The 144,179-nt window shown below is 42.0% G+C and overlaps 2 protein-coding genes and 1 pseudogene across 2 annotated transcripts; 1 reads left to right on the top strand and 2 right to left on the bottom strand.

Annotated features, from left to right (window-relative positions):
* Window positions 1-24,124: 24,124 nt before the first annotated feature.
* On the bottom strand, window positions 24,125-26,595 carry LOC129403378 (uncharacterized; annotated as a pseudogene).
* A 31,858-nt stretch (window positions 26,596-58,453) lies between these two features.
* Window positions 58,454-103,711, top strand: BFSP1 (beaded filament structural protein 1). The gene is made up of 8 exons (XM_004610970.2): window positions 58,454-58,797; window positions 62,950-63,010; window positions 74,832-74,927; window positions 77,361-77,453; window positions 84,480-84,587; window positions 96,021-96,241; window positions 100,166-100,251; window positions 102,663-103,711. Exons 1-8 carry the CDS (start codon window positions 58,454-58,456, stop codon window positions 103,595-103,597), a joined length of 1,944 nt encoding a protein of 647 aa, XP_004611027.2. The 3' UTR covers window positions 103,598-103,711.
* Window positions 103,712-127,764: 24,053 nt separating this feature from the next.
* PCSK2 (proprotein convertase subtilisin/kexin type 2) lies at window positions 127,765-139,966 on the bottom strand. Its single transcript, XM_055129824.1, has 2 exons — window positions 137,089-139,966; window positions 127,765-128,467 (listed from the first exon to the last, which is right to left on the bottom strand). Exons 1-2 carry the CDS (start codon window positions 137,292-137,294, stop codon window positions 127,981-127,983), a joined length of 693 nt encoding a protein of 230 aa, XP_054985799.1. The 5' UTR covers window positions 137,295-139,966; the 3' UTR covers window positions 127,765-127,980.
* Window positions 139,967-144,179: the final 4,213 nt, after the last annotated feature.

Genomic DNA, 144,179 nt, shown 5'->3' with positions numbered 1-144,179 from the left:
TGTCCCACCCACACAGCAGAGCCTGGCAAGCTACCTGTGGCATATCCAATATGCCAAAAACAGTAACGATAGGTCTCATTTCCCTGACCCTGAAAGAGCCTCCAATCATTGGGAAACACGAGTAAGGAGAGGCTGCTAAAATCTCAGGGCTTAGTGTAATAGAGATGTTACTGGTGCCTGCTTGAGTTAAATCGATGAACAATGGGATGACAGTGATACAGTGATATAGTGATTTCATGTCCCAACTCTACACTCTCCAAAGAGTGTCCAATTCGCTCCACCATTGTCTCAGGGTCTGCCCTTGAACTCCCTCACGCATGGCATCTCCCTGACATAGTAAGCTTAGACCAGTTGTCTGGTTCTATAGACCACTTGTCAGGTTCTGTTGACTTTGGCCTTTTAATAAAAATAGTCTTAAGTCTGTCCTCATATCCCCTTGTACTATTGCTAACATTCATTTCACTTAGCATCTGTCCTGTTGTCACCTGTCATCCGGTTGCTCATCGATTTGTTCAAGCAGGTGCCAGTAACATTTCCATTTGTCCCTGTGACATGCTAGTGTAGCCCAATGGCATCTGATTGCTCCAAGAACATGAAGAGCATATTTTATCAGCCTCTCCTTACTCGGTGTTCCCAATGTTGCCATATTGGGGGCTCTTTCAGGGTCATGGGAATGAGGCCCATTATTGTTACTGTTTTTGGCATATTGATTATGTCTCGGGTAGCTTGCCAGGCTCTGATGTGCAGGTGGGATACCCTTGGTAGCTTGCTGGGCTCTCCGAGAGGGTTGGAGGCTTTTAGGCGGCCTCTAATTGCTTTTACAGGTGCTCCCAGTCTACCGAATGCAAGCTTTTGGTCGACTGGCATGTTGTAATGATCTGCGTTGCTCTCTTCTGGGAGCTTTGTTTTATAGTCTCTGGATCTTGGCTGTGGATGAGATTACATAGCGCTGGGGGCAGTTTGTGGGTGCAACTTCCAAGATACTGGAAAACTGGGGATCTGGGTGGAGGAGGCCCAGCCCTGATCCGAGCAGGCTTGGAGATCTCAGCCATGGCTCCTGCATACTTGGGTTTCTTTGTTGGTTGCCTCATAGGTGAGGCTCGTCCAAGCATGTGGGGAGTGACCTTGAGTATGGCTGCAGCTGTATTCTGGAGATTTTCGGCTGCCAGGGCTCTGCTTGGGGCAGGGAGGGGAACTCAGCCCACCCCCTCCAATGTCTCCCCCCCGCCCCCTCCCTGCCGTGAAGACAGCTTGGTTTGGGGGCAGGAGATATTTCACTTATAAGCAACATAAACAAAACTTAATATACAATTGTATATTGTTACAATAGGTTGAACAAATATATTAGATCATTTAAGAAAAAGAAAAAAGTTTGTATTTTGCCCTTACTCTTTAATGGTTTTCCTTTATTTAAGTAGATCCAGATTTTTAACTTCAATATTTGATTTATAAGAAATGTTTGTACGGGGCTGGAGCGATAGCACAGCGGGTAGGGCGTTTGCCTTGCACGCGGCTGACCCGGGTTCTAATCCCAGCATCCCATATGGTCCCCTGAGCACCGCCAGGGGTAATTCCTGAGTGAAGAGCCAGGAGTAACCCCTGTGCATCGCCGGGTGTGACCCAAAAACCAAAAAAAAAAAAAAAAAAAAGAAATGTTTGTACACAGCATGAGACTAATACACAAGGACAGTAGAAACAGGCCACGAAGATTGGTCCACAGTTGGTCTCAAGTGCTGAGGAGAGATGACTGTTGGACTAGATAAAGGACCACTATGACAATGACAACTGGAAATTGTGTGAGTATTCGTTCAGTCTGAGGTGCTGAGACAAGGAACGGGAGAAAAATTATTTTCAGGAGGGCCCAGATTCGCTCAGATCATGTGACAAAAGGTCCTGAGAGATCTCCTTTTATTATCATCCTATTGTACATACCTTTAAAGGGCTCAATACAGTGATGTCATCAAAAGAAGTTACAGGAAGTTACAGGAAGAACATTTAGGCAGTAAGACATGCATTGTTTTCTTGTGTCTGCAAGTGGGTTTCCTCAGAAAGAAAGAAAAGAAAGAAAGAAAGAAAGAAAGAAAGAAAGAAAGAAAGAAAGAAAGAAAGAAAGAAAGAAAGAAAGGAAGGAAGGAAGGAAGGAGGAAGGAAGGAAGGAAGGAAGGAAGGAAGGAAGGAAGGAAGGAAGGAAGGAAGGAAGGAAGGAAGGAAGGAAGGAAGGAAGGAGAGTGGGTTTCCTCAGAAAGAAGTACAAAACCTGAAATACAAAAAAAAAAAAAAAGAAAGAAAGAAATACAAAAGTACCTGGGGCTTGCATAACCAAGGCAAGGGGGCTAGCATCTGGGATCTGCATGTCAAAGACCAAGCTAAGCTAGCACCTGGAATCTACCTGTCAAAGACAGGCTAGGCTAGCACCTGAAGTCTGCATATCAAAGACAAGCTGGGGGGCTGGTAGGGTGTTTGCCTTGCACATGCACATGGCCCAATCTGGGTTGGATTCCTCCACCCCTTTCAGAGAGCCCAGCAAGCTACTGAGAGTATTCCACCTGCACCACAGAGCCTGGCAAGCTACTGGTGGCGTATTTGATATGGATATGCCAAAAACAGTAACAACAAGTCTCACAATGGAGACGTTACTGGTGCCTGCTTGAGCAAATCAATGAACAATAGGGTGACAGTGCTACAGTGCAACATGCTAAGTAAGGAGGAAGATGAGAGATGAAGGAAAAAGGCATATCTTAGAATAAAAGACAATGGTAGTGATAAGTTCTCTAGCTGGGACCCATCTCCCCCCACCCCCATTCCATTATTTTTGGCTGACTTCTCCCTCTCCCACAGCTATTTTGAGCAGAACATCAGAACCAGTAAGGGAGTTCTGGAGTCCTGTGGAAATATGGGAAGGTGTCCGCTGCTGGAGCTTTCTGTCACCCCATTCTCACTTCCCCTGCTTCTGAAAAACAAAATAATTATATCCTGGAATAAAGATGTCACTAAGAAGTTATTTATAAAGAATGTGGATTCCTTGTGAAGGTTCAGGGGCTTAAACCCAGATGGCAGCATCAGAGGTTCCCCAGTTTTATGAATCCCCACCTGTCTCCCCACAGACTCCCAAAACTGTGGCACTCCCCTGTCTTTCAGATTCTGTATGCAAACCCAGCAGATGGAAATCTAATGGCATATGTATGAGTCCATAGGGTAGATAGTGAGACAGAGGAGAAATCTAAAGAAGAGAGCAGGCAGAATAGACTCAGAAGTGGGACAAGAAATTGAAATGAGAACTGAAATAGTACAGAGAGTAAGGCGCTTGTCCTGCATGTGACCTACCCGGGTTCAATCCTTGGCACTGCATGTTGTCCTGAGTATCATCAGGCGTGATCCATGAGCACAGAACTAAGAGTAAACCTGAGCACAGCTGGGAGTGGCCTCAACCTGATGTCGGTGTGCCCCACGGGTGACTTATGTGAAGCGGGGAGGAGAAAGACGATCACTTTTTCCCCAAATGCCTCTACCACCTGGGACCCAGAGTTACTCGTGGAAAAGAATTTCAAGAGTAGACAAGGAGGAAGTGAATAGATTTTATTCAGAGGTTTCTGAAGGAGGAAGGAAGGGATAAGTGGGAGAGAGAATATAGTAAGAATAACGCGCTCAAGGGAGAACACGGGCTTCTCCAAGGGTGGAGGAAGCCCCTACACATAACCGAGCTTTACACGCAAAAGTGTGAATGTACCCATCTCAAGAGGGGAGATGCGGGCGACACATGTGCTCAGCCACATGGGCATAAGCAGCACATGGGCTCAGGCAGCATATGCACGCCCTTTCTTTGTTCAAGGTGTCTTGTATAGGGGTTCTTCAACCTGCCCCCATGTGGGGCTTCTTTCCAGGTAAAAGTTTGTTGCTAAGGTTACCAGGGAGGTTGGGAGTGGTGATGGCCTTCTTTGGGGAATCTCCTGGGTAGGGGTCCATTATCCTCTGGGTCTGGCTGATGGTTTCCTCCGGGTCTTTTGTTTTCTTGAATCTGCAAGTCTTAAGAGTCTCCTTCCCAGAGACTCTGTTAAATCTCAATTTTCATTGCCAAGGGCCTTTCCCTATGTACCTGCCTACATCAAACCCTCCCCCATAAAAATAAAAAAACTGAAATGAGCACAAGAGGGCCTGAGGGATAGCTTAATGCATTGGAGCACATGCGTTGCATTAGGTCTATATTTAGTCCAAATGGTTCCCCAAGTTCACTATGAGCAAATTCTGGGCATTGCTGTCTATGGCCCCCCAAACAAAATAAATAATAAATAAAATAAACACAATAATAAGGAAATATATTGGGAAACAAAAAGCAAGAACAAGCAGTTATGGTAAAACAATAGATATTAGGAATATCAATTATTTTTTTGAACTATAAGATCCAGTGGGTGGACTAGAAAAACATACTGGATATATTTAGAAGATAACAACTGTGAAGAGATGAGATCAAGGAATTAATTATTAGAAGTTAAAGGATAAAGTGAATAAAGAACTACAGAAAAACTTAGTGGGGATGGATAGGAAAGTGCCAAGATCTCTATAAGAGAATCCCAGGATAGTGAAATTCATCACAATCAAAGGAAGCAAATGTTTGGAGAAATAATAACAAATTCTGCATTTTAAAAAGCTTAATTTGTTGTTTCAACGTTTGTCTATGGTGTGGCAACTATGTTCAGATCAATAACACTGATAAGATTCCTGCTGTCCTGAAACTTAAATTCTGATCAACTATGGGCAGAGAATGAACAACTAAATGGAAAATGTATTATGGAGAGATAGCTACTTCATTGACACTAAAACTGGATATACCTGATAAAGAGTAGCTGGGGGCAGGGAGGGGAAATTGTAGGGGAGGGTCTTGAGCCACACCAGCTGTGCTTCTGTGCTCAGAGCACCATATGTGATACTGGAATCTGAATGAGTCAGATGTGTTCAAGGCTAAACTTTGCCCACTGTACTATCTCTGCAACCCAGGAAGGCATTTATTTTATTTTCCAAATTACATTTCATTAGTAAAACAATTTATCAATTTTCACATAGAACTTCAGATGAAACTGAAAAAACAAGATCTGTTTTAAAAACAATATGCTGTCGCTGCCACTGTCATCCCATTGCTCATTGATTTGCTTGAGCGGGCACCTGGAACGTCTCCATGTAAGACTTGTTACTGTTTTTGGCATATCGAATACGCCACAGGTAGCTTGCCAGGCTCTGCTGTGCAGGCGAGGTACTCTCGGTAGCTTGCTGGGCTCTCTGAGAGGGGTGGAGGAATCCAACCCAGGTCGGCGGTGTGCAAGGCAAATGCCCTATCCACTGTGCTATCGCTCCAGCCCAAAACAATATGCATCAGATGTAAAGGCTTTGGACCTGACATCTAATTAACCAAGACTGCCATCTTTCCTTTCAAATGAAGGAAAGCAGAGGTAAACTAGTCCAAGAAGTTGTCTCTGAAGAAGTGGGATTAAAGCTAAACTGTAAATGCCAAGAAGCACCTAGTCTGAAGAGAGGAACAGGGAGCACCCCAAGCCAAGGGAATGAGTGTTATATCTTCAAAAAAAGAAGGAAGACTGGTTGGTGAGTAGGGTGGGCAGACAGTTAAAGGGCAGCAGAGGGCTGGAGAGACAGTACAGTGGGGAGGCACTTGCCCTGCATACATCTTACACCAGTTTGATCCCTGGCATCCCATGTGGTCCCCCCACACTGCCAGAAGTAATTCCTGTGTGCAAAGCCAGGAAGTAACCCTTGAGCAACGCCAGGTGTGACTCCAGATCTCTATATAAATAAAAATAAATAAATAAAACATTAGCAAATGACCACCACTCCAGGTGAGGCTGACATCTCTGGACCTATTCTGGAATGGGAGGTAGAGCCCCTTCCTTCAGTCTGGGTCTTGGCTGCCTCCACACCTGACTCATGCCATATTAAGGGCACATACCACAGCTCCTGAAGTGCACCACTGCATAAGCAATGGATCTACTCAACAAACTGTGTGTTGGTCACAGTTATACTTCCTGTCATTCAGTGAAAATGGGTAGAGAAGAAAAAGAGGAATCCCCAGCCTAATCCCCAGCCTAATCCCCAGCATCTTCCAGCTACCTAACTACAATGTAAGTCTCACCCGCAGCATATCAAGAACATTAGAAAAACAACGGGGAAAACATATAGAAGCTCACCAAGCTCAATGAGCAAAACCAATATGACTGATGGCATAAATGACACCAACATGCTCAGTAAATCCTTGGACAATGACTTCTGTGACACCATAATGAGGATGTTTAATGAGCTCAAAGAAACTATGGTACAGGTAGTCAGCAAAGCAGAAGAAAGTGTGAGTCGAAATGACAGAAATAAAAAGCATGGTAGCACTGTAGCACTGTCATCCCCTTGTTTATCGACTTTCTCAAGCGGGCACCAGTAATATCTCCTTTGTGAGACTTGTTACTGTGTTTGGCATATTGAATGCGCCACGGGTAGCTTGCCAGGCTCTGCCGTACGGGCAGAATACTCTCTGTAGCTTGCTGGGCTCTCTGAGAGAAATGGAAGAATTGAACCCAGCTTGGCCGCGTGCAAGGCAAATGCCCTACCCACTGTGTTATCGCTCCAGTCATATATAGAGAGAAAGAAAGAAAGAAAGAAAGAAAGAAAGAAAGAAAGAAAGAAAGAAAGAAAGAAAGAAAGAAAGAAAGAAAGAAAGAAAGAAAGAAAGAAAGAAAGAAAGAAAGAGAGAGAGAGAAAGAGAGAGCACAGAAAGAAAGAAAGAAAGAAAGAAAGAAAGAAAGAAAGAAAGAAAGAAAGAAAGAAAGAAAGAAAGAAAGAGAAAGAGAGAGTGAAAGAAAGATAGAAAGAAAGAGATAGAAAGAGAGAGAAAGAGAGAGCGAAAGAAAGAAAGAAAGAGAGAAAGAAAGAGAGAAAGAAAGAAAGAAAGAGAGAGAGAGAAAGAAAGAAAGAAAGAAAGAAAGAAAGAAAGAAAGAAAGAAAGAAAGAAAGAAAGAAAGAAAGAAAGAAAGAAAGAAAGAAAGAAAGAAAGAAAGAAAGAAAGAAAGAAAGAAAGAAAGAAAGAAACTCAACAGAAGCTCTGAATAGCAGAAAAGCAACAGCTGGGCAAAAGATCAAGGAGCTCCATGATGAATAGGAGGAAACTGCAAGGAAACAGCAGAAGTGAAAAATAGTCCGAAAAGAAATGAGCAGCATACCAGAAGGCTCTGGGATGAGTTCAAGAGGACAATATAAGAATCATCAGAGTCCTTGAAGAACAGGAAGCAAATGTGACAAAGAAGCAATAGCTAAAGAAATCATCAATAAGAATTTCCCAGAATTGAAGATTAGATGCACCAAGATGCAAGAGGCCTGAAGGGTCCCAGTGAAAATAGACCCAAACTAGGAAAACTCCAAGACACATGATATTCAGAATGACAAAATACAAAGATATAGAGATAAAATATTGAAAGCAGCAAAATCACAAAAGGAACTGAGACCACAAAGGAAAGCCCATAAAAGTGTACAGCAGATCTATCAAGTGAGATTATAAGGAAGAAGGGAATGGAGAAATATAGTACGGAAGCTCAACAAAATGAATACCTCACCAAGAATATTCTATTTAGCTAGATTATCATTCTGATTTGAAGGAACCATACAGAGTTTCATGGAGAGGCAACAACTTAGGGAATTCATAGCCTTGAAACCAGTTTTGCTAGAAGCATTATAAGAGTTTCCTTAAAAGACAGGAAAACTTCCCAACATGTAGCATTGAGTATGGCACTCACTAATGGTGCATATGGTCTCCCTTTACTCAATTAGGAAAGGTATATTTAGTCCTACCTTGTTAAAGGATTTTATATATTTTCAATGATGAATTAGTGTCTCATAAATATATTAAATGTTCTATGTCTGATCAGTTTTTTTAACAGACAAAAATTTTCTACAATCTTTACTTATTAATGCACACACTTAAGCAGTATCTATAATTTTGTTATACAAAACCAATATTCTTCTTAGGATAAAACATTTTCTACTATTTTAGGCCTATTCATATTTTCCCATTTAAACTTTCTTAATTCTCTTTACTCTTACTAACTTTAACATTTGTAGATTTTGCATGTTTCATGGAAACACGATAGCACAGCGGTTGGGTGTTTGCCTTTCACGCAGCCGACCCGAGTTTGATTCCTCCGCCCCTCTTGGAGAGCCTGGCAAGCTACCGAGAGTATCGAGCCCGCGCAGCAGAACCTGGCAAGCTACCCGTGCGTATTGGATATGCCAAAAACAGTAATAATAAGTCTCTCAATGAAAGACGTTACTGGTGCCTGCTCGAACAAATCAATGAGCAATGGAATGACAGTGACAGTGACAGCACAGATTTTTAAAAAAGCTTTATGGCAGGGAAAATACGATAATCACCAAAATAATATTCAAGTATAAAGTAAAATTTAATGCTTTAGATTCCAGACTTGAAAACTTTGTTAAATGAGAAAAGGCAGTATACTATGTTGTATTAAATTATTTGCATTTCTTTATTTACGTAGGTTAAAAACACATAGCAATCAATCATCACAAGTTAACTTATTGATTTGTTTTCTGAGAATTCTATTTGCCATTGATTTAAATTTTGTTGTACCCAGTACTTTGAAATAAATTTGTTATATCCCTTTGAGGCTCCCATAACCATGCCACTGGACTCAGTACCAGAGGCTGTTTCCACTTGGGGAGCCACAGAGGGGGGCAGATGAGAGCCCTTCCCACCTCAAGGGACCCAGCCCTGGCAGCCCACCTCCACTACCCAACCGCTGCCATGCTCCAGGCCTACAGTGATACAGTGATACAGTGATATGGCTTTCTAGGGGGCAGGCTGGGAGTGTGAGAAAACCTGGGAACATTGGTGAAGAGAAAGGGACACTGGCGATGGGACTAGTGTTGGAGCATTTCATTCATGAAGCAAATGTATTATAAACAACTTGTAGTCACGGTGTCTTAATAAAAATATAAATGGAAAAGAAGGGCAAAAATGAGATCATGTCACACTGTGCAGACCATTTAAAAAGCCCAAGGTGAGCAATGGGAGCATGGAATAATGACCGCTGTATAAATTATATATTTATAATTCTAATTCTACCATTTTCAATTTTATTAGCCTGCATATAGGACATGGGTAATATTCAGCTCTGTTGACCTATAAAAATAGGGACATCATGCAGTTTAGTCTTATGCTCTAACCAAGCAGGAGGCTAAGTAGCCAGAGCCTGGGCTTTTTACTCTTTTGAACGTCTTCAATTTTATTTTCTCAGGGGTCTTCCAAGTGATGCTCTTCCTAATTCTTGGCCAACCAGGCTATCAGTTCAATGCAAGGGCCCGAGGATGTGGTAAAGCTCAAGCCCTGCTGTGCTCGGGATTCCACATATCACCCAAAGGTGCTCAAAGACCTGCAGGTCCTTGAGGGGTGGGAGTGGATTATTGGGTGCTGGGAACTGCACAGTCAGCCATGTGTAAGACATACACTTTAACTCCTGTTTTCTCTCTCCAGCTCTATCCTGGCCTTTACATTTATTATGTCATTTTACACTGAGATTAATAATACTGCTAATAATAGGGTTTCCTACTTACAACATTCCAACACCATCAGAGTGTAAGCTTTCCTCCACCATTGTCTTGGGTTCCCCTACTTCTTGCCTCCCCTCTTTTTTATTATTTTTAAAATTATTTTTATTTATTTATTTATTTTTAATTTTTAATTAGTGAATCACCGTGAGGGCACAGTTACAGATTTATACATTATTGTGCTCATGTTTCCCCCATACAAAGTTCGAGAACCCATCCCTTCACCAGTGCCCATTCTCCACCACCAGTAAACCCAGCGTCCCTCCCACCCTCCCCAGTCCCGTCTCCCCCCCACCCCAAACTGCCACTATGGCAGGGTATTCCCTTTTGTTCTCTCTCTCTGATTAGGTGTTGTGGTTTGTAATAAAGGTGTTGAGCAGCCATTGTGTTCAGTCTCTAGTCTACATTCGGCACGCGTCACCCCTCCCCCGTATGACCTCCGACCACATTTTACTTGGTGTTCCCTTCTCTGAATTGCCCAGAATGAGAGACCAGCCTCCAAGCCATGGAGTCAACCTCCTAGTACTTATTTCTACTATTCTTGGGTATTAGACTCCTAGTCTATTATTCTATATTCCACAGATGAGTGCAATCTTTCTATGTCTGTCTCTCTCTTTCTGACTCATTTCACTTAGCATGATACTTTCCATGCTGATCCACTTATATACAAACTTCATGACTTCATTTTTTCTAACAGCTGCATAGTATTCCATTGTATAGATGTACCAAAGTTTCTTCAACCAGTCATCTGTTCTAGGGCACTCGGGTTTTTTCCAGATTCTGGCTATTGTAAACAGTGCTTCTTGCCTCCCCTCTTTCCCCACCACTCAAGCTCAGTTATGTAGATAGCCTGGCCTTCTAAAGAGATGTTTTTATTTTTCCATTATTTATTATTTAAACCTGAATTTGTTTTTGTTTAGGGACCACATTCAGTGGTGCTCAGGGATCATTTTTTGTAGTGCTCAGGAAAACATATTCGGTGCTGGGGAATCAAACCAAGGTGTGTGAAGCAAACTCCTCACCAACTGTGTTATTTCAGTTAAACCTGAAGTTTTTTGTATGAAAAAGCAGAGGTAAGCAAGAGATACAGTGACCAGAATACAAAGACTATCCACAGAATGGGAAAGGATATTTACACAATACCCATCAGATAAGGGGTTGATATCAATGGTATATAAAGCACTGGTTGAACTCTACAAGAAGAAAACATCCAACCCCATCAAAAAATGGGGCGAAGAAATGAACAGAAACTTTACCAAGGAAGAAATACGAATGGCCAAAAGGCACATGAAAAAGTGCTCTGCATCACTAATCATCAGAGAGATGCAGATCAAAACAACTTTGAGATACCACCTCACACCACAGAGACTAGCACACATCCAAAAGAACAAAAGCAACCGCTGTTGGAGAGGATGTGGGGAGAAAGGGACCCTTCTTCACTGCTGGTGGGAATGCCGACTGGTTCAGCCCTTCTGGAAAACAATTTGGACGACTCTCAAAAAATTAGATATTGAATTCCCATTTGACCCAGCAATACCACTGCTGGGAATATATCCCAGAGAGGCAAAAAAGTACAATCGAAACAACATCTGCACATGTATGTTCATCGCAGCACTGTTTACAATAGCCAGAATCTGGAAAAAACCCGAATGCCCCAGAACGGATGACTGGTTGAGGAAACTTTGGTACATCTATACAATGGAATACTATGCAGCTGTTAGAAAAAAGGAGGTCAAGAATTTTGTAGTTAAGTGGATGGGCATGAAAAGTTTCATGCTGAGTGAAATGAGTCAGAAAGAGAGAGACAGACATAGAAAGATTGCACTCATCTATGGTATTTAGAATAACAGAGTGGGAGACTAACACCCAAGAACTGTAGAAATAAGTACCAGGAGGTTGACTCCATGGCTTCGAGGCTGCCCTCACGTTCCGGGGAAAGGTCAACACAGAGAATCGATCACCAACTACATTGTAGTCGAAGGCCATGTGGGGGAAGGGAGTTGCGGGCTGAATGAGGGCTAGAGACTGAGCACAGCGGCCACTCAACACCTTTATTGCAAACCACAACAGCTAATTAGAGAGAGAAAACAGAAGGGAATGCCTTGCCACAGTGGCAGGGTGGGGTGGGGGGGAGATGGGATTGGGGAGGGTGGGAGGGACACTGGGTTTACAGGTGGTGGAGAATGGGCACTGGTGAAGGGATGGGTTCCCAAACTTTGTATGAGGGAAGTATAAGCACAAAAGTGTATAAATCTGTAACTGTACCCTCACGGTGATTCTCTAATTAAAAATAAATAAATTTAAAATTAAAAAAAAAAAAAAAAAAAAGACAAATTCCTTAAGACTCAAGTTTTACTAGAGCTAAAGAGTAATAAAGGTTTGTACTTCCATTTCTAAAAAAAAAAAAAAAAAAAAAAAAAAAGCAGAGGTAAGTTTTTTTTTTTCTTAAAGAAATATTTTATTGAACCACCATGAAAACAAGAAAAAAAAATACAAAGCTTTCAGGTTTAAGTCACAGTCAAATACTGATTAAACCACCATCCCTTCACCAGTGCACCCGTTCCACCACCAAGAACCCCAATACACCCCCCTCCCACCCCACCCCCCATCTAAGTAGCTAATGATATTCCCATTATTCTCTATATATATTGAGTACATTTCATATTTCCATACAGAACTCACTATTATTGATTGGAAATTTTCCCCAACAATCAGGCCTGCTGAATAGGCATCATCTAATAATTTCTCTTCATTGGTAAGAGTGAAGACTTTGAGTCCGCGCGGCTGCTATTGCGCGGTTTTGGGTTTCTAATATTTTAGCTCAGTTCACAGTCAAAATGGATGGCTGCAAGAATCCGCTCTGGTGCCAAAATGGGTTAGGAGACCTCAGGATCACAGTCAATAGGCACGGAGGCTCTGCTTCTCGTGCCGCGGCTCTCGGTTCATCTCTGGGCGGAAGGCGCGCCGGGAACGCCCCCCCCTCGCAGGACCACCTACAGGCTACGTCACTAAAGAAAGTCCTACCTCCTGGTGGAGGGGTCTTAGAGGGTGGCTCTCACCGCGTGGCTGCTGCCGCTGCCGCCATTTTCGCTCAGAAAAATGGGGTGGAGAGGGAGAAAAATCCCTCCCCGGGCTGCACGAGGTTGTAGCTCAGTTCACAGTCAAAATGCATGGCTCAAGCATCTGCTCTGGTGCCAAAATGGGTTAGGAGACCTCAGGATCACAGTCAATAGGCTCGGAGGCTCTGCTTCTCGTGCCTCGGCTCTCGGTATTTTTTTTTTTTTTTAAAAAAAAGGTTTTTGTTTAGTGGTAACATGGGTTTCTTGTTTACATTCACAATGGACTGCCACTTTAGATTCGACAGATGTGAGCTGTGTGTGCCAGCTGTGACCATATTAACTCCCCAGGATAAATAAGTCATAGGCCTGGCCACAAGGAGATCACAAGTGAAAACAGATCTATGCCAAGATAAACTAGGCCCAAGTTCCCTTAGGATTTGTCTAGAGCCTACTGATCACAGCAGGCTAATATTACTAGAGCTTAACCAGCAAGACTTCTGGAGAAGAAGAAAGTGGGTGAGTGTGATGGACATGATTTGTAGCTTGGGTGGTGGGTGAATATACTTAAGGAAGAGATGATTTGAAGACTCACTCAGAGACTGGATGAAAAAGACTAACTGTTTAACTGTTCCTATCAAAAACTTTGATCCCACAGACCAAAATACTTATATGTGTGTGTGTGTATGTGCAATATATATATATATATACATATATATATATATGCTTTGCTTTATAGTCTCTAGGCTGAATGGAGACATTACTGGTGCCCGCTCAAGCAAATTGATGATCAACAGGATGACAGTGATACAGTGATACAGATATATATATATGATATATATATGATATATACAGATATATATATATATATATGTATATATATATATATGCATGGTGTTTCCTCACCTCCCCCTATACCAAGAAAGTGCTCCGGTTTGCTTCTCAGTTTTCTCTTCTCCTGGAGATGGGAGAAAGGTTGTTGAATGATGCCTCAGCTGAATTCATAGCTCTGCCTGTGACAGGAAATGGCTCCACTAGAAACAGCTATTAGAACAATAGTCATTTCAGTTTAATCATTTCTCTTTTATCACTAAGACTATTATTTCTTTCATCAACTAATACTTTAGTCTCCCATGGAAGCATTTGAAATCCTTGTCAAAAGTTCAAGTCTGACTGACTGTGTGACCTTTTATAAATTATACCTTTCTGGGCCTCCCTGTAAATTGAAGATGTTGGTCAGGTTAACTGCTTCAGTTCTAAGATGTTGATAGCTGTAGAATCTCTAAAAGATTTATTGGGTACCTAATACAGGTTTTGCAAATTTGTAGAATATCTTGTTATAGTAATACTAGGGTAGGTCCTTGAGTTTTGATTTATGAACTCTGGACCTTGCGCTTTTGACACAGGCCTGTTTTCAGAGAAAAATCAATGTTACTATATTTGTCCAGGTTGAAGACTAACAAGGTTTTCTTAACTATATCCACATCTGAGACAGTGAATCTTTTGGCACAAAGACAGCAAAAGGGTTACCATCACACATTTCTTACATGTAAATGAGAGGCAAACACATCTGGTCTTATGAGCATTCCCACTCTTCTAAAAACATTCGATCAATAAGTTCAGTCAACTGTTCAAAGGAGTTCCCCTGGAGATATTTTCCATGCAGAAGGTGGAAGAATTACTTGTTCATTTATAGTCTCCCTCCTGTGGAAAACTTCCCTCCCAGCCCCTTGAGCCATTTAGTCACTTCCTCCCTCCAAACCTCTCCAGCTTCCTTTCTCTCACAGCTCAGTGCTGGCCTCCTGGTCAGAGTCCAGGCTCTGAATTAGGAAGGGCAGTTCTGGCTGCAGGAAGCTCACCATGAATGGCTTTGAAATATCAGAGAGGAATCCTCTATGTGAGAAAGCATGTCTACAGCCTGATAAATGTGGAGTGTTGGAATCCAGATTCAGCATTTTCCCTCTTACTTGAAATAACTCTAGGAAAGAAGAACCCATAGAAGGTACAGCGGGTTGCAGGTTTATTTTATGACTCATGGAAATTTCTAAAATGATAAATATTGGCTCAGCGGCAGCCTGACATTTAAAAAAAAACACTCAACTAAAAGCAGACTCTATGGTTACAAGAAACAAGGAGACTGTATTCAACAAATAAACTGTGACTCCACTTCTAAGCATTCAGAGGGGAAAAAAAGCGAAAAGCATTGCCTGGGTTCTGTGAGGCCAAGATTTCATTTGTTTTTCCTGGGGCCAGAAACTTTCCTGAGATGGTTGCAATATCTTCCTGGCTAGGAAACCATTTCAAATGCCTTTGGTTTTCTACTCTATTTAGCTCAGACTCTTTTGGCTAATATAATGAGAATACTTTACCAACCATTAAAATTAATGAGGGTGAAGATGGAAACATTTTCCCTTTCAGAAAAAAAATACCCAAAAAGAAAAAGGAAAAGGATTATTTTCTTTCTTGTGTAAAATTTCCTATAACTTTCTGTGTTCACAAAATAGGCATTTTGTAGAGATGTTGGGAATCCAGAATATCAACTTGTATCAGACAAGATTTATATATATGACTCTTCCTGTATAGTTTTTTTTTTTTTGCTTTTCGGGGTCACACCCGGCGATGCACAGGGGTCACTCCTGGCTCTGCACTCAGGAACCACCCCTGGGGACCATATGGGATGCTGGGAATCGAACCTGGGTCGGCCGCATGCAAGGCAAGCGCCCTACCGGCTGTGCTATCACTCCAGCCCCAGTTTTTTTTTTTTTTTTTTTAATGTAGGCGTGCTGCTATTTACTCAAGCAAAGATTAAACTCTGACTGAAATGGGCATGAACCATGAACTACACATTACTTTGTTAAAAAAAAAATTACTGAATTTCCATGAAATGGACCATTACAAAGCTTCTCATTATTGGATTTCAGTAATACAATGATCCAACACCTATCCCTCCACCAGTGTTCACCACTCTCTCTCTCTCTCATTCTCTCTCTCTCTCTCTCTCTCTCTCTCCTTTTCCTTTTGTGCATTATAGTTTACAATACAAGTACTAAGAGATCATTGTGTTTGTTCAGGGATTTCAGTATTTTTATCTGGAAGGCTAGAGTAACTTTTTAATTGGTGGCAGCTTTGGGGTGTGGACATGACTGATGAGGCTTTAGAAGGACAGGAAAGTAAGGGGAGGTAGCCTACCCCAAGGAAAGCCTGGAATTTCAGTCACAAAACCTGCAAATCTAAATTCCCAGCAGATTATATCTTGGTGAGGTCCATCCTGAGATGGTGGAGCCAGCTGGTAGCATGGTGGCGATTTTGAATTGCAGAAGCAAGTATCTCTTGGGGGCTCTGCTTGGGCGGGCACCAGGCTAACTCACCTCCCTCCGTTTTACCCAGATCTGTTCAGCCTTGCATGGGTCTGAGATTAACTGCGGCTTTTGAACTCTTTTGAGGTTTATTTATGTGTCTCTGAAGCAAGGCTGGGAGAAGAGCTTGTATGGTGGTACTGGAGTTGGTTTGTGGGGGGTGACTGCCAGTGCTTCTAGGGTATAGGTAGCCTATATCCTATAGGTAGCCCATCTCAACTTCAAGAGAGCCTAGAAATTTCAGTCACAAAAGCCGCATGTACAACTTTTCAACAGGTTAATATCTCAGTGAAGTCCATCCTGAGACACTGGAGTCTGGCTGGGGGCATGTCACCAATTTTGGATTGTGGGAGCAAACGGCTTCCAGGGGCTCTGCTTGGGTGGGCACCAGGCTGGCCTGCCCTCATCTGATTTACCCTGGTCTCTTCAGCCTTGTACAGGTCCAAGATTAACTATGGCTTTTGATCTCTTTCAAGATTTATTTATGGGTCTCTAAAGCAAGGCTGAATAAATAAGCTTGTGGACGTGACCACTTTGGGCCATTTAATTTCTCAGGAAACTTGGTCCCGAGTTGTTGGGGTCTGGCCAGAAGCACAGAGGCAATTTTGGGATATCAGAAAGCTCGAAGGCACCATCAGATTGCTGATGCACTCTCCCTGCGGGTACAGATTGACCTGCTGGTGGCACCCTCCCCTGCCTGAATAGTTTTTTATATCTTAGGAAACAAAGTCAGCATTGCTTTAACTTAACATCTGCTGATGTCATTTTCTAAGACATTATGATAGGACCTGAGGTTTTAGTTCCTACAAGACGAACAGGATGACTCACATTTGATCCCCAGATTCCTATGGTCTCCAATGTACGCTGGGTATAGCTTTGTGGACCCTAAACAGCAGTGACGTGACCCTGGTGAAACCTAGCACTACGTAGCACCAAATACTCAAATCCTAGTGTTAAACAGCTGTCTCAGTTGACCCAGGATTGACTCCTGGCTTTCCTGAGCACCACTTGGGGAGGTCCATCTTTATTAAAATAAAATTATGATATACCAAAATTCTTACATGCTGAACAAGTTAATTATCAGCTAACAAAAAAAAAACACCCCAGGTTTTGAGTAGCTTTAATATTCCTAGCACAGATTTCTTTTGTTTAACTATTATAGGTTTATTTATAGCAGTACTACTAACTAGTACTTAGTGTTCTTTAGAATTGGCTATACTAGTGCCAGAAATAGTACAGTGAGCAAGGAAGTTGTCTTGCACAGTGGTTGATGACCTGGACTCAATCCCCAGCAACCTATATGGTCCATCTGTGCCCCAACAGGATGAGCTCTGAGTAAGGTGTGACCCAAAACCAAAAAGAAGAGAAAGAGGAGGAGGGGGAGGAGGAGAAAAAATAAAAGAATTGAATATTCTAAGAGAGACACACCCTATACAATCAGGAATTGTGCTCTGTTCATAGCCAGGAGGAGTCATAAAAAATTAGTGGAAAAAAGATGGACCACAAGTCTATGCTTCAAATAAAATGGCTAATGGAAATGCTAGATCTGTGGAAGGCTCCAGCCAGGAATAGGAAAGAGACATCCAAGTGAATTAGGTGTTTTGGTGAATTTGCTAGATGGAGCCCCATTTCCCTTGGTGCAATCAGTCATGGGCATGAGGACTTCCTCTGAGAAAGAAAATACTACATCCGGATGAGTGTCAAGGCTCAAACCAAAATTCTTGAGCACATTGTGGGGAAGTTGAAGGGTGTTTTGGAGGGAAGCTAAAAGCCATTGCAGGACCTTTCACAGGGAAGTTCACATTGAGGCCAGAGAGAAACAAGGGCCTTGATATGCCTGGAACACAAACGCTAATGTGAAAGGAAGTGCAACAAGACATTGCATCTAACAATTCTTTTACTCAGTTGCCTGGAACTTATCCGAAATGTGTCCAGAGAGAAAAATTGCAAGAGCCAGATTAACGAGAGGGACAGGCCTGGTGTTGATCCCAAGGAAAAGAGACTTCTCCTTTGGAAGGCCTGGCCTGCTGTATTTTACTTTCCTTTGCTTCTCTGCTCATCTTATATTAATAAGCATTGCAACCTGATGGGGAGGGAGTTCTCTCACCTGAGAGGCAGTGGTAGGAGTGTCTGCAGGTAGCCAAGGTGATGCTGGCAGCCACAGAGGCAGCAGTTGTGGCATGGCTCTGTAAGAGCTCCTTGCTGCTGCCAGGGGACTGGAGCCCCTCTGGGCCCTGGTCCTTGGCACAAATGGCCCCTGGGTCAATCTTCTGGTTGACTGAATGTGCAGGAATAAAAAAATGCTGCATTTTGTTTTCTGATTATCTAAAAAAACAAAAGAAAATTTATTGGGAAAACAATTCAAAAAGGTATAAGAAAGGAAAAAAATGTTCCTAGTTAATTTTCCTACTACTCTTTAATCCAACCATTGAAGTGATGATTTCTTAAAAGTAGTTGAACTACACAAATTATCTGGGAGTATTTTCTTCTTACTTTAAAGAAGTAAAGATTAGAGAGAAAACTTAATCATCATTCTCCTGTCATCTTCTTAGTCATTATTCTCTTGCAATTTTTTTCTCCTCACCACCTTAAACCCTAAGGCTGCTTTGGAATATGTCCTTTCAGAGTTTGTTCTTTATGCTTGCACACCACATACAAACACACTAATCAATTAATAAATATAAATATAGCTTATTTAGTACAGACCCCTATAATTTTCAAACCATAAATAGAACAGTCTGTCATCAACTTGCTTTCTTCACTCAGCAGAACATCTGAAATGGCCTGACCCACAGATCCGTACCAAGCTTTGTTGTATTGCATTTTCCCAACAGTCTGACGGCAAGAGAGATTATTTCTACATTTGCCTTTCCGTGATAGAGTTAGCTTCCTGTGGCAAGGAGACTTCTGTCAATATCCTTGGACATGATTCTTGCACAAATGAGTAAATATTGCTCCAAGATAGATCATTAAAATGTTAAACTTGGGGAGTGAAGAAAATACGTACGTTCAATTTTTGAAACCTAAGATGAACTTCTCTTCAATTGAAGTCTTTATCTATTTACCCCTTTATCAAGAGTCCATATAATAATACTTATCTCCCCTTGACTTTACCATCTGCATAGCAATTCTTGTAGATTTTGTCAATTTGATGGATGAAAACTATATTTTACTAATTAAATGAGCAATTTACCAGTTACTATTTTTCATTTGTTTCCTAATTTTGTTTCTTTACTACTTGGATTGCTACTTCAGTGAATTTTATGCTACATATATTTTGTCTGAATAAAATTATTATAACTATCAATTCCCTTGTCTATGCTAGAAATTAAAATTTAGAAAGCATTGCCATAGTCAGAAAGGTAGGGAAATTCGGTGAAAAATTCCTATCAGATAAGCAAGACTTATACGGTAGAAAGGTTTTCAAAAAAATCAATGAAATGTACTATAAGATTATCTAGGCACCTGGATCAATATCCCACACTTGTGAATTTAATAAGATGAACTTTGATACATTTACTATTTTAATGTAAAAAAACCCAAAAAGTTCCTCATATGCTGTTGGGTTCTTCTTAGACTGCTGTTTAATCAATCAAATTAAATTCAAGCATATGAGCCATGAGAAAACAAATTTAATTACATACATATGGATAATTCATATAAATATGGATTCCAAGGTCAATGAGAACAAATAGGGTGTGTGTGTGCATACACCCTCAAGATACACACACAGACACACACACACACATATGCTGAGATAAGAAAAAGTATCTGGGGCCTCACAAAAGAGAAGGGATTTTACATGCCATGGAGATGGTGACTCTTATGTGACACAGATCAGACACTGTAATTATATATCTGCCCTGCCATAGGCCTAGGTTTCTTCAATAGAGATGAAAGCCTTAATTCTAGCTAATACCCCTAATTTTCATTCTTTTAGGTAGTTAAGAGAAAAACAGAGATTTCTTATGAGCCTGCAAAGCCTTGATTGACCTCAGCACAAAAGAATTCACATGCCAAGTGATGTGCTTTGGGATGTCTGTTTGAACTTCTTGGGGAAGTCTATTCTTCAATGTTAAGATTCCTCAAATTTATATTTCCAAAATTATCATTCTCAAAATACTCATCAGAATTTTTGCAGAAATAGACAAGTACAAGAGGCAAAAATGACAAAGCTATTTTATTTATTTATTTACTTTTAATAATGTAGGAGTACTGCTATTTGTTCAGCCATGATTAAGCTGTTTGAATTTGGCATGAACTCCACATTATTTTTTTTTTTATTCTATCACTGTGAGATAGAGTTACAAAACTTTCATGTTTGAGATTAGATTCAACCACACAATGATGGAACACCCATGCCTCCATCAGTGCAAATTTTCCACCACCCACATCCCAATACTCACCCTCCCTCTGTGATAATTTCCCCAATGTTGTCTCTCTAATTTTGGGCATTATGTTTTGCTCGAAATTTCCCACCACCGTTCAAGCCTACCTGCCAGGGGCAGACAGACCAAGGCTATTTTAAAAGATAATTTTGGAGTACTAACAGTTCTATATTTCAAATTAAACTAAAGAACTCTATCCAATTACAGAGAGTGGTGATGACAATAGTTTAGATTTATAAATTGAAAGAACAGAATGAAGACCAGAAATAAAACCATTATATTTAAGCTACGGTGCAAAAAATGTTTCCCCCATCCTTCTGTGTTCTTAACTGTCACTCACTCCCAGTGCTCTCGTACAAGACAGATTAATACGGGAAAAAAAGAAGTTTAATGACACATAGGCCTTCTATCTACATGAGAGAGACTGAGAAAAATGACAGTTCCCCAAATTGTCACAAGTCGTCACCTAAACTAAAGCACCTTTAGTTAAGGACAAAAGATCTTGGAAGGAGGAAAAAATAAAATTTTCTTTTAGGAGAAAATGTGAACTTCTCCAGAGAAAGGAGTAAATTCCATGAAACAAGAGAACAAAAAATCCAAAGTTGGGATGTTTCTTTTCACATGTTTTTTTGGTTTTCTTGCTTCCTCTTCTGTGATATACACATTTACTTATTGCTTGCTTCAGTTTCATTTTGTTTACCTCTTTCTGATTTTGGTAGTTTTTCACATGTTCTCTTCATTAATTGAAAATATGTTCATGTGAAAAAGTCTTCTGGGTTAATTTTTTTTAACCCATAGTATTGATTAGTTTATGTTTTAATATTAAAAATGTTAATGAATTATGCTTATGTATTTATTTGCTTATTTATGATGTTAAAACCAAACCCATGGCCTCACGTGCAAAGCACATACTAGATGCTATGTACTAGATGCACACTGCCTAGATGATACTTCAACAAAATAAATTTATCAATCCTTTTTGGGTGGTTATAGCACTGTAAATTTACTTAAGAAGGCCTTCTGGGGCTGGAGCGATAGCACAGCGGGTAGGGCGTTTGCCTTGCACGCGGCCGACCCGGGTTCAAATCCCAGCATCCCATATGGTCCCCTGAGCACAGCCAGGGGTAATTCCTGAGTGCAGAGCCAGGAGTAACCCCTGTGCATCGCCAGGTGTGACCCAAAAAGCAAAAAAAAAAAAAAAAAAGAAGGCCTTCTTTACCACTGAGATTTCAAGTGGAGTTGGTTTTGTATGGTTTTGTATGTCGTCAGGTATCAAATGTTTTCTCCCCAAAATGTATGTTTTTCTCAGAACAATTTGTTCAACTAGTCCACAGAAATGGAATACTACTTTTATTTATTTTTATTTTATGGCACCATACCTGGTGGTGCTTAGGGCTTACACTTGGTTCTGTGCTTAGGGACACTCACGGTGAGTCTCAGGAGACCACATATGGTACCAAGGGATCAAACCAGTTAGTCACATGCAAGTAACATACCCTGTATTGTCACTTTGGGCTTGAAATACTATTTTCACGATGTAGAATGTCCGGTGTGGAAACTGATACACTTGACCTCTCTTGGTCTTATTTACTTAATTTGCTTACTTGATCTTACATACTGCTTTAAATTTATTTGTTCATTTTTATATGGACATCCATTCTTATGCCACCTTTTAAGTTACTCTTGCTATAGTATTTTAACCACTGTGGTCCCGTTGTTCATTGATTTGCTCGAGCTGGCACCAGTAACGTCTCATTGTGAGACTTGTTACTGTTTTGGCACATTGAATACACCACGGGTAGCTTGCCAGGCTCTGCCATGCAGGCGGGATACTCTCAGTAGCTTGCTGGGCTCTCTGAGAGGGACAGTGGAATCAAGCCCGGGTTAGCCGCGTGCAAGGCAAATGCACTACCCATTTTTTGATATTCAGTTTGTGGAGACTCTAAATCTTTACAATATTGATTCTTCTCCCTTATGAATATAGCAATTTTCATAATCCTTTAGGTCTAATTTTGCACCCTTTAAAGCAGCTTTATATTTCTCTTCATTTAGAGTCCATGCATTGCTTATGTACTTACCTTTATGGTTTTATTAATGCATTATATTTATTATATTTTGTAATTATGCAAGGTAAAGTTAAGCAACTAATTTTTTTCTTTCTTTTTTTGTTTTATTTTTAGGGCCACACCCAGTATTTCCCAGGTTTTCTTCCTGACTCAGTGCTCAGGGGTGACCCATGGTAGTGCTCAGAGAATATATATGTGATGCTGAGGATTTGAAGTAGGCTTATGGCCACATGAAAGACAATGCCTTACCTCATGTACTATCTCTCTGGCCCAAACATTCATATCATATATTAGTCTTATAAATTGCCTCCACACAGAACTCTCAATACTTCTAATATTTAACTTATATTTTTTAAATAGTTGAATGGACATTAAATAAACCATAAATAATGACAATTTGTTTTCTTTGTGTTAAATGCTTAATACTAAATCCTAATTTTGACATTTCCTGGATTTAAAAGTAAAAAAAAATCAACAAACAAACTGAAGAATGTAGTTCTCCTGATGTTTAATGGTTCTAATCAACAAATACTGTAAGCTGAGGGCAGTCAGGGCTCAGTCCATGAAGTTGCTAGTCCCCTGATCCTGTGCTTTTTCTCTCTTAAAAAAATTATCAGCTATTGGCAATGATTAAACAAGACAGAGCAAGAATATTAGAAACCTGATGTTTGAAAGGTTTCTAATATTCTGCCTCCTATCTGATATTCTTTAACAAGTTAAGGAAATTTCTTGTCATAGTTCACTAAGAATTTTTACCAGTAGTGAGTATTCATTTTTATTAAGTAACTTTTGGATATGCTATAGGAGTTTGCCCTTTTTTTTCTTTTTGGGTCACACCCGGCGATGAACATGGGTTACTCCTGGCTCTGCACTCAGGAATTACTCCTTGTGGTGCTTAAGGGACCATATGGGATGCTGGGATTTGAACCCAGGTTGGTTGCGTGCAAGGCAAATGCCCTACCCGCTAGTGCTGTGCTATCACTCTAGCCCTGAATTTGCCCTTTTTAAATCAGTTAACATAGTAGATTATACAGATGGATTTTCTACTGTTGAATCACCCTTGAATTCTTTTTATTTTTGCCTTTTTTTTTGTTTGTTTTTTGGATCACACCCGGTGATGCTCAGGGATTACTCCTGGCTTTGCACTCAGGAATCACTCCTGGCGGTTCTCGGGGGACCATATGGGATGCTGGGAATCAATCAAGGGTCAGCCTCGTGCCAGGCAAATGCCCTACCTGCTGTGCTATCACTCCAGCCCCCACCCTTGAATTCTATGATAGATTTTAGTCCTAATATTTGTTCTTTCCATTCAATGTTAAGTTTGACTTATAAGTCATAATTTTCAATGTGTACAACTATTTTCACAGGACTATCTAACTTTATGCTTATGTTATTTTTTTATGTTTATCTTCACCTGGACCAGATTTTGGTCAAATATAAATAAAAATTGGTCTATTTACTCCTTTCCCTTTGTGTACCTCTACCTTAAAATTTTGATTGCATGAGAGTTTCTACCTTAAAGCTTTAATATTGGCATGTGAAACTAGTGGAACTTTAGGTCTGATCAGTAATGTAACCCTAACTTAATGTTGGGATTAAAACTAATTTTTCAGCTCTTACTATTCTTATTTTTCTTATTTAGTCACTTGTCACTTGTCACCTTGTTGATCTTCGATTTGCTCAAACAGGCGCCAGTAACATCTCCATTTGTCCCTGTCATGTGCTAGTGTAGCCCAATGGTACCTACTTGCTCCAGGAACACGAAGAGCCTCAAACCGCTCGTCCAGAGTTTTGATGAAGTATGACCATCTCGTAGGTGGGCAACCAAGCGGTCTTTTGACGTCCCGTGGAATCCAGTCGGTAACAGCTCTAGTCCAATGGTTGTCTCTATATTGAATTGCATGTCCGGCCCATCTGATTTTCAACGCCTTGGCAAATGAGACAATGTCTCTGATTCTTGATCGACGACAAAGGTCAGAACTCCAGATTCCTTCTCTCACATGAGTGAAATGTGATACTCGAAGCATAGCTTTTTTGATTCCTTTTTGGGATACCTGAATAGCGTTCTCATTCTGTTTTCGTAGGTCCCAGGTCTCTGAGGTGTATATTAGTGCAGGAAGAATGGTGGAGTTGAAAAGATGTGCCTGGAACTGAAGGTTCTTCATCCTCTTAACAACTTCTTCGATGCTCTTGAAGGTGTTCCACACTGCCCTCTTCCTTCTTTGCAGTTCAGGTGCCAGGTCATTTGTCATGTTGAGTTCTCGACCCAGGTACACATAGCTGCTGCATTTGGAGATGTTCGTTCTATTGCAAGGAAATGGAATGTCAGAGACTAGTTTGTTTTTCATGAATCTTGGTGAGATTCAGCTGCAGTCCGATCTTTCCACACTTGCAGTCGAAGTCAGTCAGCATTTGTGCCACTTGGCTAATGTTTGGTGTTATTAGAACGATGTCATCAGTGAAGCAGAGGTGGTGTAGTTGCCAACCACCTATCTTCACTCCCATTCCTTCCCAGTCCAGTCATCTTATGATGTTCTCAAGGGTGGCACTGAAGAGTTTCAGTGAAATGTTGTCACCCTGCCGAACCCCTCTCTTTATGTCAATGATGACTTCCTTGTAGAATAGTGAGATCCGGGTGGTGAGTCCATAATACAGCTCGAGGAGGATCCTGATGTAATGAGTTTGAATGTCCTGTTTGGCTAGGGCTTCGACGACTGCTTCTGTCTCAACAGAATTGAAGGCCTTCTTTAAATTGATGAACGTTAGACAGAGTGGCATCTTGAACTCTTGCAAAACTTCAATGAGCTTGGTCACCATGTGGATGTGGTCGATCATGCTGAATCCTTTTCGGAACCCGGCTTGCTCTTATGGTTGTCCTTTGTCTAGTGTTCTGCCTATTTTATTCATGACTTGAGTTGTTCAAACTTGTAGACGATGGACAACAGGCAGATTGGGCAATAGTTGCCGATGTTGTGGATGTCTCCCTTCTTGTACAATAGAATGGTCTTGTTGGTTTTCCATTGGGACAGAACCTTGCATACAGACAGGTAGTGTGTGAAGAGCTGAGCCAGTGTATTGACGAGTACTGGTGGCAGATTTTTCAGGTGTACCGGTCTGACCTTGTCTGAACCAGGAGCTGTACGCATCTTTACCGATGAAATGACGTGTCAGATTTCGGAAGGGAGAACGCTGGGACCAACATATCCATTCTGCAGAATTTGGTATGTGGGCAGGTGGACTTGGCTATTGAAGAGATCTGAGTAGAAGTTATGAATAATCCTCTCCATTGCCCTTCTGGAAGATGTGATAGGTCCATTGGGACGTCGGAGGGCAGTCATCTTGATCTTGTAGTTGGCGATGGACAGGCGAGCATTGCAAATACTTTTTTCCCGGCTTCTGCCACATGGGCCAACACTGCTGCACTTCTCTCTTTGAGGTCTTCCTTTATTGCTTCTCTGCACAGCTTTGTGAGCTCGGATGTTAGCTTGTGATTGCCTGAGGCTCGTGCCAAACCATGTTGGTGAATGAGCTCGAGAGTTTCTGAAGACAGGCATCTGTTTGTAGCTTTCCCACTTTCGGCATTTCTTGTGCAGTCATAGAGGTGATGAACCAGTCGATCATATTCCTCATCGATGTTGTCAACAATGGCATCTTCCCACGATGCGGCAATAGTGCCAAAGAGCTCCCAGTTAGTGGTCATTCTGGGAGTTCTCTTCTTAAACTTATACTTTGCAGTTCTTTCTTCCCACTCTGTGAAGTAGAATTTTGCACGAAGGAGTCAGTGGTCTGATCCCATTTGGAATTTTGGGTCAACAGCGACATTGGTCAGGCAAAATCGTCAATTGAATAGGACATGGTCAATTTTGTTGTGAAACTGTCCACCGGGAGACTCCCATGTCCAACATTTAGATTCGGCTTTCTGGAACTGTGAGTTATCATGGATGGTCTTGGTCGACATGATGAACTCAGACAGTCTCTCACCTTGTTCATTCCATTCTAGGCCATGGGTCCCAATGTGGAGTTCTTTGAGCAACCTTCTCAGTCCTATCTTGGCATTAAAATCACCAACAATGATCTTGTAGAAGGTATGGTCCTCATTATAGAACTTCTCCAGCTCCATGTAGAACTTCTCAATTTCTTCTTCATCATTGTTGGATGTTGGTGCATAGATGACAAAGATAGAAACTGCCAGCAGTGAGCCACATCTATTCAAGCGTAATTGTCTGATTTGGGTTGTTAGGCATTCGAATGAATCAATGCTTATGGCCAACTTTGTGTTAACAAGGATACCGACACCACCAACACCTCTATTGTCGCATGTTCTGAGGAACAGTTATTCTCCAGTGTCGAAAATGGCATGATGTGATTGATTCCTTCTCATTTTGATCAGACCAATGATGTCGTACTTGATCTGCGCTTGCACCATCAGGTCCTCAATAGATACTTTCGATGCCAGTGTACGTGTGTTGAAAGTACAGGCAGTCATTTTATCCTTCTTCATTTTGGCAGTTTAGTTCATCCCTGAGATTTTATCAGCCTCTCCTTGCTCATCTTTCTCAACGCTACTGTATTGGGGGTTCTTTCAGTGTCAGGAGAATGAGCCCGTTGTTGTTACTGTTTTTGGCATATTGAGTATGTCATGGGCAGCTTGCTAGGCTCTGCCATGGGGGTGGGATACTCTCGGTAGCTTGCTGAACTCTCCGAGACGGGTGGAGACTTTTAAGGCAGCCTTTAATTGCCCTTACAGGTGTTCCCATGGTTCACACCATATTTGAACCCCATCAAATATGGTGCAGGAATCATGGAAAATGGGTACTTTGCACCTGCACGGTTCGGAAAGTGGCCTGGAGCGTAGTGGTGACTGGGTAGTGGAGGTAGTGGAGATAAAAGCCCATGAGGTGGGTCGTCTTGGTATGATCCCTGGGGTGCCTAAGATTGGGAGAAGTAGGCAGAGGATCTCTGTTTCCGGGTCATTTTTGGTAATTTTCTTTTTTTCTTTCTTGAAAGTCATACATTTTATATAGATTTTCAATATGATTGATATAATGCTTTACATAATTATTCCTCATTTTCTTATATTTAAAGTATCTGCTATACTGATAGCTTTGTTACATTTTTATATCAATTATAATTAGCCCATGACTTATTTTTATCAGACTCACCATCTTTCATGGACTAAATGAATTTTTGGATTCCCTGCAAGATATGTGTGCAGAAATATGCAAAAATCCTAATCCCCAGTGTGACTGTCTTAGAAGTGGGGGCAGATAATTAGGTTGTGAGAGGGGGAACTTTAAGATGAGGTTAATCCCATGATGAAACAGACCCAGCAGAGTTCTCTAGCCCTCATAAGGCATCGCAATGAGTAGTTCACAATCGGATATCCAGAAGAGGATCCTCACCAGAACTTGACCATTCTGGTACTCTGATCTTGAACTTTTTCTTTGTTTTAAAGCCACCCAGTTTAAGGTATTTTGTTATAGTAGCTCAAAGTAAGACTCTGTCTTAAACAAACGCATAGCCACACAACTGAGTTGCTGGGGAGGGGAAGGGCTGGAAGGGTGTGACATTGGGGCCCTTGGGAGAGAGGGGTGGGTAAACTGGTGATGGGTGTGGTTTTGGAATTATATTCATGAGAAACCATTATTAACAGTATTGTAAACCACAGAATTTCAATCAACAAAACATTAAAAAATGTATAATAATTTACCATATCTGTATTTCATGAATGCATGTATTTGAAATATTACACATGACATATTTTTAAAGATTCTAGGGGGGTGATAGCACAGTGGGTAGGGCGTTTGCCTTGCATTCGCCCAACCTCAGTTCAATACCCAGCATCCGATATGATCCCCCGAACACTGCCAGGAGTAATTCCTGAGTGCAAAGCCAGGAAGAACCCCTGAGCATCTCTGGGGCTGGAGCGATAGCACAGCGGGTAGGGCGTTTGCCTTGCATGCGGCCGACCCGGGTTGGAATCCCAGCATCCCATATGGTCCCCTGAGCACCGCCAGGCGTGATTCCTGAGTGCATGAGCCAGGAGTGACCCCTGTGCATCGCCGGGTGTGACCCAAAAAGCAAAAAATAAATAAATAAATAAATAAATAAAGAACACCTGAGCATCTCCGAGTGTGACCCCCCCCCCAAAGAAAGCAAAAAAAAGAAAGATGTTAAGCCTTTTAAAAGATTCTAATCCTAACTTTTATAATATCTCCACTTAAACCTGAGTTGCTGCACTGATCACCTTCTTTAGAATAGTGCCCTCCCATCTTGTAGAAAAACTTCTCCCTCATTTATCTACAGATGATGCTAAAACACCTCAGTGTCTGTCTGAAACTATGGACATCTAGCTCTACATATACATTTCCCCCCCTATAAACACACACACACACACACACACAAATCAATGATAAAGTTTAATTAGGCACAGTAAGAAATTAACAGTAGTAAAGTAGAACATGATGTTCATGCAATAGAAATTAAATGACTAGTATGTGACAATATTTATAGAAATATTTTCTCTTAATTTCCTCCCCTTAAAAATTTTATATTGTATATTCTATTTTCAAAGCACTGACTGTGGGTAACTGCAACTCCAGATGAAAGGAGACAGACAGCTGTATCAAGGCAAGCTTCCTACCCACTGTACTATTGCTCTGGCCCCACAATCTGCTTTTTTCTGTCCTACATCTTAGAGCATTAATGCCCTCAGGAGCAGCCCTCAATAACAGATGGACAGAGATTTGATGGATAAGTTCATAACTTCCTTAACCCTGGGGTAGAATGTCTCTGTGATGTGTCCTGCTCCAGCTCTGGCATGTCTCCCTGGGCCCCAGGCATAACCCCTTTTTATTAACAGTGTTTATTGTGGCAAAACCCTCATGACTGGCTGCCTTTCCTTCCTTATTCACTTTTCCATCATCTACTGATGTCCTGGGATCCTTTCCCAAATGCCTGCCTTGTACTCAAATCCTTGCCCCTGGGATTCCAAACTAAGATAAATACTTAAAATTAGCCATGCTACATGTCCCCCCCCCAAAAAAAACCCAAACCCAAAGTCACTAACCAAACAAAACCCCCAAACAAACAAACAAATAAATTAAAAACCAAGACAAAAGCTAATACTTCTTAAGCATATGCTCTGTGTCCTATAGCATTCTAAGCAAATCATTTTATGCTGAGAGTCAGTATTTTAGGAATTTCTCTCACTTTCGGTTAAGAGATGAGGCGCCTGGGGCTATTTTTTTTTTCTTTTTGCAATCAGGTGGCTAATGTGTCATGAGGGATTTAAGCCTGGACTATTTAATTTAGATATCTATGGCTTTAATGATAATCTATCCTATGATACAGCATATTGGATTATTTCAAATAACTTCACTAGTACATATTTAATAAACTTGGCGAGGGCCTTTTGCTGATAGATGAGCTGAAAGTTGTTTTTTAAGTCTATTGACAATAGTAATGTTGCTTAACTTGGATAGTTTACATTTGTCCAACTGAATTCCTAATCACAAAACTTCAGGAGCTTTTCTTTTTCTCACTACCTTAAAGAGTTTTCTTCTGGCTTTTCTAAAAATGACAGTTTTTGTAATAAGGGACTATGTTCCTGCTGTTTTTCTCAAACAGGGGCCCAGCATACAGTTTACTATATAATACATTGCTCTAAAAGTCAGCAAACTGGGTATAGTACTTTTGGGCTGGTTGTGATTTTGGGTAAGCATGTCCATTACTGGCTGGAGAGACAACATTTCAGTGACTCTGGATGACCCTTATGTGAACTGAAATGTTCTTCCAGACACTGACCGTACTAAGTTTTTTCTTTGTTACAAGACAAAATATTATGCTCTCCTCCCAGTCCCACTGCTAATCTTCAAAAAAGTAAAGCAAATGTTTTGTGGTTCCTAGAAAATTGTTTCCCAAGTTAGGTCATTGCCATTGCAAAATCTTTGTTTTGATAGAAGACTTGGCCAAAAACAACAGAGTGAGTGGTCAGCCATTATTTCAGGGGAAAAAAGAATTATGAGATTAACTAGTAATTGCTGTCTTTCTCCACTGAAATAGAGGCACATTTCTCCAGCTGGGCCTAAGCTATTTTTAAAATAAATCTCTTTCTCTCATAATAAAGATAGACTTTAACTTACTGACTGCCTTCCCTCATTTTTGAAATGGTCCTATAAAATTTTGGCAGGCTCTTTAACTTTACAAGGCAGTTTATTATAAATTAATTTTCAGAAACTATCTGAGCCAACTTGAAATTAAAGCAATCCATTTTCACAGTCTGTATACTCTAACTCTGGTCTATATTTTTTAAAAAAGAAAATCTGAGCACTGGGGCTGGACCAATAGCACAGTGGGTAGGGCATTTGCCTTGCATGTGGCTGACCTGGGTTCAATTCCCAGCATCCCACATGGTCCCCCAAGCATCCCCAAGGAGTGATTGCTGAGTGCAGAGCCCTGAGCATCACGGGTGTAACCCCTGAGCATCTCGGGTGTAACCCAAAAAGAAAAAAAAAATCAGCACTTAAATTGAGGGAACCACTTATTATGTACAGAAAGGGGTGAGGGCGTATGTTTTGTATGGTTTCATGGTTTCATTCCTGGCTCCACAGGACCTTCTAGGCATGAGGCTGGGTGGGGAAGGAAGTGAAACCCTGGAGTTCCTGAAGGCCTGGAGTCCCATTGGTGCCTAGGAGGCACACTAGAACCCCAGCATCTGAGCACTGCACTGCTAGATTGGCCAAAATTCACCAGGAGTCGCCCCAGAGGGCGAGCACTTCTTGGGAGCCACCACCCCGTCAAAATGAACTCAGGAAGATCTATATCCTTCTTTGCAATTGCACAGGCTGAAGAAAGGTCATCAAAAATTTTTCTAAAGCAATTTCAGTCACTGGAGAACGAAACTATCCTATTCCTAGGTCATATGATGCCAATAAATACTAAGCAACTGACCTTTGACAGAGTAGGAGGGAGGATAAATGCCCTTATTTATGTTATTTGTCCAATTTTTTTTTTTTGGCTTTTTTTTTGGTCACACCCGGCTATGCACAGGGCTGACTCCTGGCTCTGCACTCAGGAATCACTCTTGGCGGTGCTAGGGGGACTATATGGGATGCTGGGAATCTATCTGGGTGGGCCTCGTGCAAGGCAAATGCCCTACCCGCTGTGCTATCGCTCCAGCCCATTTTTCAATTCTTATGGTGTAAATATTCTCTTCTACTGTAGCTGATTTCAACCTACCAAGGAAGCATCACCCTATTTACAAAATTCCTGAAAAACAAATACTTTGGCACCTAAGAACTCCCGAGGCAACCCCAGGACAATGCTGTGCTCCCAAATGCAGACATTGAGAACACTGGCTTGTTAGTGCTCTGATGCTGGAACTGGTCTCTAGGGCAAATCTAGGGCAAATCACGGAACAAATCCTGGCCAAGTGGCACTTTCAGATCTAATGCATGTATTTCTCCAAATCTCAGGTTATTTTGAAAAAAAAAATTAGGTACTGTGGGAATTCTGTTCCCAAATATCCTGTTTAACTGTTATCCTTTAAGATTGTGATTGGGGCACAGAGGCCAGTCAAAAGGCATTTTGGAGATAGGGGCTACTCCAAGCTCTGTGGCTAGAGTTGAAACTTCTAAATTCAGCAAAGGTTCACCACAAAACCAAATAAGCAACTAGAATCCAGCTTGGATGTCACCCTTTGTAATGGGTTTTGTTTTAGGTTTATTTTTGAAAAGCAGGCTTTGAAGATGTCTCGGAAGCATCTTAATTATTTATCACTTGAGGGCATCTCTTTTCTTCTTTTGATTAAAATAGAAGGTTCTTTTACAAGGAATTTTCCCCCCTCCTAGTATGTTTTATAACTGCAGTCATTCTGCTGATGGGCACACTGTATTTTTCTTAATGAATGCATTTTTATTCTGTCCCTATATCTGTCCTCTAATGATAAAAGACAACATAACCTTGTGATCATAGTGGTGACATAGTGAATTTCAACGTAGGGCTGCTACTAAATTTGGCCATGTCCTTTGAAAGAGTGCAGTCAGCAAATGTGGGGTGAGAGGTCCAGGTCTTGGGTATAGCTGTTGATAAGAGCTTCATGTTTCATCTCTGGCCAAGCAATATCCAGTGGTCTTAAGATGTTGATAAGACCTTTGTGTTTTATCTTTGGCCAAGTAATATCCTGCTTCCCCATTTAAAAGTTTCCAGATGAACCTTTCAACATTTAAACACATTACCTTCCACTCCAGCTTTGCATCTAAGATTCACTGGTTCTCTAATTAATTTTATCTTGCATCTACATGTGTCAGAACATTTAGTAATTGATACAGGAGATATTGTGTATGTTAGAGTCCTTCTGTATCTTAAAGGGAATAAATAGCATAATCAAAGAGTTTCACTGAAGAGAATTTAATGAAGAGACATTTTGCAGATCCATGAGCAGGGTTGTGCAGAGAAATAACAAAACCTGGGAAAGGACCCCAAACTAGCAACAGTATAAACCCAAAGTTCCAGTTCTGCTGCTGCTCTAAAGTCCATTAATTATTTGAGCAACATGGGTATGGATAGAGAAAGAGAAGAAGCATTACTGACATCAAGCCAGCAGGTGGTAAGATGATGGTCTCATAATCTCAAAGTTAACATCTCATCTGCACTGTCACAAGAAACAGTTTTTGCTGTGTTGGGACCATGCCAGGAAGTATTCAGGATTTACTCATGACTGTACTTAGAGATCACTCTCAGGGGGCTTGGGGAACCGTATAGGGTGAAAAGAATTGAACTTGGGTTGGCCATGTGTACTACCTGTTGTACTACTGCTCTAGTTCTAGGAAATTATTTGTTTTTAAAAATGAAGGACATGTTCATTCTGATAAGAACTGAGTGCTGAAAGTAGGTAAAGGGATATATATGATAACCTATTAGTACCTGTACTGCAAACTATATTGCCCAGAAGGAGAGAGAGAGAGACAGAGAGACAGAGACAGAGAGAGACAGAGAGAGAGAAGAGAGAAAGATTGAGAGAGAAGTGCCTGTCATAGAGCAGGCTGGGGTGGGTGGAGACAGGGGTAGTGGTGGGAGGGAAACTGAAGACACTGGTGGTGGGAAACATTCACTGGTGAAAGGTTGGGTATTGGAGCATTCTATGACTGAAACCCAGTCATGAACAACTTTGTAACTGTCTCTCACGGGGAGTTAATAAAAATTATTTCTAATTAAAAAAAAAGGACATGTAGGTTTGGGAGCTAGAACAGCAGGTAGGGTGCTTGACTTGCATGTAGTTGACCTAGATTTGACCCCCGCATCCCAGATGCTTCCCCAAACACCACCAAGAGTAATTTCTGAGTGAGAGTCAGGAGTAACTCCTGAGCATCACAGGGTGTGACCTCAAACCCTTGCCCCTACAAATAAATAAAACTGAAGGGCATGCACACATGGAAAAAATAAAAAGGATAAGTCTGTTAGGTCAGAAGAAAAGCCAGATGACAAAAATTTTAGATAAATGAAAGGGTGCAATCAGTAAGCATCAACCACGAGCAAGTGGTCTGTGTTGGAAAACAGGACAAGCTCATCATTTTGAGCCTTTTCTCAATTAGCTAGCAAAGCAGATGGTTGGAAGAGGCAGAACTTTGATTTTTGTCCAGAGACATGTCTGCCAAGTAATAGCAATCATCGGCAAATTATATTTGAAATTTTATTAGAAAATTTTACATGGAATTTTGATCTGAAGATTGACGTAAGAGTATAAAATTTACAGGCTTAATATCTCTTACTGTATATTTGGTTTTTTGGGGGAAGTAACACTCTAGCAATGCTCAGAGTGTTACTCTGGGGGACCCTGAGTGGTGGGGATAAAATCCAGTGCTCCTTAATGCAAAACATGTGCTCCAAGCACCAAAAAGATAGTAGGGGGGTTAAGGCACATGCCTTGAATTGTGTTCCTTGACTGTGGTGTTTTCCCCCACTCCAACATGATTTTTTTATTGCCCCCCTTCATACTCCTCCACTTCTGTCTCCTGATACCATCCATCAGGGACCTGAGCAGCATCACATCTTTGGGTCCTGTCAGCTGAGAATCACGGAGCAGGGCCTTCAGGACTCCCGAGCACCACTTGGGAGGTCCGCCTATCAAACACAATGTTGCTCCAGCCCTTTGGGCTATCTCCCATGTCCCCTTCGTACCTTTCCTGTATTTGTAAACTGTCTAGACTTGAGAAGAAGCGGCTTAAATAAATAGCTTGGGATATTTTTACTCTTAATTTTAGGTCAAAGCTGAGAAGTTGGTAAACTTTAGAAGATAGAACGTCTCTTGTGAAATGAATCAACCAATTCTGCTTGATACTACTAGGAAGAGTACAAATGTTTCATGTACGAGCATCCAGATTCGATGCCTAATACCACCTCAGTCCCTGAAGCACACCAGGTATAATCCTAGTTACCTCTCTGAGCACTGCCAAGAGTGATGCCTGCGCATGACTCCAAAACAAGCAGAAACAAAGGGCTTTTGTATTCCAGATGTTCTTTTTTTTTTGGTGGGGGAGGGGGCATATCCAGCAGTGCTCAGGACTTAATCCTGGGTCTGCTCAGGGATCATTTCTGGCAGACTCAGGGAACCATATGGAATGTCAGGGATTGAACCCAGTTTGGCCATATGCAAGGCAAGCACCCTACCCATTGTACTATTACTCCAGCCTCTCCAGATGTACTTTTTTGGTTTTGTCTTGATTTGGGGCCACATCTGGCAGTGCTCAGGGCTTCCTCCTTTCTCTGCTCTCAGGGATCACTCCTGGTGGTGTTCAGGGGTGCTGGGGATTGAACCCAAGTTGGCTTCACGAAAGACAAGTGCCCTGCCCTCTGTACTATCTCTCCAGCCTCTCCAGATGTACATCTAAATCTGTAAATGTGCATTTCTTTTAGAAATGCTTTCAGGACTGTATCTGTCTTCTTAGTTGGGGTCCACTTCCCAAGTGTACAAAGCAGAGTCTGGGACATTCTCTCTCCTTTAAATATATATATTTTTAAATTGACTCACTGTGAGATACAGTTATAAAGTTGTTCATGATTAAGTTTCAGTCATACAATGTTCCAACATTTATCCTTCATGAGTGCACATTTCCCACTGCCTATGTCCCCAGTTTCCTTCCTGTCCCCCACCCCCTACCTCCAGTACCTGCAGCCTGCCTCTATGGCAGGCTCTCTCTCTCTCTCTCTGTCTCTCTCTCTCTCTCTCTCTCTCTCTTTCTCTCTCTCTCTCTCTCTCTCTCTCTCTATATATATATATATATATATTCCTCTCTCTCATTCTCCTTATTCTTCTTTTAGGCACTGTGGTTTGCAATACTGTTACTGAAAGGGTATTATGCATATCACTTTACCTCCTTTCAGCACTCAGTTTTTGTCCATTTTCAACTATCATTGTCCTAGTAGTCCCTTCTTTGTCCTAACTGCACTTCCTCTCCCCTTTGGTGGCAGGCTTCCTACCATGAACAAGTCCTCGGGGCCCTTGTTTCTACTATACTTGGGTTTTATTCACATACTATGGTTTTTGTTTGCTTGTTTGTCTTTTAATATATCCCTCAAATGAGTGTAATCATTCTGTTTGTCCTCCCTATGACTAATTTCATTCAGCATTATGACAATCTGGGCATGACAGTTCACCAATTGTAGTTCCATAATATATCAAGTCACTTGACAATCTATGTTTCTATAGAAAAGTAGTTCACATGTAGGCTGACCTCACCACCTAGGTGTGTAGGCTGCCCTGAGAATGGTGATTAGTCTGTTAATTATGTCTTACAGATAAATATAGAGTAGAGCATACGAAGAGTATAGCTAGATTTAAATCCACAAGAAATTATAACTGTGAGAGAGACTTCTCAAAGTGACCTTGAGGGTGGTGCTTGCTGGAACAATGACTCATCTTCATGCTCCAGGTGACAGTATGGGCCACTCTTCAAGTGTAACCAGAATGGTAATGAGGAAGTAGGTGTGACAATATCTCAATGACATTTAAAAGCGATGTTCTGGTGTTCATGAAAGGCAAGCCCAGATAAGTCTTCAAATCCCTGCATCATTAATGTTATTCAATTCTTACCATGGTCATCACTACAATCCTAGTTGCAAGGTCAAATACAGTCTAGTGAATCAAAGGAATATTAACTTTTTTTTCTTGCTATCTTTAAGAACTATCAGGGCTAATAAGATAGTGTGAGGGCCTGGCTTCTTGCCTTGCATATGGTGGCTTCTAGCTTGATCCCAGATAGTGCATCTGGCCTCCTGAACACTGTAGGGTTACAGAGCCCGGAGTAGGCCCTGAGCTCCCCTAGGTATGGTCCCCAAACCAAAGCCAAGACCAAACTAACGCATCTATTCTCAGCCTGGTTTCTAGATGCATCTGGGAATTTGTTGACAACTTTTATTTTTTTTCTAGTACAAAATTATTACAGGAAAGTTATAATATATTACAACTGCATATATTTGCATATTATTAATTTTGCATAGGTTATTTATTTTTTAGATGATTGAATCTAAGTTGGGCATGGCCCTTTATTATCTCTTAAGCTAGCATGTATTTCTTTTTTTTTTTTACTTTTTTATTTTATAAGGTATTTCACAATATTTGATTACAGTTAATATTTGAACACCAATCCCACCACCATTACACCTTCCCATCACCACGGCGTTTCTGTAGTGTAGTGGTTATCACGTTCGCCTCACACCTTCCCATCACCATATTTTGGATGTTTCTATTCTGAACCCCAACCCTTGCCCCAAAGCTGAACTGAAATAATATATTTTTTATTATTTGTTATGAAAAACCGCTGAAAATGTTACAATATTTTCCTTAGAGGAAAGAGTGTGAAGATTGTTGAATTTCACTGAGGGGCCACTAAGCCCTTCCATAAGAGATCACTAACGTGTTGTTAAAGGTTGAGCCTTGTGTGCTTATATATATGTATGTATATATTATATGTATATATGTGTATGTATCTGTAAAAATAAATTTCTCTCTAAGATTGATTGCTTCCTACTTTGAACCCCATCAAACGTGATGCGGTACTCTTGGAGTATAGGTATGGTATACGGTATAAAGTTGCATGGTCGTCGCATTTGCAGCCGCTTAGTCCAGGAATAGGTTCACTTGTGGGTGAGGCTCAGCCAGGGCATGTGGAGAGCGGCTGTGAGCACGGTGGTGGTTGAGTTCTGGAGATTTTCGGCTGTCAGGGCTGGGTCTTTTCAGGCAGGGAGAGTATCACCCAGCCCCCTCCCCGGCACCCCAAATGAAACAGCCTGGTGCAGGGTCCAGTGGCGTAGCATGCATTTCTTAAGAACAAAGTATTTTTTTATGCTTAATAACGTAATTAAAGTCAGGTATTTAAAGATATCATCTTTTTAAAAAAAGTCATCAGATTCCATGTTTAAATTTCCTCAGTCATCACAATAATGTTTCTTTATAGCTTAAAAAATATTTTCTAGTTTAGAACCCTATCAAAAATCATGCATTACCTGTAATTGTCATGCTTTGTTTTGGTTCCCAGGCATCAGAGAGCACTAGGAAAACAAATGTTAAATTTATGCTTTTGTTAATAATTACTTCCATTTCTGTGTGGAACACTGAGAAGGATAAGACGCCTAGTAACATCCCGCCCTTGACAGTGTCTGAGTCTATGGCTTCCCTTTCCATAGAGCTGCCGTGGTCTGGGGTGTGTGTACAGTCAGAGTATTTCTCCATCCGTTCTTTTCCGGTATGCTAAGTCGCCACTTAGAGGGCACCTTCACAGTCTTTAAAGAGTGGAGTCTGGGGAGGGCCAATCTGAGGAAACAGGAACAGGAGAGCCCAGCGTCCACCCTTCACTCCAGGGCTGATTTGAAATGAGCCTTTGCAGGCAGCTCTGACTTTGGAATTGATGCCGATTGGTAGGAAGACTGCATCTGTGCGTTCATCTGTCAACTCTAACTGCTGTCGCCCTAGGTAAGAAGCGGCGGAGGGAGAAGTAAGGCTCACTGTCGGGGCAGCGCGGCCCTCTTGTGGCTGACCTATGTATGTCCCGGGAGAAGAATGGACTCATCACGCAGAAGCAGAATGTTTTAGGGTAGTAGTTTGCTATGGCTGCCAGAATAAAGTACCACAGTCTGGGAGACTTAAACAACAGAGATGGATTTTCTTACAATTCTGGGCCTAAAAGCCTGAGATCAAGGTTTCTATCTTCTTTTTTTTTTTTTTGGTTTTTGGGTCACACCCGGCGATGCACAGGGGTTACTCCTGGCTCTTCACTCAGGAATTACCCCTGGCGTTGCTCAGGGGACCATATGGGATGCTGGGATTAGAACCCGGGTCAGCCGCGTGCAAGGCAAACGCCCTACCCGCTGTGCTATCGCTCCAGCCCCGGGTTTCTATCTTCTGAGGTCTTGTTTTTTGGCTGGTATGTGGCCACATTATCTACATGGTCTTCCTCTGTTCACATCTGTGCACTAATTTCTTCACCCAAGGACACCAATTCTATTACACCAGGGCCCATTCTTTTTACCTGGATTATCTTTTCAAAGGCCTACTCTCCGAATTCACCCACTTTCTGACATACATGCATTTTTGGAGAATACAAATCAGCCATAACATGGACAGAAAAAAAAAAAAGAAAGTCTTTAGCTTAAGCCAAATTAGAAGGCAAGTTAGAGGAAACATTCAGAGGTATGTAATTCAGAGGCCCAACATGAACCTATATCTGTGTAATATACAGATTATCTCCACTACATTTCTTGTTTCCAAAAAGCTCAACAACAGGAACTCAGAGTAGAGTTTTTTGCTTGTTTGTGCCACACTAAGCAGTGCTCAGTGGCTACTCCCCCTCCCCTCCGACTCAGTGGTTATAAATCATCTCCTATTGTTACTAAAACGGTTGCCTTGACAGTGGCTTCTCTGCCCTAGCCTCTATCTCTCTTTGCTTGTGTATGGATGACACTTTTGTTCCTTCTAGACACAGGGAGAAGGGCCTTTCCCAGTGTACTAGTAGTCAGGTGGGACTTTATGACTTGGTTTTAGCTAATTAGATGTGATTTGGTATAACTTTTACAAGTTAGCTCAAGCTCTCATGTTTTCTTTTTGTCCTTTTTACTCTGTATTTTTGTTTGTTTGTTTATTTGTTTAGTTTTGGTTTGGGGCCACACAGAGCTGAGCTCAGGGCTTACTCCTGACTCTGTGCTCAGTGGTCACTCCTGATGGGCTCAGGGGCCCAGGGATTGAACCCAACTTGGCCATGTGCAAGGCAAGTGCCCTACCATTGAACTATTGCTCCAATCTCAGTTTTACTATTTTAAATCAAAATAATGGATTTTAAAAAGATGTCAAAGCACAAATTCTAATTTTATAATCAAAAATAACCTCCTTCTGACCTGTTCTTCTCCCCTCTGCTTATTCTATCCCTCTATCCTTCCCTGAACCAATCACTTAATGTTTATTCTATTTAGGCATCATGATTTACAAAACTTTTCATAACAGAGTTTGGGCATTCAATGTTCCAAACCCACCACTGATGTCAGCAACCTCTACCAATGACCTAAGGTTGCCTCCCTTTCTCCACCCCGTCTCCTTAGAAAACTCATCAGGAAATTGTACTTATTATAGTTTAGGTCATATGTTTACAGTTGTGTTGACTCTATGGTCTTGATGTACAAAATTACCCCTAAACCACCAAAATGTCCAAAATGCCTGAGCAGTCCCCTTACGTCACCAATCACCAGTCTGCCTCCTCAACACTCCCTCTCCTTTCTTGGCACTCTCATTTCTACACTCAGTGACTTTTTTCTTTGTGTATTTAATTTCTACTTATTTCTTGAGTACTCAATTCCATTTTTCATGTTCTATAACTACATTACATCCTATACTAAGCTAATAATGTCATTTCCTGATTTGTATATTATAGTCATTATGTACTAACTTTTTACCATAAAACTTGAAGAATGAAGCATTTTACACTTATGCTCTCCCACTAGAATTGGAACCTCCATTGTTCCAATTATTTATTTCAGAACATTTGGAGAAATCAATAATGAGTTAATCAGTAGTACCATGGATATATGGATTTTCCACTGAGTCAATTATAACTGTTTGCTTATATTGTATTTCCTTTTCAATTTTTACTTTCCCTAGAGTTACTATTTGCCTTTTTATTTGTCTAATTGTTTAATGTTTATCATCAATTGGCCGAAATTTTCAAAGAAAAATGTCTCAATAATCTGCCACAAATCGGGGGCTGGATTGATAGCACAGCGGGTAGGGCGTTTGCCTTGCATGCAGCTGACCTGGGTTTGATTCCTAGCATCCCATATGGTCCCTTGAGCACTGCTGGGGTAATTCCTGAGTGCAGATCCAGGAGTGACCCCTGTGCATCGCCATATGTGATCCAAAGAAGCAAAAAGAAAAAAAATTGCCACAAATTTGTTGCTGCTGTTGTGTTGGGCCACACCTGGTGGTGCTCAGGTTTATTCCTGGGGTTATGTTCAGGAATCACTCTTAGCAGTGTTCTGGGGGCCATATGGGGTGCTGAGGATCAAATTGGCATCAGCTGCAAGCAAGATAAGAACTTTAACCTCTGTATTATATCTCTGGGTTTTTTGCTACATTTTAAAATGCATCAGTTAATTTGTCATTCTCATCCTTTCCTTACAGACTTAGATTAGAAGAAGATATTAATGATTGATGAATTTAGGTACTACATGGAAAATACAGTAAATTTATATATATCAATAAATAGAATGAGTTCACACATATAACAGTTCTTATTTACTAAATTTACTTATTTATTTGCAATGATAGCCCAACTCCTACTAGTGCTCAAGGTAACACATGGTACTGGGGCTTGAATCTGGACTTCCCACATGTAAAACATGCACTTCATCCTTGTTAGCCCACTGTTATATTTTCTTTGGAATAGAATTTCTCAGGGTTGGAGATATAGCTCAACGGTAGAGCTATATCTTGCTTGCACAAGGACCTGGATTCTACAACAATGTGTAAAAGATTAGATAAAATAATTCAAAATAAAGAGAAAGTTTTTTTCAGTTAATAAAGTGATTGACCTACAATACCATAAAAGTCAGAGGATGCCATATAATGATTTGATTTATATATTCTCTGATGTGATTACTGCAATAAGTTTCATTAGCATTCTTAATTTCCAATGGAAAGAAAATATTATTTTTCTTCTTTGGGTTAGAAATTTTAAGCTCTCCTCTATTTCCTTTAGCAGTGGCTAATGCTGCATTGATAGTAGTTGGATAGTCATACCACCAACACAGATGTCCAGCCAATCATGTCAGATAGGGCCCTGCAAGCCAGTTTACCTAAAGAAGGCAGAATCCTTCTGAGGAAGTTGGGGCATGAAAAAAGCAGATGTGTCTGAAATATGTTGTTTCCAGAAAGCAAAGATGTTTTTAAGAATGACAGGACACTGGGAGCACAAAGGAAGCATTCAGTGGGACTCCCACTCTGGGGTTGAATAGCATTAAATATGTAAACTAAAACAAAGGATGATTTATGATATTTATTAAGAGGCAAGTTAACATGAAGTATTCTAAATATGTTTGTAAAATAAGTAGGGTAGGCCACCCATGATGTCTAACTTTTTTTCAGTTTTAGTAAGAGAAAATGTTGATATATCTGGATGCTTTGTTTCTTCTGTGAAGTTTGTAGAAATGCACTATGTGCTCATTGCACAATGTGCTCATTCATACTGGTTTCTATTTCTTGAAATAGGAAAGAGTGAATCCAGGAAACGTAGGAGACTCAGAAGCCCTGTAGGGAGTGGGCAGTGCAAGGACACAATCATGGGGTAACTGATGAGTAGAACTGTACAATCTTGAATATTGTAGATACTGATGGGATGCTCTGGCTACTTCCTCAGGCAGCAGCCATTTCTATACTTGCAGATCCATCTTCTCAGCAGCTGTGTCTCCTTCCCACATGGCTTCGGCTGTCCGAGTCCATATGGTGTCTATTCAGAAGCCCAAGTCAGATAAAGTGCCTCTGTGATCTCACTCAATCCAAGGGGATTGCTGGGTGAATCTTCAGTTCTGCCTGTTGGGTAGGAGTGACTCTGGGGTGCCTCTTCAGAACTGTTTCCCCAAGCCCTAGAAATTGAACTGCATTTCTTCACCAGGGTTTGTTGCTGCAAACCTTGTTTTGCCTTTTCTGTGTCCTTCCCTTCTCTCTGCAGAAGCTTCTTGGGATCGCCTCCCTTATAAACCACCCACACTGTAATTTCATCTCAGGGTCTGCTTTGGGCAAACCTCAACTAAGATAACCAAGCAGAAAGAAAATCTAGCTGTGGATGGGCACTGGTTGTCATATATATGTGTGTGTGATTTGGGGCCACACTGGTGAAACTTAGTACTTACTCTTGATTCTGTGCCCAAGGGTACTCCTCATGGTGCTCTGGCAACCATATGTTGTCATGGTGATCAAACCTAGGTTGGCCATATGCATGGCAAATGCCTTAACTCTGTACTTATTCTTCAGGCCCTTATTGTTATATTTTATAGCCAGTTAAAAATTAGAATTCAGTAGTGGGTTCCAAGTCACAGATCAATCAAATATTCCAGAGAGGGGCTAATATATACTGCAGTCTCTTTCCTCACAGAGATAAAAATTCTGTTGCAGTCAAATTCTGATTAAAAAAATGTTTATGCTTCTAATAGCAACACTACTTGGGGCAGGATTTCATGATACTATACAGGACATTGTCGGTTCTATAAAGCTTAGAGAATTTCTAGTTTGGGGGAAAAGCCCTTTGTTTACATACCCAAAACCAAGTGGAAGTGACAGATTTTATTTATTTATTTTTCAGATTTAAAAATCTTATGTTGGGCATGGGGATAGCTTAGTGGCAAAAGTGCTTGCTGTGTAAACCGGTAGGAGATCAGCAAAGCCAGGCGTTCAATCTTTAGGACTGCCTTACATGAATGAGCATAATCCCAGGGGGTCTGGTGACTGGGCTCTCCAGTGTCACATTATAGTGTATGATCTCAGGACACTTCAACCAACAAGCATGGCAACTTACATACATGAGTACTGTAACTAAGTGTGCCTTGGCTGACCACCACTGAGGAGCACCACCTCTTGCAACCCTTGTTGGGTGGGGATGCAAGAAGAGTCACTTTCAAATACTTGTGAGGCCTAGCAATTGTAGCAACACCAGTGATGGGGAATAGCATTATATAAATCAGTTTATATAATGCAGTTCATATAATGGGTTGTTGATGATCCATGACTTGGGTTTCAATGACCTTGTACCACATACAATTTTGCATATTTGAACCAAAATTGATGTTTCAAATCCAGCGATCCTACAGACTTTTTTTTTTTATTGAATCACCATGAGATGCAGTTACAAAAGCTTTCGTGTTTGAGTTTCGGTCATACAATGATTGAACACCCATCCCTCCACCAGTGCACATTTTCCACAACCAATGTCCCTTATATGCACTCTCTTTCCAACCTTACCCCATGAATTTATGGCAGACAATTTCCCCCATGCTCTCTCCACTTTTGGGCATTATGCTTTGCAATATAGATACTGAGAGGCTATCACGTTTGGGTCCTTTATCTACTTTCAGCACACATCACGCATCACGAACAATTCCTCCAACCATCATTGACTTAGTGATCCCTTCTCTATTCCAGCTGCCTTTTCCCCCAGTTCATGAGACAGATTTCCAACTGTGGAGCAGTATTCTTGGCCCTTGAGTCTACTGTCCTTGGGTGTCAGTCTCATGTTATTTTTATATTTCACAAATGAGTACAGTCCTTCTATGTCTGTCCCTCTCTTTCTGACTCATTTCACTTAGCATGATACTCTCTATGACCATTCACTTATAAGCAAATTTCATGACATCATCTTTCCTAACAGCTGCATAGTATTCCATTGTGTGGATGTACCAAAGTTTTTTTAACCAGTCATCTGTTCTTCGGCACTGGGGTTGTTTCCAGATTCTGGCTATTGTGAACAGTGCTGCAATGAGCATACAGGAGGAGATGTCATTTCTACTGTGCTTTTTTTTGACCCTCGGTATATATTCCCAGAAGTATTGTGGGGTCATATAGAAGCTAAATTTCTAGTTTTCTAAGGAATGTCCATGTAGTTTTCCAAAAAGAGTGGACCAGTCAGCATTCCCACCAACAGTGAAAGAGCATTCTCTTTCTCCCCACATCCAGGCCAACACTGTTTGCTTTTGTTCTTTTGAATGTGTGCAAGTCAGTGTGGTGTGAGATGATATCTCACTGTTGTTTTGATTTGCATCTCCCTGATGATTAGTGATGTAGAGCATTTTTCAAGTGACTTTTATCCATTTGTATTTATTTTTTGAGGAACTTTCTTCTTTTTATTTCTTCTCCCCATTTTTTTTTTTTTTTGCTTTTTGGGTCACACCCAGCAATGCTCAGGGGTTACTCCTGGTTTTGCACTCAGGAATTACTCCTGGCAGTGCTTGGGGGACCATATGGGATGCCGGGATCGAATCCAGGTCGGCCGCGTGCAAGGCAAACGCCCTACCCGCTGTGCTATCGCTCCGGCCCCTCTTCTCCCCATTTTTTGATGGGATTTGAGGGTTTTTTTTGGGTACAATTCTGCTAGTGTCTTGTATATCTTTGATATTAATCCCTTATCAGATGGGTATTGGGTAAATATTTTTGCCCATTCTGTGGGCTCTCTCTGTATTTTGGTCATTGTTTCTCTCTTTTTTTTTAAGTGTTTTTTTTTTTAAATTTTTTTATTGAATCACCAAGTGGAGGGTTACATAGTTCTCAGGATTATGTCAGTTATATAATACTCAAACACCCTTCCCTTCACCAGTGCCCATCTTCCATCACCAACCCCCCCCAGTATATCTGCTGCCCCCTCCCACCTCCCCAGTCCCCACCCTTGTACGTGATAAGTTTCACTTCGTTTACGCTTACCTCGATTACATTCCATGTTTCAACACACAACTCACTACCGTTGCTGGGGTTTCCCCCCAAAAAGAAAAAGACAGTCCTATTGCCAAGGAAGCATTTGATAGTTCTCCATTGCTAAGAATATAGAGATATTAAGTCCCGCTGTTTGTTACATAACTTTTCTTTTTCCCCCTTGCCCCGAGCCACCGAGTTCACGCCTGTTTAGTAATCGCCACGCTGTCTGACAAAGGGAAAAAAAAACGAAGAGGATGGTTATTTCCCGTCATCAGCCGGCGTGGGGCTCTGGCTTAGTTGATAGTCTAGTAGAGTGTCTGCAAGCAGTTTCTGGAACCAAAAATCTTGCGCTGGTATCGGCTCTGGCTCGAGATTCCACCAGCGTCCCACTGTTCCATGTACATAACTTTTCCCCTTATATCCCATTCCCACGCCACCAGGTCTGTTTGCTTAATGGACATCACACTATGTTTGACACCACGCCGCGTTTCTTCCCGAGATAGAAGGATATTTCTTCTCAGCCGGCTTGGGGATATAGCTTAGTTCAGTCTAGAGAGATGGCTACCACTTTGATTGCCTACAATATTTCAACAAAAGACTTACTATTCTTGTTAGGATCTCCCACAAAAGTCCAACCCATTAAGAAGGAACCATTACATATTGCTGATACTAAGATGACATTAGGTTGCGCGGCCGCAGTAGCGGCCGCGTGGTTTTGGGTTTCTGTATAAAGTCCAGGGAAAATTCTGCCTGAAATTCTATCACTACAATCTTTTACCCTTTTATGGTGCTCATAAGATGGGAAAACCTAGAGAAATACTGGCCCCCTCGCACTGGCGGAAGTGGGAAATCTCCCTTGTCCTCCTCAGTCATACTGGGGCTGCGGGCGCGGCAAAGTGGGGAAGCCCACGTGGCTGCACTCTCTTTAAGTGTCCGATATGGGCAGAGACCGGTACTTCCCCGCCCTCGATCTCCTGCCAGCCGCGCCACGCATTTGGGTGCGTCTCTCCATTTTGTGCTCAGAGAAGTGGGGTGGAGGCCGTGCTGTGCTCAGGAGAAGTTGAAGGAGAGAGCGAAAAGAAAAAAAAGAGAGAGAAACGCCGGGCCCCCGCACGGGGGGCCTGGCGGAAATGCTCAAATCACATACTGCAGGTTGCTGGCGGGCTGCTCGTGTCCGAAGCAGCTTCCTCTTCTTCCTCCGTCATACTGGGGCTGCGGGCGAGGCGAAGTCCATTGTTTCTCTTGAGGGGCAGAAGCTTCTGAGTTTAATGTAGTCCCATTTGTTTATGTTTGTTTCCACTTGCTTGGTCAGTGCTGTTTCATCCTTAAAGATGCTTTTGGCTTCAATGTCATGATGGGTTCTGCCTACATTTTCCTCCATGTACCTTATGGATTAATGTCTGATATTGAGGTCTTTGATCCACTTTGATCTGACTTTTGTGTCTGGCATTAGACAGAGTCAGAGTTCATTTTTTTTGCAGGTAGTTGTTCAGTTTTCCAAACACCACTTGTTGAAGAGGCTTTCCTTGCTTCACTTCACATTTCTTGCTGCTTTCTTTATCAAAGATCAAGTGATCATATATTTAAGAGTCTGTGACAGAATATTCAACTCTATTCATCATTCTGCAGGTCTGTTCCTATTCCAATGCCATGCTGTTTTAATTACTACTGCTTTGTAGTACAGTTTGAAGTTGGGGAAGGTGATACCACTCATCTTCTTTTCCCCAAGGATTGCTTTATCTATTTGTGGGGGTTTAGTGTTACATATTGTAGGATAACATAGATTCAGGTAGTTTAGGTTTATTGGGTTACTCCCGTTACAGTGCTCCTATTCCTCTTTGTTTATTTGTAGCTTCTTTCTTAGTGTTTTGTTGAGTTGTAAATAATGTTTTTCTCTTCTCCTTGAGTCCTTTGCATAGTTTATTCAGAGCAAGTCCTTTTTGTATGGACACAGGAAGACTTAACAAATGTTATGCTTTTGTAACCTGGGAGTCATTTGACTCTACATGATATTTTCCTCCAGTGCATCTGTTATCATTTGTCCATGATCAAGCTCTTAACTTAGTTAAGCATTAGGCACTTTGGCCAGGCCCATCTCGATGCCAGGGTAGCACACAACTCACCACTTGCCCTGGGTCCTTCTTGTCCCACGTCGGGACCGTGCTTTGGGGGTGCTAGGAAGTAAGGGCAGCTGAGGCTTAGGTCAACAGAACAGATGCCCTGGAGGAAAATATCATGTTTGAGATTCAGCTATACAATGATGGAACACCCATACCTCCACCAGTGCACAGTGCACATTTTCCATCACCCACATCCCAGTCCTCACCCTGCCTCTATGACAGACAATTTCCCCAATATTCTCTCTCTAATTTTGGGCATTATGTTTTGCTCAAAATTTCCCACCACCATTCAAACCTACCTGTCAGGGTCAGACGCTAGATAATTTATTTTCCATTGCTCATTTTGAATTTCATGAGAGTTTGCACAGCTGTGATTGTAAATGTAAATTTCTAGATTGTAAATGGTTGGATTCCAGACACATCTCTATTTGGCACTAATACATTTTAGGATTCAATTGGGAGTCTCTGGGCCAGGGCTGTTTGTGCGCCAAGATGGAGACCAGAGGCAAATTGTGGGCATGACAGCCAGTCTGCTGGGTGGGTGGGGACCTGGGGAGGGATGGCTGGGTCCTCTGTCACTACGCAGTCTGGAGATTTAGTCCTAGAGCCCGCATACCTGGGCCTTACTTGTAGAAGCTCTTCGTCACCGGAGTTCCATCTGGAGTAGGTGGGGAGAGCACACCTGCTCCATCTGGGGTGCCCTGGTGAAATTGGCCTGGTATGGAGCCTGGAGAGATCTCCAGCACTGTGGTGTCTTCCGGGACTTGTTGTGTCTCTGGGTCAGAGCTGTTGATGTGCTAAGATCCACATAACAAAAATTTCAGCAGATTATGTCTTGGTGAGGTCCATCCCGAGACGGTGGAGTCAGGCTGGGGGTGTGGTGGTGATTTTGGATTGTGGAAGCAAGTGGCTGCCAGGGGCTCTGCTTGAACAAGCATAGATCAACACGCCCTCCTTCAATTTACTCCAGTTTGTTCAGCCATGCACGGGTCTGAGCTTTTCTGCAGCTTTTGATCTTTTTCAAGATTTATTTAAGGGTCTCTGAAGCAAGGTCATCAGTAGAGGGTGGTGCTGGAGTTGGTTCATGGGGGTGACTTCCAGTGCTTCCATGTGTATTGGGAAGTGGGGGGATAGCCTACCACAACCCTGAGAAAGCCTGGAAATTTCAGTCACAAAATCTGCATACGAGAATTTTCAGCAGATTATATCTTTTTGAGGTCCATCTTGAGACAGTGGATCCAGTCTGGGTTATGGTAGCAATCTTGGATTGTGGAAGCAAGTGGCTTCTGGGGCTCTGCTTGGGTGAGCCACCAGACCAATCCACCACCCTTCGATTTACCCCAGTCTGTTAAACCATTTGTAGGTTGAGATTATTTGTGGCTTTGGATCTCTTTGGAGATTTATCTATGGGTCTTTAAAATAAGGCTGATAAATGAGCTTGTATGACTGAGCCAGAGGTGATTTGTGGGTATTGTTCTCACATACCTAACTTTTGGCTGTTTAATTTCTTGGTAAACTTGGTTCCAAGTTGTTGGGGTCTGGCCATAGGTACAGAGGCAATTTTGGGGTGTCTTAAAGTAGTGTTTTGTAATTTTTCTTGTATAAGTCCTTCACCTCTTTAGTTAAGCTGATTCCGAGATACTTAATTTTCTGAGGTACTATTATGAACAGGATTTTAAAAAAAATTTCTTTCTTCTCTTTCATTATTTGTATATAGAAAAACCATAAACTTTTTGGTGTTGATTTTGTAGCCTGCCACTTTACTATACGAACCTATTATTTCTAGGAGCTTTTTTGTAGAGTCTTTAGGATTTTCTAAGTATAGGATTATGTCATCCACAAATAGTGATAGCTTGCCCTCTTCCTTTCCTATCAGGATGTCCTTGATATCTTTTTCTTGCCTAACTGCTATGGTCAGAACTTCCAGTACTATATTGAATAGGAGTGGTGAGAGTGGGCAACCTTGTCTTGTGCCCAATCTTAGAGAGAAGGATTTTAGTTTCTCCCCACTGAGAATGATGCTTGCCATAGGTGAGTGGTAGACGACTTTGACTATACTGAGGAAAGTTCCTTCAATGCCCATTTTGCTGAGAGTTCTCATCATAAATGGGTGCTGGATCTTGTCAAATGCTTTCTCTGCATCTATTGATAAGATCATATGGTTTTTATTTTTTCTTTTATTGATATGATGGAGTATGTTGGTTGACTTGAGAATGTTAAACCATCTTTGCATCTCTGGGATGAATCCTACTTGGTCATGGTGTATGATCATTTTTGCTGAGTCATTGGATTCTGTTTGCTAGAATTTTGTTGAGGATTTTTGTGTCTGTGTTCATCAGGAATATCGGCCTGTAATTCTTTCTTTGTGTTATCTCCGTCTGCTTTTGGTATCAGGGACATAAATACCTCATAGAAACGGTTTGGAAGTGTTTCTGATTGCACGTGGCCAATGCGGGTTCGAGTTCCAGCATCCCATATGGTCCCCTGAGCACCGCCAGGGGTGATTCCTGAGTGCATGAGCCAGGAGTGACCCCTGTGCTTCGCCGGGTGTGACCCAAAAAGCAAAAAAAAAAAAAAAAAAGAAAGAAAGAAAGAAAAGGATTTGGAGTAAGTCCTCTTCAAAGATTTGGAAGAATTCACTAGTGACTCCATCTGGGCCAGGATTTTTGTTTTGGGGAAGACCTTTTTATTACTGTTTCAATTTCCTTGATGGTAAGAGGTCTCTTCAGGTACCCCAGGTCTCCTTGGTTCAGCCTCAGGAGGCTATAGGAATTCAGCAATTTATCCATTTCCTCGAAGTTATTTTTGTTTCATGGCATAAAGATTCTCAAAGTAATCTCTGATGATCCTTTGAATTTCTGTAGTTTCTGTTGTGTTGTCCTCTTTTGGTTTCTGATTTGGCTTATTAGGGTTTTCTCTCTCCCTTCCTTTTTGAGTCTTGCTAGAAGTTTATCCATCCTGTTTATTTTCTCAGAGAACCAGCTCTTGAATTCATTGATCCTTCAGATTGTTTTTTGGGCTTTCATCTCGTTAATTTCTGCTTAAGTTTGATTGTTTCCTTCCTCCTGCCTGGCTTGGGCTCCTTTTGTTGGTCATTCTCCAACTCTTAAGCTGTGAGGTTAGATTACTTATATGGGCTCTGGGCTCGCTCTTCCTTCCTGAGGAATGCTTGTAGAGATATAAACTTTCCTCTTAACACAGCTTTTGCCATGTCCCATAAGTTCTGGTAACTTGTGTCTTCATTTTCATTTGTTTCCAGTAGTCTTTTGATTTCCTCTTTGTTTTTCTATCTAAGCCACTTGTTGTTCAGTAGTGAGCTGTTTAACTTCCAAGTGTTTGATTTGATTTTCTGTTTGTGTGTGTGATTCACTTCTATTTTCAGTGCATCATGGTCTGAGAAGATTATTGATACACTCTCTATCATCTTAATTTTATGGATGTATGTTTTGTGGCTCAGCATGTGGTCTATCTTGGAGAATGTCTTTTGCACACTTGAGAAGAATGTGTATTCAGATTTTTGAGGATGAAGTGTCCTGTATATATCTACTAAGCCCCTTTCTTCCATTTCTTTCCTCAGATAAAGTATGTCCCTACTAAACTTGAGTTTGGTTGATCTATTGAGAGGTGATAAAGCGGTGTTAAAATCTCCCACTAGTATTGTGTTGCTATCGATGTCTTTCTTCAAATAGATAAGTAGTTGTTTTAAGTATTTTGCTGTTCCCTCATTAGGTGCATATACATTTAGGAGTATAAGTTCTTCCTGATGTACAGATCCCTTGATCAATAAGAAATGACCTTCGCTGTCTCTTGTCATGTTCTTCAGTCTGAAATCAGTGTGGTCTGTTATCAGAATGGCTACCCCAGCTTTTGTGAAGAAGTTGTTTGCATGTAGAATTGTTTTCCAGCCTTTAACTTTGAGTTTGTGTTTGCTCTTACTGTTCAGATGTGTTTCTTGCAGGCAGCAGAATGTTGGGTTCAATTTTTTGATCCACCCTGTCACTCTGTCTTTTAATTGGTGTGTTTAGCCCATTGACGTTGAGAGATTATTGTTCTGGGGTTTTGTCCCATCTTTATACCAAAGGTTGCTATATTTGAGGGCCTTGTTTTGTTTTAAAGTAGCCTGTTTAGTTGTTCTTGTAACCATGGTTTTGAGTCTATGAAGTTGCTGAATTGTTTTTTTGTCTGTGAAACTGTGTGTTGTTCCTTCTAATATGAATGAGAGTCTAGCTGGGTAAAGTATTTTTAGTGAGGTGTTTATTTCATTTAGTTTTTTCATTATATCCCACCACTGTCTTCAGGCCTGTGGGTTTCATCAGATAAGTCGGCTGTAAATTTGAAGGATGCTCCTTTATAGGCAATTTTTTTACTTTGATCTTGCTGCTTTCAGAATTTTGTCTCTGTCTCTGGTTTTTGTCATTTTGATCAGGAAGTGTCTTGGGGTATTTTTAATTGAATTTCTTCTAGCTAGTACCACATCTAGTTGCATGTGCTCTTCAGCACTGGGACTGTCTTAGCAATGATGTCTTTGGCAGTTTCTTCTTCATCAGGGTTTTCTTCCTTTCCCTCTGGGACTACAGTGATTCTTATGTTATTCCTCTTGGCTTCATCTCGATTTTCTCTTGACATCTGTTGGTTCATTTTGAGGCTCTTTTCCACTTTCTGCTGCTGTCTGTAGATTCTCTGCACTTCATCTTGCAGTTTACTAATTCTGTCCTCAGTAGCTGTTACTCTGTTGCTGAGGCCTTCCACTGAGTTTTCCAATTCACCTACCAGGTTTTTCAGGTCTGTCATTTCTATTTGTAATTTGTTTGCATTTTCCACATTTCTGCCCTCAAATCCATTGACGCTCACTATTGCTGTTGTGTTTTGGGTGTAATGTTAATTGAGGTGCGCTGATGAATTATTGGCCTAATGTGCTTTTGGTGATTGGGCTGCCCTAGTGAAAGTCCCACCTAAGAGGTTAATTTATGGTTCTTATGGGTTATGGAGGGGGAAAATAACTTGTGGCTGCATTAGCGGCTGCAGCTCCGGATGCCACCTCCACTGGGCCTGTACCTGGATAGGGAGAGATTAAGCGAGTCCTTGAAAATTGGCTGCTAGTGACATGGCCCACCTGAGTTCCTGTTCCTTGGAGATCTGGCCTGAAAACAGACTCTTCCTGCACCCAGCCATAAGGATCCAGATGCCACCCCTACTGGGCCTCTACCTGGATTCACTCTGACAGTTTTACTCTTAAGTCATTCAATTTCTCCAGAGAGTGATCCTGAATTTCTGTCTGGGAAAGAAATACCAGCAGGCTGAGGTAGAGAAATGAATAGGAATAAGAGAGTAGTTAATCCTTTGCTGTGCATTGGCTGCATAATTTTACCAGAGATATCTTGATATTCTTTGGGGATGTTGAGTAGTTGCCAGATGGAAAAAGAATCTGGTGGGAGGGGCTGGAGAGATAGCACAGCGGGTAGGGCGTTTGCCTTGCACGCGGCCGACCCGGGTTCAAATCCCAGCATCCCATATGGTCCCCTGAGCACGGCCAGGGGTAATTCCTGAGTGCAGAGCCAGGAGTAACCCCTGTGCATCGCCAGGTGTGACCCAAAAAGCAAAAAAAAAAAAAAACAATCTGGTGGGAGGGGCGGAAGTGATAGTACATTTGTAGGGCATTTGTCTTGCACACAGCCGACCCCCCAGCACCCCACATGGACTTTGAGCACTGCCAGGAATAGTTCCTGAGTGCAGAGCCAGGAGTAACCCTTAAGCATCACCAGGTGTGACCCAAAAAAGCCAAAAAATAATTTGGTGGGAGATTTGACATTCTAGCTTTTCTTTATGCAGACTCCCACTTGTTTCCTGGCTTTTAAGCTCTAAGTTCTTCCATCCTCTGCCACATCTGATATATCCAATTCCTAAAGGTTTCTTGGATTCTCTACAGCAACCAACTTGCTTTCCTTTCCTTTCCCATTTCCCTCTGCAAAACATTTAGGGCTTGGCTTTCTCCACCTTATTGTCAGTTTCCTCTAATGCCCAGTATTTTGAAAACATGTTAACACATGTTGACCATTAAGAGCTTACTAGTTTTCCTTGTTCTTTTTGTGGAGTTCTTTTTCCTTCCCCACCTTATTTAAACACCACCGTGATTTACAGTTTTTCTTGATAATTTGTTACAGGCATTCAATATTCCAACATCAATCCCACCACCACTGTCACCTTCCCTTCACTACTGTCTCCATTTTCCCAACCACCCCTCAAGCCTGCCCTCACAGCAGGTCCACAATAATTTATTTTATATTGCTTGTTACCACTAAATGACTAATGGATTGACCCAAAAAAACTTCAATAAAAGAAAATTTGTGAAAATTGTTGTATCTCACTATTGGAACATTATATCCTTTTCTGAGGGTTTAACTAAGCTGTTGTTGCAAATGTCGTTGTTAGTCGAGATTAGCTGGCTTCTACACTACATTCGCATCCAATCTGGTGTGTGCTCCCACTGGAAAGTTAGAATTGTAGAGTTTGGAGATATCAAGAAAATCCAGAATATCTAATTGGGCAGTCTGGCTAGAGACCTGTGTGAGTCTGGCTGCCAGGGATTTAGTGGGGCAGAAATGAGGCCCAATCTCCTCCCAAGATTGCCCCAGAGGTCTCAGCTGAGACTGGGTATTCGAGAAATTTTCAAGGCTAGTTGATCTCCTTCAAGATTTATTTATGAGTCTCTGGAGCAGACTGGTAGATGAGTTTACATGATGGCAGTGGTGGGATGTGACTGTGACTGCCAGGCTTCCTGAATTATGGGGATATGGGGGGAGGTTGCCCATCCTGACTCCGAGAAGGCCCAGAGTTTTCAACCCAAAATGCCCAGTGTACCTGAAATTTTCAGCAGATTAGCATCCCTGTGGTGCTCACAAGGTGGTGGAGTCTGCCTGGAGGAAGGTGGCAGCTGTTGTGGTGTGGGTACAGCTTCAGGGGCTTGTGTAGGGTAGGAACACAGCCTGCCTCCCTCCTGAGATCACCCCAGAGCTCTCAGCTAGTTCTGGTTATCCGAGAAATTTTTGCTCTTTTTGTGGAGTTTTAAAATGACTTCTTCTTTTTTTTTTTTTTTGCTTTTTGGGTCACACCCGGTGATGCACAGGGGTTACTCCTGGCTCTGCACTCAGGAATTACCCCTGGCGGTGCTTAGGGGACCATATGGGATGCTGGGATTTGAACCCGGGTCGGCTGCGTGCAAGGCAGATGCCCTACCCGCTGTGCTATCACTCCAGCCCCTAAAATGACTTCTTAATGCCTTTTTGGTGGAACTTGCTTTTGAGAAAATTTCCTGGGATACCCACCCTAGACCAGTCTCACCATGTTTGGGGAACACATTGCTCACTGCTCTGTCCCTCACACCAGTTGCTCTCACAGTTGCTTAAACTGTTTTGCCTGGAATTCTAACTTTAATTACTTTCACTGCTCACTGCTGCTTCTATGTTAAGCCACATATTGATCACCACTCAGAATCTATCTCAATTTTCTCATGTCTGGGATAGACATTTTTCTCTTGCATGTCGATAACAGGGATTTAACTTTGTTCAATTTTAAAATCTGGGAGACTGTATTAAGGAGGAGATATTTTCTCAGTGTTAGTATTACTGGTTTATGTTGAAAGATTTTTCTTTTTGGGTTACACCCTGTGATGCTCAGGGGTTACTCCTGACTGCACTCAGGAATGACTCCTGGAAGTACTCAGAAGACTATATGGGATGCAGGGGATTGAACCTGAGTTTATTGCATGCAAGGCAAAAGCCCTGTCCTCTGTACTCTTGGTCTAGCCATGAAAGATTATTTTTTGTTTTACTTCAGAGATACACTTCCCCCACCCCCATAAAGTATGACTGCTAGCTCCCAAGAGATGGAGTTATGTATAAGGACCTGGGTTTAGTTTCTGCAAAACAAAAAGTGCCTTGCTTGCAAGAGGCCATTTGTCTCCTGAGTACCTCCAAGTGTGGCCCCCAAATCAAAATAAATAAATACTCTACCGGAAAAACAACCATAAACAAAAAAATTTATGTGCCTCTTCTTGATTTGATCATAAAATCTATTTGAATTAAAATTAATTAATTTTTATTTTTCATTTCTAGGTCACATCTGAATGTGCTCAGGGAACCGCTGGCTCTGTGATCAAGATTCCTGCAGATGCTCTCAAGACTATATATAGTACTGGGAACTGAACTAGGGTAAGTTGTGTATAAGGCAAACACTTACCCTCTTTACTATCTTTTTGGCCTCACAAAGTATGTTTTTAAATGAGTATAGAAGAAAATGCAGAACACCACCAGAATAATCTATGATCATACAGCTTTATTTCAGACTAAATCTATGTCCTTACTTGTGTATTCAAAAAATAAATCATGAAGGGGGCTGTGCAGTGGCTCTCTCTCTCTCTGCCACCTGTGTTCGGTGGTCTCACACCGATTCCCCCACCCTTGGGTGGTCAATGGCTAAGGGAGGATGAAGGAGGGAATGAGGGCCAGACTGGTTGGTGTCAGTTGCAGTTTATTCCAATCTCCTCTCCATTCTCTTCTGATTTCCCTTCTGCTTCTATCTTTTCTTGGATCCCCCTAGGACAGATTCTAATCCAGCAGGACGACCCACCCAAGAGTGGAATCCTATGGGTGTGTTTCTCCTCTCCTTGTCCAACAAACATATAAATATTCATAATATTAATTTTTTATCGACACATTACACAAGAGATACATTAAGCTTACAGAATTGCTCTCTTGGGGCCATCTCGCCAAAAATCTCAGACTACAGTGCTTAGGCCAGATTAGTCTTTCCTAATTTAGCAGGGTCCTAATCTCTTTGTAACTTTTTGGAGTGATAGCACTGTGGGTAGGGTGTTTGCCTTGAATGCAGCTGACCTGGGTTCGATTCCTCAGTCCCTCTTGGAGAGCCCAGCAAACTACCAAGAGTATCCCACCCTCATGGCAGAGCCTGGCAAGCTGCCTGTGGCATATTCCATATACCAATAACAGTAACAACAAGTCTTGCAATTGTGCCTGCTCGAGCAAATCAATGAACAACGGGACAATAGTGCTACAGTGCTACAGTGCTACTTTTTGGATCATGACAGAATTTGTTCATGACCATGCTCTTAGCTTATAGTTAAGTATTGTGTCACTTTGGCCTGGCCCTTTTTGATTCCAGGGTATCTCACAACTTGCCTTGGGTCCACTTAGTCCCTCGTCAAGGCCCTGCTTTTGGGATGCTAGGAACTAAGGGCAACTGAGGCTTAAGATGAGAAAGCAGATGCCCGAGAGTGAATATTATTCAGAGTCAATTAACTCCCAAGTTCCAAAAGCATAATATTAACTGTCTTTCTGTGTCTATACAGAAAGGACATTGCTTTTAAGTAAACTATGCAAAAGACATAGGAGAGTAGAAAGACAATATTTTGCCCATGAATACAAGTCAAGTGTCCTTAGAAGGATCTTACCTGATAAGTTAACAGAATCTGATTAGGGGGAAAAGGTGATAGACCAGTTGAGAGCACAGAGAAAGGTGATAGACCAGATATAGAGCACAGAGAAGTTACAGATAAGCACAGAGGAATGGGAGTGACTCGGGACCACTGTGATGGGTGAAAACCGATAAACCTAAGCTCTCTGTGGCAAGAGAGAAAGGACAAACCAATGTTATCCTATTGAATTGATTATTTTTTCTTTTGAGCAAGAACAAATTACTCCACTACTCTAATAAACCCAAACAAGATACATATATTTTAAATTTTTGATAACTATGATATTACTTTGTAGTATAATTATGTGCAACCAATAGAATTGTTAAATGTATGGTACTGCTACTCCTTATTTTTATGAAAACAGCTTTTAAACTATGTTTTTCTCAATTGGAGGCAGGACAACATCTATTTAGAAATCTCATCAAATTTTATTTATTAATTTCTTTCAATATTTACATTTTATTTTCAAACTTGTCAAAACTTTGTTTCATTCTTCCCATAATTCAAATTCAATATCATGGCATAAAATTCTTTATACTCACTAATGGGGAGTTAACCGATTTATTAAAATTTTAAGCGCTAAGAATGTTTTCTTTCATTTAAAAATCTGTTATGTTGATTCCTTCATTATTTGTTTCTCCCACTTCAGAAAGTCAGAATCTACAGACAAGTCACAACTGTCTGCCTCCTAAGTTATGCAGAGGGGTTAGGAGAAACCTTGATGCACCATGCCTCACAATGTTTTGGGATATGACAATTTATTTTTAATCCGTGGCCAAGAAGCCGAACATAAACACTGTTTATAAGTAAGATGTCACAGAGATAGCGGAGTGGGTAAGGCTCTTGCCTTGCAGCCCCAGCATCGCTCTGGCCCCCTGCACCTTCTCAATGGACCCCTGAGCCTAGAGCCAACACGAAACCCTGCGCACTGTGGGCGATGCCCTCTGAAATAACCAACAAAAGGACAAAGATGATGCAGCAGTTATGAAAAAGAATTGCGGAAGTAATCAGGAAAAAAAAAAAGGTATCCAGAAATTCGTCGATGGAGAACTTCATTGGAAAGGGAAGAGACCTAAAGCGCAGTGCTGAGTTGGCCTGAGCCTTCACAATTCCCAGTGGACCGGGTCCAAGGAAAGCCAGGCCTCCCGTGACCTCCTGGCCCGTCATTCAACCAGAGGGCACCCGGCTCCAACAACCACACGACAAAGCCTCACGGCTCAGTTGAACCTTCCAGCCCCTGAGTCGCGGGTTCTGCTAATCCGGGTCACAAAGGCAGACGTGCAGCCGCTCCGGGAAGCTTTGTGCTCACTGCGAGGGCTCTGCCCGTCAGCTGAGCGGCCCTGGCACGTCCCGGCGTCTATTTAGCAGACTGCGCGGGCACCAGGCCTCCAGAGCCGGCTCCGGCGCCCGCCCGCCCGCCAGCGTGGACATGGCCCGGCGCAGCTACGTCTTCCAGGCCTGCCGGGAGCGGTTTGAGTGCGAGCGCGCCGACGGGGAGGCGCCCGTAGAGCTGGACCTGGGCGCGCTGCAGGGCCTCGGAGCGCGCGTGGCCGGCCACGTCCAGCGGGCCCGCGCGCTCCAGCAGCGGCACGCGGTCCTCCGGGGGCAGCTGGACGCCCTCCGGTACCTGCGGGAGCAGGCCCGCCCCGAGGACTCGCTGGCCCGACACGTGGAGGACAACCTTCAGCGCGTCCGGGACCTGGAGATGGGGCGCACGCGGCTGGAGCGCGAGGGGGCCGAGGCGCAGCGGGCTCTGGAAGAGTTCCGGAGCAAGTAAGTGACCTGGGTGCGGGACACTGAGGCTCGGGCGGCCCCAGCTACCCGGGCCCGCAAGCAGGCTGCTGTCCAAGATTCGGAGGTCATTTCTAGTTCATCCGGAGACCTGATCTTTGCAGAGGATGCCACTTAGCGCCTCTCTCCAAGTTTAAGGCCAACTTGCTGATGGCACCTCAGTTTACTAAAAATAGTATTTGCTTTTGAATGTTTCAATAGAGGCACACTTTACCTACAATTAAAACAGCGCACAGCTGAGTTTTGTTCATTTTGGGGTCACAGGAAGCATTGCTAGGCATTGGATAAGGGGGAGGGCTGCTCCAGGTCGCTTCCCGCAGTGCTCCATGCCAGGCCGTCGGACCCAGGCCTCCCGAGCAACGCCTGTGTGCTAGCTTTTGGAGCTCTCTCCCAGATCCTTGAAACACACAGATTTTAAGTAGATAGACTAATATGTTTTCACAAATGTGTATATCTGTATTTATTATTCCCTGCTGCTTTTTCTCAGTCAGCCTGCGACTACACTCCTAAACCAAAGGTCCCCCAATATCCTCACTTCAAATGCCACGGGTTAATTTGACCTGTTCTAGAATTTGAGGACAGGGAACCCTGCAGCTGCCTTCCTAGGACTGGCACCTTTTGCTCAGCGCAGTGTTTGGTTTGGTGTTTTGACGGGTACACACCCAGCAAAGCTCAGGGGCTACTCCTATCTCTGCTTTCAGGAGAGTTCAGGGGACCACATGGGAAGCTGGGATCTAACCCAGGTCTGCAACATGCAAGACAAGTGCTCCACCAGTTGTCTTATCTCTCTGGCCCTTCACTACAGTGTTTTTGCCTGTTTGGATGTCAGGTCATCCTTACTCCCTCATCTTACTAACAGATGCATTTGAGCTCTTTACATAGGGCATGGAGGCTAGAAACATGTGAGGTCTTATAGCATGGTTCTTCAACTAGTGAAAAGCTGCTCCGAGTTGGATATTTAAATCCTGTGTGTGAAGTCTGATCGCCTCCATCACTCACAGTAATTATTCCCTGGAAATTATTTCCAAATGTGTCCTCTAGGGCAGTGGATCAGTTTCTTAGATCCCAGATGGCCTTTTGTGATCCCCAGGGTATCCCAAGGGGGTCATATGTGCAAACTGTGTAATAGTGGAGAGAGGGGGCTTGCATGGGACTAGGGGACCGAATGGTAGGACAGACCGCAGAAAGGAAACTAGGCTGGAAGGAGGCCACTGGAAGAAAAAGGTTGGGAAGTTTTGCTCTGGGTCTTACTCCTCAAAGTGCAGGTCAGGGGCCAGCAGCAATAGCATCAACTGGAATTTCCTAACCATAATGACTCTGGGATCCACCGCAGAGCCCCTCGGCATTTTGTTTCATGTGTGGTGTCTCCCCATAACCTGATGGGGGTCAGGACTTATTCCTGTGCTCAGGGATCACTCATGGTAGTTCTCAGAGGTCTGCACGGGGTGCCAGAGAATGAACTAGTGTTGGCCAACTACAAGACAAGTGCCTGACCCCTGTGCTCTCTCTCCAGCCCCTGCATTTCTCTAACACACTGCATTTTAACATGTAACTCATAGTTTAAGATGTTAACACAAGTTCAAGGAGTTGAAGTCATGGGACGTCTTGTCCAGGTTATGGGCTCCCTTTTGACAGACTGCATGCTTTTTGAGTCAGCAGGACTATTTAAAAAAAATTATTGTATGATACTTCAGCAGGTGTAAAATTGTATGTCTGTAAGGATATCCCCACATCAAATGGTGTTCTGATAAACAATACCAAATTCTGGAATGCAGCTAAATCCAGGCCTTCTCTATGTGCCATTGGGATACTCTAGAGGAATAGCTTTCAACCACCAGGCCACTGACCAGTGCTGATCAATAGGTACGGAAAGGTTGAGAACCAGAGGTCTGCTACGATGGCTATAACTACTGATCTATGAACACATATGCTGACAGATATTGGTGTAAATCAATATCTTCAGGTATAAAATGGTTGAAAATAAAAGCCTAGAGCCCTAAATGGCCTTTACCTGGTCATTAGACAATAGTTTGCTAGCATTTTATTGGGCAAGTGTGACTCCCATGGCCCCCTAGTGAAGGGATGTCTATGTTTAATTTGCCTAATCTTTTTCTAGTTTCACATTCTTTGAGCTATATGGTCCTCATAGAGCAGTTACTTTAGACCTTGTGTTTGATTGAATAATATTCATTAATTTATTCCTGCCCAGTGCTCCTTGGGGAAGTTTTTATAGTTTGGGACAGTTGATTTGAAGCATCATAAAAATCATACACGTCCACATGCCTGAGGTCGCAGACATCATATTTAAGTTCCAGTGGTGAATTGATGAGTGTGGAAATGGGAAGGTATAGGTAGTCTTGTTAGGCATGTTCTCTACTTAGATAGTTGAATAATTTTAAATTAGACCTTCAGTATGTGAAACAAAGGCTAAATTAAACAAGAAAAAAATGAAAACAAACAAAACAACAAAATAGTGGATACAGTTAATTTTTCAGATTGCCAAAAAGAAAAATTAATTACATGAAATTATCTGATAATTGAAGCCAGTTGTCTGATTTCTCAATGATTTTACTAACATGAATATATTTGAATATATCATGAATTCTTAATAATGAAGTCACTTATCTATAATATATTGATAGTTGTATACATCATAAAAATTATCTTAATCTGTTGTTGACCAAAGATATTCTAAGCTAAGATATTCTTAGATGCTTTCTGCAGTAAAGAACAAGGTGAATATTAGACTTGGATTATAATTTTATTCCCAAAGTGAATTAGCCATTTAAAAATTCATTTCAGGGGCTGGAGAGATAGCACAGCGGTAGGCACTTGCTCTGCATGTGACTGATTGGAGTTAAACCTCTAGTACCCTATATGGTCCCCTGAGACAATGAGGATTTATCCATGAGTTTAGAGCCCAAAATACCTGAGCACTGTCAGTTATAGCCTCCCCAAATAAAACAAAAACTCATATCTTGCTCTGTTGCACTCATACACAGGAAAGAAAATACTTGTGAAGGCCAGGAATGTGGCTCAATAGTAAAATATACCTTTCATGTATATGATCTATATTTCATTAACACCCCCCCAAAAAAAAACTCACCCCACCATAACTTCCCAGTCCCTACAAAATGTGATATCCTGATGTGATAAAACTTGTGCAAATATATTTTGTTACTATTTGTGACTGAACTTTCTAGATGACTTTAGAACTAAGTATGTGCACATAAAACACTTGTTAGTGACTTTTTCCCTGAAGGCAGGACTTTTAATTTTGAGAACACAGCAGCACAGTTTTCCAGCACCTCAGCTTATTGTGCTTGACTTGAACCCATGGCATGCATTTGCCATGGATTAGGCATATTGTTAAGTAGGACAGACTCCAAAGTGACGATGGTTATTTCACATGGGAGTTCGTTTATCCTTTGTGTAAGGTACGGAGATCAGTTCCAAAGAACACTCAGCAGTGTCTGGGGCCTGGAAGGCTCTTTAGGACCTTCAAGAAGGCAGTGTTCATGTTTTGGGTTCAAGATGAAGGTGAAGTTCTTTGAGCATCTGACTGAAACCTTGGGCCAGTGTCTCCGCTTTGTTTTTTTCCTGGGGGTTGGGTGGGGGTGTGGTGGGGGAATAACCAGTACTCTCTTCCAGGGATTTGTGGGGATTAACTAGTGGAATTCAGAAAACTGGACATATATCCCACATGCCAGCCTATAGAATAGTGTAAGGAATCACAGCAAGGCCAAGTTTGAGGTGGTATTGATATTCCAGCTACCTTCAGTCTCTGTCTACACTTAGGGGACAGGTAGATTGAGGTCTAACTTCCTCGTCATGTCTCTTGGTGACAGGGTAGGGGCTGCTGTGGGAATAGTGGTCTTCTACGCTAGGAGAATCATATTCCATTTACTGCTCCCAGGTACCCTGTGAATGTTACCACTTCCAGTGCAAACCAAATGTGAAAAGGGTTGAGAAGCAGTGATCTTAAAAATGTAGCACTAGCTAATAATTTTACAATTAGGACTCCTTCTTACAGGAAAGGGTAAGACATGTCTCAGATGAAGTGCAGTGATGAATGTGCGCTCACTGTGTGCACAATCATGGCAGCTGCCAAGTTCTCCTCTGTTCACTTTGCAGATATGAAAATGAATGTGAGTGTCAACTGCTGCTAAAAGACATGCTGGAGCAGCTTAATAAGGTGAGCGGAGAACTTCCTGTGTCTGAGAAAATGAATGACAGGATTGAACGTTAGGACTGGAGTGGTTGTTCCCCACACCATCACTTTGTTTTGCTTCAGGCAAGATTCATCTATTTCTTTTGCTTTGTTTCTCTTTCTTGACCTTGTAAGTTCAACTGAATTTCTATTGAATGAACTTATTTGCTCAATATATACTCATCAACACGAGATATAGGTTTTTCTGAGAGAATCAAATCTTACAGTTAATTGCCTAAACTGGGTTATTCAAATATGCCTACATTACAATAACCAGCTGTTGCTTTGTCACTTACTGGTTCCAAACATACTGGTTCCAAACACCAAATTTAGAGGGGAACTTGTCTTGGGCAGTGACTATGTGAGTGCAAAGATATCTTTATGCTGTGGGCTAAGAGTTCTAGGCTTATTCCTCTAGGAAAATTCACAAGGGATCAGAGAGGGAAATTTATATTTCTCTTCAATCTCCAGGGATTTTGTTTTGATTTGTTTTGGGGCTAAACCTGGTGTAAACTCCGGGCTTACTACCACCCAAATTCTCCAAGTGAGTAGGTGCCACCAAATGCATACTTGCTGATCAGTCAGAAGAATTCATTAAAAGTGCTTTCCTCTGCACCAGAATTCTGAAATCTGTCAACACTTGGTGTTTCTATTATGTTTCAGATACTGTCAGCTGCTTTTTCTCTAAGGCTCCACCAGCAGAAGCATCTAGATGATTTGGGGGAGGTTGTTTGGGTTTGGGGTCACACCAAGCTGTACTCAAAGCTTACTCTTGGTTCTGTGATCAGGGATCACTTCACACTTCTGGGGGTACTCTGTGCGGTGCTGGGGGTCACACTTTTGTTGGTCACATTTCAAGGCCCAGCAGTTGACTTCCTAATGGAAAATACAACATGTGAATGGGTTTGGCGAGGCTAATTTTTCAGGGCATATTGGACTCTAGTCCTCTAGCTTTTTCTTCATATATAGTCCAGTCTATGATTCTGAAAATCAGTGTGTACAGCAGTATCACCTGAAGGACCTCCTGTTCATTCTGGAGTCCTGGCCCCCAAATTCTGGTCCAAAGTATAGAATCTGGCAGATATTTTTTACTTTGAATCATTTCCCAGGCGATATGGACTTCAGCCACACTTTGAGGTTCAATGACCTAGAGCTAAAGCAAATACAGTACCAGAGCTGAAATGCTTTTCTAAGATTACACTATTGACCCAAAGCCTTAGTTTGGAAGCATCTAGATGCTTCTGCTGGTGGAGCTTTAGAAAAAACAGCTGACAGTATCTGAAACACAATAGAAACCCAAGTGTTGACACATTTCTGAATTCTGGTGCAAACAGAGGAAAGCACTTTTTAATGAATTCTCCTGACTGATCAGCAAGTATGCATTTGGTGGCACCTACTCACTGGGGAATTTGGGGGGTAGTTTAGTAGCTTATTAATTGTCTCCCAAACAAGGGAATGTGCTTGTAGAAACATATGGTTTATTTCTATTTTTAAGGCGTCTTATTGATTGGCCTTTAATTATCACCCTGAGCATATTTACTTATTTAATTTTTGTGGCTACACTTGACTGTACTCAGGGCTTACTCCTGCCTCTGTGCTCAGGGACCATTCCTGGAGCTCCTCCGGGAATCATGAAGATTGTGGCAAATTGATTTGGGGTTGACTTTGTGCAAGGCAAGTACCTTAACTTCTGTACTATTTCTTCAGCCCCATGAGAAGTTTTAAATGCTGGCATGATGGGATGCAAGAGTGGTGGTATTAGCACGATTCTAGAGGAAGGGATGGGAAGAAAGCCAGGCACCTTATAGTAAGGAATCAGAGCCCAGTACTGAACTCTTAACTAGTAGAGAGAAGCCCAATCTGAATTCCAATTCCTGTGTCTTTGACTAACTTCCACTGAGTACTTTCATGACCCATTGGATCAATCAGGCCAAAGGCTTCCTGTATATAAAGGGGCTCATTTCTAAACTGCTGTTCCCAGAACTCTGAAGTTCCATGGAGTTGCTTGAAGCCTCTTTGAGAGAGATTTGCTACCTGGATGAGGAGTCCCCAGTACCTTCTGTCTCTGCTTTGACTCTATGTTAATTTCCATGAGATAATTTGTTTGGAGGATGATACTTATGACTTAAAAATTGAACACCAGGATCAGGGATGTGGCTTAGTGGTGGCGCACTTTTTATTTGTGAGGTCCTGGGTGTAATGTCCTCCAAAAGTCTCATAAAAGTGTTTGAGGACCAATGATTCTTAAGTTACCCTTTATAAAATTTTGAATATTTGATTGCTTTAATAATACAAGGGATACTTTAAGTTCTGTTCTCAGTTATAAGCTCTGATAATTATGGATGAATCATAGATAACTTTTTTGTTATATTGGTCTGAGAGAAATAACCAGGTTATAATATAATTAGGGAAGGATTTATGTTTATTTAATTTGTGTCTACAGCCACACATGTATTTCATTAGTGTCAGGGAATAAGGGAGTTTAAAGGATCAGGCAAGGAAGTGGTATGATTGAGTCATTTGTTATGAGATCTTTTGGCTCTTTTGTTTTGTTTTGGGGCCACCCATGGTGGTACTCAGGGTTCTGTGTTCAGGGATCACTCCTTGAAGGTTTCAAAGGCCTGAATGTGCTAATGGGATAGAACTTGCATTGGCCATCTGTGTGCAAGGCAAGCGTCCCACCCACTGTACAATCTCCAGTTCTTAAATAGATTCTTAGCTTCATTTGTCTGCTCATGACCAGAGAGCTTACTCTTGTCCACATGGACAGAAGGGCCACAGTGTGGGGTAGTTTGTCAAGAGTAGCAAATGATATCTGTTGTTTTATAGGCAGGGGATTAATTTTTACCTAGAGGATTTGACATGAGACAAGGTGGAGTCTGACTCAAAACAGGTCCCAAAGGCAAGGTGTTTGAGAATCCTCTACCTAATTCTATCCTCAGTAGTCTTTAAAGAGGCTTGTGAAAGTGTAGGATAGAAAAACATCCAGGACTAGCTCCAGGTCTTCATCCAACACTCTCTGACCTTTCTTCCAGATTTAGCTATGTCCTTGAAAAGGATGTCTCATCTCTGGGGTTGAGAACCACTTCCTCAAAAACCACTGCACCTGGAAGGAGTCTGGGCTTCTTCCCACTTCTCTAATTTCTCTCCCCCTCAGCAGAGCTCTGGTGGGACTGTCAGTTAAGATGATTGTCATGACACCCATGTCGGCCCATCTTAACTATCCTTCGAGAATGTAACTCTTGAGAGGAAGATAAAATTTTATTTGGAGGTGGGTCATTCTGCAGGTGGTGTTAATAATCCCTGCTGTTAAGATTCCTGAAGCTGTTTGGGTTTATGTCCTTGCCTAGGCCTGGTTGTTTCCCTTTTAGGACTCTAGAAATTACCTAGATATTTCTGAGATCTTAGAGTATTTCCACAGTTGGAAAGATAACCAGTCTTTCTTTTCTCTCAGGAAGAACTTCTGCAAATTGATGTGAAGGTCCTGAATAATCCAGAAAGCTAAGCTAAATTACAGACCTCCAGGGGGTCTGCTCACTTTTGAAAAATTAACCTCTCCCCTCCGCCCCCCACCCAGAAGTGGCAGAACAAGGCTCCTGTCTTCCAGGGAAGGGCAATGTGGGCATGAGGTTTTTTAAATTTTTATTTATTTTTTATTGAATTACCATGAGATACAGTTACAAAGCTTTCATGATTGAGTTTCAGTCATATTAGGATAGAACGCCCATCCCTCCACCAGTATACATTTTCCACCAGCAATGTGTTTAATCACAAGCTAATGTCCGAGCTCGCAAAGCTGTGCAGAGAAGTGATAAAGGAAGACCTCAAAGAGAGAAGAGCAGCAGTGTTGGCCGATGTGGCAGAAGCCGGGAAAAGTATTCACAGTGCTTGCCTGTCCTTCGCCAACTACAAGACCAAGATGACTGCCTCCCAACATCCTGATGGATCTATCACATCTTCAGAAGGGCAATGGAGAGGATTATTGACGACTTCTACTCGGGTCTCTTCGACAGCCACGTCTACCTGCCCACATACCAAATTCTGAAGAATGGATATGTTGGTCCCAGCATTCTCCCTTATGAAATCGGACATGCCATTTCGTTGGTAAAGAAGCATACAGCACCTGGTCCAGACAAGGTCAGACTCGAACACCTGAAGAATCTGCTGCCAGTACTCATCAATACATTGGCTCAGCTCTTCACACGCTACCTGTCCATATGCAAGGTTCTGTCCCAGTGGAAAACCAGTAGGACCGTTTTGTTGTGCAAGAAGGGAGACATTCAGGACACCAGCAACTATCGCCAAATCTGCCTGTTGTCCATCATCTACTGGTGTTCACTCGAGTCATCCTGAATAGAATAGGCAGAACACTAGACAAAGGACAACCATGCGAGCAAGTCGGCTTCCAAAAAGGATTCAACACAATCGAACATATCCACACGGTGACCAAACTCATTGAAGTTTCATGAGAGTTCAACATGCTGCTCTGTCTAATGTTCATTGATTTAAAGAAGGCCTTTGATTTGGTTGAGACTGAAACGGTCATTGAAGCCCTAGCCAAATAGGGCATTCAAACTCAGTATATCAGGATCCTCTGTGAGCTGTATTATGGATTCACCACCTGAATCTCACCATTCTACAAGAAAGTGATCATTGATGTAAAGAGAGGGGTTCAGCAGAGTGATACCATTTCACTGAAACTCTTCAGTGCCACCCTTGAGAACATCATGCGAGGACTGGAATGGGAAGGAATGGGAGTGAAGATAGACAGTCAGCAATTACACCACCTCTGCTTTGCTGATGACATCATTCTCATAACGCCAAACATTCACCAAGCGGCAAAAATGCTGGCCAACTTCGACCACGAGTGTGGAAAGGTCGGATTGCAGCTGAATCTCAACAAGACGATGCACATGAAAAATGAAATAGTCCCTGAAACTCCATTTGCTCTCAATGGAACAAACATCTCCGATTGCAGCAGCTATGTTGGGTCAAGAACTCAACGTGAGGAATGACTTGGTGACAGAACAGCGCAGGAGGAAAAGAGAAGTGTGGAACGCCTTCAAGAGCATCGAAGAAGTGGTGAAGAGGACGAAGAACCTCTGGCTCCAGGCACATCTTTTCAACTCCACCATTCTTCCTGCACTAACATACACCTCAGAGACCTGGACCCTACGAAAACAGGATGAGAATGCTATTCGGGTATCCCAAAGAGGAATCAAAAGAGCTATGCTTGGAGTATCATGTTTCACTCAAGTGAGAGAATTCCGACCTCGGTTGACGATCAAGAATCAGGGACACTTTCTCGTTTGCAAAGGAATCAAAAATCAGATGGGTTGGACATGTAATGCAATTTAGAGATGACCGCTGGACTAGAGCTGTTACCAACTAGGTTCCATGGGATGTCAAAAGACCATGTGGCTGCCCACCTACAAGATGGTCAGACTTCTTTGTCAAAACCCTGAATGAATGGTTTGAGGCTCTTCGTGTTCCTGGAGTGAGCAGATACCATTGGGCTACAGTAGAATGGGACAGGGATAAATGGAGATGTTACTGGCACCCGCTCAAGCAAATCAAAGATCAACGGGATGACAAGTGATACAAGTGAATGTCCCAATATCACTCCTCCCATCCTCCTCCTGCCTCTGTGGCAAGCATCTCCATTTTTACTTTCTCTCTACTTTGGGCACCACTTGTATCACTTACTTCCTCTCTACTTTGGGCATCATGGTTTGCAATAGAGATTCTGAGAGGCCATCATGTTTGGTCCTTTGTCTACTTTCAGCGAATCTTCCATCCCGAGAGATCCCTCCAACCATCATTGACTTAGTGGTCCTTTTTCATCCCAGTTGCCTTTTCCCCCAGTTCATTAAGCAGGCTTCCAAACCATGGAGTGATTCTCCTGGCCCTTGTCTCTACTGTTGTGGATGTTAGTCTCACATTATGCTATTTTATATTCCTCAAATGAGTGTAGTCATTCTATGTCTGTCCCTCTCTTTTTGACTCCATTCACTTAGAATGATATTCTTCATGTCCACCCACTTATAAGCAAATTTCATAACTTCATCTTTATTAACAGCTGTATAGTATTCCATTATGTAGACGTACCATAGTTTCTTTAACCAGTCATCTGTTCTTGGAGTGTGTGCATATTTTGAAAGAAACAATAATGTGTTTTCATGAGTTTAGACTAAACTATCCCAGCAACACAGGATTTGAAGACCCATCTCAAAGCCCCCAGATTGGTAAAATCTTAAAGACAGAACCTATCAAAAGTACAAATTCATTAAAATTCAACAGAATAAATGAAGAAACTAATCACTTATTGTGAGGCTTCAGTATTAGTATTGTTCAGATAAATTAGAGCCCTGTTATTGGAAACATGCAGCCCCTTTTGTAATTTGGTTCATTTTCTAACTTCTGTTTCTGCTTTTGTTTGTTTTAAACCACCCATCTTAGACTACATATGTGGATTTCTTAAGGCAACCAATTTTGGAGAGCAGAGACCCATTTCCAGGGCTGAGAAGTAAATGCACCCTTGGAGAAAATAGCAAGAAACCTGGGGGCTAGTCAGTGAAGAATCCTTTTTTATTTCTGTCTGAGAATTCCCAGGTAGCCCAGTTTAAGGAACCCAGGAAGGGCGTTTCAGAGAAAGGGAAGGAAGTGCTAACTGGAAATTACAGGACTTAGAGACCAGAGCTGAAATCTAGAGCAGAAACTGAGAAAAAAAGAGAAGCTCTAGGGCCAGAGCTATAATGCAGTAGGTAGTGCAATTGCCTTGCGCATGGCTGACCTCGTTTGATCCCTGGCATCCATATGGTACCCTCAGCATCGCCAGGAGTGATTCCTGAGTACAGAACCAGAAGTAAGCCTGAGTTTACTCACTGGATGTGGCTACCAAACAAAAATGAAAAACAAAACAAACAAAAAAACCCCAAACAAACAAACAAACAAACAAAAAGGAGAACCTGCAGTTAATTCTATAGAGCTGTGATGTTCACTAGCTTCGTGAAGTTGAGAGCTAGGAAGTTCAAATTGTGATGTTTTACAAATGTAATATACACACCAGATTTTAAGGACTTAGTCTGAAAACAAGACCAGATAAATATAATTAATAAACTTTGAGATATTGGTTACATGATGAACTGATAATATTTTGGGTATATGGAGTGATGTAAAAATAGTATTAAAATTAATTTTAGGACTAGAAGATAACCCAAAGGGCTGGAGCACATGTGTGGTATGTGGAGGTCCCAGGTTTGATCCTTTGCACCACACGGTTCCCTGAGCATTACCTGCAGAGTCCCAGCATCACTAAGCCTGAGCATTAAATTCTTCATCCTGAGGCCTGCAAGTCACCTCCAGGTCTCCAGAGCAACATGCTTTGGAGGCTTCTCTCAAATTAATTTATTAAAAAATTTTTTAAAAATTTGTGGGCCACACCTGGTGGTGTTCAGGACTTACTCCTGACTCTGTGCTCAGGGGACCATGTGTGGCCCTGGGGAATTGAACCTGGGCTGTCCACATGCAAGGCAAATGCTCTACCCACTGTCCTGTGTGAGAAAAATGCATTAAGATAGATTCCTAATGTTTTGCAATTGTCCAGTTTGGCCTTGAACATACTTCTTCAGTTTCTGAGGATAAACCTTTTAAGTTTTTAGGTTTTTTTCGGCAGGGGAAATGGCTTCAGAAGCTTGAATTGGCTGAAAGTTAGTTACTTCCTGAACATTTGCTGTAGCTTTAGATCAAATTAATTATTTTGTTTTATTTATAGAATAGGCATTATTCTATTGCAAGCTCCCACAGTCCTTATGCATGCGCTATAGGCCTCATGAAAGTCCTAAGTCTGTGGTATTTTAGGGGCTAAGACAGCACTTTGAATAAAAAGCTTACTCAAGGCAGATGAGACAACGGAGTCAGAATTCTGATGTCCTTATTGTCAGCATCAGTCTTTTTTCCTACACCAGTGACCTTTTAAGGAAGCATTATGAAGTCAAGTGCATTTCCTAAGAGTGATGACCGAGGGATCCCTGGATCTACTAGTGCAAGGAGAGTATCTCAAAATATCTTGGCCAGCCATCATACATCTATGGTCTTACCTCTGTTCATTAAGTAAGAACAGAAGTACTTGACTACTTTTTCTTGACTACTTTTTCTTTTTGTTTCAAGGACACCCATATAGTCCTTGGTGACCACTCCCAGCTCTGCACTTGGAGTAACTATGTGGGTTGGTGCTGGGGATTAAAGTTGAGTCTCTGCACGCAAAAACATGCTTTCTTTTTTTTTTTATTGAATCACCATGTGGAGGGTTACATAGTTCTCAGGATTATGTCAGTTATACAATACTCAAACACCCTTCCCTTCACCACTGCCCATATTCCATCACCAACCCCCCTAGTATACCTGCCGCCACCTCCCACCTCCCCAGTCCCCACCCTTGTAAGTGATAAGTTTCACTTCGTTTACGCTTTATCTCGATTACATTCCATGTTTCAACACACAACTCACTACCGTTGCTGGGATTTCCCCCCAAAAAGAAAAAGACAGTCCTATTGCCAAGGAAGCATTTGATAGTTCTCCATTGCTAAGAATATAGAGATATTAAGTCCCGCTGTTTGTTACATAACTTTTCTTTTTCCCCCTTGCCCCGAGCCACCGAGTTCACGCCTGTTTAGTAATCGCCACGCTGTCTGACAAAGGGAAAAAAAAAACCGAAGAGGATGGTTATTTCCCGTCATCAGCTGGCGTGGGGCTCTGGCTTAGTTGATAGTCTAGTAGAGTGTCTGCAAGCAGTTTCTGGAACCAAAAATCTTGCGCTGGTATCGGCTCTGGCTCGAGATTCCACCAGCGTCCCGCTGTTCCATGTACATAATTTTTCCCCTTATATCCCATTCCCACGCCACCAGGTCTGTTTGCTTAATGGACATCACACTATGGTTGACGCCACGCCGCGTTTCTTCCCAAGAAAGAAGGATATTTCTTCTCAGCCGGCGTGGGGATATAGCTTAGTTCAGTCTAGAGAGATGGCTACCACTTTGATTGCCTTCAATATTTTAGCAAAAGACTTACTATTCTTGTTAGGATCTCCCACAAAAGTCCGACCCATTAAGAAGGAACCATTACATATTGCTAATGCTAAGATGACATTAGGTGCGCGGCCACAGCAGCGGCCGCGCGGTTTTGGGTTTCTGTATAAAGTCCAGGGAAAGTACAACCAGAAATAACATCACTACAAACTTTTACCCTTATATGGTGCTCATAAGATGGAGAAACCTAGAGAGAGGCTCGACGTCTCCATTTTGCGTTCAGGAAGCCGTGGACCCTGCGCTGTGCTCGGGAGGAAGGGATTGAGAGAGAGAGGTTAAAAGAATTGGGGAATGCCCGGTTTCCACTCTCGCAGCCCGCCGTGGGGTCTCCGATCCTGTGCCGGAATTAGTTCAGTGGGCTGCTTGGAGTCCAAGGGCGCTCTTTTGGGCTCTTCCATCATGCTCGATCCGCAGCACGGCCAAAAGGCATGCTTTCTTTTTTTTAAAATTTTTTTATTTTATTGAATCACTGTGAAAAAAAGTTACAAAGCTTTCAGGTTTAAGTTTCAGTTATATAATGATCAAACCCCCATCCCTTCACCAGTGCACATGTTCCACCACCAAGAACCCCAATATACTCCCCTCCCACACCCACCCCCCCACCCGAGTGGCTAATGATCTTCACTTTATTCTCTCTATACTTTGAATATTTTCAATATTTCAACAGGGAACTCACTATTATTATTTGGAATTTCCCCCCAACAATCAAACCTGCTGAAAAGGCATCATTTGATAATTTGTTTTCCATTGCTGAGAATGAAGATTATATGAGCTTTTGGATTTCTGATATTTTAGCTCAGTTCACAGTCTAGATGCATTTCTATAAGAAGCTGCTGGTGCCAAAATGTAGTAGACCAAAAGTAGTAGACCTCCTGGATCATAGTCTTTAAGGAGCAGAGGGGCTGTTTTAATGCGCTGCTGCTCCAGATCTCATCTGGGCGGAAAGCGTGCTGGTAACACCCCCATCCCATGGTCTCCTGCGAGCCACATCACTGCAAACTCATACCTCTGGGTTGTGAGTTCTAGAAGATGGCGGACGCCACATGGGTGCCGCTGCTGCCGCTGCTGCCACTGCCATGTCCCGTGTAGAAAAAGAGGGTTGAGAGAGAAAATCCTTTCTCCTCCCCAGGCAGGATGGAGTTGTAGCTCAGTTCACAGTTTAGATGCATTTCTATAAGAAGCCGCTGGGTGCCAAAATGGGTTAGTAGACCTCCAAGATCATAGTCTTTAAGGAGCAGAGGGGCCGTTTTCGTGTGCGGCTGCTCTGGATCTCATCGCAAAAACATGCTTTCAACCCATTGCCCATTGGGCTATCTTTCCAGCCCTTAAAAATATATATATATATATATATATACACACACATATATGTACATATATACATTTTGAAGGCCAAGAAAGCAGGGCTGAAAGGCATCTATAGCCACACACAAAAAGAAAATCTTCACCTCATCCACCTGCCAAAGACTCAAAATGCTGCAATGGAGAAGGCAACCAAAATATCTCCAGAAGAGCTTGTTCCAAGAGAAACAAGCTTGACTCCTATGCCATCACTAACTTCTCTTTGAGAGCTGAGTTAGCCATGAAGGAGACAGAAGACAATAGCAGACCTGTGCTCTTGGTGGATGTCAAGGCCAATCAGCACCAGAATAAACAGGCTGTGAAAAAGCTCCACAGCACTTGTGTGGGCATAGTCACCCCCTGCTCAGACCTGATGGAGAGAAGAAAGCCTATGCTCTGTGGGCTCCAACGAGGGCTCCTTGAATATCGCCAACAGAATTAAGATAACCTAATAGTCCAGTTGGGAAATTCAAACTCCCTCTCTTTTCACCATAACAAAACAAACTGAGATTAACAAGTAGTAGAGGAGGAAAAGCATGAGGCCAACTAGAAATGACATTAAAGAGAGTGGTGGAGGGTCTTTTGCCTTTTGGTGGTAGTGAGGGTGCAGTAACTATATATTCAACTAATTAATATTAACACTATTGTGATATGTTACCTAAACTAACAATAAAAACGCAAAACAACATAAAAAACAAAAAAAATCAATGAAATTACAATTGGTGAGTTATTATAAAATTTGGTGAGGATAATCAGGCTTCTGTCAAAATGTCATTTCCAGTTTTAAAAAAAATGGCATCACCACAACAATAGTTCAAAAAGTTGTAATTTGTATTAGAGAAATACTAGCATCAGTAGTTCTTGGGAGAAGATAATTCAAGGGATAATTTGGGAAAACTTAGTCTTAGAAACTGAACTCAGTAATGATGATTGGGAATAAATATAGTTAAAAATTAAGTTATTTGATATATAACTATATTCTAACTTTTCACCTGGTACTCTAGGTCAAGGTTTCTCAACCCTGATATGATTGACATCTTGGACAAGAAAATTATTTGTTGCGATGATTGTTCTGTATATTACAGAATGAATATTTAACTATTTCCCTGGTCGTTGTCGACCACATGGTAGTTGTAGCATTCTAGCACCAAGGTGGCAACGACCAAAATTTTCTGTGTCCCTCTCCGTTTGAGAACTAGTAGTCTAAACCAGGTCCAAAGAACTGAGACAAGGTCTCACTAGAACTGAGGATTCTTAGATGCTCTTTGAGACCTACTGAACAAGAGCCTGCATTGTAATAAATCCCCAAGGGTCTGGTTCTCCCACACATGGCCTAAATACTCATTCTAATACCTCCACACTACCTGTCATTCTCGCTGTAGGAAGCTGATGAAGGTTTACTGAGGAACCTGCGCCTTCAGATTGAAGTCCAGTTTCTGCAGGATGATATCAGTGCAGCAAAGGACAGGTTCAAAAAGGTAACCACAGTCCTTCTTAAGTCGTTCTTACAGAAGACCAGGTTGAGGTTTCGTGTCTCAAACATTTGCATCTGAGGAGTGCAAATGGTTTACCTTTTGTGTACCCTGGTACCAAAGGGTTGATGGGTTGGTTGCTCGACCCACTTGGTGAACCTGGTGTGTGTAGAGGAGGAGGTTAGTGTGTATAACACTATGCATATCATTTTTTTGTCTCCTTCTCTTCCTCCTCTCCTCCTCTTCCTCCTCCACCTTCCTCCTCCTCCTCCTCCTCTTTTTTCTTTTTTTACTTCTGCTCATCTTCTCCTCTTTCTGCTCCTCTTCTTCTCCTTATTCCTCCTTCTCCTTCTTTCATTCTTCTTTCTCCTTTTATCTTCTTCAATCCTTCTTTATTCCTTCTTTCCTTTTCCCTTTCTCCTTCTTCTCCATCACTTCTCCATCACTCCCCCTCCCACCCCCTGTGTCTGTAGTATGTCACAGTTCCCAAAGTGATGTTACACAGGTCTGGATTAAGACAATTCTTTCAGCAAGTGAAGGTTTGTTTTGTTGTTGTTTTCAACTCTGCCTCTGGTTCTTCCTTTTATGCACCTTTTTTTTTCACCGTGGGCCCCATCTGGCCTTTGCTGGGAGCTTATAGATGGAGAGTTGCAAGGAGAGAGCAGGTTCTTTGATGTCTCTTCTTATATGGGTCATAGTCCCATCACAACGTCCTCACAGGCATAATCTAACCCAAATACAATTAGTTCCCAAAGGTCCACCTTCAAATTCTATGCCATTAAGGGGCAAGGTCTCAACATGTCAAGTCTGGAGGGACACAATATTTAATCTATAATAATCTGTTTTGGGATAAATCTGAACTGATGCAACATAGATCAAGAACTTGGTACCATATAAGCTGGGGTGGGGGGTTGCTTTGCTCAGTAAACCTCAAGTTCTTTCTTCCCTCTCCGGGTGCCTGCTTCGGCATAAGTCCAGTCTGTTATTCTGTACTGAGGGATGTCCCTCTGCTGACTCAGGAGCATGAGTCACCCCACAAGACTTATCCCACTTGAGGCAAGAAGGCAGTTTTTCTTTGTACTCCTATGCAGGGGTTCATTTGTTGGCCTGGATGAGGATAAAGTGGGAGAAGATGGAGTTGTGTGATGTCCTGAGCAAGAGAACCATCATCTGGCTGAGAGGTGCTCTCTGGAAAACCACAGTTCTGCCACCTTATCAGTTTTCATGCTAAGCCCTGTACTAGTGCTCTGCTGAACAAGGGGATTTGGCACACCCCAGATGGTTATCCCTCCTCTATCAAAGGGTATGGGATTTAGGAGGCTTAAACAGTTTCATTGAGGCTACACACTGCTAGTGACTTAGTCCAGGACCTATTAACCAGGCACTTTTGAAGTACTCCTTGGTAAGAAAGAGTACTTTGTACTCTCAGGGGCTCTTCTGCCACCCTCACTATCTCTACTTTTCCCTTCCCTTCCCTTCCCTTCCCTTCCCTTCCCTTCCCTTCCCATCCCTTCCCTTCCCTTCCCTTCCCTTCCCTTCCCTTCCCTTCCCTTCCCTTCCCTTCCCTTCCCTTCCCTTCCCTTCCCTTCCCTTCCCTTCCCTTCCCTTCCCTTCCCTTCCCTTCCCTTCCCTTCCCTTCCCTTCCCTTCCCTTCCTTCCCTTCCCTTCCCTTCCTTCCCTTCCCTTCCCTTCCCTTCCCTTCCCTTCCCTTCCCTTCCCTTCCCTTCCCTTCCCTTCCCTTCCCTTCCCTTCCCTTCCCTTCCCTTCCCTTCCCTTCCCTTCCCTTCCCTTCCCTTCCCTTCCCTTCCCTTCCTTTCCCTTCTCTTCCCTCCCCTTCCTTTCCTTAGTTTTTAGGCCACACATAAAAGTGCTCAGGATTTAGTCCTGACTCTGCATCCAGAGATCAATCTGGCTGAGCTTGGGTGACCACATGGGGTGCTGGGGAGAGAACCCAGGTTAGCCTCCTGCAAGGCAGCATCCTACCCCAGTGCACTGCCCCCTCCTGCCTCTGCTTTCTTAACCTCTGATATTTAGGTGAAGGCAGCCTCAAAATATTCCTGTAACCAAGGGGTGTAACCAAACTAAGCCTCAATTTGTTCATCAGCCTCATTGTTGTTGTCATTTTCCATGATCTGTAGTGTTCAGTGCTGTTTGCCATGCTGGAACATACGACTGGGGTTACTGCAGCTCAGATGTTTTTGTTTCTTTGAGCCTTCCAGGCAATGCTCAAAGTGGGACCAGGTTCCATTCCCAGTGGGGGCGTTAGGATCTGTGCTTGGGCAAGCAGTGCTTAGAGGTTCTCCAGGACTACATCTCTTGTGCTGGGATGTCTGTGAATAAACTTGGGGTTTGTCCGTGCAAAGCATGTGATCTAGTCCTTTGTATATGTCCCTGGCCCTAGCTCAGATTTTAATGAGAACACTTTCCGTCACCCAACAGAATCTCCTGGAAATGAAGACTTATATCAGCATCCTGCAGCACATCATCCAAACCTCCCCTCAAGCTTCTGGCATTACAGGTGTGATGAGGGAGGTAAGAATTGGAGCCTAGAGGGCAGGGGATGGATATCTGGATTTGGTGGTCTTCCTCAGGCCCATTTTGCATTCCCTTTTTTATTTATTAATTGATCTTTTTATTTGGGGGTTTTGGCCACACCTGGTGATACTCAGGAGTTACTCCTGGCTCTGCACTCAGGAATCACTCCTGACAGTGCTTTAGGGACCATATGAGATGCTGAGGATTGAACCTGGGTCTGCTGTGTGCAAGGCAAACACTATGCTGTTGCTCTAGTACTGATTTTATGTTCTCTCTTAGTTTCTTCTGCTCTTTGACATGAACTGTAATGCCTTTATTTAGATATTTGGAATAAATGTTGGTATGTGGGGATGTGTATTGTACCTGACCCCTTTCTCAGGTGTTTCTTCCTTGAAAATTATGGGCTGTTCTTCCTTGGACAGTTTCTAAGAAATAACAGGAGCTGTCCTGTTGCAATCCTAGCAGCACTGAAGAGCTTTTCTGTCCTTTGCATCCGTCTTAGCATTGGGTATGCAGAGGCTTGGTCATGGTTCTGCTTTTTGCTCTTCTGTATATGTGTGTCTCCCTGTGGTTTTATTTATTTGCTAATTAATTTTTTTTTTTTTTTTGCTTTTTGGGTCACACCTGGCGATGCACAGAGTTTACTCCTGGCTTTGCACTCAGGAATTACTCCTGGCGGTGCTCAGGGGACCATATGGGATGCTGGGAATCAAACCCGGGTCGGCTGCGTGCAAGGCAGATGCCCTACCCGCTGTGCTATCGCTCCAGTCCCATTGCTAATTAAATTTTAACCATTTTTATTAAGGTACCAGAATTTCCAGTACTGTTAATTATACTTTTCTTCTTGGGGTGGGAGCCACACATGGCTGTGCTCAGGGCTTTCATCTGGATTTGTGCTCAGGGATCACTCCTGACAGACCTCTGGAGATCATATAAGGTACCAGGGATGGAAGCCAGGTCAGTCACGTGCAAGGCAAGCGCCCTACCTAATGTTCTATAACTCTGACCTTAATTAGACCTTTCATACATACATCATTTTAACACCTGTGGTTTTATTTCGGGGATTAACTTAATCCCCTAATGACTCATGATGTTGAACATGTTTTCATTTGCTTATTTGTCATTCATGTATCTTTTTATGAAATATCTGCTAAAATATTTGCCTCTTAAAAAGTTTAAGATGATGATGGGAATATGATATGAGATGATGGGAATTGAACCTGGGTCGGCCACGTGCAAGGCAAATGCCCTACCCGCTGTGCTATCGCTCCAGCCCCTGTTGTTGATCTTTGTGAGTGCTTTATATATCTTGAATATCAGTCCTTTGTCTGATGCATTGTGTACAAAATTTCTACCAGTTAATAGGGTAACTTTAATTTTATTGTTTTTGTTTTCTGGCCACAGCCGGTGGTGCTCAGGGCTTACTCCTGGCTCTGCACTCAGAGACTACTTCTAGCAGGGGACCTGGGGACCATGTCTGGTGCCAGAGATCAAACCAGGGTCAGCACTTGCAAGGCAAACACCTTATCTGCAGTATTATCACTTTGACCTCAGGTGACTTTTTAATGTTCACCCACATTTCTTTTGCCATGCAGAAACTTAAAAACTTTATGTAGTCCCATTTTTTTTTAAATTTAATTTTTTATAGTAGTGTTAATGTTGTCCCACTGTATCTGTTTCCATCACCATTTCCCACACGACTACCACTGGCAACCTCATTTCTCTTGCAAGAGTCCAAGAGGTTTGTTTTTTTTTCTTCTGGATTTTTGGCTTTTAGGGTCTCACCTGGCGATGCTCAGGGTTTACACTTGACTCTACACTCAGAGATCACTCCTAGTGGTGCTCAGGGTATGGGATGCCAAGGATTGAACCAGGGTCTGCCACAGGCAACGCAAATGCCCAACCACTGTACTATCACTTTGACTCCCAAAGGTTTATTTTCGTCTACATTGTTCATTTCTTTGCTTTGTTCCTTTATATCCATGTGAATGAGATCATCCACCTGGGTGTGAGTGTTTACTTCCAGGCTATCAGTTCTATTCCACTGATCTGAGAGTCTGCTTTTATTTCACTACCACACTATTTTAATTAACATTGCTTGTTGCATAGCTAGATAATGCAATGCTGCCCATCTTTTCTATTTGTTTTTGTGCCACACCTTTCAGTGCTCAGGGGTCAACCCTCACAGTGCTTAGGGCACAATATGTGATATCAGGGATTGAGCTAACATTTTCCATATGCAAAGCAAGCACCTGTATTGACTCCTACATTATTTTTATGCTCTTCTTTCCTATCTTTTTTTTTTTTCTCAGAATTGCTTTGACTATTGAGGGAGTCTTATGGTTTCATACAAATTATATAGTTTTTGTTTGGTGTCCTTGAAGTATACCACTGGAATTTTGAAAGAGATTTCACTGATCTGTATAATGCTTTGGTTAGTGTAGTCTTTTAAAATATTTTAACTCTTCCAAGACTTGAACATGGAGTATTTTAATTTTCCTTGTGTCCTCGTCTATCTCTTTTAATAGTAACTAATGTTTTCAAGGTATAAGTCTTTTACTTACTTTGTTAATTTGGACATACCTGTTTTTGGACACAATTATAAATGTGATTGTTTTGTTTTAGTTCATTGTATATAGACATGCAACAGAAATTTTCTTGATGATTTTAGTTTTATACTTTAGTATATTGGTTTATTTTTCTTACATAATTGCCGTGACTGGAGCGATAGCACAGTGGATAGGGCGTTTGCCTTGCACACAGCCGAGCTGGGTTCGATTCCTCCGTCTTTCTTGGAGAGCCTGGCAAGCTACCGAGAGTATCCCGCCAGCATGGCAGAGCCTGGCAAGCTACCCGTGGTGTATTCAATATGCCAAAAACAGTAATAAGTTTTACAATGGAGACATTACTGGTGCCCACTCGAGCAAATCGATGAATAGCGGGATACAGTGCTACAGTGACAGTGCTACAGTGCTACATAATTGCTGTGACTAGGACATCCAACAGTATAATGAATAATAGTGGTAAAAGTGGACATTCTTGCCCAGTGTCTGATCTCAGAGTGAAGGCTTTCCATGTGTAGGATATGGCCTTTTTCATATTAACATAAGTTCTAGATATCCACATTTTGTTGAGTTTTACAACGAATGGGTATTTAATTTTATAATTTTTTTCTCCGAATTGATGTAATCATCTGATACTCATTTATCCTTTTTTTTTTTTTTTTGGCTCTTTGGATCACACCTTGGGGCAATGCTCAGGTGGGTCACACCTGGCTCTGCAATCAGGAATTACTCTTGGCAGTGCTTGGGAGACCATATGGGATGCTGGGGATCGAACCTGGGTCAGCTGCATGCAAGGCAAATGCCCTACCTATGGTACTGTTGCTCTGGCCCCATTTATCCTTATGTTTATGTGGTTTATTGCATTAATTGATTTGCTTGTGTTGAACCCTCTTTGCATCCTGGAGTGAGTCCCATTTGGTCATGGTTTATGACTCTTTGTGAAGTATTGTTCAATTTTGTTTAAGTGTTTTTTTGTTTTAGTTTTGGGACATAGCCAGTGGTGCTCAGGGGTCATTCCTGGCTTGGAGGGTTGCTCTTGGCAATACTCAAGGGATCGTGTGGTGCCAGGGATTGAACATGGGCCTTCTGCATGCAAAGCTTACTCTCTGACTACTGAGTTCAGTCTTCTTTTTATTTATTTATTTATTTATTTATTTATTTATATTTATTTTTTGAGGGTACAGTTACAGATTTATACATTTTTGTGCTCATGTTTCCCTCATACGAAGTTTAAGAGAGTTCAGTCTTCTTAAGCAGTATGATGTGATATTTCTTCTCTTAATGTTGTGCCATAAATCTCATAAATTATTTTATACTCTTTATTTTTCTTTATTGATGGTGTCTTATGCCTTGTCCTTAAAGTCAACAATCCAAGTTCTTTCATTCTATGTGCAGGTCCTGCTAATAAGATTTTTAGTTTAGCCACTGTACCCTTTAGCTCATTCATTTCTGTTAATTTTTTTCATACCTTATTTTAGACTTTCTCCAAAATTACTGATGGTCTCTTTCTTTTTTTTTTTTTTTTTGCTTTTTGGGTCACACCCAGCGATGCTCAGGGGTTACTCCTGGCTTTGCACTCAGGAATTACTCCTGGCGGTGCTTGGGGGACCATATGGGATGCCGGGGATCGAACCCGGGTCGGCCGCGTGCAAGGCAAACGCCCTACCCGCTGTGCTATCACTCCGGCCCCTGATGGTCTCTTTCAATGATAAATTTTCGCTGAATGTTGATGGGGTTGCTGCTTACAAGTCTTGCTCATATAGTCTAGAAAATTCTGCTGTTTGGGATTTTTCTAGGCTTTTGTCTCCATCCATTGTTGAGGGTGAATTTCTTTATTTTGTCTCTTTTCTGGTGCTATGGGTGGGCTATGAGCAGCATTCCAAGCATGAGCTGGCTTGAGGAATAATTGAGAGCTCATGCTTGCCAAATTGTGCTGATGCCTGTGGTTTTGTAATTGCTTGGGCCTGCATGTTTGCTGGTCTGTGGTTTCATGTTACCTATAGCAGTTAGAATGCTGCTGTGAATTTGCAGTCACAAACTTCCTATGTTACCTATATCCCTAAGGCTGGGCAGACCTGTGTTACACCCCTATAACCCTGAGCAACCCTGGTATCACTTAGGATATCTGTGTTTGACGGGATTGGGAGGTTTATGTTACCAAGTTCAAACCCTTCAGGGGAACTTGCTGCAGTCATTAATTTGATCATATCAGTGATCTCATGGAATGGATAATACAACAGGCAGAGATGGATCTGCCATCAGCTTTCCTTCAAAGATATGGGAAATATTTGACTTGTAGGCCGCATTAGTCCTGAAAAATCATGTGATCTGGCCTGGTTCATGATGGGACAGACACAAGTGCTTATCAACTGCCCTCAGCCCCAGCCCATATTCCTGTATTTTATGGCTTGAGAATGATATACAAATGATCCCTGGCAGAAAAAGTTTCCCCAACCAGCTGAAGACATCAACCAGCTGTAGAATGCTCCTTTCACCACACTGCCTAGAAATGGATGTGAGTTAGAGAAGCGAAGCTCTTTCATGTGTTTCCAGGTCTCGTTGAGGCAGTATTGCTCCGACCACTGCTGCTCTGCTCCCAACTTAGAGCGGAGGAAATTGTTCTCAGGTAGCTTCCTGCTCTAAAAAGGCTCAGAGCAAGTTTTCAGGGGACTGCTGAAGACTGAAAATCTTGCCAATTTCATAGATTTCCTCCAGCTTAGGTTTTGTTAGAGTGGAGATTAATTAAGCCCAGGTGTTAATTCTCATCTTGCCATTCTGTGTCTTAGTGCAAAGTTCTGAGCTTTATACCTTTGCTACGACCCCCCTCCTCACCTCCTCCCTGGGGACATACCCATTAGCTGTGAAATGTGTGCATCTGTGAGTTGAGTTCCACAGTAACCAATTTTCCAGAGCTGGTGAACTATTTGCCAGTCGATTTTCTCCATGAAGCCCTACATGAGATCATGCACGTAATTCAGGTATTCTGCAGTGTGTGTGTGTGTGTGTGTGTGTGTGTGTGTGTGTGTGTGTGGTGTGGTGTGTGTGTGTGTGTGTGTGGTGTGGGGTGTGTGTGTGTGTGTGTGTGTGTGTGTGTGTGTGTGTGTGTACAGGAGTGCTCACAGATTCTCTCTTTACAATGACCATTTGGTTGAAGGCAAAAAAACATCTTTCTCCCTCTCCTAATGACATTTAACCATCTCAATACTTCTTTCTTCTGTCGGGGCAATAATTGGAGGAGGGAGGTGCAGTTGTACACGTGTCTGGCTGTGCTGTTTGCACAGTTCATTGTAGTTCTCACATCAGGTTGTGGCTCTCAGAACCTTGTCTGCAGAGCTCATTGGCTGAGCGTTAGTTGCCCTTCTTTCTATGATGCTCACACAATACTTGCCGGGGTCACAATTCCAGGCTTGTGCGCCCATATGTTTTAGGTTCAATGCTCAACAGAGGTTGCACACATTTGTTGTGGTGCTTACACACTCCTCGCTGAGGAACACTCCCCGCAGTCCTGGGGGAGTCACAGAAGGTGTCAGACTGTACTCAGCAGATGTGATGACACTGGGACTGTGCTTGCAAGGTAGGTGTTCTAAGTCACAGAGCCCTTCCTCCCTCTCTGAGGTTTTGTTTGTTTTAAACTAGTAAAAAAAATTTCAAACTAAAAAAGTCCCCAAATTTTAGGCCCTACCAAGACACATCTTAGAGGCAGGAAAATCACATTTGTTTTTGATCATCATGAGGATATTCTTGTCCAGGTTGCCCACTAGTGACCGTCCCATGTTCCAGCTCTCTGTAACCAACTGGTACAAAGGTCTAAGTACCAAGTTGTACAAAGGCCTAAGTAAGGTAGCTTTTCTAAAAGCCTTAATTCTTCCCCATTCTCTTCCCTTTGTTGTTTTGATGATCAGGGGTCACATGCACTTGGTTAGAAGCACTTTGCAGGCTGGTGTGAGGGCAGGATTTAAGATGAATAGGAAGTGAATAGGACGCTAAGTGAAGAGGTCCCTGGACCTCCCACTCACACAGTTGATGCCTCAGGAGAAGACATTAGCAGTGGCCTGCCTCAGTCAGCCAGGCTGCTGTAACCAATGCCGCAGACCCAAGTCTCAGTGACAGCCATCTATTTCTCATACTTCTCTAAGCTGAAGCCCAAGATCAAGGTTCCAGCAGATTCAGTTCCTGGTAAGGACGCCTCACCTGATCTACAGGCAGTTGCTGACCCATCATGTCCTCACAGGCCCTTTCTTTGATATCCGCTTCTTCCTCTCGGTTGAAGTGGTCCTACCCTAATGATCTCAATTATCCCCCAAAGATCGGCTTGCAAATGCCACCTCATTGGGTTAAGGCTTCAGCATATAGATTATCAGGAGGGGGTACAAACATAACAGGGCTCACCATTTTCTTCTCTTGCTAAGCATATGCGAGTGCTGTAACTACTGTTTTTGTTTTGTTTTGTTTTGCACAGGAAAAATCTCTAACTGAACAGGAAGTGGCTGCTTTGCAGAGTGAATTGCAAGAGTCCCAGGAGGTGCTCTCTGCCCTTCAGGTGCAGAAAACTGAGCTTCAGACCCAGGTACTGCTCATCCCATCATCCGCTGCCCCACAGTGGGCATTCCTCTTTAATGTTTTTGTTTGTTTTTGAGCCACACTCGGTGGTGCTCAGGACTTACTCCTGAATCTGTACTCAAGAATTACTCCTCGCTGAGCTCAGGGGACCTATGGAATGCTGGGGTCAAGCCCAGGTTGGCCGCATGCAAGGGAAACACCTCACATGCTGTGCTATTGCTCTGGCCCTTATGCCTCAGTTTGAATCAGCTTTCAGAACACTTTTTATTCGGGTACCTGTACATGGTGAAAAGTACATAGGTATCCAGCCCAGCAAGTCCCTGCACATGTACCACACCTGTGTACTTGGATTTAGAAGTACTCTGTGTACTCTGATTTAGAAATGGGGCGTTCTGAATAGGGTACCGGTTCTTCCAAATTCTCCCAGAATTATGGGTTCCCCAGGATGTAGGATTTTCATGCCCACGTTGGAAATTTCTTGGGAAGTTGCAGGCAATGGGTTATGCTATATTTAGCTTTTCAGAGACATCCTTTAGGCTAATCACTGTTTGCCCCTCACCACAAACCCCCAAGAGGCAGGTGATTCCAATTTCTATAGATTCCACTTATTTTTTTCCAGGTTGTATTTTTTAAAAAAGAAAATAAATAAATTGACACATTGCTGGGATTTTACTTATGTTCAAATCTTTATTTCCCCTATGCCTCCTCATGACCTAAAATTTCTCCTTTGGGATTTGATTATAAGCCTTTGAAAGAGCTGCTGTGCTGGTGTTCACCTCTCCTTAGAATTTGTAGCTCACTTTTCCATCTACATGCCTGTTCAGTGTAAGAACTAAACAGCAACATTCAACCCTGATTCTAAGGTTCACGACTCCTTGATTAATCAACTCTGTATTTTCATCCCTCTCGATTCTTTCAAGTATTTCTTTACTTACTCCTGACCATTCCAATGTACATAAAATACTGTGCCTTCATATAGTCGGGAACAGCATTTCCAAATGTCAAAATAAAGTGGCATTAGTTTTTATATCTTTTAGAACATGAGAACAAAAAATTGTAAAAAAATAATTCTCCAGAAGGCATCATTTGTACTTTATGTTACGTTTTCTCTCTCCCATCACCAGTGCCTATTATATGTTACTTTGTCTCTATCTCATAACCACAACAATTTCCCCCCAAAGTCACAGTGAAATGGGGTGCACTTTGCGAGTAGTCAGTTTCCTCCAGACCTGCTCAGGATCTCATTTCTGGAACCTTCAGAGTTCAGATATTTTATTTCCTCCCCCACGATATACACATCGCCCCTTGGGACAACAACTCTCATTGGCCCCGGGAAGGAAACCAGGGTCTAGTGATTGTCCCTGAGGTAAAAAACCCCACAGCTTTATAAAAAAGTTAGGCTGCCCATAAAACACATGTTTCTTATGTGACAAACCTCCAGTCAAGGACCAGATGTGACATTTTGGATGCTTGGATCTGTTTTTTTCTGAGACCCTGAATGAATAAAAGGAGAGTGTGTTGTGTGTGCACATGTGCATGCATATATATCTACATGTGTGCATGCATGTATATATGTGCGCATGTTTGTATGTGTCTATGTAGTGCAAACATCCATACACATGTGTTTATGTGTACATACATATGTGCATATACTTACTGGGGTGTGTGTAGGAGAGGGACAGTGATATTGGAGAAGTGGTCACAAGTTCCAATATAGATATAGAGACATCATTTTCTAAACCATCTCTGGTTAGAACTCCTTTATTATTGGGTTGTAAAATGAATTGAGCTGAATGGATTGTCACAAAAGAATTGGATAACACTAGTCTAGGATAGAATAAGAAAGAATGAAGTGCATGACAAGTAAAAGATATTTTTGAAATTTTATTTTAAGGATATATGTTTATGTGTTAAAACAGATATGTGTTCAGATGTCAGATATATGTACACAAGCATACTTATTTGTGATTCATTTGACTGTCAAGGTGAAATGTGGTTCTCTTATGACCGTGCGTTAAAGTGGAAAAGTTCTGTCCTAGATACCGAGGAAGATGTGAGAGCCCGGCCTGATGTGGTATCCAGTTCCAGGTGGAACACATGACTTCTCTTCCTGTATACATGCGTGTTTGTAGAATATAAAAATAAGACATCTCATAAAGGATGGAAGTAGTGTCTGACAATAAGTCTATCTTGTTCACTTGTCATCACCTGAGCTATTATGGAGAAGAGCCTTTCTAGTCTTACTCTGAGGCTGTTGCTTTAAATTCAAATCTTGAGCTTCTTTTCTCATGACAGGCTCCCTGCTGACAGAAGAGTGAAGCCCCTGGATTCTTTCTCAGAAAAATATTAAAGGCATAAAATGGAAGTACATGTAATGAAAGGATAACCAATCTATAGAAATAGTTTTCAAAATATTACCACTCAGGAGCTGGAGTGACAGTGCAGCTGTCAGGCATGTGCCTTGCATGTGGCCAGCGAGAATTGGATCCCCAGCACCACATATGGCCCCAAACTACAACAAAACAAAAGAAGCAAAATGCTGCCAGTTAGTGCTGGAGAGATAGTCCAGGGGATAAGGCACTTCCCTGCTGCTCATCCAGGTCCTTGGCACTGCATAGGGTGCCACAAGCACGGCCAAGGGTCACTTCTGAGCACAGGGCCCGGCAGTGCTTAGGGGTGGGGGGCAATGCAGTGCCAAGAATGGAGCTAGAGCGCTGGTTCTCTGGTTCTCATAATATCCCATATCCTCACTGACATTATCAAATCATTTCCTGTATGGTAATATATATTTTATTTTAATTAAATTTGGAAGAATGTTATGAAATAAAGTTGGACAGACATACTTTGTTTTTTCACACCCACCTTTATTGCTCCTTGTAGACACTGCATTTTCATTTGAATATTTTGATTTAATTTTTAATTGAAGCACCCTAGTTTATACTAGTATGATTGCTTATGTTTTAGGTGTGCAACATTTCTGCACCACACCCACCACCAAAGTGCCAGTGTCTCTCTACACTCTTCAGGTCTGTCTTGCTGGCAGCCCCCATTCCTCCACCTGCTCGTCCCTCAGCCTAAGCTTAGTAACTTCAGTTCTGCTGTCATAGTTCGACTCTGTTTTCACTGGATGTTGTTTATTCCCTTGCTGTATTTCTTTAGTTTCATCCGTGTTGTAGCAAAATGCCAGATCATCTGTTTGTATTGCTGAGTAGTATTCCATCATTTGTAGATATCACCACTTCATTGTCTACTCACCTTGTGGAGTGCTGGGCATTTCAGTTATTCTCCAATCTTGGTAAATAGTGCTGCACTGGACATATGTGTGCCTATGGATTTTCTAATTAGTGTTTTTGATAGATACCAAGCAGTTGAACTGCTGGATCATTTACTAGCTTCTATTTTTTTTTTTTTTTTGCTTTTTGGTCATACCCAGTGGTGCACAGGATTAACTTTTGCTCTGTGCTCAGGAGTCACGTCACTCCTGGCAGTGCTGTGGGGACCATATGGGATGTTGAGAAGTGAACCCAGGTCAGCTGAGTATGCGCCTTACCCCCTGTACTATCTCTTACCCCTGTTTTAATTTTTTTTGAGAAAAAACATGCCATTTTCCATAGAGACTGAACCACTTTACAATTCAAGAGTAAATGATTATTTCATTTTTCCCACGTTCCCGCCCAGCACCAGCTGTTTCTGACCTCTTTGGTATAGGCTGTTCTCACTGCCGTTTTAAGTTGTGTCCCTGGTAAGGAGTGATGAAAACACTTCCACATATCTCTTGACCACCTCCGGGTCTCTTTTTAGCTAGTGTCTTTTCAGCTCTTATCCCTTTTTGTTTATGGACGTGCATGTGTGTGTGTGTGTGTGTGTGTGTGTGTGTGTGTGTGTGTGTGTGACATAGTTGAGGTTTGTGAGTGCTTTACATACCTAGGATATTAGTTCTTTTTCAGATGTATGGTATGCAAATATTTTCTCCCATTCCTTAGGGTGCATTTTTGTTTTAATGACAGTTTCTTTAACAGTACAGAAGTTTTGAAATCTGTGGTCCTACTTGTTTGTTTTTGTGTTTGTTTTATTTCTCAATGCAGTAGAAACACTGAAGATGCCTCAGTAATCAAGATATTACATTTTCTATGAAACTCTCCACTAGCAGAAAGATCAGAATTTGCTGAAGACTCTGATGAGAGTTAGCAATATTTTTTTGCAGTAATGTATTTAAAAATGAAGGTATAAATTTAAAAGTTTATTTGAGGGCTGCTGGAATGATAGTACAGCTGGTAGGGTGTTTGCTTTGCACATGGCTGACCTGAGTTCAATCCCTGGTATCCATATGGTCCCCCGAGCTCCTATAGGAAGACTCCTGAGTGCAGAGCCAGGAGTAACCCCTGAGCATGCCGGATGTGACCCCAAACCCAAATATGTATACATTTGGGTTTTGGGACCACATCTCATGGTTAACTCTGCCATGGAGTTTGGGAGTGACTCCTGTTGGGGTATGTTTTTAAGAAGAAAATGATGTTGCAAAGTCAATAGGTGACAGTATCATGTAAACATAAATTTTATACTCCAAGAAACCAAAAAATTTATGTCATTTGCTTTACTGCCACATTGTTGTTGTGCTCTGGAACTTGGAGGTGTGCCTGGATTAGCTGTGCTGCCATAGTGTAAGTGCTGGCGTAGAATTTTAAACAGTGCTCCTTTGCTCTCCCAGTTTTATAAGTGAGAGTTCAGATCAGTTTGATTGGACTCTTGGCCTGGGGAGGTCTCAAATGCTGACATAAGGTGTTGATGTGCCTACATCTCCTTATCTGGAGATTCTGCGTCTAGTGGGGACAGCCTTCTTCTGGTCTCATTCTAGAAGTCTCATTCTAGACTATCTGCTTCTCAGTCTATAATAATGTAGGAGTACTGCTATTTATTAAGCCACTGATTAAGCTGACTGAAGCAGGCATGAACTCCACATTACTTTTTTTAAAAAAATATTTTATTGAATATCTGAGAAATAGACATCACAAAGCTGTTCATAAATGGGTTTCAGTCATACAATGATCCAACACCCATTCCTCCATCAGTGTATATTTCCCACCACCAGTGTCCCCCATTTCCCTCCCCACCCCCCACGCCCAGCCTCCCTCTATTTTTGTGCATTATGGTTTGTAATACAGGTACTAAGAGGTCATGGTGTTCAGGGCATTCAGAACTTTTATCAGGACTATAAAACTGGGATAGCTTTTTAACTGGTGGCGGTTTTGGGATATGGATATGACTGCAGAGGCTTCCAAAAGTACAGGGAGGTAGGGGGAAGTAGCCCATCCTGACCCCAGAAAGTCTGAAAATTTCAGTCACAAAGTCCACATACCAGAAATTTCAGCAGATTATATCTCTGTGAAGTCTGTCCTGATATGGTGGAGTCGGGCTGGGGGTACGGTGGTACTTTTGGATTGTGGAAGCAAGAGGCTGCCGGGGGCTCTGCTTGAGCGGGCACCAGGCTGACTGTCCTCCTCCTGTTTATTCCAGTCTTTCAGTCATGTGTGGGTCTGAGATTAACTGATGCTTTTAATCTCTTTCGAGATTTATTTATGGGTCTCTGAAGCAAGGCCAATGAATGAGCTTGTATAACTGAGCCAGAGGTGGTTTGTGGGCCTGACTCCCACATACCTAACTTTTGGAGATTTAATATATTGGGAAACTTGTTCTCAAGTTGTTAGAGTAAGGCCAGAGGCACAGTGACAATTTTGGGTTATCAGAAAGCCTGGAGTCACCATCAGGCTGCTGACGCATTTGCCCCACAGGTACAGGTTGACCTGTACAGGTGGCACTGAACCCCCTAACATATTTTTTAAAAAAATTTTTAATTAGTGAATCACCGTGAGGGTACAGTTACAGATTTATACACTTTTGTGCTCATGTTTCCCCCATACAAAGTTCGAGAACCCATCCCTTCACCAGTGCCCATTCTCCACCACCAGTAAACCCAGTGTCCCTCCCACCCTCCCCAGTCCCGTCTCCCCCCACCCCAAACTGCCACTGTGGCAGGGTATTCCCTTTCGTTCTCTCTCTCTGATTAGGTGTTGTGGTTTGCAATAAAGGTGTTGAGCGGCCATTGCGTTCAGTCTCTAGTCTACATTTGGCACGCATCACTCCTCCCCCGCATGACCTCTGACCACATTTTACTTGGTGTTCCCTTCTCTGAGTTGCCCAGAGTGAGAGACCAGCCTCCAAGCCATGGAGTCAACCTCCTAGTACTTATTTCTACTATTCTTGGGTGTTAGACTCCTAGTCTATTATTCTATATTCCACAGATGAGTGCAATCTTTCTATGTCTGTCTCTCTCTTTCTGACTCATTTCACTTAGCATGATACTTTCCATGCTGATCCACTTATATGCAAACTTCATGACCTCATTTTTTCTAACAGCTGCCTAGTATTCCATTGTGTAGATGTACCAAAGTTTCTTTAACCAGTCATCTGTTCTCTGGCACTCGGGTTTTTTCCAGATTCTGGCTATTGTAAACAGTGCTGCAATGAACATATAAGTGCAGATGTCATTTCGACTATACATTTTTGCTCCTCTGGGATATATTCCCAGCAGTGGTATTGCTGGGTCAAATTGGAGCTTAACCTCTAGTTTTTTGAGAAGAGTCCATATTGTTTTCCAAAAGGGCTGAATCAGCCGGCATTCCCACCACAAGTGTAGAAAGGTCCCTTTCTCCCCACTTCCTCTCCAACTATAGTTGCTTTTGTTCTTTTGGATGTGTGCTAGTCTCTGTGGTGTCAGGTGGTATCTCATGGTTGTTTTGATCTGCATCTCTCTGATGATTAGTGATGCAGAGCACTTTTTCATGTGCCTTTTGGCCATTCGTATCTCTTCCTTGGAAAAGTTTCTGTTCATTTCCCCCTAACATATTTTTGATGGAACTAATTTTTGTGTTGCAGAGGGATTGAGACACATTACTGCTGGTGGGCTGGTAGCCCACTGTCTTTGGTTGGTGGCTCCCCTCATCTTCACAAACAGCAGTGATTATATTCAGTCTTTTGTGACACAGCTATTCTCCTTGACTTTTGCTTTTCAGGGGAGCTTGGGAAAGGGTGTTGGGTGGGTAGGACAGTGGCCTTGCATGGGCCTGACCCACATATGATGCCCCAAGCACTAACAGTCAGGAGTAAACCCTGAGCACTCTCAGGTGTAGCACTCAAACCCAGAACCAACCAACCAAACAGAACCTCCCATAGCAGCGTCTTAAGATCTGGGCCAAGACCAAGCAGTATTACCCAGAGACTTGTCAGAAATACAAATACACAGGCCCTTGGGGTCAGAGCGATAGTCCAGTGGCCAGGGCAAGCCCTGCATGTGACTGACCCAGGTTTGATCTTTTGGCACCCCGTAGTTCCCGCAGGTGTGATCCCAGAGTGCAGAACCAGGAGTAAGCCATGAGCACCACACCAGGTGTTTCCCCCCCAAACAAGCAGACAAAAACAGTAAATGCACAGGCCCCTCTCGGCCCTGCTGCCTCGGGAACTCTGGGCTGGACGTTCATAGCCTCTGGTTGGTTCTGCAGGCACAAGTTGGGAAACACTAGTCCAAGGACAGAGGGATGGCCACAGGATGGAGGCCGGTAGGCTCTGAACGCAGAGCATTCACAAACGCTCTGCAGATGGCACTGCTTACAGGAGGAAGAGAAAGGAGAGGCACTTTCAGTATGCTAAAATTGCATTCATCCGGGAGTCTCTGGAAGTCACGCCTTTCATTGCCAACTGTGCAATAATGTCAGTCAAAAAGTAGCTTATCTCCTCCTGAAAGTCACTTAGCACCACCTAGTGTTAGAGTTTGGTAAGACAGAAATACTTGATTGCTTCCTTTTTATAAAATGACCTTGGGCGCCAGAGAGATAGTACAGTGAACAGGATGTTTGCCCTGCATGCAGCCAACTTGGATTTGATCCCTGGCACCCCATATGGTCCCTTGAGCCCCACCAGGAGTGATCCCCGAGTTCAGAGCAGGAGTAAACCCTGAGCACTGCTGGGTGTGGCTCAAACACGCTCTTTCCCCAACCCCTAAATGACCTTGGATGCAGAGGAACCAGGGGGAATAGGAGGGTAGAGGAAGCCACCTCATCAGATGGGCTTCCTAGGTGACATCGCCTGGGTTCCTGTTGACCTGGCTGAGTCTTTTTTTTTTTTTTCAGTTTATTGAATCGCCGTGAGAACAGTTATAAAGCTTTCATGTTTGAGTCTTGGTCATACAACGATCAACCACCCATCCCTTCACCAGTGCACATTTTCCACCACCCAAAACTCCAGTATCCCCTCCCCCCATCCCACCCTTACCCCTGCCTGTGTGGTAGAAAATTTCCACATTACTCTCTCTCTACTTTGATTAATTTCAATATTTTGAACCGGTCCCACCATTATTATTTGAATTTTCCCCCAACACTCAGACCTGCCAAAAAGGCAATGTTAGACAGTTCATTTTGTATTGCTGGTTATGAGTAGCATATCATGTCTGGAATTATAAAATTTTAATACTTAGAAGTCTGGAGAGATTTCTACCAAGAGCTGAGATTTGTTTGTGTATCTCTGGGATCATGGCTATTAGGGAGCTTAATAAGTAGCCGGGGGCCATTCGTGGGCATCATCTCAGGGTCCCGTTGGGGCGGGGGAGGAGAAGGACCGGCTCCTCTCCTATCCCATGAGGCCTGGCATATGTTGTCACTGCTGGCTTGTACCTGGGTTTTCCATTGAGCTCTAGAAGATGGCGGCCACCGGGCTTTCTGGGGAACAGGTGGGGATGGCTTGGGCTGAGTCATTTTTTTTCTGCCAAGTTCAACCTGAGCAGAGCACGATGAAGATACTCTTTTTTTTTTTTTTAAATTTTTTATTAGTGAATCACCGTGGGGGTACAGTAACAGATTTACAAACTTTCGTGCTTGAGCTTCAGTCACATAATGATCGAGTACCTGTCTCTCCACCAGTGTTCATTCTCCACCACCAATGATCCCAGCATCCCTCCCACCACCCCACTCCCTCCCCGCCACACCACCCCGTCTCTGTGGCAGGGCATTCCCTCTGGTTCTCTCTTTCCTTTTGGGTGTTGTAGTTTGCACTAGAGGCATTGAGTGGCCATTGTGTTCAATCTATAGGAAAAAACCCAAGTGCCCCAGAACCGATGACTGGTTAGAGAAACTTTGGTACATCTAAACATTGGCACTCTTATCCTTGGCTATTCCCAGTCTAGCAGGAAGAACAGAGAGAAGAGGCTCAGCATCCCCCTTGTTCAGAATGAAGCTCAAGCTGCCGCAGAGTCCACATCCTCCATGTGTGTGGTGTTCTGGGAGCAGGCCAGGGGTCTTTGTTCTGATGCCATTGTGAATGACTAGCAGAACGGGGGCCACAGGGTTGCTCCAGCCAGGGCTCCTGAATATTTGGTTTGTATGTGGAGTCTGTATTCTTGGGGGAAGGGTGGCCGGGGTGCTTGGTCCCTCACCCTCCATGCTACGTGGGGCTTGTTTCATTTGGGGGAGTGGATGTGAGCACTGTAGGTGAAGCATGGAGTTTAGCGTCTCTGTCCCAAGGCAGAGAGCAGCAGCTGGCTGACACCTGTTGGGGACTTGCCGTCCTTCTTGCTTATTTTGCAGGTTCCTTAGTTATGTTGATCTGTGGGAACATCTGGCAGAGGAGGGTGATAATTTCCTCGGCAACCTCAACTACAAGGGTGTGAGAGTAGCAGGAGTGCAGGGCTCCTTGCCCCATATTATTAGCTTTATTATTATTATTTTTTTAAATCAAGGGGTGGCATTAAGGCATCTTCCTAGTGTCCTTTTGGCTGCCCTTCTGCAAGTGCCCTCATGTGTCAGCCGTTCTTCTTTTCCTCACCTTAACTCCCCTGCAGTTCACAGCACCTGTTGCTTGTTAGTTTTTTCCTGAAGATGCTTTTCCTTCTTCAGTAAGCAGGACCAGCTCCTAGAAACCTTCTGGGACTTCCTCCAGCACCCCAGGCCTTTTCACCTTCTTTGTATTCTCTTGGCACTTCCCTTCCCTTCCCTCCCCTGCCCAGGCCATCACGGATGTGTAAGAAGTTGAATTCAAGTTATCTGTCTAGTTCTCCAGGCTCAAAGCGTGATCCAGCGAGTAGTGCCCTGAGTATCACCCAGGACCTGGTGGGAAATGCAGAAACTTGAACCAGAGCCAATACCTTGCATTGGCCAACCTGGCTTCAATCCTCAGCACTGTGTATGGATCCCTGAGTCCCAGAAGGAGTGATCCCTGAGCACAGAGCCAGGAGTAAGCCCTGAGAAGAGTGAGGTGTATGTCCCACTCCTGGTGCAGAACCTCTGGTCCAAGGCAGACCCCTTGAATTAGAATCTCCACTTAGCAATATCCTCAGGAAGTTACAACATACTTGGAAGTGTGAGCAAAGCTGATTTAGGCAGAAGTAGTTTTGATGGTTTATTTTGGTTTTGAGGACAACAATTTAGATCCTCTTCTCCTAGGGAAAATGAGATTCTAACTCCCAATACTAAATTTGTATAAAAGCACACTTAGGGGGCTTTGGGGATTGTAGACTTTCTGAGGAGATTGCCAGGCTTCCTCTTTCTTTATTTCCTACCTTAATTTTTACTTGTTCTGCATTGTATATAAAATATTTCTTTAAAGTTATTTAGACATTAAAAAAAATCCTTTATTTGGTTTTTGGCTCATACCCAGCAGTAGTCAGCACTTACTTCTGGTTCTGTGTTCAGAGATCATTTCTGATCAGGATAAAGAGACCATATGAGGTGCTGCAGATTGAATCCAGGTTGGCCATGTGCAAATCAATCGCCTCACCCATTGTATTATCTCTCCAGCCCACTAAATTTATTTTGCTTATACACAAGTACACACACACACACACATACATTACTCTACTTGACCAAAAAATCAGGAGAAAGTTGGAAAAACTTCCTTAATAATAAACCATCATAATAAATAGGAAAATGTCATCTTATAAAAATAAACATTTAAAAATGCTTTTATAAAATATATTTAAGAATAGCATATTATCTGCCTAAGTAGATATTTTAGTCATTTTTTTTTGGCTCTCAGGTTTATACTAGCTCATTGAAGTGTGAATAATACATTTACTATATTTGAATTGTAAATGTCATTCCTGGACAACAGTATTTTAGTTATCTTAATTTCTGGTTTTGTCAGCTGCAGATTGCCTTTAGGATGAGTTCTGTTAAGAACCAATTTTGAAGGGTGTGATGCTGGTATAAGGGGAATGAGCTCAGTTTTCACATTCATCTTTAGCCTAAGGATTCTGGCATGATTCATTGCTGAAAAAGAAGCTGACTACAGACTAAATGAATGAACTTGAATAAACTTGACACAGACAATCCTGCCAGATCTGTGTCCTGGGGGACATTGAGAGATGGGTTTCCTACATCCATGTCTTTGTCCACAGACAGAAACCCTGGAACAAGCTATTAAAGATGCTCATGAGTGTTACGACGAAGAGATGCAGCTCTGTAATGAACAGATAGAATCCCTGCGGAAGGAAATTGAAGACATGGAGAAGGTCCTGGAGAAGTCTTCCTATGATTGCCAGCAGCTGGTGGTTGCCCAGCAAACCCTGAAAAATGAACTGGACCGATATCATCAGATCATTGAGAATGAAGGCAGCAGGTGTGGTCAGTGGGGTGCAGTTGAAAGAATGCCTGGTTTCTTCATCTTGGCCACTGATGCCACAAGTCTTTGCTGAGTGCCTGCTTTGTGTCAGGGAATGTGGCAGGGAATGAAAACAAAAATATTTGACGGTGGAACTTGAGTGCTAGTTGGGGAGATAGATAATGGATGAATTTGTAACAGAGGGATTAAGAAAACATATGACAAGTACTTTGGAAGTAAATTATGGTGAGGGAAGAGAGGAGAGATCAAGGGGGAGGCGGTATTTGAGATTTTATCTAGGGTGGTGAGGAATGGCCATACCGGCAAGGCCATTTGTCCACAGGCCCTCAGGGATATAACTAATTTAGCATGTAGGTTGGTTAGCACAGTTCTGGTCATCAACAAGTGCTTAGAGGCCATTGATGTTATTGTTGTTGCTGTCACTGTGATGTCTACAGGTACATTTTCATTTTCTAAACCAGTATTTCCCAAAATTTACCTGGAGTGGGGCATTAAAATAATCTAGGGGGTGTTAGCCTCATTCGCAATTGACCACTTTCTCTTTGCTTAAAGAAGGTGGATTTGTGGAGCCACTGAGTTAATTCTTTTCTGAAAAGGAGCATTAAGCCAAATATATTTGGAATCTCTGTCTTGTAGCTACTCCCTCACCTTATGTGTATATCTGTATCATCCATATATACCTCATATATACATTTTTCATCTATGTGTACATGATCTATCTATACACATACTAGCATATAGAAAATGTGCATCTTTGTCTATATTATTAATATTGAAACCTACAACATTGTCTATGCTAAGATTGACTCTATCGATGCCCAGACCCTTGTCGGTAGATGCCAGGAAACAGCATGGGAATAGGTGCTTTATGGAAAGACTCTGATTATTTTTTTTAAGTTGTGATTATTTTTTATTAAGTTGTGATTATTTTTTATTCAGTTGTGATTTTGCTATTTGATATTTCTGATTTGGGGGAGGTTTAGATTAGTTTCAAAGGAAGAACCTAAAAGTACTCCACAGAGAGCAGCTCTTTCCTTCTTTGGGGTATCCAGCTTTGCCTGGAAGTACTCAATGTTAAACAGAAAGCCATCTTTTTTTTTTCTCTAATTATAGTCATACCAGTTACTGGTGCCCGCTCGAACAAATCAGTGAGCAACGGGATGACAGTGACAATGATGGTCATACCATACATAATTCTGAAATATTTCTGTCACATATAGTGTGCACATTTATAAAAATAGGTCTTGAACTGGCATTTAAATGTCTTTGTGAAAAATTTTGCATTGGAGAGATTTCACAGGAAGTTTACTGTATGTCTCTTTTGTTGATTTGTTTTATTTCAACTTTATTTTCATAAAGCTGTTCACAGTAATTGATTACATTAAATATTTCAACACCAATCCTACCACCATTGCCGGTTCCCTCCACCAATATTTTGAATTTTCTCACCACCATTAAAGCCTGCCCCACAGGCAGATGATAAATAATTTTTATTGCTTGTTATGAATAGTATATAATGTCTAAAACTTTAAATAGTTGGGGTCCAGAGACAGCTCTCTGCATTGAGCTCCCATTCCCATCTTCCGAGATTCATTTGTGAATCTCTGAATTTTGGCCATTAATGCGCCTAAATGGTGCCCCTGTTGATTTTTTTAAATTTATTTTTTCATAGGTTAAAAGTGATTAAAATATTGTATATCAATATATAGAACAAAGAACTCCTGATACTGTACATAAATTCAATAATTGTTTACACTTTGTCTTAGTTTATTTTTTATTTGTATGTTGCTGGCCATATTCATCAGTGCTCAGGGCTTACTCCTGGCTTTGCACTCAGGGATCACTCCTAAGTGGTGCTTGAGGAATCATGTGGATTGTTGAGGATCAAACCTGGATAGGCCAAGTGCAATGCAAATGCCCTATCCACTTTATTTTGGCCCTGTACCACATTTTTTTCTTAGTGTTAAAAACTTTTTGCCATATATACATATACATAATGCATAGTAAGAGACAAGATGGAGGCTATAGATCAGCGCAATGGGCAGAGTTCATGCTCTGTGTGCAGGCTTGATCCCCAGTTCTACATGATCCCTCAAGCACTGCTGGGAGCAATCCTTAAGAACTGGACCAAGAGTCTTTCTGACTCTGCCAGACATATCTCCAAAACTGCTCTCCCAACCCCCCCAGCCCTTAGTTGCCTTAAGTGCTTTAGGTATATTCCAGTACTCTTACTGGGATGTTAGCATTATAGAGTTATTTAAGCAAAGCAAACCCCAAAATAAGATGTTCACCATCAAATTAGCACTGTAAACTCTAAGTATTTATATTTTACAGTTTTCTGTAGGTATGCTTCATAGTTTATGACAAGCCCAATGAAATAATTATTTCCTTTTTTCTCAATTTATTTAACCATTATTTACAAAGTTGTTCGTGATGAATTTGTTACAGGTATTCAGTCTTCAACACCAGTATTCAACAACAGTTATTCAACACCAGTCCCACCACCACTATGACCTTTTGTCCATCATTGTCCATATTTTCCTACTGACCCTTCAAGCCTGCCCCACAAGCCCACAATTATTTATTTAGAATTTTTTAAATTGGATATCGTTGAGATAGACCATTACAAAGCTGTTCATAATCGGGTTTCAATCATACAATGATTCAGCACCCATCTCTCCATCAGTGTACATTTCCCACCACCAATGTCCCCGTTTCCCCACCACCATCCCCCAAACTCCACCCCTTATCCCAACCTCCCTCCATGGGAGGCACTTTTCTTCTTGCTGTCTCTCTCTTTTTCTTTTTGTGCATTATGGTTTGCAATACAGGTGCTAAGAGGTAATGGTATTTGTTCAGGGCATTTGGTATTTTTATCAAGACAATAAGGCTGGAGTAGCTTTTCAATTGGGTGGAAACTTTGGGGTGTGGATGTGACTGCCGAGGCTTCCAGAAGTACAGGGAGGTGAGGGGAGGTAGCCCATCCCAATCCCGAGAAAGCCTGGAAATTTCAGTCACAAAACCCACATACCAAAATTTTCAGCTAATTATATCTTGGTGAGGTCCGTCCTAAGATGGTGGAGTCAGGCCTAGGAAATGGCAGAGATTTTGGATTGTGGAAGCAAGTGGCTGCTAGGGGCTCTGCTTGGGTGGGTACAGGCCAACCTGCCTCCCTCTGATTTACCCCAGTCTGTTTAGCCATGTGCAAGTCTGAGCTTAACTGTGGCTTTTTATCTCTTTCGAGATTTATTTATGGGTCTCTAAGCAAGGACTGTAGTAGAGCTTACAGGGTGGCGCTGGAGTTGGTTCATGGGGGAAGGGGGGTGACTGCCACCTCTTCCAGGATTATTAGGAAATTGGGGGGAGGTAACCCATCCCAACTAGAGATCTAGAGAAGGATTTTCCTAATTTTTCTCAACATTGGATTTGCTCTCGCCCCTGACCATCTGTTTGGCTGATTCTCCTCTTCCTCTTCCTCCTTGATGCTTCTCCTTATCCTCCACTTCTTCTCCTTGTTGTTCTTTTTCTTGGTCTTCTTATTACTCTCTTCTTCCTCCTCCTTCTCTTTTTCCCTCTCCCTCTTCCTCTCCCTATTCACCCTTATCTTCCTCCCTTTCTTCTCCCCCTCCTCCTCTTTCTCCTCCTCCTTTACTTCCTCCTCTTTCTCCTCCTCCTCCTCCTCCTCCTCCTCCCTCTCCTGCCATTTGGGCCTGACCTAGTGCTCCTGAGAACTTACTGCTGGCTCTGTGCTCAGGGATCACTTCTGAAGGGTTTGGGAGGACCCTCTGGGATACGGGGGGTTGAAACTGAGTCAGCTGAGTGCAAGGCAAGCACCCTACTTTCTGTATTATCTCTCCAGCTCTCTAAATTGATTGTCTTTGAAATGTTGACCTACCCCCACTTTCTTGTTTTCTCTTCCAGGCTGAGCTCCACTTTCCTTGAAACTCCAGTCTCCATGTTTGCTGAGAGCCTTGGATCTAACCTCAGCTCTCTCCCAAGTGGGAAAGGTAATAAATACTCTCTCAAGGTCCAGGGTCCTCAGGCTCCCTCCCACTCCCCAGCCTTTCTCTTTAACAGACACATATTTTGCTTGTTTGGTTTTGGGCCACATCCAGGGAGACATAGGGCTTACTCTTGTCTCTGCACTCAGAGATCACTCCTGTTTGGATTCTGGGGGCCATATGGGTGCTGGGGATGCAAAGTGAGTACCCTACACACAGAACTATTGCTCTGACCCCTGTCTGCCTCTTTCTCCTCTTTCCCCATTCTCATTTCTATAACTTAGTGTGTGCAGATTTCTCACAAAAATGTCAATAGAGCTATCATATGACACAGCAATTCCATTTCTGGATATCTGTCCCCAAGGCACAAAAACATTCATTCATAAGGACATACACACATCACTATTCATTGCAGCACTAGTACAATAGCTTGGATATAGTATCCACCCAGAAGTCCATGGCAGATGAATGGGTAATGAAGGTGTGGTGTATAGACACAGTGGAATACTCTGCAGATATTAGGAAGGATGAAATCATCCAGTTCACTTGGATGAAACTGGATGATATCAGGCTAAGTGAAATAACTCAGAAAAAGGACAAATACTGGGTGCTGTTATTTATTTGTCTTGGAGTACTTGTGGGAGAGGAGCTAGCCCATAAAGATTCTATTCTCATGCAATGCTGAAGTAATTCAGACCGTGCCAGACCAGACTTCTAGATCACCTCTCTGTCTCTCTGTCTGTCTCTCTGTCTCCCTCCCTCTCTCTCTCTCTCTCTCTCTCTCTCTCTCTCTCTCTCTCTCTCTCTCTCTCCAAGCTCCTGCCCCTCTTGGGGGAAGCCCAAGACTGTAGGGAGTTAGTGGAAAGGGCTTCTGTTATTTAGTCTATGAACCCAAGGAACAGTTATAAGCAGCTATGGATGGAACAGGAGCTGTTTAACAAAAGGATTATCATAGAGTCACACGTTTTAATAAGTTGTCACCAATGTTATGGGAATTGTGAGCCTCAGAACATGGAGCAGTCCACCTACTTATCTAAAGCTACACAACAGATAGTCAGAGCTGGGACCTCCAGAGAGGTGGTGGCTAATTCAGGTCCAGGCTCTTACCTTGCACACCCTACCACATTGCTTGGCCTTGGCCTCTCCAACAGCTTTTTGTTCTTTGTTTTTCTTTATTTTTTTATTGAATCACCATGTGGAAAGTTACAAAGCTTTCAGGCTTAAGTCTCAGTTACACAATGCTCAAACATCCATCCCTTCACCAGTGCACATATTCCACCACCAAACACCACAGTAAACTTCCCCCCACCCCCCACCCCCTAGCCCCCCACCCCACCTGTGTAGCTGATAAATTTCACTTTACTTTCTCTTTACTTTGATTACATTCAATATTTCTCCCTGCCTCCCCTCCCTTGCCCTCCCCTCTTCTCCCCTCCCCTCTCCTCTCCTCCCCTCTCCTCCCCTCCCTTCCCCTCTCCTCTCCTCCCCTCCCCTCCCCTCCCCTCCCCTCCCCTCCCCTCTCCTCTCCTCCCCTCTCCTCTCCACTCCTCTCCTCTCTTCTCCTCTCTTCTCCTCTCCTCTCCTGTCCTCTCCTCCCCTCCCCTCCCCTCTCCTCTCCTCTTCTCCCTTCCCCTCCCCTCCCCTCCCCTCCCCTCCCCTCCCCTCTCCTCCCCTCCCCTCCCCTCCCCTCCCCTCCCCTCTCCTCTCCTCCCCTCCCCTCCCCTCCCCTCCCCTCCCCTCCCCTCCCCTCCCCTCCCCTCTCCTCTCCTCTCCTCTCCTCTCCTCTCCTCTCCTCTCCTCTCCTCTCCTCTCCTCTCCTCTCCTCTCCTCTCCTCTCCTCTCCTCTCCTCTCCTCTCCTCTCCTCTCCTCTCCTCTCCTCTCCTCTCCTCTCCTCTCCTCTCCTCTCCTCTCCTCTCCTCTCCTCTCCTCTCCTTCCATACCCTCTTTTCCCCTCCACTCCCCTTCCCTTCTTTTGTTTTTTGAGAATCCCAGCTATACTCGGAGCTTATTCTTGGTGGGGTTGTAGAGACCATATGGGGTGTCAGGGATCGAACCTTAGTCAGCTGTGTGTAAGTCAAGTGCTTTACTTGTATTATCTCTGTAGACAGCTTGTATTTCTTTTTTTAAAAATTTTATTGAATCACCATGAGAATGTTACAAGCTTTCATGTTTGAGTTACAATCTTACAATGATCAAACACCCATCCCTCCACCAGTGCACATTCCCCACCACCAATATCCCAGGTATACCCCCCATTTCCCACCCTTTCCCTGCCTCTAAGGCAGACAATATTCCCCATACTCTCTCTCTACTTTTGGGCATCATGGCTTGAAAGCTTGTATTCAGTGAATGCATTGCCCCTACCCTTGTCACTGCCAATTATACTTTAAAAAATTTATTTATTTTTTATTTATAGGGATCACCAGGACTATGCCAGTTAAAATAGCAGCAAAACCAAGACAAAAAGGCTTCCCTAAGTATGTTCTAAGAAGAAAGGAGGTTATCCTTAAACACAAACCAGAAGACAGTCTAAAAGGCACAGAACAGATGCAAGGGCCACTTAAAGAGGAATTCAAATCTAAGTTTGAATCTGGGGGTGAGGAGGCATGCCCCTCCATCGTAGAAGAGTCTCTGGAAGATGTGCCCGATGGAGGACAGATAAGCAAAGCCTTTGGGAAACTCTGCAAGATGGTCAAGGAGAGAGTGAAAAGCCCCAAAGAGCCAGAGCCCCCAGCAGGCCTCCACACCAAGGGGCAGTATGTGTTGGTCTCCAGGGATGACCTTTATGAAGACTCTGAATTCTGTTCCTTCTCCACCCCGGCCAAAGGCAGGGTGGTTGTTTTCATGGAGGATGACTCTGTGCATTGTGGTAGCCTGGGGGAGCTGTCTCCCGAGCATCCCCGGGCCTTTTTGGAGAATGGGCAGGGAGATCCCCAACAGAGAGAAGATGCATACTCTTCTGGTCCGCATACTGCAGACTTCAAAAAGAAGGAGCTAAATGCCAAAAAAAAGGAAGGCTCCAGGGTGAAATATACTGGCCAGAAGGAGGATAAGGGGTCTGAGAAGCCCTGTCGAGTGGTCGTATCTGCTCCAGAGAAATGGTCTACAACCCAACCTGAAAAGCCTGCAGTCAAGCAGGATCAATTTGAGGGGCACGGGCCTGTGAGCACCTGTGTGCTGGACAGGAGTGTCCCCCGGGGTCTGGCCCGTGGGGAGGTGAGAGTAGTTGAATCCATTGAGAAGTTTTCCATGGAGAGCATTGAGACCTATGAAGAAACTGCTGTCGTTGTGGAGACCACGACTGAGAAGACAAAAGGCAAGAAGAAGAAATTGGGAGACAAGGGCTCTTAAGAAGCCTCAGCTCCAAAGGGGAAAATGTTACCAGGCCCACTTTAGGGGAAGGGCCTTTAGAACAAATGACAGAGCATCTGAAGTTCCTGTTTGGATTAGACTGTAGTTGGCCCATCTGGCACTGTCAGTGATGACTTAATTAATTAAAAAGTTTTCTTTGCTTGCACATTCTTTGTCTAATTAACAGGAGCCTTTGTGGATTTGGGGGGTAGAACTGTGAAACAACGGCCAAGCCATATTGGTTGAGGAAAGAGGCAAGAGGCTTGGTCTTCTGGTTTATCAGAGATGACACAGATGGGGAAGAGTCTACAGGTGTAGAAAGGTTGAACACCACTGTTCTGCATCTTGATTATAAATGCCAGTCTGTGGACTGGTGTTCAGGACATATGCCAATTCACAGCTGTGGAAGGTTGAGGAGTGCTGCATTACAGACTTGGGGGCACACTGACATCCTAGCGGATGGCATTAGTTCTTTTGCATTCCAGTTTAAGCACACACGGGGCAGTATTTGGTTAGAGAAACAATGAATGGTGTCTGTCATAGTCTACATTCATCTAGAAGGTGATCCTGGGCCATAAAGATAGTTGAGTGGGGAGGTCATTTGCCTTGCATTGTAGCCAATCCAGGTTCCATCTTTATCTTCACGTATGATCCCCAGAGCCTCCAGCAGTCATCCCTGAGCACAGAGCTAGTAGTAATCCCTGAGTACTGGTGAGTGTGTGCCTCCAAACCAAATAGAGAAAAACAAGAAGCAAATATTTGGATGTATAATTAACAAATGAGAGGGTAGGCGTGCCCCACCCATGAAGATGGGTATAAAATTTTGACTCCGTATAACCCAAATATGGTGTCTTTTGCTATCTACAGTTACTCTCAAACTGAGGGAAATTGGTTTCAGAGTGTCTCACATACTAGAATTCTAAAATGCTCAATTTCCTTGGGATATATTCTGAAGGTCCAACAATCTGATGTCCATGGTCAGTTGAATATGTAGATGTGGAAGTCAGGGGTATGGAGTGCCACTGCAGTGAGAAAGAATCCACACAGTAATGGATTCACACAATTTTTAAGGTGTTTTCTGCAGCTTTTTGGGCATGTGATTTCCAGGGAGCGCAGAGGGAGATGGGGATAATGAGGCAGTAATGTGAAATGTGTGTTACCAGATCTGCACCAATAACACCTGGAGTTATCCTGCCGAGCCATGAGGGAGTTGGCGAATTTGTCAACCAGCTTTTGCCAGCCTGCTGAAAGAGATGTTCCTAGGGTGTTAACTTTTGGGGCCAAGAAAGTCCTAGAGCATGGCACAGATGCTAGCTTTTGGACTTTAGGTATGAAAGTGTGTAGAAATGGTATGTAAGTATGTAAAATGGTCAGGAGATATAGGTAGGCACTCTCTGAACAACCAATTCACTAAATACCTTTCCCCCTGATGTACTACAATGATCTTACCCCAAGATTGCACACTTGGATTTCAAAAAGCAAAGCATAAGGCCCTTGTTTGAGACTTACTAGACCAACAAGCATATGCAATATAGTGATAAAGATATTTTTTAAAGTTTTGTTATTGATCTACTTACTGTAATAAGATGTGTGATAGGAATAGGATTGTGATAGTATACTGTAACAGGATGTGTGATCATATAGTATATGTATGTTAATGGTCTCTACTAAGTGCCTGTGCAAGCACACACACACAAACACACACACGCACACACATGCACTCATACACACACACGACTTATTTTGTCACATCCTAGGAAGCATAAATTAGTTCAAAGTAGAATCTTAGCAAAAGATTTTTAGGCATCTAGTTTTCTATTAGCAATCCAAAAATAATGTTTTATTTATACCAATAAAGCAATTACTCCTTCCCTATGTAGATGCTCCAAAATGTATTGAGTGAAAGTGCTTAAATGTATTGCTGCATTGGCCAAAAAAAAAGCATCTGGCAAACATCTACACATTATTAGAGAAAATTGCTGAAGTAAAAAAATTTTATTCTATTACTTCTTCATTATGAATAATGGAAAGAATACTCAATAAATAGTCACCTCTCTTTTCTAGAAACTTTGAAAAAATCTTATTCTTATTCATTAGAGATTTCAGCTTTAAGAAAGAAATATGCTTTATTGTTCTTTTAAAAATATGAACGGAAAACCTACTTCACTGAAAAAAATGGAAGTATTAATAATTTTTTTTTTGCTTTTTGGGTCACACCCAGTAATGCACAGGGGTCACTCCTGGCTCATGCACTCAGGAATCACCCCTGGCGATACTCAGGGGACCATATGGGATGCTGGGATTTGAACCCCAGTCGGCCGCGTGCAAGGCAAACGCCCTACCCGCTGTGCTATCACTCCAGCCCCAGTATTAATAATTTTAAAGCTAAAGAGAGAATGATGGAAACTATTAGCAAGAGTTCAGAATGAACTAGGATATTGACTCATTGTGTATTCTGTATTCATCATAACTGCCACTGAAAAACTTCTCTTTTCCCCATAAATTTTTATCTTTTTGACATTGTCTTTTATTTTTATTAATTAATTAATTAATTAATTAATTTATTTTGGGTCATACCCGGCAATGCTCAGGGGTTACTCCTGGCTCTGCACTCAGGAATTACTCCTGACGGTACTTGGGGGACCATATGGGATGCTTGGAATTGAACCTGGGTCGGATGTGTGCAAGGCAAACGCCCTAACCGCTGTGCTATCTCTCCAGCCCCGACATTGTCTTTTAGTGTCTTAAAATGCAGGGGCTTAAGCTTCATCTTCATCACTTCTCAAAAAATTACAGGAGCTCTTTTTAAAAAAAGTGACAGGACAGTTTCATAATTAACCAATAACAAAAATGGATTGGGGGTCCGCTCTGTGCTATGTTCAGTGCCTGGGCACTAAGGACACAGCACAGAACACAACAGAACACAGCAGATGTTGTCCTGCTGCATAGACATGACTCCTGACAAGTGGAGAGGAATGCCTAGGCTGAGAGAAGGTGAGATGTAGACCATACTGTGAAGGAAAGAAAACAGGATGATGTGTGGGAGTGTCTGGAGGTGTATTTTGGATTCAGAAGACCCATTGCAGGAAGCGACATGTGATCTGAATGACAAGATGGGCTGGAGATGTGCAGTTCTGAGGGAAGAGTATTTGAGTAGGTAGAATAGCAAGGGCGAAGGGCCATTGGGCAGGAATGAATTTTGCCTATTAAGGAGAAGAAAGACAGGGAAGTGAGGGGACCATGGGAAGAGATGAGGTCAAAGAGGGCGACAGGGGTATGATAAATGCCATTTCCTGAAGGCTCACATTGGTCTGAAAATTTGGCTCACTGTTAATGTGGGGTGCTGCAGTGGACACTTTGGGGTCTGGTTAGGCACTTTGTCTTTTCCAGGCCCATTTTCTTGACTGCTTGATATTTTTCATTTTCTCCACTTAGTTCTGTCTTCTTCAGGACATCTGCATAATGAGTTCATATATTGATTTTTCCTTTTCTAAAGCCATTGAAAACATGTCTTTTTTTGTTTGTTTTGTGCCACACATGGCAACTCTCAGGGTTTATTTCTGACTTTGCACTCAGTACTTGCTTCTGGCGGTGCTCGGAGGACCGTATTGGATGCCAGAGATTGGACCTGGGTTGGCCACTTGCAAGGCCCCATCTACTGCATTATCTCTCCGGCTCCAACATGTCTCTTTTATAAAATTCACTACATAATGGGACTTAAGAGCAAACCTCCCAATTTCTTCGATGGCAGAAGGACAATGCTTAGACAATCCCAGAGATGCCCACAATATGGTACTGCTGGGCCTAGGGTTGGGCCTAGTTCTTTTTTTTTTTTTTTTTTAATTTATTTATTTTTAATTAGAGAATCACCGTGAGGGTACAGTTACAGATTTATACACTTTTGTGCTTATACTTCCCTCATACAAAGTTTGGGAACCCATCCCTTCACCAGTGCCCATTCTCCACCACCCGTAAACCCGGCGTCCCTCCCACCCTCCCCAATCCCATCTCCCCCCCACCCCACCCTGCCACTGTGGCAAGGCATTCCCTTCTGTTTTCTCTCTCTAATTAGCTGTTGTGGTTTGCAATAAAGGTGTTGAGTGGCCGCTGTGTTCAGTCTCTAGCCCTCATTCAGCCCGCAACTCCATTCCCCCACATGGCCTTCGACTACAATGTAGTTGGTGATCGCTTCTCTGAGTTGACCTTTCCCCGGAATGTGAGGCCAGCCTCGAAGCCATGGAGTCAACCTCCTGGTACTTATTTCTACAGTTCTTGGGTGTTAGTCTCCCACTCTGTTATTCTATATACCATAGATGAGTGCAATCTTTCTATGTCTGTCTCTCTCTTTCTGACTCATTTCACTCAGCATGAAACTTTTCATGCCCATCCACTTAACTACAAAATTCTTGACCTCCTTTTTTCTAACAGCTGCATAGTATTCCATTGTATAGATGTACCAAAGTTTCCTCAACCAGTCATCCGTTCTGGGGCATTCGGGTTTTTTCCAGATTCTGGCTATTGTAAACAGTGCTGCGATGAACATACATGTGCAGATGTTGTTTCGATTGTACTTTTTTGCCTCTCTGGGATATATTCCCAGCAGTGGTATTGCTGGGTCAAATGGGAATTCAATATCTAATTTTTTGAGAGTCGTCCAAATTGTTTTCCAGAAGGGCTGAACCAGTCGGCATTCCCACCAGCAGTGAAGAAGGGTCCCTTTCTCCCCACATCCTCTCCAACAGCGGTTGCTTTTGTTCTTTTGGATGTGTGCTAGTCTCTGTGGTGTGAGGTGGTATCTCATGGTTGTTTTGATCTGCATCTCTCTGATGATTAGTGATGTAGAGCGCTTTTTCATGTGCCTTTTGGCCATTCGTATTTCTTCCTTGGTAAAGTTTCTGTTCATTTCTTTGCCCCATTTTTTGATGGGGTTGGATGTTTTCTTCTTGTAGAGTTCAACCAGTGCTTTATATACCATTGATATCAACCCCTTATCTGATGGGTATTGTGTAAATATCCTTTCCCATTCTGTGGATAGTCTTTGTATTCTGGTCACTGTATCTCTTGCGGTGCAGACAAAGCAGTAACAATTAAAACAGCATGGTACTGGAACAAAGGCAGAGCCGTAGACCAATGGAACAGGGTGGAATATCCCTACACACAACCCCAAATGTATGATCATCTAATCTTTGATAAGGGAGCAAGAGATGTGAAGTGGAGCAAGGAAAGCCTCTTTAACAAATGGTGCTGGCACAACTGGACAACCACATGCAAAAAAATGGGTTTAGACCTTGACCTGACACCATGCACAAAAGTCAGATCAAAATGGATTAAAGACCTCAACATTAGACCACAAACCATAAGGTACATTGAAGACAAGGTCGGCGAAACCCTCCACGATATTGAAGATAAACGTATCTTCAAAGGTGACACGGAACTAAGCAATCTAGTAAAAACAGAAATCAACAAATGGGACTACATGAAACTAAAGGGCCTAGTTCTTATACCAGTGGGTCCTTTGGGCCTCCTGTCCCTAACTCAGCCTCAGATGAAGGACTGATACCCTTCCAAAGCCCTCGCCTACTCATGAAGCTGTATCCCAGTTCCTACCCCTTCCCTTCTATTGCAATTGGAACAGTATTGGTATTTGTAAATGATATCTACAGTAGCTTCAGTTGTCCTAATACTGGACCCCTTGGGCCCCCTGCCCTACCTGGTTCAAGGCTACATTCAAAGGTTTATTCCATCAAGTACAGATCACTGATAACTTACAGGATCCTAAACTTAGGGTATTCTATGGAAACAGGAGTCTGCAAGGTTCACAGTACAAGCATACCAAAAATACTTGGGCATTCATATTCCCAGGAGCTGCTCTCAACCGAGAAAGGCAGAACCTCATGGATAAATTCCTTGACTTTCTCTTGCCTCCATTGGGATATCTTTGAGTCAGGTTGTACTCAGACTAGTGAGTCCTAGCTCAGAACCCCCCACCAAGAAACCCACCATCCTTATGCCTTGAATTGACTTTCTTCCTTCCCTGATCTACTTTCCTATATCTGCACCTGCAAATATTTCTTTTCAAATAAGCAACTTGACCTAAACTCCTCTTATAATTGGCCTCTGGGAGAACCCTGCTTAAAAGCGCAGGCTGGCAGCTGCCCAGAAATACCTTCATTCTGCAAGCAGAAGCCCCACTTTTGTGTTGAGGAGTTTCTCCTTACACCCTGTGCACAGCCTCGTAAAATTTCCTTTGTTTGTGGGGTGAGCAAGTATCCCAAACCAGATCAATTGATGGAGTTTGAAGTTGGAGTCCAGTGAAACAAGATGGAAAGTCTGGAAATTTGCCCGTTATAGGAGTTCTGACTCAGTTACTACTGACCTCTTTCTCTTTAATTTTTCTTGATTATATCACCGTAAGAACAGTTACAAAGCTTTAATAATTGAGTTTAAGTCATACAATGATACAACACCCATCCTCCACCAGTATACATTTTCCGCCACCAATGCCCTTAGTATCCTTCCTGCCATCCCCACCCCAGCCCACACCCTGCCTCCCTGGTAGACAATTTCCTTCTTTCTCTCTCTACTTTTGGGCATCATGGTTTGAAATACAGATTTGAGAGGCCATCATATTTGGTCCTTTGTGTACTTTCAGCACACATCTCCCATCCTGAGCAATCCCTCCAACCACCATTGACTTAGTGATCCTGTCTCTATCCCAGATGCCTTCTTCCCTAGCTCATGAGTCAGGCTTCCAAATGTGGAGCAATCTTCTTTTATATTCAACAAATGAGTGCAGTCATTCTATGTCTGTCCCTCTTTTTTCTGACTCATTTCACTTGGCATGATACTCTCCATGTCCATCCACTTATAAGGAAATTTCATGATTTCAACTTTTCTAACAGCTTTGTAGTATTCCATTGTGTAGACGTACCATAGTTTCCTTAACCAGTCATCTATTCTTGGGCATGTGGGTTGTTTCCAGATTCTGGCTATTGTGAACAGTGCTGCAATGAACACACAGGTGCAAATGTCATTTCTGCTTTTTTGTACCCTTGGAATATCGTCCCAGAAGTGGTATTACCGGGTTATATGGAAGCTCAATTTCTAGTTTTTTTGAGGACTGCCCGTATTGGTTTTCAGAAAGTCTAGACCAGTCTGCATTCCCAAGAACAATGAAAGAGTCCCTTTCTCCCCACATCCGCACCAGCACTGGTTGTTCTTGTTCTTCTTGATGTGTACCAGTCTCTGTGGTGTAAGATAATATCTCATTGTTGTTTTGATTTGCATCTCCCTGATGATTAATGATGTAGAACATTTTTTATGTGCCTTTTGGCCATTTGTATTTGTTTTTTTTGAGGAAGTTTCTGCTCATTTCTTCTCCCCACTTTTTGATGGGGTTGTAGTTATTTTTCTTATACAGTTCTACTAATGTCTTGTATATCCTGGATATTAATCCCTTATCTGATGGGTATTGAATAAATAATTTTTCCCATTCAGTGAGCTCTCTTTGTATTTGGTTACTGTTTCCTTTGAGGTGCAGAAGCTTCTTAGATTAATGTAGCCCCATTTGTTTATGTTTGTTCCTACTTAATTGGTCAGATGTCATCCTTGAACATCCTTAAATATGCCTTTAGCTTCTATGTTATGGAGGGCCTACATTTCCCTCCATGTACCTTACGAACTCAGGTCTGATATTGAGATCTTTAATCCACTTTGATCTGACTTTTGTGCCTGGCATTAGACAGACGTCAGTGTTTTTTTTTTTTTTTGTGGATGGCTGTTCAGTTTTTCCAGCACCACTTATTGAAGAGTCTTTCCTTGCTCCACATTCATTGCTCCTTTATTAAAGATCAAGTGATAAAATATTTGAGAGTATGTGACAAAATATTCAACTCTGTTCCATTGGTTTGCCGGTCTGTTCCTAGCCCAATACCATACTGTTTTAATTACTACTGCTTTGTAGTACAGTTTGAAGTTGGGGAAGGTGATGCCACCCATCTTCTTTTCCCCAAGGATTGCTTTAGCTATTCATGGGGGTTTATGGTTCCATAGGAGTTTCAGGAGTGTTTTGTCTATTTCTTTGAAGAGTGACAGGGGTATCCTTATAGGAATTGCATTACATTCATACAATGCTTTTGGGAGTTTTGCCATTTTGACTATGTTAATCCTCCTGATCCATGAGTAGGGGATGTATCTCTATTTCCTAGTGTCCCCTTTTACTTCTTAAAGTAGTGTTTTGCAATTATCTTTGTATAGGTCCTTCACCTTTTAAGTTAAGCTGATTCCAAGGACTTGCTTTTCTGAAGCACTATTATGAACTGGATTGTTTTATTAATATCTCTTTCTTCTCTTTCATTATTTGCATATAGAAAAACCGTGGACTTTTAGGTGTTGATTTTGTAGGCTGCCACTTTACTATACAAACCCATTGTTTCTAAGAGCTTTTTAATAGATTCGTTAGGATTTTCTAAGTATAGTATTATGTCATCCACAAATAGTGACAGATTGACTTCTTTGTTTTATACCTGGATTCCTTTAATATATTTTCCTGTCTAAATGCTATGGTAAGAACTTCCAGTGCTATATTGAATGGAAATGGTGAGAGTGGGAAACCTTGTCTTGTCCCCAATCTTAGAGGGAAGGCTTGTAGTGTCTCCCCATGGAGAACCATACTTGCTGTGGGCTTGTGGTAGATGGTGTTGACTATACTGAGGAAAGCTCCTTCAATTTTCATTTTGTTGAGAGTTTTTATCATGAACAAGTGCTGGATCTTGTCAAAAGCTTTCTCCTCATTTATAGATATGACAATAAGTTTTTTTAATTTTTTCTTTTATTGATATGTTGTGTTATGCTGATTGACATGTGAGTGTTAAACCATCCTTGCATCCCAGGGATGAATCCTACTTGATCATGGTGTATGATCTTTTTGATGAGTTATTGGATTCTGTTTGCTAGAATTTGTTGAGGATCTTTGTGTTCATCAGGGATATCAACCTATAATTCTCTTTCCTTCTGGTATCTCTATCTGCTTTTGGTATCAGGGTGATATTTGCCTCATAGAAATTGTTTGGAAGTGTTTCTTATTCTTCAATTTCCTGGAAAATCTTGAAAAGAATTGGGAGTAAGTCCTCTTTAAAGATTTGGAAGAATTCACTAGTGACTCCATCTGGACCAGGACTTTTTTTTTTTTTTTTTGCTTTTTAGGTCACACCTGGCGATGCACAGGGGTTACTCCTGGCTCTGCACTCAGGAATTACTCCTGGCAGTGCTCAGGGGACCATATGGGATGCTGGGATTTGAACCTGGGTCGGCCGCATGCAAGGCAAACGCCCTACCCGCTGTGCTATCTCTCCAGCCCCAGGACTTTTGTTTTTGGGGAGACTTTTAATTCCTGTTTCAATTCCTTTGATACCCCAAGTCCTCTTGGTTCAGCCTTGGGAGGCTATAGGAATCTAGAAATTTATCCTAGATTTCTTGTTTCATGGCATAAAGATTCTCAAAGTATTCTCTGATGATCCTTTGAATTTCTGTAGTTTCTGTTGTGATGTCCAATTTTCATTTTTGATTCTGTTTATCAGGGTTTTTTTCCTCTCTCTTTCTTTGTGGGTCTTTCTAGAGGTTCATCAATCTTGTTTATCTTCTCTGAGAACCAGCTCTTGGTTTCATTGATCATTTGGATTATTTTTTGGGCCTCCATCTCATTAATTTCTGCCCTAAGTTTTATTATTTTCTTCCTTCTGCCTAGATTGGGCTCCTTTGTTGGTCATTTTCCAATATCTTAAGTTGTAAGACTAGGTTACTTATGTGGGCTTGCTCTTCCTTCCTGAGGAATGTTTGTAGAGCTTTAAACTTTCCTCTGAACACTGCTTGTGCCATGTCCTATAAGTTCTGGTAACTCGTGTCTTCATTCTCATTTGTGTCCAGGCACCTTTTGATTTCCTTTCTAAGCAACCGGTTGTTCAGTAGAGAACTATTCAATTTCCAGGTGTTTAATTTGATTTTCTGTTTGTGAGTATGATTCACTTCATTTTCAGTGCATCCTGGTCTGAAAATATCATTGATACAATCTCTATCTTTTTAATTTTATGTTTTGTGGTCTAGCGTGTGATCTATCTTGGAGAATGTTCCATGTACATTTGAAAAGAATGTGTATTCAGCTTTTCTTGGATAAAGTTATATATATGTATATATATACATGTGTGTATTTATTTTTTTTATTTATTTTTTATTATAATTTATTTATTTTTAATTAGAGAATCACCGTGAGGGTACAGTTACAGATTTATACACTTTTGTGCTTATACTTCCCTCATACAAAGTTCGGGAACCCATCCCTTCACCAGTGCCCATTCTCCACCACCCGTAAACCCGGCGTCCCTCCCACCCTCCCCAATCCCATCTCCCCCCCACCCCACCCTGCCACTGTGGCAGGGCATTCCCTTCTGTTCTCTCTCTCTAATTAGCTGTTGTGGTTTGCAATAAAGGTGTTGAGTGGCCGCTGTGCTCAGTCTCTAGCCCTCATTCAGCCCGCAACTCCCTTCCCCCACATGGCCTTCAACTACAATGTAGTTGGTGATCGCTTCTCTGAGTTGCTCTTTCCCCGGAACGTGAGGCCAGCCGCGAAGCCATGGGGTCAACCTCCTGGTACTTATTTCTACAGTTCTTGGGTATTAGTCTCCCACTCTGATATTCTATATACCATAGATGAGTGCAGTCTTTCTATGTCTGTCTCTCTCTTTCTGACTCATTTCACTCAGCATGAAACTTTTCATGCCAATCCACTTAACTACAAAATTCTTGACTTCCTTTTTTCTAACAGCTGCATAGTATTCCATTGTATAGATGTACCAAAGTTTCCTCAACCAGTCATCCGTTTTGGGGCATTCGGGTTTTTTCCAGATTCTGGCTATTGTAGACAGTGCTGCGATGAACATACATGTGCAGATGTTGTTTCGATTGTACTTTTTTGCCTCTCTGGGATATATTCCCAGCAGTGGTATTGCTGGGTCAAATGGGAGCTCAACCTCTAGTTTTCTGAGAATCGTCCATACTGTTTTCCAAAAGGGCTGAACTAGCCGGCATTCCCACCAGCAGTGTAGAAGGGTCCCTTTCTCCCCACATCCTCTCCAACAGCGGTTGCTTTTGTTCTTTTGGATGTGTGCCAGTCTCTGTGGTGTGAGGTGGTATCTCATGGTTGTTTTGATCTGCATCTCTCTGATGATTAGTGATGCAGAGCACTTTTTCATGTGCCTTTTGGCCATTCGTATTTCTTCCTTGGTAAAGTTTCTGTTCATTTCTTCGCCCCATTTTTTGATGGGGTTGGATGTTTTCTTCTTGTAGAGTTCAACCAGTGCTTTATATACCATTGATATCAACCCCTTATCTGATGGGTATTGTGTAAATATCCTTTCCCATTCTGTGGATAGTCTTTGGATTCTGGTCACTGTATCTCTTGCGGTGCAGAAGCTTTTTAGTTTAATGTAGTCCCATTTGTTGATCTCTGTTTTTACTAGATTGCTTAGTTCCGTGTCACCTTTGAAGGTACCTTTATCTTCAATATCGTGGAGGGTTTCGCCGACCTTGTCTTCAATGTACCTTATGGTTTGTGGTCTAATGTTGAGGTCTTTAATCCATTTTGATCTGACTTTTTTGCATGGTGTCAGGTCGAGTTCTAAACCCATTTTTTTGCATGTGGTTGTCCAGTTGTGCCAGCACCATTTGTTAAAGAGGCTTTCCTTGCTCCACTTCACATCTCTTGCTCCCTTATCAAAGATTAGATGATCATACATTTGGGGTTGTGTGTAGGGATATTCCACCCTGTTCCATTGGTCTACGGCTCTGCCTTTGTTCCAGTACCATGCTGTTTTAATTGTTACTGCTTTGTAGTAAAGATTGAGGTTGGGGATGGTGATGCCTCCCATCATCTTTTTCCCAAGAATTGTTTTAGCTATCCTTGGACGTTTGTTATTCCATATGAATTTTAGGATTGCTTGATCCATTTCTTTGAAGAATGTCATGGGTATACTTATAGGGATCGCATTGAATCTGTATAATGCTTTAGGGAGTATTGCCATTTTGACAACATTGATTCTCCCTATCCACGAGCAGGGTATATGTTTCCATTTCCTCATGTCCTCTTTGATTTCATGGAGTAGCGTTTTGTAGTTTTCTTTGTAAAGGTCTTTTACTTCCTTGGTTAAGCTGATTCCGAGGTACTTGATTTTCTGGGGCACGATTGTGAATGGGATTGCTTTTTTCATGTCCCTTTCCTCTGCCTCATTGTTTGCATATATGAAGGCCATGGATTTTTGGGTATTGATTTTGTAGCCTGCAACTTTACTGTATAAGTCTATTGTTTCTAAGAGTTTCTTAGTAGAGGTTTTAGGCTTCTCTAGATATAGTATCATGTCGTCTGCAAATAGTGAGAGTTTGATTTCTTCCTTTCCTATCTGGATGCCCTTAATCTCTTTTTCTTGTCTAATAGCTATCGCAAGTACTTCCAGTACTATATTGAAGAGGAGTGGTGAGAGTGGGCATCCTTGTCTTGTGCCCGATCTCAGAGGAAAGGCCCTTAGTTTTTCCCCGTTGAGGATAATGCTTGCCGTAGGCTTGTGATAGATGGCTTCGACTATCTTGAGGAAAGTTCCTCCAAACCCCATTTTGGCGAGGGTTTTCATCACGAAAGGATGTTGGATCTTGTCAAATGCTTTCTCTGCATCTATTGATATGATCATATGGTTTTTGTCTTTACTTTTGTTGATATGCTGGATTATGTTGATTGATTTCCGAATGTTAAACCATCCTTGCATCCCTGGGATGAATCCCACTTGGTCGTGATGTATGATCTTTTTGATGAGTTGTTGGATCCTATTTGCTAGTATTTTGTTGAGGATCTTCGCATCGGTGTTCATCAGGGAAATTGGTCTGTAATTTTCTTTCTTAGTGGTGTCTTTGTTTGCTTTTGGTATTAGGGAGATATGTGCTTCATAGAAACTGTTTGGGAGAGTTCCTGTTTTTTCAATTTCCTGGAAAAGTTTGAGGAAAACAGGCAATAGGTCTTCTTTAAATGTTTGGAAGAATTCGCCAGTGAAACCATCTGGCCCTGGGCTTTTGTTTTTGGGGAGGTTTTTGATTACAGTTTCAATTTCCTTAACATTGATGGGTCTATTCAGGTATTCCAGGTCTTTTTTCTTCAGTGTTGGGAGATTGTAGGAATCAAGGAATCCATCCATTTCTTTTAGGTTCTCCTTTTTTGTGGCATAAAGACCTTCAAAGTAGTCTCTAATGATCTTTTGAATCTCACTGGTTTCTGTTATGATGTCCCCCTTTTCATTTCTGATTCGATTTATTAGAGTTTTCTCTCTTTCTTTCTTTGTGAGTCTTGCTAGCGGTTTATCAATCTTATTTATTTTCTCAAAGAACCAACTCTTTGTTTCATTGATCTTTCGGATTGTTTTTTTGGTTTCGATGTCATTAATTTCTGCTCTAATTTTTATTATTTCTTTCCTTCGGTCTGGTTTGGAGTCCTTTTTCTGGTCCTTTTCTAAGGTCTTGAGTCGTGAAGTCAAGCTATCTATGTGGGTCCTTTCTTCCTTCCTGAGGAATGCTTGGAGAGCTATAAATTTTCCCCTTAACACGGCTTTAGCTGCGTCCCATAGGTTTTGGTAGCTCGTGTCTTCATTCTCATTAGTTTCTAAGTATCTTTTGATTTCTTCCTTGATTTCCTTCCTGACCCACTCATTGTTCAACATTGAATTGTTTAGTTTCCAGGTGTTTGATTTGATTTTCCGTGTTTGTGAGTGGTTAGCTTCTATCTTCAGCGCATCGTGGTCTGAAAAAATGGTTGATACAATTTCTATTTTTCCGATTCTATTGAGGTATGTTCTGGGGCCCAGTACATGATCTATTTTAGAAAATGTTCCGTGTGCACTGGAAAAGAATGTGTATTCTTTCTTTTTGGGGTGTAAGGCCCTGTATAGGTCTATTAGGCCTTTCTCTTCAATTTCTTCTTTCAGAGTCAGTGTTTCCTTGTTGAGTTTTGTTCTTGTGGATCTATCTAGAGGCGATAAGGCCGTATTGAAGTCTCCGACTACAATTGTGCTGTTAGTGATGTCCTCTTTGAAGTCTGTTAGGAGTCGTTTTAAATATTTAGCCGGTCATTTGTTAGGAGCATATACGTTTAAGAGTGTGATTTCTTCCTGTTGTACATATCCCTTGATAAACAGAAAATGACCTTTGCTGTCCCTTTTGATCTTTTTCATCCTGAAATCTATGTTGTCGGATACCAGGATGGCCACTCCAGCTTTTTTAAGGGGGTTGTTTGCTTGGAGGATTGTTTTCCATCTTTTGACTTTGAGTCTATGTTTACTCTGTTTGTTCAGGTGTGTTTCTTGCAGGCAACAGAATGTTGGGTTTAATTTCCGGATCCATTTAGCCACTCTGTGTCTCTTGATAGGTGCATTTAGGCCATTGACATTGAGAGAGATTATTGTGATGTGGTTTTGTGTCATCTTTCTGTGGGAATTGTTGTTCTTATGGGGCTCCTCCTTGTCTTACAGTAGCCCCTTTAGACCTTCTTTCAAGATTGGTTTTGAGTCTATGAAGGACCTGAGCTGTTGTTTATCCGAGAAGTAGTGTATGGTTCCTTCGAGTTTGAGTGAGAGTTTAGCCGGATAAAGTATTCTTGGTGAGGCATTCATTTCGTTGAGTTTTTTCACTATGTCCCACCATTGTCTTCGGGCTCGGAGGGTTTCTTCTGACAGATCGGCCGTAAATCTGAGGGGTGCTCCTTTGTATGTGATTTCCTTCCTTGCCCTTGCTGCTTGCAGAATTGTGTCTCTATCCATGGTATCCGTCATTCTGACTATGATATGCCTTGGGGTCTTTTTATTCGGGTCTCTTTTTGCTGGTACTCTTCGGACTCCTTGTATCTGGATGCCTGCCTTGTCCAGCTCTGGGAATTTCTTAGCAATGATATCTTTGACTGTGTTTTTTTCATTGGGGTTGCTTCCCTGCGGTTCTGGTACTCCAATGATTCTTATGTTGTTCCTCTTGAAGTCATCCCCCAGGGCTCTGATTCGTTCTATAGCCATTTTGAGGTCTTTGGCCATGATTTGTTGTTGTCTATAAGCTTTCTGCAGCTCATCTTCCAGATCACTGATTCTGTCTTCGGCTGTAGTCATTCTACTGTTGAGGGCATCTAGTGATATTTTTATTTAATCTACCGATTGCTTTATTTGTGAGACTTCCGTTCGAAGGTTTGAAATTTCTGCTCTCATTTCTGCTCTCATTTCTTCCTGTATTTTCTTGGTAGACCGTTCCAGCTCTTCATTCATCTCCTCCCTTAATTTATTGGATGTCTGTTCCATATTTGCTTGGAGTAGGTCGACTCTCCTCCAGATTTCCTCTCTGAATTGTTTATCTGAGAGGTCGTAGATGTTGGGAGCCTCTTTTGAGGTTTCTAGTATCTTTTCTTCTCCCTCTCTTCCTGGAGGGGATTTTCGCTGCTTCTTCATATTGTTATGGAAGTATAGGATTGGAACTTTGTAGGTGTTTATTCCTCCTACCTCTTGCTGAGAGAAGGAGGGGCTCTGTTTGTGCTATTTCTGATGGCAGCTTTATTCCTATTCTAGAAGATTTCCTTACACTCAGCCTTTTCTTTGTGATTGATGTTGGGGCTTTAATGAAGACTTAAGGCTAAGTTGTCTTTACAAAAGCTTTGCTAAGCTTCTCTTATTCACTGATAATTTTTCTAAACTTAGAGCTAATAGGCTAGTTCGCATAAGTGTATGAGATGTGTTAAACCGATTTTCAAAGCAAGAAGACCATACCTAATGTGCTAAGGTAGGAAATAATATCTGCGGCCGCTCTGGCAGGAGGCCACGCCCCTTTTAGACCACGCCCCTTTCAGGCCACGCCCCCGTTTCTTCCTAGCAGGGGCTCCTGGGACAATGGTCCCAGGAAAGCCGGGGCGGTGGGACGCGGGAAGTGGCGGCGGCAAGGGTCCCAAGTCCCGGCGGCCGCGTGGGAACCAGGGGCGCACTCGGGAGGCGTGGCTGGGAGTCTCCTGATTACCTGGGAGAAGGCCGGGTTGGAGGGAGCCGGGCGGACGGGAAAGCCGGGGCGGTGGGACGCGGGAAGTGGCACATGTGTGTATTTATATACTGTTTAGTATATAAATTTCTTCCATTTCTTCCTTCAGATAAAGTATGTCCTTCCTGAGCTTGAGTCTGATTGATCTATTGAGAGGTGATAAAGCGGTGTTGAAATCTTCAACTAGTATTGTATTGCTATTGATGTCTTTCTTCAAGTCTATGAGTAGTTGTTTTAAGTATTTTTGCTGGCCTTTAGGTGCAAATACATTTATGAGTATAAGTTCTTCCTGATGTATAGATCCTTGATCAATAAGTAATGATCTTCACTGTCTCTTGTGACTTTCTTCAGTCTGAAATCTATGTGGTCTGATACCAGAATGGCCACCCCAGCGTTTTTGGGGGAGCTGTTTGCCTGTAGAATTGTTTTCCAGCCTTTGACTTTGAGTCTGTGTTTTCTCTGACTGCTTCATTGTGTTTCTTGCAGGCAGCAGAATGTTGGGTTTAATTTTCTGATCCATCCTGCCACTTTGTCTATTAATTGGTGCGTTTAGCCCATTGATGTTGAGAGATATTATTGTTATGTGTTTTTGTCCCTTCTTTCTCCCAGAGTTTGGTGTATTTGAGGGGCTTGTCTTGTCTTAACATAGCCTGTTTAGTTGTTCTTGTAACCATGGTTTTCAGTCTATGAAGTTCCTGAGTTGTTTGTCTGTGAAGTTTAGTGTTGTTCCTTCTGATACGAATAAGTGTCTAGCTGGGTAAAGTATTCTTCGTGAGGCATTTATTGAGTTTTTTCACTATATCCCACCACTGTCTTCAGGCCCTGAAGGTTTCATCAGATAAGTTTGCTGTAAATCTTAAGGATGCTCCTTTATAAGCAATTTCTTTCTTTGATCTTACTGCTTTCAGAATTTTATCTGTCTATAGTTTTCATCATTCTTATCAAGATGTGTCTTGGAGTATTTTTATTTGGATTTTTTTTAGCTGGTACCTTTTAGGCCTCCTGAATCTGCTTGCATGTGCTCTGAGATGCTCTGGGAACGTCTCAGAAATTATATCTTTGACAGTTTATTCTTCATCAGGGTTTTCTTTCTGTCTCACTGGGGCTCCACTGATTCTTATGTTTTTCCTCTTGGCTTCATCCTGATTTTCTCTGAACATCTATTGGTTTATCTTAAGTTTTCTTTCCATTTTCTGCTGTTGTCTGGAGATTCTCTGCACCTCATTTTGGAGCTCACTGATTTTGTCCTCAGCAGTGGTTACTCAGCTGCTGAGGCCTCCACTGAGTTTTTCATTTTACCTACCAGGTTTTTCAGATCTATCATTTCTATTTGTAATTTTGTTTGCATTTCCCACATTTCTGCTCTCAAATCATCTTGTATTTTTTTGGCAGTGCATTCCATCGATTCTTTTATCTCCCTATGCATCCCTAATAGCTCCCTTCTAAATTCTTTGTCAGAGAGGTCATATAGCTCACTATTATTAGTTGGGTCATCTGGGATAGCTCCTTCACTCACTAGGCCTGATGGGTTTCTATGTTGCTTTACCATTGTGACCTGTGCAGTTTGGGACTTTCACACTTACTGTTACTATTGTGTTTTTGTTGTGATGTCAACTGAGTAAGGGGCTATTGAATTATTGGCCTAATGTGTTTTTGGTGATCAGGCTGTCCTGGTGAAAGTCCCACATAAGAGGATAACTTATGGTTCTTATGGGACAAGAAGGGGGAGATTAACTTGAGGTTGCATTAGTGGCCTTGGCTCCGGATGCCACCCCCACTGGGCCTCTGACCTGGATTAGGAGAAACTGGGTCCTGTAACTCAGCTACTAATGGTGGCAGTGCTGTGCCTCACTACTGGATTCTTATGTGTGTCCTTGTTCCTAGATGTGTTCCTACGGTTTGTATGATAGCGTTCCCTTTTGTCCCTTCGAAAAACTGGTAACTATTTTTATACTTGGTTGAAGGTGTTTTATATTATACTTTCCCTGTTGACATCTTGAGTGGAATTTGATCTTCTCACTGGAGGGGATAGAATAGTGAGTTAGGAAAGGCTGGTTTTCTGGCACAGCATGTAGCTGTGCCTTAGGTCTTAAGTAGCCCTTCTGCCTGAGAATACCCCTGACAGAGGGACAGAGAATTCTTGATATATATGGAAAGTATGTAGAGTTGGTCCAGAGTGACCCCAAAGGATATTGGGAAGAGGTGGGCAAACACTTCATCTGAAGCAGTGATAGGGAATTTTTTTTATCCTAAGGGCCATTTGGATATTTATATCATCATTATATAAAGCATAATATACATAATTTTATAAAATACATATTACATTATTATATATAAACATCATATATATAACACATCATCATATACAATATAAGCAGATGGACTATGGACAGCTGATGGAAGCATAATTATCTGTTCCATCATGATTTCATGAATCTTACACAACCTGCAGGCCAGATGTCCCCCACCCATACTTTAAATATGTTTGAATGAGTCTATTTTGCCATTATAGCAGGTAATGTGAAAGCAAATAGGTGATACAGAATAAAATGGACATGACTATTTCCAATAACTTTGTTTTTATAAAATAAGGAATCAGACAGGTGGGTCCTTGTTGAATTTTGCCTGCCATGCTGTAGAGCCTGCACTGATAGTGTCTAACAGAAAACAAGAATAGAGTGAAGGATGGATCCCAGTGATAGAGTGAGCATGATTTCACATGTAAGAAGCCCTGAACCTAGTCCTCAGAACCACAAGAGAAACAAAAATTAAATCACATTGTAGCAGACACTTCAAGCATGGCAAGTTCGGTGGTTCTTGCCTTACTTCCATGCTGGAAAGTTCCATTTGGTTCTCTCCTTGCCTTGAAGCTTGTATCATAAGCAGAGATCTGCAAGCAACATAATAATGCAAGTTCATCTTAAACTTAAAAAAATAATTTGTGAGGCATACTTCTGGTGAATAAAGGTTCTTCTTAATGTGTTCTATTTTGTTTCATTTTGGGGCTATTCCTGATGGTGCTTAGAACTTACTATTGGCTCTGTGTTCATGAATCACCCCTGGCAGTGTTCAGGGGACAATATGTGGAACTGGAGAGTAAACCTGGGTGCTGGGGATCAAATCCAGGACAGAGAATTTTTACTGTAGTATGATTCAGCCCTGAGTGAATGAACTTACTCCAAAATTATGGGGCATATTGGTGAAAGATGTCATTCAAGTACTTTGATTAGTACAAATGTTTGATCCCAAATCTGTGCATGTGTCTGAATATGGTATACCAAGTCCTGTGGCCTCTCTCTTCAACAGGTCTCAGCTTTTCAAAGAATGAGATTTTCCTGTTATCAGCTTCAGGTTCCACCCCCCCTACACTGAGCACTACTAGGATATGCCTGACAACTATTATGCTCTTGTTTTACAACAAGCCCCCGCCCTGTTTTTCTAAGCGCTTATGTCCAGTTTCTCCACACTTCCTGTTGATTCATTTTGTTTCAGGAGCCTGAGAACCACTCAGCTGGTTATAACCAAGACGTCTAGTTGGCCAAGGTTATATTTTGAGGCCAAGAGTAGGGTAGGACTCTTGCTTTGCATGCAGTCCACTGGGTCTGATCCCTTGCATAGCATCTGGTTCCTTAGCACTGCAGGGGGTAAATCCCTGAGTGCAGAGTCTGGAGCAGACCCTTAGCTCAGCACGCTATGCACCCCTAACTCCAGCTCTGTAAAAGCGGGAAGGATACATGTGATACATTCTGTGCTCATGTGATTTCCTATTCCTAGAGTTCTTAGAGCAATCTCTCCTGCAACCATGACCTCTAAATTCTGGTCATTTGATAGAAATTTATATCAAAATTGGCTCTTTACATCTTAGAATTTACTCTGGTGCATGAGAGCACCCATTTTCCTAGCTTGGCATTTTTCTCTCTAAACGAAAAAAGATGTCTTGGGCCAGAGAGATAGTACAACGGATACGGTGCTTGCTTTGCACGCTGCTGATGTAGATTTGATCCCCAGCAGCACACAAAGTCCTCCAAGCATCACCAGGAGTGGCCCCTTCATAGATCTAGGAGTAAATCCTGAGGTCAGTGTGATTCAAACTCACCCCAATACCCACCACCACAGAAAAAAAATCAAACATAGGCTATATTCTCCTAAGATACTTTGCCATCTATTTGTTTTCTTAATCTTTTGGTAGACAACCACCCTCTATTTTTCAGTTTTGAAAACAAGTCAGTCACATAAGATCAGACTTTGGACTTTCTACTTTTCCGTGTCCATTTTTGGCTTTAGGTGCTTCAGATTTTACTAAGTATTGTATTAGAGGACAACATTGAAAATAGATTTCATAATGCACCGTGTTAGGTATGATGTGCTAACATTTCCTTCTTTCCTCCCTCCCTCCCTCCCTCCCTCCCTCCCTCCCTCCCTCCCTCCCTCCCTCCCTCCCTCCCTCCCTCCCTTCCTTCCTTCCTTCCTTCCTTCCTTCCTTCCTTCCTTCCTTCCTTCCTTCCTTCCTTCCTTCCTTCCTTCCTTCCTTCCTTTCTCTTTCTTTTTTACTTACTTTCTTTCTCTCTTTCTTTAGCCACACCCAGCAGCACTCAGAACTTACTCCTGGCTCTCTGCTCAGGGATCATAAGTCAAGGCTGGGGGTCAAATCCAGGTTGCCACGTGCAAGGCAAGTGCCATACCTTCTGTAATATTCTCTAGCTCCTAACCTTTTCTTAATAATCACTAAGATTTGCTAGAGTAACTTGTGGTCCCATGAATGACAGCAAGTTTGTGTAATATTCATGGTACCATCTATGAAATAATGTTGTCATGGTAATCAGTATTGAAGAAAGAATTTTAAGGGTAGGAAGGGCCTCTCTGGTGGAGATGAGTGTATTTACATCCCATGCATTGCTAGTTGCTTTACATTTAGTTCACTACTGACCAACATGCAGTATGACATGTGTCTTCCCTTGACTGACCAGTAGAGAGCAGCTGAAAGTCCTCCATGGGTTCTCTTGTCCTAGGTGGGCACTAGAGCAGTCTTGTGATATGGTTGAAGGTGGAAGCAATCTGAATCCCTGAAACACTGCATGGAAATCTCTGGCTTTGGGACATCACCTGCGCCTCAGTGGGTTTATGTGGATAATAATAAAGGACCTTTGTTGTTCTAAACCACTGAGATGTGTGGACCACTTTTTTTTAACTATAGTATAACTAAGTCTTCCTTGACAAATATATCTAGAATAGTGTTTCTAAAAGAATTTTAACATGGGAAAATATGTACTTTTTACTGGGAGTACTTGACATATACTTAGACAAATAAAAATGTATAAATACAGACAGACACATGAAACAAATGTGTCAGGAAACAATAGCTATTATTAATAGGTGTACTATTTCCTGGCCTGTTCTATTCTCCTTAAAAATACTCATTTTGACTCTTACAATTGATTGTACAACCCACTTATGGGATGTAACTTGAGTTTGAGAAGTGTTGCTACAATAACAACCTATGTATAATTATTTGATAATTAAAAATCATGCATATTTATGAAAGCAGGACTTTTGGATTTCTTGATAACTTTTTATTACCTGCTTCTAGAATGGATGGAAATGCTTTCATGTAATACATATCACATCCCACATAATTTCTGGAAGGTAATTATTTTATTGTTGCATCTCCTAATTTACAACATGTCTTCTTTAATTTACTTATAAAATTTTTATCACAGGGAATAACAATGTTAGCTATATTAATCATTATTTGCTTATTTTTAAAAATAAATGATTATAAATGTCTTGTATTAGTATCAGGGATATCATAAAAACCTCACTATCTAGACATATATTAGTGTTAATACTGGAGCAAAATATTATATCGAGACCAAATATTTTTATATAGCACTATGTATATTTTATATACTGTATAATCATATCAAAACTTGCCATTTATATTAAGAAGCATATAAGTTACTTTCTAATTTCATAAATTATACCACAACTGTGAAAATATGGACAACTGTTTTATACTTTTACTGCTATATAAGACTTTTGATGTTTATACAGAGAACTGCAAAATTACAGAGTTGATGTAATGGGAAATGATGAACATTTTCACCTGAATTTTCTCCAGCTTGAGTCATCTTAATATTCTCAGAATATTTTTTAGACATGAATATGGTGTTTCTTCAATAAAGCCTTATAATAAGTATATATGTGTATATACATGATTACAAGTGTATATACACACATATACACTCATGTGTATAGTATACATATGTATATATATTTCTGTGTGCATTTAAACACACATGCACACATAATATCCTTTGGTTTGTTTTCAGACTGTTAATGTGAAATAAGTTTTTAATAGTTCCCATTAAGTTTTTTTCTCAGAATCTAAACTGGTTTAAAAAGACCTTCACAATAAGTATTAATTTCTTTTAAAAAATCATAGATATTATTGCACTTTAAAGCATTACACAGGGAAGGTCATATGGTGTTAGAGAAGATGTAAATTCATCCCAGTATGAGGGGAGAGAGAAATAAAATAGATTTCCCAATTTTTCTCTTGAAGTTGCCACTTTCAGGGAAGGGAATCCAGTGGTGTTGTATTTCTGGCATTAAGGATGGGAGCTTCAATGTTAGCTGGAAAACCCACTGGAAAACCTACATGTAGTCAGATGTTGCTCAGTTCTTGAAAATCAAATTGAAGAAACAAATATTTTGTTTTTGGCAATGGGTAGGCATTGAGTTGGCATGGGAGGCAGGAGTCAATTCTTGGGGTGGGGGGACAAAAATGACAGCAGAGTAGAAAGTGTTTCTATTTGGTAATGAAATAATGTCTTAGGGAGGGGAAAAAGGAATAAGTGACATTTAGGGTGTAGGTTAAACCTCCTCACAGATTACTGAGTTGCCAAGATAGTAACTCTGTTTCTCTGCAGAAGAGACCTTCTCTTGATACTTTTAGGTTTCAAGTTACCCATAGTGAGTTAGCAATGACCTGTTTTGTGTGGCACAGCTGGGGCCCATGTGAAGATGGCTGGTTACACCTTCTAACCTGCCCTCTGCACTTTAGACTTTCCTCTCCTGACAGGGGCTTGTTCCTGAAACATCTAAGAAAGCACAGCGCCAAGGAGTGAGACAGTACTTTTCCAGTGGCATGGATTGGAACCAAAACCCAAGTGCCTGTGTGGAAAGCGATCAAATTCTCATTTGACATCTTCTCACATCAAGTTAATAAACTCTAAGGTAAATAAGAAAAGGGAGTGGTCTTTAAAATAAAAAGAAACCTTTTAAAAATTATGATTAATGAAATCATTCTACTAGGATAACAATTTTCTTTTATCAGATGAGCTGACAAATGTGCCTTACTTTTTTTCATTTTGAATAGCTATGTGAGCAAACTTAGAAAACTAGGGTGGAGGGATGGGTGTTTGATCATTGTGTGATTGTAACCCAAACATGAAAGCTTGTAACTATCTCACGGTGATTCAATAAAATTTAAAAATTAAAAAAAAAAGAAAGAAAATTGGGGTTGGGTTAAAAGTCTAGAGAAACTGATAAAAATTGGGGCTTTTGGAGCAGTTTTTTCCCAGACTAGTGACTGGTGAAAAAACACAGCAAACCTACCTTTTTTTTTTTTTTTTTTTAATCTCTCTGGCTGAGTAGGGCGAATTATGGTGGTAGTGTTGGTGTTAGCTTTTCCAATGCCCATACTTTTTGGCTTCCTTCCCTATCCTGTAATTAGGATTTTCTATGAATGGCATCTTTCCACTCATGCCACCATAGTCTATATCCTTGAAAAATCGTTCTCGGTTTAAAGCATCTTTCCCCCAGGAATATAGAACATCTGCTGTGCTGTATGGATTCAGAGCCCGCCCTTGCCAGAATTTGTGATTCTTTTTAGGTAACAGGCCTGCCATTGGGACCATGAACCAGTGTTCTTGGAGTCACAAAAGTGTGGGACTTTTCAATCTCTTCTCTTCTTAAGTAGGAAAAACTCGAAGAGAAAGCCACCCCAGTTTCATTTGCAGAGCATCACCTATTTGAATGACACAAACAAAGAACTGAGAGTGACAAAGAGGACATAGGTGCTTGTGAGAACACTGTATTTGGGATATAGAATAAAAAAGATTGCCTTTTTGGAATGAAAATAATCAACAGTGAGTGCAGCTTCAGATCAAGACGCTGGAATCGCCTGTGTGTGGGGAAAGTAATTGCTAGGTGCCTGATGGAAGTGTGAAGTGAGGACAGAGAGGCAGAGGTGGGGGAGGGCGCGAGGGCAGCGAGGCTGGTGAGCAGTGCTAGTTCTTGTGCAGGATGCTTTTCAGGCTTCTCTCAACAGCTTCGTCCAGCTCTTCCTCCAGCTCTTCCTTCTTGGACATGGCCAGCTTGGACTGGTAATCCCTCACCACTTGGTCAATATAGGGGGCGCTCTGCGTGCCATGGAGCATCAGTGTCCACTCCTTCAGCACCCCTTTCTGGGGTGCACTGCCGACAAACCCCAACTCCAGGGTCCAGGTTCCTCGGGCGTCTTCCCCCCAAGTGTGGGTGGTCATAAAAGGCCACTTGTCAAAGCCCACCTTCGAGTCGTCATCCCTCGGCCGCCGGCTCAGCAAGATGGACTTGGTGCCCATGGGGGAGGTCATGTTGATGTTCAGGTCTCCTCTCCTGGTCGCGTTGACCGTTATGACAGCTTGGACATGCTCCAGGTAGCGCACAAAGTTTTCCTTCCCCTCACAGGCATCAGTTGTAAGGGTCAGCACCAACTTGCCAGAAGAGGGTATTTTCCTGCAAGCAAAGTGATAAGGAGACATAGTAAGGGGCAGGCACACTATACCTTCGATCTGAAGACAGCTTCAGGGCGCAGAAAGGGGCTTGGGGGATAATCACATCTGGGTTAATTCCTACTTAATTTTTAATTCGCACTTGAGCTGTGTGATCCTGGGTCAGTTCCCCACACTCTCTGAACCTTTTATGAGGAAGGTGGATGTAGCAGAGGTTGTTGATGGTCCTTCCACTTCTAGAAAGTTTACCTGTGGGGATTCCTTTCTACCTTTGACATCACCATTGCCCAGCTTTTCTCTCTCCTCATTTTCCTGCATGGGAGACTTCTCAGCCAGTATGCAGAGCAATCCCAAAGTATCCGGACAATCCTCTATCAATGACTGATAGTAATTGGTGGATAAAGATACTCTGATATCCTCAGAGTATGGCACACCCAATGTCCTTGACAAGATTGAGCCTGGTTGTCTGTGGTGCTCTCTCGCTCACCAATGCACTCTATAGTCACCCTTTCCCCCTTTTCCTTTCTCAAACCTTCACTTCCTCGATTGTGATTCCTGAGACTATCTCAAGAAATTTGTCAGCACTTAAGTTTCACTTCATGAATATGCTTTTGGAGAACTCGGATTACTACCACAGTAGGCTGCAATGCTTCAAGTTACAAATACCGTTAACGATAAAATCTACTGTGAATGTAATTACTATCACTTTTGTAAAAAAGCTTAAATTGGTTGACTTAATCCTAGTAAAGAAGAGTTTTTAGAAAGATCAGGAAATTTCAGCTGTGGTCTTTGCTCTACTTGGGTGACCTTTTGGTCACTGATCAGAGAGGGCCCATCTAAGCAGTCCTCAGCTGTCTTTCCATACAATTAATATACTTTTTCTAAGGAGGATCTCCTTTGAAGTTTATAAGCTCAATGTTTCTTGCCACAGAAACAAAGGAAAGCATCTGGGGATTGCATGAACTGATTGTGTGCACTCCTTTGATCGATGCAAAGGCTCTGTAGACTTTGAGGACACTGAATTAGGCTAGAATTCTGTTTCTATGCTTAGTAGTCAGGAGAGCTTAGGTAAATGATTTCATTATCTGAAGCTTTCCTGTCATTGTTGGGTGGTTTTGGTAACATTAAACAAGATCATGAATGAAAACCCAAGTCTAATACTTGGCACATGATACCAGCTTTGCTTCCTTGGACTTTGGTCTATGTTAGTATCTGCTCCTGACATGGATTTGTTTTGAAGCATACTATCTCAGATATTTTGAAACACATTTTGTGGAACATATTTATAGCAAAAATGTTGCTCACAAAGCCAAGCAAAGTACTGCTTTGGAAACAAGAACATGAACTGAGTTTGCTGAAGAACAGTTTATTGATAAAGGCATAGTTATTGCTGAAGTCAACAGTCTCCGAAGGAACCTTCAAAATACCTGTATCTACCTAATGCTGCTCTGAGCACTTTCCTTTGACACTCAAGCTGACTGATTCACCAAGTAGCTGCTGGCCATTGTGAACCAGTGACAGTGGTAGAGTTGTGGTCACAAGTACCAGGATCTGTATAATTGTATGATTTGGACATTAGGCCCATTATGAAAGTAAACATACAGAGAGCCTTAAAGGATCTCTTTAAAAATATGCTATTTACTCAGAACACAGCAGAAATATGTAATATGTGGGGAGATAAATGACTAATGATCATTTGTGTTCCATCTTGCAGGTAAAAAGCTAATGTGAGCTATGGTCCAGGTTAGTTGTGGACAAAGCACTTGAATTGTTGGAACTCATTTTCTTTACATGCACAGTGGGGACATAACTTCCAACTCTGAGGAATTGCTCTGAAGATAGAGTCATATATATATGTATATATCTAAATTTACATTATATACTTAAAAATGTATAGACTAGTGTTGACCCATAGAACTTCCTGCAATGATGGAAAAGTTCTCCTGAGGTTTTCCACAGTAGGCACTGGCCACAGGTGATTGAGTGCAAGTGAGAAATTGAATTTTAGGGGGAGTGGTCACACTTGGTGATGCTCAGGGCTTATTCTTAGCTCTGCACTCAGGGACCAGTTCTGGATTGGGGGACCATATGGGCTGCTCAACATTGCATCTGGACTGATGCATACAAGACAAACACCTTATTTGTCACAATATATCTATTGCCTTGGGTATTGAATTTTTTATTTAATTTTATTTTAGTAATTAATTCAAATTTACTAATTTTTACTTAATAGCCACACGTGGTTATTTTCTTTTGTATTGTATACCACAGGTCCAAATTCTTGGTTGTATATCCAATTTTATTGGGATAAAAATAACACTATATCCCAGAAAAAAAATCTCTCTACTAATAGATGGGGAGACCCTCACCCAGATTCCATTTGAGTTTGGGTGCTAATGAATCTGTTTCCTGCTTCTCTGCAGACTCACTCTAGACAATGGAAGTCTACACACTTTGCTAATAACTGGGCTTGCATATGGGCTTGCATAGGCCAGTGCCCTTGCTTCAAAGTGCAGGTGGGAGTTGGGAGATGTGGTACTTTTGATACTCCAGAAGCTGGTGATGGGTCAGTCCAGAGCTTCATGTTTCCTGAAGGCATATATGAGTCTCCTGATCCAAGAACTCTCTATTCTCTGTTGTTTGTTCCCAAAACCCACCCTCCTAAAAAGCTGCTTCACCTGAGCCAGTTCTCAGCCTTTGCTTCCAGGCTTGCTGACCTAGGGAAGATGCTCTTTGCTCTTAGACAGGACCACTTGGGAAGCAGTTTTTAGATTCCTTGGCTGTATGTGGGGGCCTGCTGAGTGTTGATATCATTGCTACATATACATTCTATCCAGATACTGGACAAGTTCCTTCTCTTATTGCCTTGGCTTTTCATTTCGTTTTGTTTTACTTTAGAAGCAAACCCAGTGGCTCTCAGGATAATTTCTGACTCTGTGCTCAGGAGTCATTGCTCCTGGAAGGTACTGGGGGACCATATGTGATGCCAGGGATCATATCCAGGTCAGCGACATACAAAGTTAAGTGTCCTACCCATTGTACCATGTCTGCACTATACCTGGAAGTGACAGACCTAGATTAAACAGTTATTTAGGCATATCAGAGGTGCCTGGGATTTGAGGTCCAAGAAGCATTTCATTGTTGCAATAGAGGCTGGCTGCCCTGTGTATTTCTTTCTTATGCAATTTTAATATCTGATTTCCCCAGGAAGTATAAATAATAGGACAAGCCACCAGAGGGAAAAACCCAGGGAGGAGGAACAGTGTGGCTGACTGACTAGGGGAAGCATGATCAGCGGCTACCTGTTGTCCCCTCTATGGGTTCCTTACATAAGGACAAATGAGGACAAAATAAAGAGAATTTTGCCTGCCCCTTGGTGTTTACTTGTGGAAACAAAGCAGAATCTGCATGCATGAGCCACATTCTGGATCTCATCTGCTGTAGACGATGTGGCACACATCAAGATGTGTGGTCTACTCTCTGGACTTCAAGAAGATAACAAAATTATTGTTTACTTTTAATTTTTACTTTTAATTTTTAAAGCAATGTTTGGCATCTTTAGTCAAAGGGATTTAAACAAAAAATAAAGTTGAGGGGCTGAGGAGATGGTACAGCAGGTAGGGTGCTTGTCTTGCATGCAGCCAACCCAAATTAGATCCCTGACACATCATATCGGCATCTGAAACCCACCAGGAGTAATTTCTGAGCACAGAACCATGGGTAATTCCTGAGCTCCACTGGATAGGGCCCCCAAACAAAACAAAACAAAACATAAAAAATCCAAAAACAAAATTGAAAATGTAGTATTCCAAATTTACAAAACCAAAAAGTTGTCCAGCTAAAAAATGATTGTCTCTTCAAATGATATTTCTTGCAAGTTTGTCAAATTTAGACTTCTTAGTTGGTTAATGTCAAAACTGTACCAAGCCTTTGCCTTTGGACTATTTAGGTTTTTTTATTTTTGTTTTTGTTTTTGCTTTTTGGGTCACACCTGGCAATGCAAGGGGTTACTCCTGGCTCATGCACTCAGGAATTACTCCTGGTGGTGCTTGGGGACCATATGGGATGCTGGGAATTGAACTCGGGTTGGTTGCTGCAAGGCAAATGCCCTACCCGCTGTGCTATCGCTCCAGCCCTGGACTATTTAGTCTTTATCCCTATGACCACTCTGCAATTCCTACAGGAAGCCTGCCAAGTAAGTGCTGTTGGCACTGGGACATAGTTGTGAACCTGCAGAAGAGGTCTCTGCCCCCATATAGATTATAGCTCAAAGGGAGACACAGACTATGTGCAAATGAGCAAGATAATATTGAGTAATAATTTCTAACATAAGTGACACTAAGCAAGGTGGCAGAATCGGGGCAAAGCTAATGAACTGAACTTGGGCTTATAACATGCACATGTTTTCTTTAGTGCTTCCCAGAGCAATCCCAGAATGACACGAGCCCTGGCAAGATCATTATTACATGCTGTCTTTTCAGCCTGAACACTTAGATTTGTGCTCTAGACTTTAGAATAAGACCACATTTGAGCAAAGAATTTGAAGAGTTTAAAAAACACATTGTTGGCCATAGTCTAAATGTCCCCAAATTTCTTTACCACATTCAAGTCTTGCCAAAGACAAACTTGGGGACTTGAGGATGGCCTGTGTCTTAATCTTATTGCACATTGTTGCAAATGAGTGATCTATTATTATTTATTTATTTATTTATTTATTTATTTATTTATTTATTTGCTTTTTGGGGTCATACCCGGCGATACACAGGGGTTACTCCTGGCTTTGCACTTAGGAATTACTCCTGGCAGTGTCCAGGGGACCATATGGGATGCTGGGAATCGAACCCAGGTCGGCTGTGTGCAAGGCAAATGCCCTACCCGCTGTGCTATCCCTCCAGCCCCTCTTGTTTTTGTTTTTGGGTGTACCACACCCAGCAGTGCTCAGGTCCTTACTCCTGTCTCTGTGCTCAGGGTCACTCCTCATGGGACTCAAACGTGGTGCTGGAGATCAAACTAGAGGGAGCTTCATACATGGCAATGACCTGTGCTGTCTCTCTGGCCCTACATGAGAGCTCTTGTTAAAAGAAATAGGAGTCAATAACCAGGACCCCCTGTAGACTATTATTAGTGTTCTAAATTCACAACTATTTGAGAAAAATCAATCGGTAAAGAAGCTATAGTTTTGTTAGAAAACCAACAACCAAAATAAAAATAGCAGCCACTTTTCTTGAGTGCCTACAATGCCTGCTCATGGCAATTACTTAACACTTACAGACCTAAAACTGCCATGACATATTCTCACTCCTCTGTAATAGCCCACACCTGGTAGCCTCTGCAGGAAGATAATGCAGCTCAGAAAGTGATAAGTCCATGTCACAGCTGCCTTGTATGTGGCAAGCATCCGTTTCTCTCGCTCACCTTACTGCTTCCACAGTGTCTATCAGGCTATAACTTTTATTCCCAAATTCACTTAAAATTTAGCCTGAGAGGGGCTCTGGGAATAGTTGTCTTTGGGATTTGGGGAGGTTTGGGGGACACCTTGTGTGGTGCATTCACTGGGGAGGAGGTTCACTAGGCTGACACTGGCTGATGGACTGGACAGGTTGGGTTTTCTCTGCTCACTGCCCGGGACTGGTCTGGCGCGCACATTCACAGCCAGTTGTATGCTCTGCTTTTATTTTAGTCAAGTTTCCACCACTGACTCTCCTGATAAAGTCTCTTCAGAAAATTGCTTTTTAAATTGACTGCTTCTCCAGGAAGATTAATGCTGAGGAAAACCATCAACCTAACAGTTTTCATTCCCCCAGTTCAGAGGCTGTTTCTGGTAGAGAAAATTGTAATTGTGTGGCTAGTGACCCCTTAGCCCAGCCCCCGGGAAATTCTGTTTGTGGTGGTCAAGACTAGGCAGCCAGGAGCTCTGCCAGGTCTGAACCTCACAGCCTGAATTCTCCACAAGATACATCTATCTAAGGCAACAGGGCACAGGTTCAGAAGTGTGGACTGGACGAGGGAGAATCACCTGGCAATCATCTGTCCTGTCTCTCTGGCCCTCCATGAAGAGAAACAGAGTCCTTTGCAGAGATTCAGTCTTCTCAGATGGTCTGTGGTTAGCATTTAGACTTCTTCCTTGAGCCCCAGATGATGCTAACTAAATTTTTAAAATATTTGTCATGTGTTTCAAAATATTTATCATGGGGAGATAGCTCAATGGGCTGGCACACATGCCTTGTCTGTGCTAGGCCCCAAGTTTGGTCCTGGGCAGTGCATGGCACTGAGTATACCACTGGCTATAGCTCTGTGGACTCAAAGACTAAACTGTGAGGCACGCATAGCATGGAGGAGTATTGTGGGGAAAGTGTCTACCGAGGAGCTGTTCTAGGCATTCAGGATACTCCACAGACAAAACAGACTAAGTGAGTCCCTATCCATGTGAAGAGCTCAGCTGAGCAGTTTTGATATTGCCCTGAGGCAATCTTGGGAAAACTTTTTATCTAGGTGTGAGCTGTTGAGACAATTCCATTTCTGGGAGACATATTCCTTAATTATAAAATTATGAACAGAGAAGTGACTACTATGACAATGATAGTTGGAAATAATCACTCTGGAGAAGAACTGTATGCTAAAATAGGTAAAGGAACAAACATGATAACCTTTCAATACCTGTACTGCAAACCATAGTGCCCAAAAGAAGAGAGAAAGAGAGGGAGGGAGGGAGGGAGGGAGGGAGGGAGGGATGAAGGGAGGGAGGGAGGGAGGGAGGCTGAAGGGAAACTGGGGACATTGGTAGTAGGAAATGTACACTGGTGAAAGGACAGGTGATGGAATATTGTATGACTGAAATCCAATCATGAATAACTTTATAACAGATTCAATAAAATATATATTTTTAAAAAGAAATGGACAAATTATTCCCAGCCTTGCATCTGACTCCAAATCCAACACTTAAGTTCATTAAAACATAACATTAAGCCTAACCTGAAATTGGACAGGAGATTGTCCTTGCTCTCAGTTCATCTTCCTCTATTCTATCCACCCTCCATACATGGTGCTGGAGAACCATCAGGGGTCCATTCTTCTAGCTCAGTGAAGTCTCAGAAAATGAAGTCTGATTTCTCTCTTCACTTTGGGCCCAGATCCTGCTATGCTGTTTCTCTGTGTGCTGCAACCATCCCACTTTCTTCTCAGTGTGGATGTGGCCTCTGTGCAACTTACTTTCTGAGGGGCATCTCACCTTCCCCAGGACCCCAAATCTGCTGCTGAATAAACATATGTAAATGTCCAAACACTGAAAGCCTTTCCCTCTTTGCAATTCCCTCTTTGCTATAAGGTAAAGAGGCTCCAGATTATAGAATGGGTAGGATGTTGGAATTGCTCATCTGTGAATGAGGAAATTCACTTTCTCTTTCTCTCACCTGTTTCCTTATCTGTGAAATGAGACTAGGAATGCCAAACTCCAGGGAGAAAACAAATTGGAGGGACAGTAGGTGTTCTACATGCCCACATTTTTTTGGGGTTGTCCTGACATAGATCTCAGGTCTGGGGAAGTATCCTGTAGTCTGTGCGTGAGGTGCGAGAGTGAGCAGCGACACTAGTGAGGAGTGAATGGAGAGGCATGGACTATGAAAAAGACCAGCTTTTAGGCCTTATTTCTGCACACCCTTCACGGAATGATGCCATACACTTCCCATTATGCTGATGCTGGTCTGTTCCCCTCCCCCACCAGGCTACTTATAACTACCAGTTGTGCTTTCAAGAAGGTCGCCACTAGGTCAGTAGGGGTATTTAAATGTCACTGAGCTGATGTGAACTCATATGGAGACTTTAGTTCCCATTCATACCAGTCATATTTCTAGCATTCTATAGCCATAAGCTATTCTATTCAGAGGGTTCTTGTAGCCTAATTTTGCCATAATGAGAAGGTGAAAGGGGTAAGGTTTGTGGGATAAACCCATGGTTTTTCTGTAGGAATCCATCACTCAACTCCTTCCAGATGACTACTGGTCTCCCTGAGAATAAAATTAGGTCCTTATAATGTCCCAGAAGTAGAATGAATTTTAAAATTAGGTTCTTATAATGTCCCAGAAGTAGTATAAATTTTATACTAATTGTGCAATAAAAGACAATTCAATAATGAGAACAAACTATAAATATAGTGAAGTAGTGAAATCATCATGAGAAAATTAATCTTGATATAAAAGAGAACATAACGTATAATTCTGTTAAACATAAAATAGATGAAATAACCTATAGAATTTAAATAATTAGAAGAACTTGGAAATTCATGATAGAAAGAGACACAGGAGCCTTTTGAGATATTGGTAGTGTTCTATTTACTCATCTGGGAGTGAGTTATACTGGTTAACTTAAGCTATTAAAAATAATGACAGAAAGGATGGCATTACTAAGGCACTCAATTAAAAATGGGAATGACTCTAAATAATATAACTGTGTTCTGTGTAAATGGTGACCCCTGAAGTTTTGCAATGTTATGCTCTGCCTGGACCTCATTGTCCCTGAATCAAATCCAGCACATCTCCCTGAAACAGATAAATTCTGACATTGTCACCAATGCCATGACACCATCTCTGGATGTGTTTCACCTGCAGAAGAACCACTGCTCCCACTTACTCAGGGTCCTGCACGGAGCCTCCAACACAGTGGAATCTCTCAGGCACCGTTTTCCAGTCTTTTGCCATTTTCACCATTGCTCCAGCATCAAGTACCCCATAGCCAAAAAGGTGATTAAATTCCAGGCCGACCCCGTTCCGTCGCCACTGATGAACCTCATCATGAAGTTGGTTCCGCTTGGAGGTGAGCACAGTCAGGTGTTGCATGTCTCGCCAGGTCAGATCCAAGCTGAATATTGGGGTAGTGAGTGAGGGAACAAGGGCAAGGGGAGGGAGAAACAGGGAGAGACACAGTGACTGAGATAGAACAAAGACAAATATTTTGGAACATCAATAAAATCCCAAGTCAAAAGAATATTTCCATGCTCTCCCCTCTTAAGAACTCTCTTCTTAAAAATTAATGCCTAACATTGTGCCATGTCTGTTTTTTTTAAACAGCAAGTCAGGACCAATTTGTGGGCTAGAAAACCCATAGATTGCACAAGTTATTCACCTGCTATGTACATTAAATTTTCTGGAGGGAACATTCCCAAACACTGGAAATTAGCACATTTCAGGTCATTTACACAAATCTAAGGTTGAGAACTTGTGACTTAATAGAAATGATTACTGTTTTAAGGATTTCTTTTTCAGTGCCAGAGAGTGAACAAGAACCTCACACATGTAAGGCTATTGCTCTTCACATACCTATGTACTCAGCCCTAGACTAGCATTTTAAAATGAATGGAATAGAAGAGAAAAGAATAACTTCATTGTGTGTACTATGAGAAACTATTTTTCATGAAACTTTGGCTGCTTTGTATGTGTGTGTTGAGAGGCAATGCAAAACTCACAGAGGGATATGGTGAAAAAATGTTGGAACTGTGTATCTAGTTTGAAATCAAACAATATAATGAATTAGGAGCAACATTACTCATATGATAACATTTCAACACATGCAGTATTCATTGCTTCAAGTTGAATCAGAGCCAACAGATGTTAATGACCCAAATGCTCTCGTAGCTTAAAACTTTAGTCCTTAACTCTGTAGGCTGGTTAATTCTAATTTGAGAAACTGAGAACAAATCTTGAACATATGGCTCTAGGGACCAAGTAAATAGTATAAAACTTTATACAGCTGAAAATGGTTAAAGACACTATTTTCACTGGAATGGGACAGAATTAGTTAAACTCAGAGGTACTCACTGATAAGGACTTGGTGATCTTGCTTTTACCTGAGAGCTGGTGTACCATCCCTTCTCTTTGATACCAGTTCTAGCTCAATGCTCAGAGAAGGACCCTTGTAGGTGTCCATCCATGAATTTATTCTTATAAAGTTAATGATAAGGACCTAACATATCAGAACAAGGATCTTTTTTCACTTCTGAAACAAATCAGGGCATAGTCTATGACGGAAGTAGTTGAGTTTGTTACACTGTTTGACCAGCTATTTGCATACGTGGGAAAAGTGAAACTGAGTTCTTCCTAATTCCCTTCCTAAGAAATTTCAGAATGATAACATATACTATTGCATAAAGTTATCAATCTGCCTTAATCCTCCCCTAGAATCTTAGGAATTGGAAATTAAAAGAATGATAGTGCTATCAGAAAATATAATAAATTTCAGAGTCTCTACAATATAAATTGCACCATGTTTGATATTCTAGAATAAGCAACATGATGTGTTCTACCCTATTCTCAAATATTTTATATAGTACTTGGAAGAAGAATACACGACCTGGGACCAGAGCCATAGTACAGTGGGAAGGGTGCTTGAAGGCAAGACCCATTTGATCCATGGCACCACATATGGTCTCCCAAGCCTACCAGAAGTGATCCTGAGCATAGAGCCAAGGGTAAACCCTGAGCACTACTGGGAGTGCCCCTCCCTGCTCCTTCCTGCCCCAAAGAAAGTATGGCACAATGAAGTGCTCCCCTGAACTGCCATAGACTGGATACCATGTCCAGCACTGACCCAGAAAGGACCCAGAGAGGTTGATTCCGTGCCTTCATCCAAGCATTTGGCATTTCCAATATGTAGCCATGAACTCCAGCAAACCTGGTGTAGAGGATGTTTCCTAACTTCCTGGGCAACTCTACTTGTTCAAGTTAAACTTTCAAGGCACTCTCCTGAGATTCTGTGTCTGTGAACCAGGGATGGGCCTAGATACTAAGGGAAGCTTGGATAATAGATAATCCAGGAAAACTTGAGGAAATCTCGTTCAATAGTGTCATCAAAGATCTGTTAAGGAAGTGGCATTATAAGCCACAGTCAAGAGACAAGTATATATGACTGCAGGAAAAGGTTTGAGAAGGGGCTGGTGAGTTAACGGAGATAGAAGGTTCTAAAAGAAGAGTTTAGAGGTAGTAATATGCAAATATCATCTAGGTTTATTAAAAAGTTTAGGTGGGCAGGAATCCTAAATATAAAAGGGAAAGGGAGTTAAGGTACCATGACATAAGATATCTGGGAATTCGCTTTTATTGGAACAGAGGGGCTTATCTCAGTGCCAATCAGTAAAGCAGAAATGAGAGCAGGTCTGATGATATTGGTAGATTGACAAACATCATAAGGAAGAATGGATTCAGAAAATTTCAAATGGGAATTCAGGACCACACTAATCAGAGCTTACTGTAGGAAATTGGCTCAGAATGGTATACTCAAGGAAGAAAGCTGGGAGCAATTACAAGTACATGCATAAATAAATGTCAGATAAACTATTAATAATAATTGGTAAGTATTTGTAATCGCCAGGGAATTCAGAGCCACTCACTCATAAGACCATGCAATGTTCTTGTGGGAAACCACTGATAGTGGAGTATTGGTGATTTGGATAGAACAGCTGCCTCCTGGTTGGGAAAAAGCAGCCCCAAAGCTTGAAGTGGAACCCAGGATTTCTAGAGGAGATATTCACCCACCCACCCACCCCAGGAGGTACTAGAACTCCAAGAAATGTCAATCACTCAGGAAAGCTAGAACATCTCATATGGAATGGTCTTGATAAAGACAGTTTGGGGGGCTCTTGGTGAAGCCAGTGTAAATCTTAGGAAGAGACTTTGACGCACCCAGTTTGAAGAGGAGACTCAAACCAAGGGTGGGCTCCTAAACCACTTAAAACTGGTCCTGACTGTGGCATAGATGCTTAGGATTGTTTGCCTACATAAGATCAGCAGAACAATATTTTCTAGAGATAAGGTTCTGTACTCAACAAAACTTACAGTTGGTTTACTGTCTTCTCACTAAGAATGGAGAACAAAATGATGATCTTTTTATTTCTAAGGTCTGTGTTTGTGAAGATTACCTATCTTCATTATCTAAGTCACTGTCACTGTCACTGTCATCCTATTGCTCATCCATTTGCTCAAGCAGGCACCAGTAATGTCTCCATTGTGAGACTTGTTCTTACAGTTTTTGGCATATCAAATACGCCATGGGTAGCTTGCCAGGCTCTGCCGTGCAGACAAGATACTCTCGGTAGCTTGCCAGGCTCTCCCAGAGGGGTGGAGGAATCAAACCTGGGTTGGTGGCGTGCAAGGTAAACACACTACTGCTGTGCTATCGCTCCAGCCCCATTATCTAAGTAACAGAATAAATTTATTTATTTGTTATAGAAAATATTTTTTATTCTATTTATTACATATATTCTATTTATCATATCAAATAACCCTGGGCCCAATTAACACTTTTCTCCTATTGCACAAGACTATCAGAAGGACTTAAGGAGAGAGAACACGTGTCTTTAGAAGGATTGAAAACTTAACTATTTGAAAGAAATTGCAGTTTTAAGTTTGGAAGAATGACTTCTGTTTTTGGCAAATTCCAACAACAAACTGAATTTTAATCTCTCTACTTTTTAGTTTTGATTTTTATCTGAACAGAATAAACTCTGTGAACTGAGCAAAATTTTTTATCTCATGGAGTACTGAAAGATTGATTTGTTTTCTTTCATCTTTAATTATAACTTTATTATCCAAAGCCTGATAAGTTTAAAAAAACAATTTCAAAGGTCTGGATTATTTTCAGTCTAGGAAAAAATAATACATTAGGAAGTTAAACTGGTATTTCCTCTACTTTCCCTATTCCCTGCCTCCTGTGATTTATGAAAGAAAATTCAGTTCACATTATACCCTAGTGTAGTTGCATATGAAACCTCTTATCAATGAAACTGAAATCTAGTATTGTGCTTTTTTTTTTTTTTTTTTTTTTTTACTTTTTGTGTTACACCCGATGATGTACAGGGTTTACTCCTGGCTCTGCACTCAGGAATTACTCCTGGCGGTGCTCAGGGGGCCATATGGGATACTGGGAATTGAACTCGGGTCAGCCGTGTGCAAGGCAAACACCCTACCTGCTGTGCTATTGCTTCAGCCCCTGTGCATTGGTTTTAAGAAAAAAATTCATAAATTCATGATGATCCATTGCCATGGACAAGTATATAAATGGTGAGATTCTCAGTTCAAACGGTCAGATGGTACATCTTTTTTGAAAAGGAAACCAGATAATTTATATTTTCAGTATAAGGAAGATGAAGGGAGAAAAGTTTAGGAGGGAAAACCAGATGCAAATATGATATGTACAATAAGATTGAAAGGCATTTGGAGTAACTTCAACTGAAATTTCACTTTTCATCTGGGAATGTGGTTCAAGTGTAGAACATATGCCTTTTTACCTAATGGCCCTGGGTTCAATCCCTAACAATGCACCCCCTGTGTAGAGTGGCCTCTATTACAGTAAAACAAACAAACAAAAAACCCACCACAACTTTGGACCAGTGATTGTGATAGGCTGGAGCACATGTTTTACCTGCAGGAGTCCTGGCTCATCCCTAGCACCAAGTGACTCTCTGAGCACTGCCAGCAGGGAGTGACTCCTGAACACAGAGCTGGGAGGCATAGGTACAGATCAAAAATAAAAAGAAAGTCTCTGTTTTCACCACTAACTGAAGTTTTTCATCAGGATTGAGCCCTTACTTTACAGAAAAAGAAGCTGACTACCAATGCATGTATATAATAGCATAATTCCTGAAATACCCTTGCACCTAATTGAAACTTATTGTGACCTAAAAGAGCCAACACTGAATGGAACTAAAAAAGAAGAAGCTGAGAAGCTGAAAATGAGTCCCAAGGAATCAGCTGGAATATTAGTGTTCTGGCTCATTCAGACCTATGTCAGCGGTAACACAGAGTGTGATTCTTCTATGTTTAATAGTTAGACTGTGTGAAGAGCCTAAAGTTGGAGTCCAATTGCCCAGTGCTTAATTCCAAATGCATTTCCAATTTCTGATGTGTGAATTGGACACATTATTTTAACAATTGAAGTCTCAGCCTGCACATCTGTAAAACAACCATCTAGTTTTTGTAGGGTGTAATATAGATCACTGGATAAACAGTATTTGACAAAGAGTAAACTTTGTCAAAACTGACAAGCTACTGAGAGTATCCCGCCTGCACGGCAGAACCTGGCAAGTTCCCGGTGACTATTGGATATGCCTAAAATAGTAACAACAAATCTCACAATGGAGATATTACTGTTGCCCGCTTGAGCAAATCGATGAACAACGAGATGACAGTGCTACAGTGCTATACTGTTTATTAATGAAATTTGTATCACATATTTTATGAGTAATAAGAGAACAGACACCATTTCCCAAGTAGAGTGATGGTTAAAATGTTTAAAATAGTAGAGTGATGGTTAAAATTCTAAAATAAATGAATATTTTTCAGTTTTAATGAATATCTTACCCTAAAACCAACACAAACCAATAAAAATGTACTTTCTTAAAGGCTTGATATCTTATAAGAAGACTACAATATTTCAGGAACTAACATTTTGTAACTTTTGGTAGAGATACAGAAGCTGCTTAATAAGAAGATTTTTTTTTTTTTTTGCTTTTTGGGTCACACCCGGTGATGCACAGGGGTCACTCCTGGCTCTGCACTCAGGAACCACCCCTGGCGGGGCTCAGGGGACCATATGGAATGCTGGGAATCGAACCCTGTTTGGCCTCGTGCAAGGCAAACGCCCTACCCTCTGTGCTATCTATCAGTCCAGCCCCTTAATAAGAAGATCTTTTAGAGACTTGTTAGATGCTGGAAGACACTACTAGCTGTTGTCTTCCTCATACCTATCCTCACTCCTTTCTTATTAAGAAAAACCTCAATTTTATTCAGAAGAATTTTATGTGTCAAAAATTGCCTTTTTGCATTGGGGGTAATTATGTGACTGTTTTGACCAATGAGCAATAAAGAAAATGCCATTGGGTGTTTGTTTTTTTTATCTTTAAAGAACTGATAATGCTCTATATTGTTTTTGCTCCCTTTTCCTGCTTAAAGCCTAAACATTATGGAACTTCAGAAATATTTAGAGACCATAAAGGTAGAAGGGAGAATGCTGGAAAGAGTTGTGAGTCCCAATTCATAGTGGTAACCCATATGAACCACTGTTGGGTGCCTCAGCTTGCCTCTTACCTAATAGAAAAATAACTTCCTGTATTGGTTTAGATATTGGAATACTTGTTTGCAATCTGTAACAAATACTCGAACCTAATTAGAAAGAGAATACAGATCCTTATTCCCAAATAGTATCATGACCCAAAGATCATAGAAAAATTGCCTTATTGGATATCCACATAGTCTAAACCAAAGACCAGCAACTACCTCAAAAGATACAGTGACCAAAATACAAAGACAATCTACAGAATGGGAAACAATATTCATGCAATACCCATCTGATAAGGGGTTGATATCAAGGATACACAATGTACTGGTTGAACTCTACAAGAAAAAAACATCCAACCATATCAGAAAATGGGGTGACGAAATGAACAGAAACTTTCTCAAAGAAGATATCTGAATGGCCAAAAGGCATATGAAAAATGCTCTTCGTCACTAATCATCAGGGAGATGTAGATCAAAACAAAAATGAGATATCATCTCACACCACAGAGACTGGCACACATTCAAAAGAACAAAAGCAACTGGTGTTGGTGAGAATGTGGGGAGAAAGGGACTCTCCTTCACTACTGGTGGGAATGCCCACTGGTTTAGCCCGTTTGGAAAACAGTATGGACGCTTCTCAAAGAATTAGAAACATAGTTCCCATTTGACCCAGCA

Source organism: Sorex araneus, chromosome 3, assembly GCF_027595985.1.
Source record: "Sorex araneus isolate mSorAra2 chromosome 3, mSorAra2.pri, whole genome shotgun sequence".
NCBI classification, from domain to species: domain Eukaryota; kingdom Metazoa; phylum Chordata; class Mammalia; order Eulipotyphla; family Soricidae; genus Sorex; species Sorex araneus.
The sequence above is the reverse complement of the archived record's forward strand: the minus strand, read 5'-3'. Positions and strand labels throughout refer to the sequence as shown.

Excerpts from the sequence above, each read along its gene's own strand:
- PCSK2 (XM_055129824.1), bottom strand. The coding sequence starts at position 137,294 with ATGCAACACCTGACTGTGCTCACCTCCAAGCGGAACCAACTTCATGAT. Across the intron at positions 128,468-137,088 it reads GGCTCCGTGCAGGACCCTGA|GAAAATACCCTCTTCTGGCA; the intron begins GTAAGTGGGAGC and ends CTTTGCTTGCAG.
- BFSP1 (XM_004610970.2), top strand. The coding sequence starts at position 58,454 with ATGGCCCGGCGCAGCTACGTCTTCCAGGCCTGCCGGGAGCGGTTTGAG. Across the intron at positions 74,928-77,360 it reads CAAAGGACAGGTTCAAAAAG|AATCTCCTGGAAATGAAGAC; the intron begins GTAACCACAGTC and ends GTCACCCAACAG. Across the intron at positions 77,454-84,479 it reads TTACAGGTGTGATGAGGGAG|GAAAAATCTCTAACTGAACA; the intron begins GTAAGAATTGGA and ends TGTTTTGCACAG.